The sequence below is a fragment of the Sciurus vulgaris genome (assembly GCF_902686455.1).
Source record: "Sciurus vulgaris genome assembly, chromosome: 7".
Classification (NCBI taxonomy): Eukaryota; Metazoa; Chordata; class Mammalia; order Rodentia; family Sciuridae; genus Sciurus; species Sciurus vulgaris.
This window is the reverse complement of record NC_136467.1, coordinates 76,587,300-76,731,478: the sequence shown is the minus strand read 5'-3', so window position 1 is coordinate 76,731,478 and position 144,179 is coordinate 76,587,300.

The following is a 144,179-nucleotide window of genomic DNA, read 5'->3' as shown; positions in this document are numbered from 1 at the left end:
CCTAGCCCTCCCCCTGCCCATGGGTTTCTCACTTAATGAAAAACCAGGCCTAGTCTCTTAGGCAGGAAGGAGAGATAAGGGGGTGGAGAGAACTGGAGAACAAAAGAGACTTTAACCTATAAAAGATGTAGGGTGAGCACACTTCTTGGGACTTTTAGAACATCAGCCATGGCCCCCTTCTTCCTGCTGGGAGATGTCTATATTATTACCTTTAAATAAAACCTGCTTAATATGAAAAAAAAAAAGAATGTCTATATCAAGATACAAGCAACAATAGGTGTTGGCGAGGATGTGGGGGAAAAGGTACACTCATACATTACTGGTGGGACTGCAAATTGGAAAAGCAGTATGGAGATTCCTCAAAAAACGTGAAATGGAACGACCACATGGCCCAGTAATCACACTTCTCAGTTTATACCCAAAGGACTTAAAATCAGCATACTACAGTGATGCAAACACATCAATGTTTATAGCAGCTCAATTCACAATAGCTAGATTGTGGAAAAAACCTAGATGCCCTTCAAAAGGTGAATGGATAAAGAAACTGTGGTACATATACACAATGGAATATTACTCAGCCTTAAAAAAGAATGAAATTATGGCATTTGCAGGTAAGTGGATGGAGATGGAGAATATCGTGCTAAATAAGGTAAGCCAATCTCAAAAAACCAAAGGGCAAATGATTTCTCTGATAATTGAATGATGATATATAACAGGGGGCTTAGGTAAGGCAAGAATGGAAGAAGGATGGATTGTGTAGAGGAAAATTGAGGAGTGGATAGGGGGTGGGGGAAAGGAAAGATAATAGAATGAGACAAACATCATTATCCTATGTATATATATATGATTACACAAACAGTGTGACTCTACTTCATGTACAACCAGAGAAATGAAAGTTGTATCCCATTTGTGCACAATGAATCAAAATAATAATTTTTAAAAAAGAATTTAAAAAAAGAAATTCCACAAGAAAATCAAAGTCTAAAATTATAGACGAAATAAAAGTCCAAAATTCTTCCTTCACAATATCTCCTTTAGCTCCATTTCAGTATAAAGCTTCACTTGGTTGAATGGGGTTCCTTCAGTGGCAGAACCTGAACTTTTCCTCTGGAATCCATGGAGTTCCTGCAACGTTACCTAAAAAGTAGTGACCATCAAGCAACATAGACTACATGGTATCTGGGGGAAGAAAAGTCATCAGAAGAATCACTAAAATAGAGTCCCCAGGCTCAGGGACTGACGACAGCAACTCTGCTGGCAATTCAGAGTTTGGTTTATGACCCACACTGGGTCAGAAGTCTCCCATGAAGAGATTAATGATGGTCCCTGGGGCAGGGGTGATGGTGGGGAAGGGGTGGAGCAATTCCACCAGTGCCTTCTTGGGCACTTAAGACTTTCCAGCCTTCTTGAAATTTTTAGAAAATCACTATGTTGACCCCCCGACACACACACACCAGACATAAGGTCTTACTCAAGACTGTTCTTCCCCATGCCATTTCCCTTTTGAGCCCTCCCTCCCTGGTACATACACTGCACTGAGTTTGGGTTCATTCTGGGAACCTTGGCTCTTGAGACACAGCCTCCCTCACTGTGAAATCAGAGCACCCCACATCTGTAGCAACCTGGTGTTCTCCACAGTCCTCTCTCTTCCTTCTGAATTTTCTCAACTATGTCTCAAAACATTTTTTCCCTGAACCATGGTGGTCATTGCCAGTGCATCTTGCTCTGAAATGTCTTAAGCCTTCAAAACCTGTTTCTTCAGACAGGTTGCTCCCACATCTCCACACCTGTCCCAGACGGATAGTTACCCTTGATGATCTCCTGAACTGAAGCTTCTGCTGATGTTTTTAAAGACTGTGACTTTGATAGTCGAATATAAACCAATAGGTTTTCTGATATGTATTGTTGAGAAGTCTTAAAATTCTCTACTTTTGAATTTTCCATCCAAGACATCGGTTCTATGACATCTTTCTTGATAATAGTGAAAATATTTCTAAAGTGTTCAGTTTTCCTAAAGTTCATCTACTCCTTTGAGGAGCTCAGTTGATTTTTATCATTCTAACATGCTTCTTAAATTGATCCCTTTCCTTTTCTGCTTGTAATATAATAGAATTTGATAGGTTTTTAGCATCTTCTTATATTTTATTTTCCCTTTGTTTTGGCATCTTATTCTTTGTTCTTCTTATGTAATTCTTGAGGTTCTTTCTGGGGACCTATATATTCCCTGCACCCTATCAATAGTGGGAGGAAGAAATAAAGACATGTGTTCCACTGAATGCAGATATAACAGGAAATTAAAGGTGGCTTTTCCTGGCATTGGAAGACTTTGGTACAGACCTCAAAGACTCAGAAAAAAATGTCAAGGACTCAGTATAGATAGGTACTAGACTACCTATACTGAGAAGCTCTAAAACAGAATATCTGGTTCTGCCAGTAGGAAGGACTGTGAGTATACTGTGAAGCATCTCACACCCCTGTGGATGATGTTGTAGAGGTGTTTCCCCGTTACTTCAGACCAAGGGAGAGTAACTCTGATAGATCCACTGGAAGAATTGCCAAATGTGCCCTGGTGTTCAAGGGAATGGGGATTGACAATTCTCAATAGGAAACAATGAGAGGTTAAAGTCAGAACCACCTGTCTAATACTAAGGAGAGAGTTTCACTGGGCATGAGGGGCATGAGGTACAGGGGAAGGGATGCATAGATTTCTCATGGCCAAAGGAATGAATGATGGGGAGTCAGTCTTTGTTTATTTTAAAAGGCTCATTGCTCTTCCTGGAAGGGGGAAAGGTAGCAACTATAATGGTTCCTTTCATGTGTCCACTTGACTTCAGCTGTTCTGATCAAACTTTATTCTGGGTTTTCCCACAAGTGTATTTTGGGTGAAATTAACATTTAATTTAAAAAGTAAGTCAATCAGATTGCCTTCCCTGATGGGTCCTCATCCAATCAGTTGAAGGCCTGACTAGAACAAAAAAGTGACCCTGCCCACAAATAAAAGGAAATTCTTCCTGCTTTACTGCCTTCAAGCTGAGATGCATGTGGGGGTTATTTTTCCTCTCTCTGGGCTCAAACAGAGTAGAGAGTAGAATTCAGGGCAGGGCCCTTTTTCCTCTCACTGGAGTTTAAGGGTGGTGCGACACTTCCACTCTCTCACACACAAGTACCCCAACATTAGAACCTCACAACCTACCCCCAAATGTGCCACATCTATCTCCTACCACTCCGACACTTGACACAGTTCTGTTGGAGTAGAGGATCCAACATTTGACGGGGTTCTGTTGAAAGATCATCCTCCCTCTTGGGAGCCATAGGCATGGCATGACTCCATGTGTAGTTGTTTTTTAATATTAATAATCAATATACCATTAGAAACTTATTGGAAAAACATTGGGAAGGTTTTACTGTATTGGGACACAAAATAGTACATAATAAAAATTTAGCAGTAATACATAGATAAAATATATAAAAATAAACAATTGTAGCTATGCTAGAGTTAAAGGAGCCTGTGATTACTTTAGTATAATAATAGCTAAATATAGATGGATAAAGAGGCATTCCTCTGAGCTTGGATGCGGTCTTTAGCCTTTGTTGCTTTCCTAGTTTTAATAGTTGATTCTAGAGATACTTTACTTTAGGTTAGTCATAAATATAATTTGTGTTTTTCCTATGTTTAGTCTAATTCTTTGAGAATCAAAAGAAGATTGTAGTCTGCCATTAAATGAGATAAAATAGACTAAATGTTAACTATAAATTGATTTCTTTGCCCTTTGTTAATAATAGTAAAAGCTTTTCACTGTTAAACACTGGAGTTCATGGTGGGATTGGTTTCTCAGAAAATCTAGTGATGTGTTTGTTCTGGAGGTTGAAGGTTGACAGATCATGGTTCCCTCAGTTTGGCTGGGGGACGGGGTTGTTTTGGTCTGGGCTGCCACACAGAGGGAATGTGTGCTTTGAGAAGAAGCATAAATTGTACTTTTGAAAAGGTTTTTCTTATTTTAAACTAACCATAAAATGATATAATCATTACTAAAGAAAAATGTATAAAAAGGCTGGCAGAAAAATAAAGATAGATATTCAGCCTCAGAACACTTGGTGTCTCAGTCTGCTGTTTCTCACCGCGCCGACGCCTCCCATCCACCTAGGACCCCCAACCGCTGCTAGGGCTGGACCCCTGCACAAATGTATAAATTCTTCCCTTTATTCATTCCCTTGGCTCAAGCCCAGTATTCAGTCTGCCATTCCATCAAGCAGGAAGGGTATGGTAGCACCAAGAGAGAACAAAAGCCAAGTAAAAGGCCTCTGCCATCAAATGAGGCCCAAGTCAGGGGAGAAGAAAAGATACCAACTGAATGAAGTTTGAAGTTTGGGTTATTATACTCAACTGAACATATTAATTATTGAAATGAGCCTATTCCTTGTTTCAGAATGTCCTAAAAACCCTTGGGACTGCCTTGAGATTTTTATCCAGGAGTGTGAAAGAACCAAATCAGAAGTCAAGTTCAAAGAGAGTGATAAGAAAGAAAAAGTTGCTTTACCATCTCAGTTTTCTGAACCAAACTTGTTCAGTACAGCAGTTACACATGCAAAGGGGTATGGATGTGGTAGGAGCAGAGAGGTTTAGTAAGAGTAGATAACTCAGTTCTGATCATCATCTGAAGATGAGGCAAGACTGTGACACAGGTACGTGTCTGTCCAACACTTAAAATGCTATAAAATTTTTTAAAAATTATGGTGTATTTGCTCAGAGTCGAATCAATCATAAGCACAATAATATAAACACAACTTTGTAGGCATCAGTGCATTGTGCCTGCTGTTAATATACCCAGAAGGGTACTTCATGAAGTGCTCTCAGGACAATTTCTGTTTAGGACAGAAGGGTTCAGTTTGGAAAGAGAAATCAGACCTCATCAGAATCCCCAAGTGTGCCTCAGCATTACTATATTTTTTTTCTGCCAAGATCTTTGGAATGATATTTTGTCATATTTTTAGCACGTAAACAGGTTCCAAAATGATCTTACAGTGTAGTTTTTTCATTGGAAGACATGGTTGTACACAACATTTTGTGCACATCAATGAGGGCAAGTTTGATGAGTGTTTTAAAATTTTTTGTAAGATATTAATAATCAATGTATGCAAAAATTAATATAACTTAAATTACTTCAACTTGGTGTTTGCTGGCAAAGAACAAAGAAATTCACTGAAATTCCTTCTGTTTGAATTATCACTCTTCTTTATCTTAAGGAAAAGTCTCCAAGAATCACCTACAAAGCCCAATGAGATTTTTTATTGTGCATGTCTATAACTATTTACTGAGTGGTACAGGATGGTTACCTTTGCTAATAACCTGTTCACAATATTTTACTCTTACATTTGACTGTATCAAATGAGAAGCTTACACCATTAGTGTGACTTTACCTAAAGACACTGTCTTTTTATATTGTGGGTATTATACCTGTAAACATTCCCAGAACAGTAGGGCTTGTTTATTGCTTTTAGCATAGAGTTTGGTATACTCCGTGTTTATTTTCTGCATCACTCTATCATATCCCTAAGCTTTTGCCTTGCCAAACAGAAACTAAAAGATACTAGAGATAGAATGGCTAGAGAATACCTTTCAGTTAAGACTGAGTCATATTTATTAAAATTTCCAACATGTTTACTGACTAAATCCAAGTGATAAATTCCAAACAGTAGAACTAGAAGGCTCATTACTGAATAAGCTATGAAACCTTAAAATAACATCCACAACTCTGTCTGGAAATAAATGGTTAGATTGTGAAGAATTCAACTTAATTTAATTTGTGTATCAATACTGACTTTTGTACTTTTTCATATGAATATTTATTTGATATGTCATTGGACAACCCTGATTTAACATTATGCAAAGGTATTTGAGGAGTGCTATGAGGACCATAACCACAGATGATGTATGTTCTCATTCTTCTTTTATTTTTATAAAGATATTATGTCTAAAATAGGCTTTAAGCTCGTTCCTGTTGTTCTTTAAACTCTAAACACTCAATTCCAACAAAGTATCCTAAGCACAATTTTTTTAATTTCCTTAATCCTCTTCAGCTTTCATATTCATAACTTAATTTAATTGATTCTCTACCATCACTCAAGAATATCTTGTATCTTTTTATAATAAGAAACAGCTACTCATGACCCCAACTTGCTCCTTCTTATCTATTCATTACCAAAACCCATCAGTTTTCCATGGTTGAGTTGAACTCTTTGCTTTGTTCCTGAAATCTAGGACCATAATCAAGATATGTAGGTATATATTTAAGTAATGTAATACAAGTTGCGTAAGCTTCTAAATTTTTACAGTAAAGCACAATAGCAGAACATTGTAAATAGGCTCTCCAGATAAACTTACTCAGATATAATTAATAATTCAGAGCTAACTTGAGATCATGTGGTAGGATGGTAACTATAAAAGCTTGTGGAAAAACTTACATAATTACAGAAATTAATCCCTCCAGTTTTACCCTACAACTGAAAGTTAGTTCAAAATAACATTAAACAGAACAAAACTGGGAGCAATGCAAGCAGTTAAGTTCCAGTCTGTTGCACCTATTGGAAAACATGGTAAAAAGTGAAAAATCATTTTAGCATCTAGTTGAAGAGTTAAGAACTAGCAGGACTGTGCCCAAGTCATCACAAGTGCCAGCTGAAGAACAAAATATGGGATTGTGAACAAGAAATTCAACTTAGAAATGAGCATGGCCACAGAAAATATGGGCAGAACAGATGAGAGACCCATCAGCCATGAGATGAGAACAAAGAGAGAACCTGTGCTGTCAGCTACCAAAGTGAATCATTGGTTTAAAGAGGTGAATGCAATGTCAAGAAAGGTAAATTAGATGTTTTAATCAGTTATTTTGCTGCTGTGATTAAATGACCCAACCAGCAAAATTGTAGAGGAGGAAAGGTTTATTTGAGGGCTCACGGTTTCAGAGGTCTTAATCCATAGAAGGCTGGCTCCATTCCTTGGGGCTCAAGGTGAGGCAGAACATCATGGTGGAAGAGCATGGCAGAGGGAAACAGCTTGCATCATCAGGAAGCCGAGAGAGACCACTCTCCAGATACAAAATATATACCCCAAAGCCACTTCAATTCAAATCTCCTCCAGCCACACACTACCACTTCAATTAATCTCATCAGGGATTAATTCACTGATTGGGTTAAGACTCTTAACAACCCAATCATTTCTCCTCTGAACCTTCCTGCATTGTCTCACAAGTGAGCTTTTGGGGGACACCTCACATCCAAACCATAACACTAGGCTTCTGTAACTAGGAAAAGCAAATACCTGGAATGCAGGAATCAGAAAGAATAAGGCAATATCTTTAATGAGTAGTTAAAAAGAATAAAACCTATCTAGCAGCTCTCCAAGAGAGGAGAGCTAAAGTTGTAGAGTATAGCCAGACACTTCATTTATCATGACGTTCACACAGCAGAGTCTCTTACCCAGTCTAGCAAGATTGGACTAATAGGTTGGTTTGTTGAAAGATATAGTTCAACCAAACAATAATTTTAAAATGACTTAATTATATATTTACACAAACTCTCTTCTATTACCTTCCATATTGTCTAAAATATCAGCCCAAATCTCTTTGAAACATTAAAGTGCTGGAAAACAAATGAGGTTCCTCTACATGAACAATTTTGTCACAGAATAAACACAGTGCTTCATGTGCCACGATATCTAATATAACAGATGATCTGAGGATCTTGAAAAAGCCAAATTTTCTTTAATTGCAATAAGACATATTATTCTTTGAAATGATATCTAATAATACCACATATATTTCATTTTGACTAAACTATATGAGAGCATATTCATTCACAAAGATTTTGGGTTAGGACCAAAATTTTTCATTAGCATTTTAATTCTGTGTTGTTTGCCCATAACTGATTAATACATTATCTGTGATGTCCAGTTTCAATGTCTTTTAAGTGAACCAAGAACTTAAAGATACTTTTAATACAGTCTAGTGAAGAATCCTTTCAGACTTTTATGACTACACCTCCCCCATTCCCCAGCACTTATATCTGTTTTGTCCACACCTAATTCTGTGCATGTGTGCTGGTAATGTTTTATTTCTTTTCCTTTATTGGTGCATATTAGTTATGCAGAACAATGGGTTTCATTGTGGCATACATGCATGTAATGTAACATGATTAGTTTCAATACCCAATATCTCCCATTTCATTCCCTTCTTCTCTTCTTTCCCTTTATTCCCTTTCTCTGCACTAATGGCCTTCCTTCCACATTTATGACATTCTTTTTGTTTTTCTTCTTTCTGGTTTCCACATATGAGAGAAAGCATGTAGTACTTGCCTTTCTGAGTCTGGCCTTTCTGTGTGTGTGTGTGTGTGTGTGTGTGTGTGTGTGTGTGTGTGTGTTGCTGGGGATTGAACCCAAGGTCTGGTGTATGAGAGGCTAGAACTCTGCCAACTGAGCTATATCCCCAGCCCATGGCTTCTTTTGTTTAACATAATGTTCTCCACTTTCATTCATTTTCCTGCAAGTAACATAATTTTTTCTTCTTTACAGCTAAATAATACACCATGGTGTATATATAATCACGTTTTCTTTATCCATTCATCTGTTGACAGACACCTAGGCTGATTCAATAACTTGGGTTACTGTGAGTTCTGCCTCAATAAACATGGATGTACATCTATCTCTGAAGTATCCTAACTTTAATTCCTTTGGATAAATACTGAGGAGTGATATAACTGGATCATGTGGTAGTGGTATTCTTTTGAGAAAACTTTATACTAATATCCACAGTGTCTGTACTAATTTACATTCTTATTGATAAAGATAAGTGTTCCTTTTTCCCCAAACATCCTCACCAGCATTTATTTTTATTTGTATTCTCAATGATTGCCATTCTGGCTGGGGTGATATAGATTATCAATGTGGTTTTCATTCGCATTTCCCTGATGGCTAAAGATTATACAAATTTTTTCATATAATTATTAGCCATTTGTATTTATTTCAAAAAGTGAGAAGTGTCTATTCAGTTCATTTGCCCATTTATTTAATGAATTATTTGGTTTTCTGGTTTGAATTTTTTTTTACTTTTTATATATTCTGGATATTAATATTAATATTAATCTTCTGTCCAAAGAGTAGTTAGCATTCTGTTATTTGTTTCCTCTGCTGTGTAGAAGCTTTGTAATTTGATGCTATCCCATTTATTGATTCTTGCTATTACTTCCTAAGTCCTGTTCAGGAAATCATTGTCTCTTCCTGTATGTTGAAGTGTTTCCCCTATTGCAAAGTTTTGTTCTGATTCTTAGGCCTGTGATCCATTTGGAAATGACATTTATATAAAGTGAGAGATAGGGATTCAGTTTCCCCAGCACCATTTGTTACAAAGGCTGTCTTTTCTCCAATGCATCTTTACAGCACCTTTGTCAGGAATCAGATGACTGTAGTTGTATGGGGTTGTCTCTGTATTTCCCATTCTATTCCATTGGTCTCCAGGTCTGTTTTAAGCTAGTACCATGCTGTTTTTGTTACTATCACTCTTTAGTATAATTTGAAGTTTGGTATTGTCATTCCTCCAGCATTACTCTTCTTGCTCAGGATTGTTTTGGCTATTCTGAGTCTTTTGTTCTTCTGTATGAATTCTAGGATTTTTTTTTTCTAGTTGAGTGAATAATATTATTGGTATGTTGGTGAAAATTGCATTGAATCTGCAGATCACTTTTGGTAGTATGGCCATCTTAAGAATATCAAATCTGTCAGTCCATAAGCAGAAGGTATTTTCATCATCTAGTCCCTTATTTCTTTTTATAGCATTCTGTAATTTTCCCTGTAGAGGTCTTTCACCCCCTTGATTGGGTTTATTCCAATGATCTATTTTATTTTATTTTATTTTATTTTATTTACGCTAATGTGAAAGGAATTGTTTTCCAGATTTCTTTCTCAACAGGTTCATTATTGGCATATATAAAAAGCTATTGATTTTACTATGTTGATTTTGCATCCTGCTATTTTGCTGAATTTGTTTATCAAATCTAGAAGTCTTCAGGTGGAGATTTTAGCAGCTTTTATTTTTCTAAGAATAGTGTCATATCATCTCCAAGTAAGGATAATTTGACTTCTTTCTTTCCTATTTGTATCCTGTTCATTTCCTTCTCTTGTGTAATTGCTCCGTCTATTGAATAGGAATGGTGAGAATGAACATCCTTGTCTTGTTTCTGTTTTACAGGAAATGCTTTCAGTTTTTCTCTGTTCAGTATGATTCTGACTTTGGGCTTTTCATATGTAGTCTTTATTGGGTTGAGGTACATTTCTTTTATTCCTAGTTTCTTTAGTGTTTTTATAATGAAGGGATGTCAAATTTTGCAAAGACCTTTTTTGCACCTGTTGAGATGATCATATGATTTTTGTCCTTCTATTTATGTGGTTTATGATGTTTATTGATTTGTACATGTTTAACCATCCTTGCTGTGAAATGAAACCAATTTGATTATGTTGCATGATTTTTTTTAAATGCTTTTGAATTCAGTTTGCAAGTATTTTATTAAGGATTTTTGCATCTATGTTCATCAGGGATATTGGCCTGTAGTTTTCTTTCTTTGATATGTCCTTATCAGGTTTCAATATCAAGCTGATACTGGCTTCATAAATGAGTTTGGAAGTGTTCCTTCTTTTCTATGTCAAGACATAATTTGAGGAACATTAGTATTAGTTCTTCTTCTTCAAAGGTCTGGTAAAATTCAGTCATGAATCCATCCAGTCCTAGGCTGTTCTTCATTGGGAATCTTTTTATTACTGCTATAGTCTCATTACTTGCTACTGACCTGTTATGGTTCGGATATGAGATGTCTCATGAAAGCTCATATGTGAGACAATGCAAGAAGGTTTGGAGGAGAAATGATTGGGTTGTAGCCTTAACCTAATCAGTGAATTAATCCCTAGTGGGATTAACTGAGTGGTAACTGGAGGTGGTGGGGCGTGGCTGGCAGAAGTGGTTCATTGTGGGCAGGGCTTTCTGGTATATGTTTAGTGTCTGGAGAGTGGAGTCTCTCTCTGCTTCCTGATGGTCATGTGAGCATGCTCTCCCACCATGCTCCCATGCCTCACCACCATGCCTCACCTCCAGCCCCTAGGAATGGACCTGACCTTCTCTGGACTAAGACCTCTAAAACTATGAACCCTTAAATAAACTTTCCTGCTAAAACTGCTCTGGTTAGATCTTTCAGTCACAGCAGCAAAAAAACTGACTTAAACATGGCCTCTTTAGGTTTTTTCTTGGTTCGATTTCGGTAGATCATCATGTGTGTCTAGAAATTTATCAATTTCTTTTCAATTTTCTAACTTATTGGAATATAAGTTTTCAACATAGTCCCTAATGATTCTCTGAATTTCACTATGTCAACAGGAATATTTCCATTTGCAACTCCAATTTTCTCAATTTGGAGACCTTCTCTCTCTTTAGTTTGGATAAGGGTTTACCCCTCTTTTTTTTTTTTTTTTTTTTTTTTTTTAAGAACCAACTCATCACTTCATTGAACTTTTACATTGTTCTTTTATTCCCTGTTTTATTAATTTCAGTTCTAATCCTTATAATTTCTTTCCTTCTACTGGTTTTAGGATTGGTTTGTTTTTGTTTCTCTAAGACCCTGAGATGCATCATTATGTCATTTGTTTACGATCTCTCTGATTGTTTTATGTAGGCATTCATAGCTGTAAACTTCCTTCTTAGAACTGCCTTTGCTGTATCTCACTGATTCTAGTGTGTTGTATTGTCAGTTTTGTTTGTTGTTTGTTTGTTTGTTCCACACCCCCAGTGGTGAGGATTAACAGGGATTTAGGGATTGAACTCAGGGGCACTCAACCACTGAGCCACATCCCCAGTCCTTTTTTGTATTTATTTAGAGACAGAGTCTCACTGAATTTCTTAGTGCCTTACTTTTGCTGAGGTTGACTTTGAACTTGTGATCCTCTTGCCTCAGCCTCCTGAGTCACTGGGATTACAGGCATGTGACACTGTGTCAAGCATTTTTCTTTTCTTTTTATTGATTATTTTTAATTATACATTCCTTTCTCTCTACTCTACTGATCTTTTTCTATTTACTTACAGTTTTTCTAATTAGGGTCTTGTGGATGTACATGATGCTGAGATTAAACTGTGATATATTCACATACGTACATGAGAAAGTTAGGTGAGATTCATTCCACTGTCTTTCCCTCTCCCATCTCTCCTCCATTCTCTTCACTCCCCTTTGTATACTCCTCTGATCTTTCTTCTATTCATTATTTATCCTCCCCTTATGTTGTGTTTCTATTTTCATTTGATTCTAAAAATTTTTTAATTTACCCCATGATTTATTCAATGACCCCATTCATCATTCAAAAGTACATTGTTTGATCTCCATGTGTATGTGGATTTTCTTGTTGTTGATTTCATTCCAGAATAATCTGATAATGCACAAGAAATTATTTCAGGTTTTTTACATTGAAAAAAAAAACTGAAAAAAAAGCTGAGACTTAGTTTATAGCCGAATCTATGAACTATTTTGGGGAAGTGCCATGAGCAGCTAGAAAGTTATATGTAACTCTTGTTGTATGAAATATTCTGTGTATGTCTATTAAATCTGTTTAATCTATAGTAAGACTATTGTATCTGTTGATTTTTTTTTTTTTTGGATGGGGTCAGGATGATCTATTAGTGAGGAGTATATTAAAGTCATTCACTATTATTGTATTGAGGCCTATATGTCCCTTTAGGTTGAATAGTGTTTGTTTTATGAAATTATGTACAGCAATTTTCAGGTATAAATATTCATAATAATTATATCTTCTTGTTAGACTGTTCCTTTTACCAATACATAATGACCTTCTTTGTCCTTTCTGAATAATTTTGATTTGAAATATATCCTGTTGCATATAAGATATAAGAATAGTTACTCCTGATTGCTTTCAGGCTTCATTTTCTGGAATATCATTTTCTATCTTTTCAGTCTGTGAATGTCTTTCCCCATGAGGTGCATTAATTACAGACAATATACATTAGGGTCTTGTATTTTTAATCAAATCTGCCACTCTATATCTTTCATTGAGAATTAAGACTATATGAATTCAGAATTATTATAGAAAACTGTGTATAACTGATACCACCGTTTACTGGTGATGAGTCCTGCTTCCTCAGGTGTTGAAGTATAATGCCAGAGAAGCACGCTGAGGCAAGCATAGAGTAGAAAGTAAGCTTTATTAAAGAAAAGTAAAAGCAGACTTTTCCCTGATAGAAGAAGGGGACCCAAAGGCGGAATCCATAGGATGAGCAAATCTTGTCCTTTTTATAAGTTTTATTCTCCCATTCATTCCCCCTTATCTCTTTCCTTCCTGCCTATGGAATTAGGCCTGGTTCTGCAGGTGAGATGTAAAAAGTGAGAAAGGATGGGGCAGGAGGAGGGCCAAAGTGATTCAGTCAGGTAAGGGCCCAGGGGACATTAATTAGCAGTTCCTTGCTTGCAGTCCCTGACAAGGGCAGGTAAATTTGGTTATCAATGGGCTTTGCAGGTCCTTGACATTCCATTCTCCCAGGGCAGTCTCCAACTTCCAGAGGCAGATGTCTTTCATGGTCTCCATTTTCTCCATCTGACCCAATCCCCTATTTCTACACTAACTTCCTGTCCCCAATTCTGGTTTCATAACTTCCTGTTCTTCTGTCTTATTTTTAAAGTTTGATTTGTTCCTAATTCTCATTTGTCCATCTACTCTTCTAATGATATTTATTTTTTCCCATGCTCTCTTGGTTATTTTTACCTTGTATTTTTGTATGTAGGATTCCATTAAGTATCTTCAGCAATGCTAACTTAGTGCTCGTAAACTCCTTTAATTTATGCTTTTCTTGAAAGGTTCTTATTTCTTTTTTAATTATAAAAGATAGGTTTGCTGGATATAATAATTTAAGTTGGTAGTTTATTTTTAAGGACTTGAACTACATCATTCCATGTCCTATGGCCTTCAGAGTTTCTTCTCAGAAATCTGTTATTCTCATAGGTTTACTTTTTAAGTGACTTGGCACTTCTCTCTTGAAGCTTTAAAATCCTTTCTTTGTTCTTTGAACTTTTTGCATTTTAACTATAACATGTCTTGGAGAAGCTCTTTTCTGATCATGTCTATTTGGGATTCTAAATGTCTCCAGTACCTGTATGCCCATCTCATTTCCAGCATTAGTAAAATTTTCTGTTATTTCACTGAAAAAATGTTCTATGCCATTGGCCCTTATCTCCGTTCCTTCCTCAAGAATTTTGAACTTGGTATTTTAATGTCCTAGAGCTCTTGTATATTCTGTTCATAGTTTTGTTTTGTTTTTGTTTGTTTGTTTAATTACTGTTGGAGTGTTCTAGTTCATCCACCTTGTCTTCAAGCTCTGATATTCTTTCTTCTGCTTGATCTACTGTACTGGTGAGACTCTCCACTGAATTTCTATTTGATTTATTGAGTTTCTAATATCCAAAATTGCTCTTCAGTTCTTTTTCAGAACCTATCTTTATTTAAATGCTTTTTCATATTCTGCATTATCTTCCTTAGTTCATTCCTTAGTTTTTCTTTTAATTCATTGACAATTTTAACAGTTAACTTCCAAAATTCTTCCTCTAGCATTTCCTCCACTTTGTTATCTCTGGATTCAGTTTTGTGACAGTTGCAAACTTTTGGAGGTGTCTTATTACATTGTTTCTTCTTATTTCCTGTGGATTTTTACTGTTGTTGTTTTATTTTGTTTTGTTTGGGGAGTACTGGAGATTGAACTCAGGGGCACTCAACCACATCCCCAGATCTTTTTTGTATTTTATTTAAAGACAGGATCTCACTGAGTTGCTCAGTGCCTCACAGTTGCTGAGACTGGCTTTGAACTCGAAATTCTCCTGTCTTAGCCTCCTGGGATTACAGGCTATTTCCTGTGTTTTTATGTTGAGATTTGCACATCTATTAGTATGGTCTTCCATATCACTTAAGGACCTTTTTAATAAGCTACTTTCTCTTTATAATGTGTGTGTTTGGGAATATATCTCACATTCAAGCATTCACCCAATGTGTTCAAAGTGCTTTGTTCAACTCTCAGCATTATTCTGAGAAGAGGGATTAACCACCAGTAACAGCAACAGCTTGAAAGCAAACCAGATACTAACATAAAAACTTACTGAAAATGTCCTCTACAACTCCACTAATCAAAGAGAAGGAAAAAGAAGTAATAATAGAGAATAGGTGAAAAATTACAATAAAGAATATAGAATTTACATTTAACTGTGTAGAACGTATAAAGAAAATTCCCACACCTAACTCTACAGCAATAATTTTTATGTTCTTTATAGTTAGATATTTCACTAGGTATTAATTAAATATTATTTAGGTACAGTGACTATTTGAAGGAAGCATTTTACTTTTACTTAGTACTTAACACATGAAATAATTCAGCAATGATCCTTTGTCTTCTGTATTCTTATCATTGGATATGTAATGTTCAATTAAATTCTGAAAGTACAGGGTTAGAGTTGTAATACAACTAAGATTAGCAGTTTTAAGACAATTTACTTTTGATAAGCATACAGTTCAATGGAAAGCATGATTATTTTGGCAAATTAGTTTAATGGCAGTTAAGAGACAATAATTTCAGAGTACAATTTCTAAGTTTAAGGAATGTGTTTAGAGTGATAGAAAGGCCAGGCACAGGCATTAGAAACAAGGTTTACTTATCTAAAGGACAGAGAAGAAAGCCAGTGATTTGCTGCTATGGTTTGGATGTGAGGTGTCCCCCAAAAGCTCCTGCATTAATGCAGGAATGCTCAGAGGTAAAGTGATTGTATTGTAAGAGCTGTAACCTAATCAGTCCCTCCTAGTTTGAATGACTGGGTGTAGGTAGATGAGATTTGACTGGAGGAGGTGGTCACTGGGGGAATGCCCTGGAAGGGTCCATCTTCCCAGCAGTCCCTTCCCTCCTCACCGCTTCCTGACTCTGCCATGAACTGAGCAGCTTTCTTTGACTGGACCCTTCCGCCATGACATGTTGTCTCACCTTGGGCTCAGAGCAATGGATTCAGCTGTTTAAGAACTGAGATCTCAGAAACCATGATCCTCTCCACCCCCCAAATTTTTCCTTCTCTAAGTAATTCTTGGCAGTATTTAGGTCACAGTGACATGAAAGACTAAAACTTATGCATTAGAGATTTCAACAATATTTTCCTGGTCAGATAGAGTTGTAATCACATGCAAACCCAATTGTCACTACCTGAGTATACAGTGAGTGAAACAGTCTCCACTGCTTTCCTCCAAATTAAGCCACATATATGTAAGCCTTAGATTCTTACTAATATACCTATGGATAGAGCAGTTGTGCAAACAGGCTAGCCTAGATATATGTTGGGACTACCTTATCTGAGTCAGGTGCAACTCATCAAAATAAAATATCATAACAAAGTCAGGTACAGCAAAGCATACGGAGTCATTGACACCATTGTCATTTATCACCCCTGCCCTCCCTAGGTTAAAACAGCAGAGATTAGTGTTTTTGCAGAATTAAGAGCTACTGAAAATAGAAAAAAGATCAGTTAAACAGCTGTCACTGAAGGTCATACTATTAGATTCTTATACCAGTCAAAGTTCTCTTGTGCAAAGATATTCACTGTAAGTGTTTTCGGAACAGTCAAACCACTAGGAAAACACTTCACTAACCTAAGTTAAACAGGGTTTGTTTTGCCAATGCTTTATTATTAGTTGTCTGTCAGGAGGAGGATATAAACAACATTCCCTAAATTAACTTCAAGTAAGCCTTTCTTTTCTTTCAGTTTACCTTTCCTGAGATCAGGATTCTATAGAACACTACTGGGAAAATGCTGCTGTTATCTTGTACACTATGCTTCATGCATATGGTTGTTTTGGCTCCTGACTCTGAGAACAAAGCCTGTTTAATTTATTCCTGGATTTCATGTTTCAGTTTAAAGTGGAAATTTCAGATATTTGTCCAATGACTTGTACCACTTTGAGAACCAAAGGGAACACAGAGTCAAACACTATCTCTGTCCTTCAGTTGTTTGTAAGGTAGTTAAAACACATACACATGGAACAATTAAAATGTGGTTTATGGTACTAACAGTAGTAACAAAACCTTTGAATTACTGGATATCTCTGTCTCATATGCTGCACTAGTTTTCCTGTATGTGTGATCTCACATACATGCCCAAATACTAGTAAGTATTGTTATTATTTCCATTTTTACATAGAAAAATTGAGACTCAGAATGTTAAGTCCCTTGCCCAAAGTTACACAGCAAGTAAGAAGCAGAGATAAAATTCCAATGTCCTAGTAAACCATTGGAGTTCTAATAAAATACTGAAATTCAGTATTTTCAACAGGCTTCCTAGTGATTCTTTTCAGCGGAGAAATTTAGGAACACTTCTTTAGTCCTGATTGCTTCAAGTGTCATCCAGTGACCCACAGCATGGGTATCCCACATCTGGGTACTTCTTAGATGTTCTGTATCTCAAGCTCCATGTATACCTACTAAACAGAATCTCCATGTTAACAAAATGTTCAGGTAATTCTTCTACAGCTTAAGGTGTGAGAAGACCTGTGCTTCTGTGCTTCTACAACCTTAATGTACAAATGGATCACCTGGAATAAATTTTGGATTTGAAGTCAATTAGTCAAATGGTATGCCTTTATGCCATGTACAGAGAAACAACATGTATCCCATTTGTTTACAATAAGAAAAAATACATTATAAAAATAAATAAATAAATAAAAAAGTGTTGGAATGAAAAAATAAATAAATAAAGTTAAGTACATGGAAATAAAAAAAAAATTTACTCTAAAGTCCGAATCACAGTTAAGATTCAGCATTTTCACAAGTTCCTAGGTAACTCAGGTTGCAACAGCCTAAACTAAGGATCAGTGTAACAATTAATACATGTTATTAAACATACATCAAATGATGACTGGACAGCATATAGGTTAATGAGGAATGGGTCTTAAGGTTAAATGAACTGGAATAATCACCTCATTGTTTTATGGAGTGTCAACCTTTATAATAACTTTACTCCTGCCCCCACCTACAGTCACACCCCCATCATTTCTCTATCATGAATGCATGGATAACTTTCCTACTTTATTTCTCATTCTGATAAAAAGCTTCTGACCAGGAAGTGTTTTACTGGAAAGGGTCCTCTCTGTTCAATGTAGTCTTCCTGTAGTGAAAAGTATATCCAAAGTATCATCCATTCCCATCATGCCATCATTAGTATAGTGCATGTAACACTAATTTGGTGACCAAGCGACGGCATGATTAGTCCTACATCTATTATAACATCATTTCTGAACTTCAAAATCTCTCAACTTTTAGGTTAAGAATAAATTTTAACAAATATTTAACAACAATTCCATGATTATGTATAACTATAATGCCAATAAATAATATGGCAGAAAATATTATAAGTTTATAATATCAAATCTTAAAAATAAGCCTTATTTGCAACAGTATCAGATGCCAAAAAAGAACTTGTCCTTTTTGTAACCTATCTTATAATGATAGCCAGTTTTAATAAATGCCCTTAAAGATTTTGTTTCAAAGGGAAGTACATTTGCAAAAACATGATGTGGCAGAATTCTCAGTGAATAAAACTGAACTATATATATAACTTAAAGTCTATATTTTAGTATTTTGTTTTTGTTTTTATTTTGAGATCATTATAGATTCATTTGGCAGTTGTTACAAATAATACAGAAAAAACACATGTGCCCTTTCCCTGTTACCAGCAGTGGTATTTGATTAATTATAGTACAATATCCTACAACTTTACCCAGTTTTCACCAATGATAATATTTTGATTGATTATAGTATAATATTAACAATAGACAGCTTTCATTAATGTTTTACATATTTCACCTATTTTAAGTACTCCTTGAACATGTATTTCTTTCTATGAAATATTATCATGTGTACAAAACAGTCCTGTTACAAGGATTACTCATAGTATCCTTTTAAGGAACATACTTAAAAGATCATTTTAGACATTATTGCCCTTCTCAGCCCTTTACATAATTCTAAGCTACCACTCATCTGCTTTTCTTCTATTCTAATTATTTTAAGAAAGCTAAATAAATGGAATCATACAGTATGTAACTTTTTTTTAACTTTTCATAGGTTTATTTATTTTCCTTTTTTTATTAAAAATCATAAATTTACATAGGACAATGTTATTTGATTCATTCTGTTATTTTTTTCACTTCCCCCCATCCCTCCCATCCCTCTTTTCCCTCTATACAGTCCTTCCTTCCTCTACTCTTTCCACCCTCCTTATCCCTAACCCTAAACCTAACCCTAACCCTAACGCTAACCCCTCCAACCCCCCATTATATGTACTCATCCGCTTATCAGCGAGATCATTCGTCCTTTAGTTTTTTGAGATTGGCTTATCTCACTAGGCTTGCTATTCTCCAATTTCATCCATTTGCCTGCAAATGCCATAATTTTATCATTCTTCATGGCGGAGTAATATCCCATTGTATATATATGCCACAGTTTCTTTATCCATTCAACTGAAGGGCATCTAGGTTGCTTACACAATCTGGCTATGGTGAATTGAGCAGCTATGAACATTGATGTGGCTGTATCTCTGTAGTATGCTGATTTTAAGTCGTTTGGATATAGGCCAAGGAGTGGGATAGCTGGGTCAAATGGTGGTTCCATTCCAAGCATTCTGAGGAATCTCCATACTGCATTTCAGAGTGGCTGCACTAATTTGCAGCCCCACCAGCAATGTATGAGTGTACCTTTCTCCCCACATCCTCGCCAACACCTATTGTTGCTTGTATTCTTGATAATTGCCATTCTAATTGGGGTGAGATGAAATCTTAGGGTAGTTTTGATTTGCATTTCTCTTATTACTAGAGATGTTGAACATTTTTTCATATTTTTGTTGATTGCTTGTACATCTTCTTCTGTGAAGTGTCTGTTCATTTCCTTAGCCCATTTGTTGATTGGATTATATGTATTCTTGGTGTAGAGTATTTTAAGTTCTTTATAGATTCTGGAAATTAGCACTCTATCTGAAGTATGAGTAAAAAGATATTCCCCCACTCTGTAGGCTCTCTCTTCACATTACTGATAGTTTCCTTTGCTGAGAGAAAGCTTTTTAGTTTGAATCTATCCCAGTTGTTGATTCCAGGTTTTATTTCTTGTGCTATGGGAGTCCTGTTAAGGAAGTCTGATCCTAAGCCAACAAGTTGAAGGTTTGGAACTACTTTTTCTTCTGTAAGAGGCAGGGTCTCTGGTCTGATTCCGAGGTCCTTGATCCATTTTGAGGTGAGTTTTGTGCAACGTGAAAGGTAGGGGTTTAATTTCATTCTCTTGCATATGGAGTTCCAGATTTCCCAGCACCATTTGTTGAAGAGGCTATCTTTTCTCCATTTCATATTTTTGGCACCTTTGTCTAGTATGAGAAAATAGTATTTATTTGGGTTTGTGTCCATGTCCTCTATTCTGTACCATTGATCTACCTTTCTATTTTGGTACCAATGCCATGCCGTTTTTGTTACTATTGCTTTGTAGTAGAGTTGAAGATCTGGTATTGCGATAACCCCTGCTTCGCTCTTTAGACTGAGGATTGCTTTAGCTATTCTGGGTTTCTTATTTTTCCAGCTGAATTTCATAATTGCTTGCTGTATTTCTGTAGGGTACATCATTGGGATTTTAATTGGAATTGCATTGAATCTGTATAGCAATTTTGTAGTATGGCCATTTTGACAATATTAATTCTTTCTATCCTTGAGAGATCTTTCCATCTTCTAAGGTTTTCTTTAATTTCTTTCATTAGTGTTCTGTACTTATTGTAGAGGTCTTTCACCTCTTTTGTGAGATTGATTCCCAAGTATTTTATTTTTTTCGATGCTATTGTGAATGGGGTAGTTTTCCTAATTTCTCTTTCTGAAGATTCATCACTTATGTATAACAATGCTTTGGATTTATGAGCATTGATCTTGTAACCTGCTACTTTACTGAATTCACTTATGAGTTCTAAGAGTTTTCTGGTGGAATTTCCCGTTCCTCTAAATATATACTCGTGTCATCAGCGAACAGGGATAGTTTGAGTTCCTCTTTTCCAATTCGTATCCCTTTAATTTCTTTGGTTTGTCTAATTGCTCTGGCTAGAGTCTCAAGAACGATGTTGAATAGAAGTGGTGAAAGAGGGCATCCCTGCCTTGTTCCAGTTTTTAGGGGGAATGCTTTCAGTTTATTCACCATTTAGAATGATATTGGCCATGGGCTTAGCGTAGATGGCCTTTACAATGTTAAGGAATGTTCCCAATACCCCAATTTTTTCTAGTGTTTTGAGCATGAAGGGATGGTGTATTTTATCAAATGCTTTTTCTGCATCTATTGAAGTAATCATGTGATTCTTACCTTTAAGTCTGTTGATATGGTGAATGACATTTATTGATTTCTGGATGTTGAATCAACCTTGCATCCCTGGGATAAAACCCACTTGATCATGGTGTGCTATCTTTTTAATATATTTTTGTATGCGATTTGCTAAAATTTTGTTGAGAATTTTTGCGTCAATGTTCATTAAGGATATTGGTCTGAAATTTTCTTTCCTTGATGTGTCTCTGTCTGGTTTAGGTATCAGGGTGATATTGGCTTCATAGAATGAGTTTGGGAGGGTTCCCTCCTCTTCTATTTCATGGAATACTTTGAGGAGTATTGGAATGAGCTCTTCTTTAAAGGTTTTGTAGAACTCAGCTGAGAACCCATCTGGTCCCAGACTTTTCTTTGTTGGTAGGCTTTTGATGATCTCTTCTATTTCATTGCTTGAAATTGATTTATTTAAGTTGTGTATGTCCTCCTGGTTCAGTTTAGGTAATTCATATGTCTCTAGAAATTTGTTGATGTCTTCAAGGTTTTCTGTTTTGTTGGAGTATAGATTTTCTAAATAGCTTCTAATTATGTTTTGTATTTCACTCTTGTCTGTTGTGATATTTACTGGTTCATTGCGAATTTTAGTAATTTGAGTTTTCTCCCTCTTTGTCTTTGTTAGTGTGGCTAAGGGTTTATTAATTTTGTTTATTTATTCAAAGAACCAACTATTTATTTTGTTAATTTTTCAAATTGTTTCTTTTGTTTCAATTTCGTTGATTTTGGCTCTGATTTTAACTATTTCATGTCTTCTACTACTTTTTGGTGTTGGTCTGCTCTTCTTTTTCTAGGGCTTTGAGCTGTATTGTTAAGTCATTTATTTGTTGATTTCTACTTCTTTTGTTGAGTGTGCCCCATGAAATAAGTCTTCCTCTAAGTACCGCTTTCATAGTGTCCCAGAGATTTTGATATCATGTGTCTTTGTTCTCGTTTACTTCTAAGAATTTTTTTATTTCCCTCCTGATGTCTTCTGTTATCCATTCATCATATAATAGTGTATTATTTAACCTCCAAGTATTGGAGAAGTTTCCGTTTTTTATTCTGTCATTTATTTCTAATTTCAATCCATTATGATCTGATAGAGTACAAGGTAGTATCTCTATCTTCTTGTATTTGCTAACAGTAGCTTTGTGGCATAAAGCATGGTCTATTTTAGAGAAGGATCCATGTGCTGCTGAGAAGAAAGTGTATTCGTTCTTTGTTGGATGGTATATTCTATTTAAGTCGGTTAAGTCTAAATTGTTGATTGTGTTTGAGATCTATGGTTTCTTTATTCAATTTTTGTTTGGATGATCTATCTAGCAGTGAGAGAGGTGTGTTAAAATCGCCTAGTATTATTGTGTTGTGGTCTATTTGATTTCTGGAATTGAGAAGGATTTGTTTGACGTACATGGATGAGCCAATGTTCAGGGCATAGATATTTACGATTGTTATGTCTTGCTGATTTATGCTTCCCTTAAGCAGTATGTAATGTCCTTCTTCATCCCTTTTGACTAGTTTTGGCTTGAAGTCCACATTATCTGAAATGAGGATAGATACTCCAGCTTTTTTGCTGTGTCCGTGTGCATGGTATGTTTTTTCCCATCCTTTCACCTTTAGTCTATGGGTATCTCTTTCTATGAGATGAGTCTCTTGCAGGCAGCATATTGTTGGATTTTTCTTTTTAATCCATTCTGCCAGTCTATGTCTTTTGATGGATGAGTTCAAGCCATTAACATTCAGGGTTATTATTGTGATATGATTTGTATTCCCAGTCATTTGGCTCATTTTTGTTTTTTGATATGTTTTGGTTTCCCCTTTATTTGGCTATTCCTTTAGGGTAGTTCCTCCCATTGCTGATTTGCATTGTTGCTTTTCATCTCTTCCTCATGGAATATCTTGCTGAGAATGTTCTGTAATGCTGGCTTTCTTTTTGTAAATTCCTTTAGCTTTTGTTTATCATGGAAGGATCTTATCTCATTGTCAAATCTGAAAGTAAGTTTTGCTGGATATAAGATTCTTGGTTGGCATCTGTTTTCTTTCAACACTTGGTAAATGTTGTTCCAGGCCCTTCTAGCTTTTAGGGTCTGGATTGAAAAATCTGCTGATATTCTTATTGGTTTCCCCTGAATGTAATCTGATTCTTTTCTCTCGCGGCCTTTAAAATTCTGTCTTTATTTTGTAGGTTAGGTATTTTCATGATAATGTGCCTTGGTGTGGGTCTGTTGTAATTTTGTATATTTGGAGTCCTATAAGCCTCTTGTACTTGCTTTTCCATTTCATTCTTCAGATTTGGGAAATTTTCTGATATTATTTCATTGAATAGATTGTTCATTCCTTTGGTTTGTTTCTCTAAGCCTTCCTCAATCCCAATAATTCTTAAATCTGGCCTTTTCATGATATCCCATAATTCTTGTAGATTCTGTTCATGGTTTCTTACCAATTTTCTGTTTGGTCACCTTTGTTTTCAAGATTAAATATTTTGTCTTCAATATCTGAGGTTCTGTCTTCCAGGTGTTCTATCCTATTGGTTATTCTTTCTGTGGAGTTTTTAACTTGGTTTATTGTTTCCTTCATTTCAAGGATTTCTGGTTTTTTTTTTTTTTTCAGTATCTCTAACTCTTTATTGAAATGATCTCTTGCTTCCCGTATTTGCTCTTTTAACTGGTGATTGATGCAATCATTTAATGCCTGCATTTGCTCTTTCATCTCCTTGTTTGCTTCCCTGATTGTTTTAATTATCTATATTCTGAACTCCCTTTCTGACATTTCTTCTGTGTGCTGTCATTGGGTTGTATTGATATAGTATCTAGGTTTGTTTGGGACATTTTCTTCCCTTGTTTTCTCATATTGGTCAGATGTCAGTGGGACTCTGTGATATTGCATATTTCCTTATAGTGTCCCTGTAGATTTCCAGTGTATCACCTCCCAGCCTTCAGTAGCCTGAAGTCTTGGAGTAACTTGATAATGCAGTGCTTCTGAAGAACTCTGCCCCTAGCACGCTACTGGTTCCAAGGAGAGAGACCTGGAGAGGTCTCTGGCTGCTCTACCCTGGTCCCAGAGGTTGCTTGCAGGTTGGAGGTCTTCGCTGGCTTGGGGACTTGTGGCCTGGCTCTGTGTAGAAAGGCTCTCACTGGGCGGTCTGCTCCAAGAATCTAGCCTAGAAAGGCGCTTCCCGCAAGAGGGAGCCGGGCTGCTTGGGGATGTCCTTAGCTGCCCTGTCCTGGTCTCTGAAGCAACCTGCGGGCGAGCCGGGAAGCTGGCCGCATGCTGGTTCTGTGCAGAAAGGCTCTCACTGGGTGGTCTGCTCTGAGAAGCTAGCCTAGAAAGGTGCTTCCCACTGGAGGGAGCCGGGCTGCTTGGGGAAGTCCCTGGCTGCCCTGTCCTGGTCTTTGGTCTCTGAAGCAACCTGCGGGCGGGCCAGAGCTGGCCGCGCAGTGGTTCTGTGCAGAAATTCTCTCACTGGGGGGCCTGTTCCGCGAAGCTGGAGAATCTGGCCCTGTGGAAGGAGCCCACCGCCAGAGTGCTCAGGGCTGCCTGGGGGAGACTATCTGTACTGCCCTACTCTAATAAGCCCCCTGAATCCAGGCCTGCCGCCTAGCTGAGCTTCACTGGGTAGGGGAGATTCACTCTGTGGTTTTAGTCCAAGTCTCTCAATGCCTCCCCTTCTTGAATCCTGCGTTCTGGAGGGAGTGGAGATGCAGTCACCCTCTAGTCTGCCATCTTGGATCTCCCCGTGGGAAAAGCCTGCAGCTGGAGGGGGGCAAGGCCACCTGGAGAGGTCTCTGGCTGCCCTGCCCTGGTCCCAGAGGCTGCTTACAGGTCGGAGGTCTCCGCTGGTTTGGGGACTTGTGGCTGGCTCTGTGTAGAACGGCTCTCACTGGGCGGTCTGCTCCGAGAAGCTAGCCTGGAAAGGCACTTCCGTCCCAAGGGAGCCAGGCTGCTTGGGGAAATCCCTGGCTGCCCTGTCCTGGTCTCTGAAGCAACCTGTGGGTGGGCTACATTTTAGTATTGAAATGATTTTTTTTTTTTGTATTGAAATGATTTATTGTGAAAACTAATTAATCATTTTAGCCATAAATTCATAATCACTATTTAATTAAAGATAATGTACCCAAAATAAAATGATAGTGTTATAGAAAAATGAAAAAAAAAGAAGTAATATTTATCACTATACATATTTGGACATTTGAGGAAGCTAAGAATATACATGTTGCAAAATAAAACTTTTACATTGAATAAAACAATATATCAAAGCATATGTAAATAGAGTCTGTACTGAGTAAAAAATAATTCTAGTAAATAATTCCAGACATGGGGCATGTTATGGTTTAGATATGGAATTCCCCAAAGGCTCACATGCAAGACAATGCAAGAAGGTTCAAGAAGGAATTGGGTTAGGACAGTCTTAACCCAATCAGTGAATTAATCCCTTGATAGGGAATAACTGAGTGGTAACTGAAGTGGTAGGGTGTGGCCAGAGGAGTGGGAATTGGGGCAGGGTTTGGGATTATATATTCGTATCTGGCAAGTGGAAACCTCTCTTTGCTTCCGGATCATCATGTGAGCTGTTTCCCTCTTCCACACTCTTCTGCCATGATGTCCTGCCTCACCTTGAGCCCTGAGGAATGGAGCCAGCCTTCTGTGGATTGAGACTCTGAAACCATGAGCCCTTAAATAAATTTTTCCTCCTCTATAGTGTTCTGGCCAGGTTCTTTAGTCACAGCATCAAAAAAGCTGACTAAAACAGGGCATTTCATTTCTTGGATGAACATTATTATAACATCAGATGCTTCTACTTAAACATTTATATTTTTTTTTAAATAATACATCTGTGCATCTTAACAGATGATATACATTACTTGGTATATAATTTGCTGAGTATAATCCAAAAACTTAAGAATTGAAATTTCCACAAGAAACTATTGGATCAGGTGGACTATCACAGATCCCCTTAAATCTGCCACATTTAAACATCTGGTAATCTTCTGAGTCTTTTGTTACCTCTTTAAAGTGACTCAGTCCTAAAACTCTACATCAGCCTTATTCCACCTTACTGAAATTATGGTCCAACATTATAGGTTTCTATTACTATAACAAATTCCTGAAATGATCAAATTATAAAGGATTATTTTGGCTCCCAGTTTTAGAGGTCTCAGTCCATAATTTGTTGACATGGCTGCTTTGTGCCTGTGGTGGCATTCATGGCAAGTAAGAAAAAAAAAAGGGTGGGAAGAGTAAGGGGTCCTGCTATCTCCTTTAAGGGGCATGCCCCATTGACCTGAAGACTTCCAACTAGGCCCCACCTCTTAAAGGCTCCACCACCTCCCAAGAGCACCATACTGCAGACCAAGACTTTAACACATAGTCCTTCAGGGATGCTGAAGACCCAAATGATAGCTCACAGTTTCCTTATTTTAATGATTATTTTAGTGGTGACATGCCCAAGCAAGAAAGTGAAAAATGATTGAAGTTTATAAAAGGATCCTGTACTAATTTGCTGGGCTGCCATAGCAAACTACCACAGATTGGATGACTTAAATCATAGAAATGTATTTTCTTATACTTCTGGAGCCTGGAAGTCCAAGATCAAGGTGCAGGGGTCTAGTTTCTCCTGAGGCCTCCCTCCTTGGCTTCCAGATGACTACCTTCTCACTGTGTCCTCATGTGACTTCTCCCTATGCATGCATATACCTGGTGTCCCCCCTCCTTACAGGGATATGGAGCCTATTGGATTATGGTCCCTCCATTAAGGCCTCATTTAACCTTAAAGAAGTAATTAATTACTTTACAGAAGTAAACTCCATATGTCTAAATACAGTCACATTGGGGGCTAAGGCTTTCCATATGAATACATATGAAGAATACAGTTCAGTCCATAATGGATCTATTTCCAGTATCACTTGTTGGGTCCATTTATAGAGCTCAACATCAACAAGTATTTACATCATCATCATCAATGTTTTATAAAAGCCTTGTGCCTGCTGTGCTAAGCGAATCACTTAGCAATGATTAAGGCATTCCATGTGGATATGCCTTCATAGCATGTGAGGGGCTTCCAGGAACTCTTTCTCATTTAGTTCTCACAACTACCCACTCTAACATTAAAAAGTTATAATTAGTGTCCTCATCTTAAAAATGCAAAACAGACAGAGAGACTGAGTTGCTCAAGATGGAAAGGATAACAAATGGTAAGTCTAGGAAGGAGCTCAAGTTTTAGTCTCAGAGTCTACTGTTTTTTTCCAAACTCTTGACATGAATTAAATTTTGGCCTCTGCCTTGAAAAAAATTCAGTTGAATTAGTAAGGTGAACAGTGCTGAATTAGTTGTGAATTAAAGAGAAAATGAAAAAGTTAGAATTGAATTCCATAGCCACAAGCCATAACCCATGGTTGAGGACCTTCAGAACATGACAAAATGATGGTCTTGAGGAGAGAATATGGCTAGATACTAGAACAGGGACTAGCTTGTGGTAGGTGCTAAAATAATATATACAGAATGAACAAATGTTGAATAAATTCAGTGATGCTAGTTACTGTCCCATAGCGATTCCTCAATAACTATTGGTGAATGAATAAGTGAATGATTAAATGGTAGAATTAATTTATTTCTGAACACATATGATAATTAATGGACATGGGAAACATTTCACAATCACCCATAACAGGGATATCTTTCTACGTTCAGCTTCGGATGCTCCCCAAGGCTCTCTAGTCTCTCCCCACATTTCCACAGCCTTTACTACATACCCCTAACACAACATTTTTCATGGTCTCCATAATTCAAGTCATGTACATAAGTTGCAGAATCCTCCATCAGATTGAACTCCCAGAAGACCAGGGATGTATCTTATTTGTGCTTATTTCCTACAATGCCTTGCACACAGTAACTAGGCATATATTAAATACTGTACAATTGAACCTTAGCATCCTTCCTTATAACTCACACTCCAAAGTTAGAGCTCCCTTGAGGGTCTCTGAGAGTTTAAGACTTGCTTTCTTGTTTATATATTCCTATCTCTTTTTGAAGAATGTTTTAGAAAATGTTTTAATTTGTTCTTTTTAGATATACATAACAGCAGAATGTATTTTGACATATTCTACGTAAACAGAGTTTAACTTATTCTAATTAGGTTCCCGTTCTTGTGGTTATGCACGATGTGGAATTTCAGTGGTCATGTATTTACATATGAACATAGGAAAGTCATGTCTGATTCGTTCTACTGTCTTCACTATCGCCATCCCCTTTCCATTCCCTTCATTCCCCTTCGTATAATCCAATGAACTCCTATTGCTTCCCCAACCTTATTGTGTGTTAGCATCCACATATTAGAGAGAATTCTGCCTTTGGTTTTTGGGGACTGGCTTATTTCACATAGCATGATAGTCTCCATTTTCTGGTAAATGTCATCATTTCATTCTTTTTTGTGACTGAGTAATATTCTACTATGATATATATATATATCTACTATGATATATATATTATATTCTACTATGATATATATATATATATATCACATTTTCTTTATCCATTCCTCTCTTGAAGGGAACCTTAGTTGGTTCCATAGCATTGCTACTGTGAACTGAGCTGCTACAGACATTGATGTGACTGTGTCACTGTAATATGCTGATTTTAAGTCCTCTGGGTATATTCTAAGGAGTGGGATAATTGGGTCAAGTGGTAATTCCATTCCAAGTTTTCTGAGGATTCTTTGTACTTCTTTCAAGAGTGGTTGCACCAATGTACAGTTCCACCAGCAATGTATGAATGAAACTTTTTTTTGCCACATCTTCACTAACATTTATTGCTACTTGTAGCCTTGATCATTGCCATTCTAACTAGAGTGAGATGGAATCTCAACGAAGTTTTAATTTGCATTTCTCTAATTGCTATATTATATATGAAAATATATATTTTCATGTATTTGTTGACCATTCATATTTCTTCTGTGAAGTGTTTGTTCAGTTTCTTTGCCCATTTATTGTTGAGTTATTGGGGGTTTTGTTTATTTGTTTGTTTGTTTTGGTGTTAAATTTTTTTAGTTCTTAGATATCCTAGAGATACATCCTGAGGTACAGATGGCAAAGATTTTCTCCCATTCTGTAGGCTCTCTCTTCATGCTCTTTATTGTTTCCTTTGCTGTGAATAAGCTTTTTAGTATGATACCATCCCATTTATTGATTCTTGATTTTACTTCTTGCACTGCAGCGGTCTTGTTGAGGAAGTCAGATCCTAAGCCAACATGATGAAGCCTTGGGCCTACATTTTCTTCTACTAAGCACAGGATCTCTGGTCTAATGCCTAGGTCCTTGATCCACTTTGAGTTGAGTCTCATGTAGGGTGAGATAGGGGTTAACTTTTATTTTGTTCCATGGTCTTCCTATCTGTTTTTGTGCCAAAACAATGATGTGTTTGTTACTACAGCTCTGTAGTATGATTTAAGGTCTGGTATTGTAATGCCTTTTGCTTCACTTTTCTTGCTAAGGATTACTTTGGCTATTTCTGGGTCTCTCATTTTTGCAAATGAATTTCATGACTGCTTTTTTTTTTTATTTCTATGAAGAACATCATTGGAATTTTAGTAGAAATTCCATTAAATCTGTGAAGCACTTTTGGTAGTATGGCCATTTTGACAATATTAATTCTGCCTATCCCAAAACATGGGAGATCTTTCCATCTTCTAATGTTTTCTTTAATTTCTCTCTTTAGTGTTTTGTGGTTGTCATTGTAGAGGTCTTTCACTTATTTTGTTAGACTGATTCCCCGACATTTTTTTGAGGCTATTGCGAATGGGATAATTTTCCTGATTTCTCTTTCAGCTGATTCATCACTGGTGTATAGGAACACAATTGATTTATGGGTTTTAATTTCATATTCTGCTACTTTGTTGAATTCCTTTATGAGTTCTAGAAGCTCTCTGGTGGACATTTTTTGGGTCTTCTAAATGTAGAATCATGTCTTCAGCAAATAAGGATAGTTTGAGTTCTTCTTTCCTTTTCATATCCCTTTAATTTCTTTTATCTAATTGCTCTGACTAGAGTTTCGGAACTATGTTGAATAGAAGTGGTGAAAAAGGGTGTCTTTGCCTTGTTTCAGGTCTTAGAAGGAATGCTTTCCACTATTCTCCATTTAGAATTATGTTGGCCTTGAGTTTAGCATAGCTTTTACAATGTTGAGATAGGTTCCTACTATCCCTAGTTTTTCTAATGTTCTGAACATGAATGGATGCTGAATTGTGTCAAATGTTTTTTTTTGAATCCATTGAGATAATCACATGATTCTTGTCTTTAAGTCTATTAATGTGATGAATTATGTTCATTGATTTCCATATGTTGAACTGACCTTCCATCACTAAGATGAACCTCGTTTGATTGAGTGCACTATCTTTTTAATGTTTTGTCTGTGATTCCTCAGTATTCTATTAAGAACTTTTGCATCTATATTCATCAGGGATCTTGATCTGAAGTTTTCTCTCCTTGATGTGTTTTTGTCTGGTTTTGGTATCAGGGTGATACTAATTTCATAGAATGAGTTTGGAAGTGTTCTTTCCTTTTCTATTTCATGGAATAATTTGACAAGTATTGGTATAAGTTCTTCATTGAACTTATAGGTGACTGAGGATCCATCTGGTCACAGGCTTTGCTTAATTGGAAGGCTTTTGATGGCATCTTTAATTTCATTGTTTGAAAGTGATATCTTTAAATTTTCCATGTCCTCCTCATTCAATGCGGGTAGGTCGTATGTCAATGTTTTCATGATTTTCTGTTTTATTGGAGTATATGTGTTCAAAATAGTTTCTGATTATTGCCTGTATTTCAGTAGTGTCCATGGTGATATTTCCTTTTTCATCACAAATTCCAGTAATTTGAGATTTCTCTCTCTTTCTCTTCATCAGCTTGACTAAGGGTTTATCAATTTTATTTATTTTTCGAAGAATCAACTTTTCATTTCATTGATTTTTTAATTTTTTTTGTTTCAATTTAATTGATTCTGACTCTGATTTTAATTATTTCCTACCTTCTGCTGTTTTGGTGTTGATTTGCTCTTCTTTTTCTAGGGCTTTGAGATGTAATATTTGATGACTTTCTGTCCTTTTTGGGGGTGGAGGGAGGTTTACCTGGGATTGAACTACTCAGGGGTACTTGACTCTTGCACATCCCCAACCCTGTTTTGTATTTTATTTAGAGAGACAGAGCTGCACTGAGTTGTTTAGTGCCTTGCCATTGCTGAGGCTGGCTTGGAACTCGTGATCCTCCTGCCTCAGCCTCCCAAGCTGCTAGGATTACAGGCATGCACCACTGTGCTTGGCCTTTCTATCCTTTTAATGAATGTGTTCAATGCAATAAATTTTCCTGTTAAAACTACCTTCATAGTGTCCCAGAGATTTTGATATGTTGTGTCACTATTCTCATATATCACTAAGTATTATTTTTTATTTCATTCCCAATTTCTTCAGCTATCCATTAGTCATTCAGTAGTGTATTACTTAGTCTCCAGATATTACGATAGCTTCTATTTTTTATTTTATCATTGGATTTTAATTTCATTCCATTATGAGTGAATAGAATGCAAGTTATTATCTCTATTTTTTAAATATTTGCTAAGAGTTGCTTTGTGGCCTAAGATATGTTCATTTTAAGGAAGAATCCATGTGTTCTTAAGAAGAAAGTATATTCTGTCATTGATGGATGAAATATTCTACATATGTCTGTTAAGTTTAAATTATTAATTGTAGTTCTATAACTTCTTTTTTGTTATAACAATAAATTGCATTCATATTGTTTGACAGTTTGTAACTTACTTGTTGGTTTATTTTTTAATTGTAAACAAATGGGATACATGTTGTTTCTCTGTTTGTACATGGCGTAAAGGCATACCATTTGTGTAATCATAAATTTACATAGAACAATGTTGTTTGATTCATTCTGTTACTTTTTCCCTTCCCCCCACCCCTCCCACCCCTCTTTTCCCTCTATACAGCACTTCCTTCCTCCATACTTGCCCCCCTCCCTAACCCTAACTCTAACCATAACACTAACCCTTCCCTCCCCCCCATTATGTATCATCCTCCACTTATTAGCGATATCATTCGTCCTTTGGCTTTTTGAGATTGTCTTATCTCACTTAGCATGATATTCTCCAAATTCATCCATTTGCCTGCAAATGCCATAATTTTATCATTCTTTATGGCTGAGTAATATTCCATTGTATATATATACCACAGTTTCTTTATCCACTCATCAATTGAAGGGCGTCTAGGTTGGTTCCACAGTCTGGCTATTGTGAATTGAGCAGCTATGAACATTGATGTGGCTGTATCTCTGTAGTATGCTGATTTTAAGTCCTTTGGGTATAGGCCAAGGAGTGGGATAGCTGGGTCAAATGGAGGGTCCATTCCAAGTTTTCTAAGGAATCTCCACACTGCTTTCCAGAGTGGCTGCACTAATTTGCAGCCCCACCAGCAATGTATGAGTGTACCTTTCTCCCCACCTCGCCAACACCTGTTGTTGCTCGTATTCTTGATAATTGCCATTCTAATTGGGGTGAGATGGAATCTTAAGGTGGTTTTGATTTGCATTTCTCTTATTACTAGAGATGTTGAACATTTTTCCATATGTTTGTTGATTGCTTGTAGATCTTCTTCTGTGAAGTGTCTATTCATTTCCTTAGCCCATTTGTCGACTGGATTATTTGAATTCTTGGAGTAGAGTTTTTTGAGTCCTTTATAGATTCTGGAGATTAGTGCTCTATCTGAAGTATGATTGGCAAAGATATTCTCCCACTCTGTAGGCTCTTTCTTCACATTGCCGATAGTTTCCTTTGCTGAGAGAAAGCTTTTTAGTTTGAATCTATCCCAGTGATTGATTCTAGCTTTTATTTCTTGTGCTATGGGAGTCTTGTTAAGGAAGTCTGGTCCTAAGCCGACATGTTGAAGATCTGGACCTACTTTTTCTTCTATAATCTGCAGGGTCTCTGGTCTGATTCCGAAATCCTTAATCCATTTTGAGTTGAGTTTCGTGCATGGTGAGAGATATGGGTTTAGTTTCATTCTGTTGCACATGGATTTCCAATTCTCCCAGCACCATTTGTTGAAGAGGCTATCTTTTCTCCATTGCATATTTTTGGCACCTTTGTCTAGTATGAGAAAATTGTATTTATTTGGGTTTGTGTCCGTGTCCTCTATTCTGTACCATTGATCTACCTTTCTATTTTGGTACCAATACCATGCCGTTTTGGTTACTATTGCTTTGTAGTAGAGTTGAAGATCTGGTATTGCAATACCCCCTGTTTCACTCTTCCTGCTAAGGATTGCTTTAGCTATTCTGGGTTTCTTATTCTTCCAGATGAATTTCATAATTGCTTGCTCTAGTTCTGTAAGGTACGTCATTGGGATTTTAATTGGAATTGCATTGAATTTGTATAGCACTTTAGGTAGTATGGCCATTTTGACAATATTAATTCTTCCTATCCAAGAACATGGAAGATCTTTCCATCTTCTAAGGTGTTCTTTAATTTCTTTCTTTAGTGTTGTATAGTTCTCATTGTAGAGGTCTTTCACCTCTTTTGTGAGATTGATTCCCAAGTATTTTATTTTTTTCGAGGCTATTGTGAATGGGGTAGTTTTCCTAATTTCTCTTTCTGAAGATTCATCACTTATGTATAAAAATGCATTGGATTTATGGGCATTGATCTTGTAACCTGCTACTTTACTGAATTCACTTATGAGTTCTAAAAGTTTTCTGGTGGAATTTCCAGGTTTCTCTAAATATATAATCATGTCATCAGCGAACAGGGATAGTTTGAGTTCTTCTTTTCCAATTCATATCTCTTTAATTTCTTTGGTTTGTCTAATTGCTCTGGCCAGAGTCTCAAGAACGATGTTGAATAGAAGTGGTGAAAGAGGGCATCCCTGCCTTGTTCCAGTTTTTAGGGGGAATGCTTTCAGTTTTTCACCATTTAGAATGATATCAGCCGTGGGCTTAGCGTAGATGGCCTTTACAATGTTAAGGAATGTTCCCACTATCCCTATTTTTTCTAGTGTTTTGAGCATGAAGGGGTGCTGTATTTTATCAAATGCTTTGATAAACCTTTAGCCACACTAACAAAGAGAAGACGAGAGAAAACCCAAATCACTAAAATTCGGATTGTTTTTAAATTTAGTTTTACCTCAGATAATCCTCTTATTCCTTTATCATCAAACTTCTTTTTTTAACTTTTTTTTTATTTTTACAGACTGCATTTTGATTCATTGTACACAAATGGGGTGCATTTTTTCATTTCTATGGTTGTGCACAATGTAGATTCATACCATTCATGTAATCATACATGTTCATAGGGTAATGATGTCTGTCTCATTCCATCATTTTTATACCCCCTCCTCCATCTCATTTCCCTCCATGTAATTTAAAGTTCCTCCATTCTTCTTTATTTAGTTTTTGTTTGGAGGATCTATCTAGTGGTGAGAGAAGTGTACTAAAATCATCCAGTATTATTGCTCTGAACTCTGATTCCTGAAATTGAGAATGGTTTGTTTGATTTATGTAGGTGCTCCATTGTTTGGGGCATAAACAATTTACAATTGTCATATCTCATTGATGTATAACTCCTTTAAGTAATATGAAATGTCTTTCTTTGTCCCTTCTGATTAACTTTGGCTTGAAGTCCACTTGATCTGATATGAAACTTGAAACCCCTGCTTGTTTATAAGAACTATTTGAATGATATAATTTTTTCCCATCATTTCACCTTTAGTCTTAGATATCTTCGCTTATGAGGTGAGTCTTTTTGTAGACAACATATTGTTGGGCCTTGTTTTTTAATCCAATCTCTCAATCTATATCTTTGGACTGATGAATTTAAGCCATTCACATTCAATGTTACTCTTGAGATATGATTTTTTTCTCTATCATTTTATTTATTTCTAGTTTTTAATTTGAATTAATTTCTCCTTTGACTATTATTCTAGTGTATTTCCTCCCTTTGTTGGTTTTCCCTTTTATTTTTCATTTCTTCTTCATGAAGTATTTTATTGAGTATGTTTTGTAAAACAGGCTTTCTAACTGTGAATTCTTTTAACTTTTGTTGATCACAGAATGTTTTTATTTCATCATCAATTCTGAAGCTTAATTTTGCTAGGTATAGTATTCTTGACTGGCATCCATTTACTTTCAGAGCTTGATGTATATTAATCCAAGAGCTCCTAGCTTTGAGAGTCTGAGTTGAGAAATCAGCTGGGATCTGGATTGGTTTCCCTCTAAATATTACGTGTTGTTTTTCTCTGGTAGCCTTCAAAATTTTATCCTTATTCTGTATGTTAGGTATTTTCATAATTATATGCCTTGGTATAGGTCTGTTGTAATTTTGTATATTTGGGGTTCTGTATGCCTCCTGTGTTTGATTTTCCATTTCTTTCCTAAGGTTTGGGAAGTTTTCAGATATTATTTCATTGAAAAATTGTGCATTCCTTTGGTTTGTATATCCAAGCCTTCATCTGTCTCAATAAATCTTACATTTGATCTTTTCACATTAGCCCATATTTCTTGGAAGTTCTAGTCATAGTCTTTTAACATCTTTTCTCCATGGTCAACTTTGTTTTCAAGGTTATATATTTTGTCTTCATTGCCTGAAACCTCACTTCCAAGTGGTCTAATCTGCTGGTGATGCTTTCCAATGAATTTTTAGCTTGGTTTATTCATTCCTTCATATCAAGGATTTCTGACTGATTCTTCTTTAGGATCTCTACCTCCTTATTTAAGTGATCTTCCACTTTTTGTATTATTCTCTCTGATTTCTTTTCCTTGTAGGAAATGAAATCATCTTTTACCTTGTAGGTCAGTTCAACCATGAACTTTCTAAATTCTATCTCTGACATTTCCTCCACTGTGGTGTCAATGGAGTCTGTTGTTGAGGTATTCTGTGTTGTTTAGGATCATTTATTCCCTTGTTTTTTCATACTGTTTGTGTGTCTGTCCATATCTGAGTGGATATGAAACTGTAGAGTTTCTACCTTATAAGTTCACAGTGTCACTCTATGTTACTAGTACCTCACAGATTGAGGGAAGCCCAATGATAACAACAATCTATACAAATAATATATAGCAATAGACTAGGTATTTAGTTACTATTTTTTATACCTACAGTGTTAATTGATACAATATGCAGAAATTGTAGGATCAACAATTTCCATCAGTAAAAACAGTAAATAATCATGAATTATGTCTGGCATAAAATCAAGCAATAGGTGTTGTCTATGACTTCTGCCATATTAATTATTGCTGTGACATTGCTGGTAGGGGCAGATGTTTTATACATCAATTATAATAAGAGATGTTAAGGATAGAGTTGAGAATGAGGAAAGAAGGAGACATAGGAGGTAGAAAAGTATTTGCAATTTCAAAGGGTGAATGGGGTAGATACAGTTGTAATTTAGCTGTGTTGTCAATGAGAAAAAGGGAGAGAAAATGGAAGTATGAAGATAAAGGAGGGGAGAGAGAATGGAATATGGCTGTCAGCAAAAGAAAAAAGATAAAGAGAGATAGAGTAGTGGCAAAGACCATATAAAATGAAATAAAAATATGGTAATCAAAATCCATAACCCTCAAAGTACAGAACACGGGAAAACAACACTTTCACGCACACACACACACACACACACACACACACGCTAGCAATGAGCAGAGAGAAACAAATATGCATATGCGTAGGAGTCCTTGAATCAATCAGCATACTTTCAAAAACCAAATACAGAAAACCAAAACCAAAACAACAACAACAGCAAAAAAAAGGGGTGGGGGTGGGAATCTGGGGAAAAGATTAAGAAATTAAGGAGTCGTTTCCACTATGGTGTACAATATAGTCAGTGAACATATGTGTTCTCTGTCTGTGCCCAGCTCATTTTCAACTCATTTTCTTTTTATTTCTTCTTTTTTTCTTGCTTAATATTTTCATTGACATTTGTATCCATACATTTTTGAAATACATATACTTTTTAATTTTTTTCTTTCCTATTTCTTTTTTATAATTTTTTTATTTGTTCTAATTAGTTGTACATGAGGTATACTTAGTGAGGGTGTATGGACCATGGGCTGTCGAGCCTTTCCTTTTTATTGGGTTACTCGCCAAGATTTAACACTTCCCCACTTCCCTTCTTTGGAGATTGGTATGGTGCGCCATGCTGCAGACTGGGTGATGAATCTGCTGGTTGGGCAGGGGTCCTGGCAGCAAGGAGCTGTGAAGACATAAAACTTTCCTGATGTCACAATTTTGTAACACCCAGTTATGCAAATTCTCTTTCAAAGTGTTGTCACTAAACCTACATATGGCAAACCATCCAAACTTTCTAGGTAGTACAGTGGTTTTTCAGGTGATCCTAGCCAGCCTAGGCCAGGTGGAGCAGGCAATGAAGTGGCAAGATGGGCAGGCAGAGTGTCAAAGTGCTGGGTTGGGTCAGGTGGCCTGGCTGTGAAGTGTGGGCCAGGCAGGCTGGGCTTCAGCTGGGTGTTGAAGTGGCTGGTTATGTCTCATGGGCCTAGCCAGCCTGGGCCAGGCAGATCAGGGACAGATGATGGGCCTTTCGGGCCAACTGCAAAGCTGTGGGCCTAGTAGGTAGAGCAGTGAGTCAGACAGAAGTCCAGGGGGTCAGAGGACTGGGAGCTGGGCAAGTGCCAGTCTGATGCCAGACCCAGTGGGTGCCAGCCCTGGGTGGGTGGGGGGTGGACACAGAGTGGTTGCTGGGACTGGTCGGCTGGCAAGTTGAGAGCCAGCTGCCCTCACACCCACCCTTCCAACTCCCTGACACTGTAGCTGGTCTAGTTAGCCCCTGCAAGCCACAGGACTCATAGGTTGGGGAGAGCCAGGTTCTCTCTAGCCTCTCGGACCTGTGTTCCCCGGGGGAAAATGCCCTCAGTTTCTGATTTTCCACAGGTTTGTTAGGCTCGGTTAAGTCTATGCTAGGCTCAGATAGGTTTATGCAGACCTAGGTGCAAACTCGGGGATCTGGGTTTCCAGTTCCCAACATGCCACCACGCTGCAGTCCCAAAATGGTTCTTGGATTGCCTATCCATGGAGAATTGATAAACTCAGGGCGACTTTGTTTTTTTTTTTTTTTGTTTTTTTTTTTTAATATCAGTTTAATGTGTCAGTCTCTGGTTTGACTAGGGCAGACTGCCCCCACCCAGTCTCAGGATTTTTCACTCTGAACCTCAAGGAGAAGCAGTATTCCTGCTGCTTAAGTTCTGGGTAGCTGAGCTAGGAGAAATGCTGCCTTACTCTGATCTGCCACCTTGCCTTCTCCTACATTCCTATATTAACATCACTAGTACATATGTATCTTTTTTTTTTTACATTCAGACAAAACATCTGGAATGGAATTGCCATTCCATTATGCTTCTGTTTTAGAGCTAAAAGGCAATTTGACTTTACTCTCCTACACACAAAATTACACACAAACCTTTCTGATATCAGAATTTTGTAAAACCCAGTTATACAAATTCTCTTTCAAAGTGTTCTCTCTAAACCCACATAGGGCAAACCACCCAAACTTTCCATCACTAAGGAATGGACAGACTATCTTGTTTTTCCCTTCAAATTTACAAGAACCTTTTTTTCCCAAATGCTTAGTGATATAAGAAACACCGGGAGATTTTTGTTAAGAAAACATTGTGATAATGAGGTGATTAGGACTTCAGTTACATCTGAAAGCAACAACTGTAAACAAGAATTTGCAAGAAGAATCCTCCTTAAAGAAAAAAGTTTCCCCTCCAAATGCCTCACAATACTGGAACTGAATTTAGCAGGTATAAATCAGAAAAAACTGAAAACTTTGCACAGTTGCTGATTGAAATGAAAATTTCACACAATTGATTTTATCTGAAAATTTTAAGTCTATGAAAAGAAAATTGATATACAAGTAAGACTAGGTTTCAGAGTTTTCTATTAAATGTTCCTCTTTGTGATGGTTGCTGCAGAGTAGGCATTCTCAAGCTCTAGAAAATTCCCTAGCTTCAGTTGCAGAGAGCAAGGGCCTCAGAGGAAATCTATCCAAAGAGGAAGTGACATGAACTACAGCAGGTCGGTGGTCAGCACCTAAGCCAAGAAGTCAGCTCCCACCATTAAGGAGACTCTAGACACCAAAGCTTGGTGGTTACTAAAGTCAAGTATCCACATGCTGATCCAGCTCCCATGCCCCCTGTTACTTATGAACCTGCCTCCCCCATGCCTCCACGTGGTTTGAAGGTAAATGAAAGAATCGAATTGAAGGAGAATAAACATTTAGTAAAAATTTTACACTCGAAGCCTAGATTTGTTGTGATTTTTAATCAGAACTTGGTTTTAGCATATTTTGAATATATGCTAACCTTTAAAATCTAAACAGAATTTCATGAAAATGAATATAAGGAAATTCAAGTGACTAAAATCCTTTTGTATTGTTATTACAGTGTAATTTTATTTAAGGATATTTGTGCTAATAAAATGCCATTTCATACAGAAGTTCTAAAGATTGAAGAGCTGCAGTTGCAGAGAGCTGTGAATAGAAGCACTTTTGGAAGAGCGACACTCATAACAGTTCCAACTAGGGAGAATAAATGGCACATTTGTGCATGTTCCTGGCCATAGTCATCATGCTGTCCAAAAAAGAAAAGTTGTTAATGTTTGGCTTATATGGCTAAGTATCTCTTCTTTTCTCTGTTAAATCAGTGGTTCTCAGTAGGATGGATAACAGAAGTAAATCACTGAGAGAAGCCAAAGGGGATTTGAAATACCTGGGGAGGTATAAAACACCTTCTTCCCACATGTGTCAGAATCAGAGGCAAAGGAAGAGGAAAGCACTTGTCATTTGAAAAAATTCTAGATGATTCACCATTCCCCAGATCCCATTTAAAAAAAAAAAAAAAACTCACCATTTGAAGTACTAGAATTTGACCACTTTGCTGGTAAGCAAGGGAAGGAAAACAGTGTTATTACAGTCATGCAACTGAGGATTTTAGAACTAGAAGAACAGAGGTAAAAATACCCAATTCCCTCATCTTATAGTAGAATGAAATCAACATTAGAGAGGTTTGATTACTCAATGCTGGAGATGATTCGATTATACAATTAAAAGGGGTTTTTTTTTCCTATAAAAATATCAATGTCCAAGATAGTGAATGTTCATTTACTGTATCTTTCAGCAATGATTATTGAATGTTTACTCTGTGGTAGGTTTTGCAATTGCATACATTATTTCTAATCCTCACATTTACTCTACGCTTTGCGAAATAATTATTTTCTCTCTATTCTGCAGTTTGGGTAGGAAAAGGCAAATACACAGAGAGGTTAAGTAGCTTTCTGAAGATCACACTAGTGGTATTGGTAGAGGCAGGATTCGAACATAGACCATCCAACTCCAGAGCCTGCACACCTAATCACTGTACTGCATTCCTGTTGCTACTCACTGTTACCTGGCACTCTCCTACCTTCTGCAAATACAGTTGTGGAGAAGACCATCATACTTTCAGAGACCTAACAAAAAATAAAAAGGTAAGTTGATGATTAAATGTAACTTTCAGTTTTTGTTAACACGGTATTATGTGTGGGAACACCTTCATCTATGAGATCAGGAAAGAAATGACATCTAAACTGAGGCTGAAAAGGGGGCATACATGTGATGAGAATACAAAGCATGGAAATAGCAGGTAGGAAGAACCTGAGATGGAAGAGTTGAGCCTGCTCGTGAAACTAAAGGGCCACTGTGGCTCCAATGCAGGTGCTGTGCAGAAGAATGATACCAGAAAAGGCGGGAGAAGCGAGGGCCAGAAATGCAGAGCCTTGTGGGCCAGTTTAAAGAGTGTGAACTGATTTATTAATGGGTGGTGCAAATGTCCTGGGAGCGGCAGGGACACACCTCCTGTTTCCTTGATGTGTAGGCCACCTGAAGAGAACATGTCATTTCTGTCCTCTGTGCTATCATCTGTGAGGGCCTTTATCAGCCTCCTTTTCTCCACGTGTGGTCTTCCTTTCCATCACAACTACCATCACCATTCAGAATGGCTTTGACATTCATGAGTACCTGTGACTCGCATTTTCTTAAAAAGACCATCTCTGATGCAGTTCATCCACACCGTGGTTATATCCTCGGCCCTATGTCTTATCATCAAAAATTTCTCCACCTTCAAAATTTCAATTCCAAATATTTCATTCTTCACTCACCACTTCCAGTCTTCTAAATCACTAATTTAATACCCCCACTGATAAAATCTGAAACCTCATTAAGACCTTCATTCCTGGGACCCCATCATTTTCTATCAGACCATCTTCTTTGCCCCATCTCCCTAAACAGAAATGCAAATAGAAAATAAAATTCCTGTTTGGCACCAAGTTTATCATGGTTAACTAAACAACTGAACATGATGGAGAAAATCACACATCTAAGGTGACTGCTTCATGTGACATTCATGACCACGCCTCCCATGGACCTTCAAAGCACCAGCATATGACTTGTGTATCCCAGTTGTAGTGCCACTCTCCCTCAAGATGATGACTTTACACTTTTTACTCACTCTTCAACTTCTCCCCATTTCTCTCATTTGGCAACCTCACTTTATGTTTTCTGGAGGAAATAAGAATCCCACACAGGAACTCACTTGTCTTCACATCACTCAACCCATAAACCTTCCTGCATCGCACCCACTTTCTACCCTTCCCTCTTTTAAGAATGGAGAGTGTGTACAAAACTTAATTTGGGGGATCCTGCCTCTCTCACTTTCTCAAGGGTTTCACTCTAGCATTTTCCCCTTCCTATCCCAAATCATCAATTCATTCCTACTGGACTGTGCCCACTTGCTTAAAGCTCTAGTGTGTGTGTATGTATGTATGTATGTATGTATGTATGTATGTATGTATTGTGACACTCAGAGACCCTCTACCACTGGGCTACATCCCCAACGCTTTAAACTTTTATTTTGAGACAGGGTCTTGCTAAGTTGGCCTCAAACTTGCCATCCTCTTGCCTCGGCTTCCCAAGTTGCTGGGATAACAAGTATGTGCTACTGTATCCAGCTCTAGTGTTTATTATATTTTTAAAATAAAAAGGAAACAATGATCCCACAATGCTCCCTTCTTTACCTATCTTTACAGTAGAACTGAAAATTTGACCCTTCATCAGTCCTTGTACACTCTTTCATCTTCTAAGCTCTACCTTCTGACCCTGTGAACCTACTGATGCTTATTGAAGTCATCAGTGCCAACACATTGGCAAATCTTGTAGTCACTTCTCTGTCCTTGTGTTATTCATTTGATTTGGCTAACTACTCCTGACCTGGAATACGCCTTCCCTTGTTTTTGTGACAACATCATACTCCCTCAGTTTTCCTCTTACCTCACTGAGAGCCCTCCTCAATCCTCTGTCTAGGTTCTTCTCCATCTGATGTTTGATTCTTCCTCCTCTACCTTTCCTAGCCTGTTTTAGTTGACTTTGCATCTCTGTGGCCAAAAGACCTGACAAGAACAACTTAGAGGAGGAAAAGTTATTTTGATCACAGTTTCAGAGGTTTAGTCCATAGTTTGCCAACTCTGTTTCTCTGGTCTAAGGTGAGGGAGAACATCATGGTGGTAGAGGAAAGCATCTCAGGACAGGGCAACCAGGAAGGAGAGAGAGACACACACCAGGGGCAACATATAAACAACAAAGGCATGGCCCCAGTGACCTCCTATAGCCACACCCTACCTACCTACAGTTACCACCCAGTTAATCTATACCAATGGATTTATCCACTGATTAGTTTACAACTCACTTAACCTAATCATTTCACCTCTGAACATTCTTACATTGTCTCACAAATGAGCTTTGGGCATATACCTCATATATAAACCACAGCACTTATCTAAATGTAAGGGTTCCTCACTACTTTGTTCTAAGTTTCCTTTCTCTCTCTCTCTCTCTCTCTCTCTCTCTCTCTCTCTCTCTCTCTCATCCCTCCTTTCTATCATAATTAAATAGCATTTATGTGCTGATGATTTCCAAATTCACATGTCTAATACTCAACCTATCCTCTGAACTTTTGACTTGTATATCAATTGCCCACTTGACATCGGGCAAAGAGTAACAAAATTGGAAATTTGCTAAAGTCAGAAAGACAGATTTTATTCAGACACTGCAGAAGAGGACAGAAATTTGAGTGCAAACAGATCTCAATTCTACTAAAACAGAAGGCATGAGACATTTTAAATACAGAGATGTGCTAAAGAAAAAGAACTAAAGTGTTTAAGAGACGGATGTCAATGTGATTACGCAAACTAAGTTTGTTAATGGGTGCTTATTTGGAGGAGATAGAAACTTTTCATATCTTTAGGACTGAAGGTAGTTTTGCAAATTAGAACACAATCTCCACCAAAGTTAGGTCTTATCCTCCCACACAAATTGGAATGAGGAAAGCTGTCTATCTCCTTGAATGTTTGCATTCCAAACAGATCACACCCAGGTCTTTGGGAAGACATTTCTGGGTGGTAGATTAATTTCTAAAAGGGTAGGAGAAAAGGTTTACAATTCCAAGTTTTCTTAAGTAACTTGTTCTGAAGAAAGGGAGGTCAGGGATCTACAGGCAGGTTTGGGCTGGAACAAACAGTAAATTCTTGCAGCACTATTGAATTTTCTCAGGCTGGCATTTTAAAGGGGCTAGGGTCTCATTAGGGATATAATGTGGGGCTGATAGAAGTCATGGTAGAGTTCAGTCAAGTTTATTACAGGAAGTTGAATGGAGTTATTCCTGCCAAGAATTCTGCAACTCTCACATCTTTATTTGATATTTATTGACATCTCAGAATTAATCTCATCAAAATGCACCCCTTAATTGTTTCCCAAAGATGATCTTGTCCTTCATTGTTCCATTTGTTGCTTCATCTTTGCTTCATGTCTTTTCCTTAACCCCACAGCCCAACAATCTATTAGCAAATTTGGCACCTGATCAACCTAGTTGTTCTCCTTCTCTGCACCATTATCATCCTGGTCTAAAACACAATTATTTCTCCCTTGAGGAGCTCTGATTCGATATACATACTTGCAAAGGGAGCCATTAATGATGAGGCCAAGTGTCCACCCAATTGTGGCTAGGAAGTATCTACAAGAAAATATGGAAAAGTGATTTATATTTCCAGAGTAAAAGCAAGTTTATTTAGGTTCTAGGATATGAATTGTTTTCCCAATTCATGGCATTTTCTCTTTCAACCATTTCCAGGAATCCTATCTAGTATTTGGCCCTTCTTTCACACTGTCATGTCAAAGACTGTTGATGGCCCTGCCAAGTACCCCTTGCTGACTTTGTGTGTAATAATGTATCCCAAGTATAACCTGACTGCCTCTTTCACAACCATGGAATCTGTGTTTGCATTTATTAGTGACCATAAAAATGTACATATCTCCGTGTACATTTAATACATGATTTGAAAAGCACATCATTATTTCAAAAGTTAAAACCATTCTAAGAGAGTTTTTGTGTGAGTAAATCCCCACAACACCTTATTTCTTAAAGGATAATAAAACTAATTATCATTCACATAATCTTTGCATTTATGAATTTTAATTCCTACAGTGAACAACACTTCATCAAAATAGCTCTGATGATTGACTCAGTTGGAAGAATTCTTCTGAACACTTCAGACAGAAAAACAGCTTTTCATTGTATTGATGGAGTTTTGAGCCTTAGTCAAAATAATTGAGATTTTACAAACAAAAAATTAAAAGCAAAGACACAATGGAAATTGTATTTGGTTAAAATGTGAATTTCACATTGTAGCAGGATTTTATTTACAGAAATACATTAAAATATTAAAGATCAAAGAGCATTTTAGTTTGACAGCATTTGTTGACTTATCTCCATTCAAGTGGCTAAAACTTAGCACAATAAGTGCAAAATTGATTTTTTATTTACATTTTCAAAAGAAATAATCTGGGTCACTTTGGTGTTATGTGCAAAACCAATTGCTTTAACTGAAAAATAATGTCTTTTAAAAAATCACTAAATTTCAACCTTAAAGTATAAAAATATTAATAGTAGAAACCCTACATATATTTTAAGCATAGTTAAACCATACTTCTCTAGATACTTATTTTTCCATTTACGGATCTAGCAGATTTTTAACTGTTTCTCCAACTTACTTTCTGTAGGCCTTTCATCATTTCACTTATTATTAGCAGCTAATTCAAAATGAACAAAGGTAACTAAGGAGGTCTAGGAAAATTCAGTCAATTACCCTATATTTTCTAGTAATAATTCAATTGGGATTAATGTTCAATAAGAGGTTTTCATTTATATGTACCAAATTTCTTCCATATCAGCTTTGGTCTTTGGTTTAAAACAACTAAGAAATGACTGTAGTCAAGAAGAAGTGTCTTTTATAAAGTTAGTATACATTTATCATAGTCCCAGGAACCTCCTTCCTAGGCATTTATCCAAAAGAAATAAAAGTATGTGTCCATACAAAAACCTGTACATAAATGTTTATATCAGCTTCAGTTATTATGATTAAAAATTGGAAAAACACAAATGTCCATCAAATGGTGAATAGATAAATATGTTGCATGTAATGGAATATAGCTCAGCATTAAAAAGGTATGGATCACTCATGCATTCAACAATACGGATGGATCTTAAAGCTATTATGCAAAGTAAGACAAAATAAACCCCAAATGGTGCATACTGCATAATTCAATTTAACTTAATTTAGGAAGACACAAAACTAGACCAATATATATTAGTGGTTACCAAGGTCTAGAAGCTGAGACAAAGGTATAATGATGAGGAGGATTCAAGATGGCGGACTAGAGGGTGGCTGCGTTTCGTGTTGCTCCAGGACTCAGGACTCAAGAAGAGGAGATATAGAGAGCCTTGGGACCAACTCAAAGCAGCCGGGTGAGAGTCTCCCACTGGGCAGGCGTCCCGGACAGGGCAGGTGTCCCGGACAGGGCGGTAGCCCCAAAAGCAGGGATCTTTGCAAAGTAGAGCTGCCGGCGAGACGCTCCTCCCCCTGCTGGAGCAGTGATCGCAGACAGCTGGGAGCATTGGAGAGGTGGCTGTTCACCACAGCGCTTGGACTCGGTGCAACCGACCCGGGCTCTGGGAGGCTGCCCAAAGGAGAAGGTGCTTGGTAAGCTGTTTGGACTGAAAGCGACCACCCCTGAACACAGGGGGCTGCCCAGAGGAGAAGGAGAAATACGGGCTCGGCACGTCGCTTGGACTTGGAGCAGCTGCGCCAGGGCTCCGGGCGGCTATCCGAAGGAGCAGCATGGACTCAGGACTCAAGAAAAGGAGATATTGAGAGACTTGGGACCAACTCAAAGCAGCTGGGTGAGTGTTTCCCACTGGGCAGGCGTCCCGGACGGGGCAGGCATACCGGAAGGGGCGGTAGCCCCGAAAGCAGGGAACTTTTGTGAAGTAAAGCTGCCGGCGAGATGCCCCTCCCCCCGCCGGAGCAGTGATCGCAGACAACTGGGAGTATTGGAGAGGTGGCTGTTCACCACAGCGCTTGGACTCGGTGCAACCGACCCGGGCTCTGGGAGGCTGCCCAAAGGAGAAGGTGCTTGGTGAGCTGTTTGGACTGAAAGCGACCACCCCTGAACACAGGGGGCTGCCCAGAGGAGAAGGAGAAATACGGGCTCGGCACGTCGCTTGGAATTGGAGCAGCTGCACCAGGGCTCTGGGCGGCTATCCGGTGGAACGGCATGGTGAGTGGTTTGGTCCCAGAGCATCTGCTCCTGAACACAGGGGGGTTGTCTGGAGAAGGAGGAGCAGCGCGGCGGGGTGCTTGGGCTCGAAGTGACTGCACCAGGGCTACGGGAGGCAGTCGGGACAAGAAGGGGCACAGTGAGTTCTTGGGACTCGTGACGCACCAGATCTCTGGGTGACTGCCTGGTGGAGAAAGAGGTGCGTGGTGGGTCACTTGGTCTTAGAGCGACCTCACGGAACAACAGGTGGCTGCCGGAGGAAAAGGCGTGTGGCGGGTCACTGGGACTCGGAGCGATTGTAAGGGGCTCCAGGTGGCTGCTCAGAGGAGGGGCCGCATAGCCAGGCGAAAAGTACAGAGCAGGGTCCTAGACAGCTTCTTGGTGGAAGGGCCCCACAGACAAACTGAGGGGCGGAGCGAAGGCTCCAGGACTGCAGGCACCTTCTCTGAGGAGAGGCAGCGTAAGGAGATTCGTTTGCGAAGGGTGAGGCTTCCAGGCCCAGGAGGTAGGTCCGGGTCCCTGGGAACATTGCAGAAGAAGGCTGCCCAGCCCAGGCGGTAGTTGTGAATTGAACGGAACCTCTGGGAGGAAAACCGACCAGTGAGACCTCCCCACCGGGTGACTCCTCCCTGTTGGGTGAGGTTCTCCCAAAAGGACTGTAAAATCAGAGACACAGGCCCAAACTGGTCTTGCATCAGCCCACATCCTACTTCCCTTCTGGATGACCATTCATCAGCAAGTGAAGGTACCTCTGCCCACTAGCACGGAATATACCCCACCAGAAGGCCACCACCTCTAGGGAGTCAGCTCCCTTGTGGAGCACTGCATTATCAACTTCCTCCAAGATTTCAGGCTACTGAAGACTAAGAGGGGATATAATAGAAATCTTCAGGGATATTATAAGACAATAGAGGAAATCTGCAATATCACAGCGGTCAACTGATACCTGAACAATATGAGAAAACAAGGAACGAAAATGCTGCAAACAAATCTAGATGTTACATCAATGAAACCCAAAGACAGCATGGCAGAAGAAATGACAGAAAGGGAGTTCAGAATGTACATAAGTAAAATGCTCAGGGAAGCAAATGACGAGATGCAAGAGCAAATGCAGGCACTGAATGATCGCACCAATCGACAGTTAAAAAAGCAAATACAGGAAGCAAAAGATCACTTCAATAAAGAGTTAGAGATATTGAAAAAAAACCAAACAGAAATCCTTGAAATGAAGGAAACAATAAACCAAATTAGAACTCCATAGAAAGCATAACCAATAGAATAGAACACCTGGAAGACAGAACATCAGACATTGAAGATAAAATATTTAACCTTGAAAACAAAGTTGAACAAACAGAGAAGATGGTAAGAAATCATGAACAGAATCTACAAGAACTATGGGATATCATGAAAAGGCCAAATTTAAGAATTATTGGAATTGAGGAAGGCTTAGAGAAACAGACCAAAGGAATGAACAATCTATTCAATGAAATACTATCAGAAAATTTCCCAAATCTGAAGAATGAAATGGAAGATCAAGTACAAGAGGCTTATAGGAATCCAAATATACAAAATTACAACAGACCCACACCAAGGCACATTATAATGAAAATGCCCAACATACAAAATAAAGACAGAATTTTAAAGACCGCAAGAGAGAGGAATCAAATTACATTCAGGGGAAACCAATATGGATATCAGCAGATTTTTCAATCCAGACCCTAAAAGCTAGAAGGGCCTGGAACAACATTTTTCAAGCCCTGAAAGAAAATGGATGCCAACCAAGAATCTTATACCCAGCAAAACTTACCTTCAAATTTGATGATGAAATAAAATCCTTCCATGATAAACAAAAGCTAAAAGAATTTACAAAAAGAAAGCCAGCATTACAGAACATTCTCAGCAAAATATTCCACGAGGAAGAGATGAAAAACAAAGAAACAAATCAGCAATGGGAGGAACTATCCTAAAGGAATTGTCAAATAAAGGAAGAACCAAGTCGTCTCAAAATAAATAAATAAATAAATAAATTAAATGAACCAAATGACCAGGAATACTAATCATATCTCAATAATAACCCTGAATATTAATGGCCTGAACTCATCAATCAAAAGACATAGACTGGCAGATTGGATCAAAAAGAAAGATCCAACAATATGTTGCCTGCAAGAGACTCACCTCGTAGAAAGAGATACCCACACACTAAAGGTGAAAGGATGGGGGAAAATATATCATGCACATGGACTCAGCAAAAAAGCTGGGGTATCCATCCTCATTTCAGATAATGTGGACTTCAAGTCAAAACTAGTCAGAAGGGATAAAGAAGGACATTACATACTGCTTAAGGGAACCATAAATCAGCAAGACATAACAATCATAAACATCTATGCCCCAAACAGTGGCTCATCCATGTATGTCAAACAAATCCTTCTCAATTTCAGAAACCAAATAGACCATAACACAATAATACTAGGTGATTTTAACACACCTCTCTCACCACTGGACAGGTCTTCCAAACAAAAATTGAACAAAGAAACCATAGATCTCAATAACACAATCAATAATTTAGACTTAACAGACATTTATAGAATATACCATCCAACCAAGAGCGAATACACTTTCTTCTCAGCAGCACATGGATCCTTCTCTAAAATAGACCATATATTATGCCACAAAGCTAATGTAAGCAAATACAAGAAGATAGTGACACTACCTTGTATTCTATCAGATCATAATGGATTGAAGTTAGAAATAAATGAAAGTAAAAAACAGAAGCTACTCCAACACCTGGAGATTAAACAATATGCTATTACATGATGAATGGATAACAGAAGATATTAGGAAGGAAATTAAAAAATTCTTAGAGGTAAATGAGAACAAAGAAACATCATATCAAAATCTTTGGGACACTATGAAAGCAGTACTTAGAGGAAAATTTATTTCATGGAGCGCATTCAATAAAAGAAGTAAAAATCAACAAATAAACAACCTAACACTTCAGCTCAAAGCCCTAGAAAAAGAAGAACAGACCAACATCAAAAGTAGTAGAAGACAGGAAATAGTTAAACTCAGAGCTGAAATCAACGAAATTGAAACAAAAGAAACTATACAAAAAATTGAAAAAATAAATAGTTGGTTCTTTGAAAAAATAAACAAAATTGATAAACCCTTAGCCACTCTAACAAAGAGAAGACGAGAGAAAACCCAAATCACCAAAATTCGGAATGAACAAGGAAATATCACAATAGACACGATTGAAATACAAAACATAATTAGAAGCTATTTTGAAAATCTATATTCTAACCAAATAGAAAACTTCGAGGACATCAACAGGTTTCTAGAGACATATGAATTGCCTAAATTGAAAGAGGAGGACATACACAATTTAAATAGAACAATTTCAAGTAATGAAGTAGAAGAGGTCATCAAAAGCCTACCAACAAAGAAAAGTCCAGGACCAGATGGGTTCTCAGCCAAGTTCTACAAAATCTTTAAAGAAGAGCTCATTCCAATACTTCTCAAAGTATTCCATGAAATAGAAGAGGAGGGTACCCTCCCAAACTCATTCTATGAAACCAATATTACCCTGATACCCAAGCCAGACAGAGATAAATGGAGGAAAGAAAATTTCAGACCGATATCATTAATGAACATTGACGCAAAAATTCTCAATAAAATTTTAGCAAATCGCATACAAAAATATATTAAAGAGATAGTGCACCACGATCAAGTGGGTTTTATCCCAGGGATGCAAGGTTGGTTCAACATCCGGAAATCAATAAATGTAATTCACCATATCAATAGACTTAAAGTCAAGAATCACATGATTATTTCAATAGATGCAGAAAAAGCATTTGATAAAATACAACACCCTTTCATGCTCAAAACACTAGAAAAAATAGGGATAGTGGGAACATTCCTTAACATTGTAAAGGCCATCTATGCTAAGCCCATGGCTAATATCATTCTAAACGGTGAAAAACTGAAAGCATTCCCCCTAAAAACTGGAACAAGGCAGGGATGCCCTCTTTCACCACTCCTATTCAATATCGTTCTTGAGACTATAGCCAGAGCAATTAGACAGACCAAGGAAATTAAAGGAATACGAATAGGAAAAGAAGAACTCAAACTATCCCTATTTGCGGATGATATGATTATATACTTAGAGGAACCAGGAAATTCCACCAGAAAACTGTTAGAACTCATAAGTGAATTCAGTAAAGTGGCAGGTTACAAGATCAATGCTCATAAATCCAATGCATTTTTATACATAAGTGAGGAATCCTCAGAAAGAGAAATTATGAAAACTACCCCATTCACCATAGCATCGAAAAAAATAAAATACTTGGGAATCAATCTCACAAAAGAGGTAAAAGACCTCTACAATGAGAACTACAGAACACTAAAGAAAGAAATCGAAGAAAACCTTAGAAGATGGAAAGATCTCCCATGTTCTTGGATAGGCCGAATTAATATTGTCAAAATGGCCATACTACCAAAAGTGCTATACAGATTCAATGCAATCCCAATTAAAATCCCAATGACGTACCTTACAGAAATAGAGCAAGCAATCATGAAATTCATCTGGAAGAATAAGAAACCCAGAATAGCTAAAGCAATCCTTCGCAGGAAAAATGAAGCAGGGGGTATCGCAATACCCGAACTTCAACTTTATTACAAAGCAATAGTAACAAAGACGGCATGGTACTGGTACCAAAATGGACAGGTAGATCAATGGTACAGAATAGAGGACACGGACACAAACCCAAATAAATACAACTTTCTAATACTAGACAAAGGCGCCAAAAATATGCAATGGAGAAAAGATAGCCTCTTCAACAAATGGTGCTGGGAGAATTGGAAATCCATATGCAACAGAATGAAACTAAACCCATATCTCTCACCCTGCACAAAACTCAACTCAAAATGGATTAAGGACCTTGGAATCAGACCAGAGACTCTGTAGATTATAGAAGAAAAAGTAGGTCCCGATCTTCAACATGTCGGCCTAGGACCAGACTTCCTCAACAGGACTCCCATAGCCCAAGAAATAAAAGCAAGAATCAATAACTGGGATAGATTCAAACTAAAAAGCTTTCTCTCAGCAAAGGAAACTATCAGTAATGTGACGAAAGAGCCTACAGAGTGGGAGAATATCTTTGCCAATCATACTTCAGATAGAGCACTAATCTCTAGAACCTATAAAGAACTCAAAAAACTCTACACCAACAATACAAATAATCCAATCGACAAATGGGCTAAGGAAATGAACAGACACTTCACAGAAGAAGATGTACAAGCAATCAATAAACATATGAAAAAATGTTCAACATCTCTAGTAATAAGAGAAATGCAAATCAAAACCACCCTAAGATTCCATCTCACCCCAATTAGAATGGCGATTATCAAAAATACAAGCAACAGGTGTTGGCGAGGATGTGGGGAGAAAGGTACACTCATACATTGCTGGTGGGGCTGCAAATTAGTGCAGCCACTCTGGAAAGCAGTGTGGAGATTCCTTAGATAACTTGGAATGGACCCTCCATTTGACCCAGCTATCCCACTCCTTGGCCTACACCCAAAGGACTTAAAATCAGCCTACTACAGAGATACAGCCACATCAATGTTCATAGCTGCTCAATTCACAATAGCCAGACTATGGAACCAACCTAGATGCCCTTCAATTGATGAGTGGATAAAGAAACTGTGGTATATATACACAATGGAATATTACTCAGCCATAAAGAATGATAAAATTATGGCATTTGCAGGCAAATGGATGAAACTGGAGAATATCATGCTAAGTGAGATAAGCCAATCTCAAAAAGCCAAAGGACGAATGATATCGCTAATAAGTGGAGGATGACACATAAAGGGGGAGAGGGAAGGGTTAATGTTAGGGTTAGAGTTAGGGTTAGGGAGGGGGGCAAGTATGGAGGAAGAAAGTACTGTATAGAGGGTAAAGAGGGGTGGGAGGGGTGGGGGGAAGGGAAAAAATAACAGAATGAATCAAACAACATTACTGTATGTGGATTTATGATTACACAAATGGTATGCCTTTGTGCCATGTACAAACAGAGAGGCAACATGTGTACCATTTGTTTACAATAAAATAAAAAAATTTAAAAAAAAGGTATAATGATGAAGAATCACAGAACTTTTGGGGGTGATGAAAGAGTTCAACACCTAGATTTCAGTGAGGGTTACAGAACACAGCATACATTTGTCAAAATTCATTAGAGCTGTACATGCAATAAGGGCAAATTCTACCATACATAAATTATACCTAAGTAAATTCACATCTTTAAAAAAAAGTAGAAAACATTATCAGTGACCTCAAGAAGCTTACAGATGTTAGAAAACCCAAGGCCAGAGGAAAGGATGATTCACAAGAACCAAGAATACATATATTTAAAGTACAAGACTTTATAAGACATGTGCTATTATAAACTTCCCTTAAGTGATTTCTCTTGGGAATAGTTACAGGGCAAGTAGAATGTAAGAATTACCATGTTTGATGTCATATTTTCAGAGGCATTGTTAATTGTGGTACTTTTTGAAGTTTAGAAGAGTGAAAGAGATTGAATTTTCCGACTGTGGTTAGTGAAATCTAATCAAATTATTAAGACCTAAAACAAAAATCTTTAAAATAAGGGATACTTACCTTATGGAAAGAGAAGGAAGGTTTCTTTTCTAGATTAATCTCATGGTACCTGCTGCAATTTTACCACAATAATGCAGTTACCATATTTCTTACCTCTGAAATGTCAGTATAGTCATCCCCTGAGAAGAGAACCAAACTCACTATTTTGAATTGGTGATTTTCAACTTTTAACTAAGTAATACACTTAGTTGTATAGGTTTTCCTTTGTTCCCCATAAAAAATGCTGGTCTGCCTGGTTTATATTGTCTGGGTTTATCGCATTATAGAGAAGTATGGAGGACCTCCATTTCTCCAAACACATGTCAATGCTTTCCCTCCATCCCCCTTACCTTCAGTCTTCCATCTACTTTAGCTGATAATTAAACACAGAATTGCAGGTCTCAAGGTGTTCACCAAGAGATAATCTCAGTGATACTGCCAAACAATGTCATCCCCAAATTTAAGCAAAGAAGATAACTTATGAGAATTACCTCAATTTAGAATTTTCAAAATCCCTTAAATAGACCTGTAGTAGGAAATCCATATTGCTTCATGACCAGTACATAAAATGGTACTAAATATTGAAACATTTCTCAAAACATTCATTTTTCTGTTTCATCCTATTTTCATTTATTGTATTCTTTTTTTACAAAAAAAGTTGGTTGCAACCCACTAAATTAATTTTAGTACCCACAAACAGATGCAACCTATAGTTTGATAATCACTGCTATAAAATGTATGAAACAACATTCATCAAAATATCATATAATCTGAATAAGAGTAGTACATTAAGGACTGTTTTCCCTTGACCACATTGTATTGTAATTGCCAACTGTACTGCCAACCCCTTGAACCTGAATTTATTTTACTGAGTTGTATTTTGGCTTAATGCCATAAGGCCACGTACATGATTCTGTGTTAATATTTGAGAATGTTGTTGAGGACTTTGTTCATTGCATTATACAGTGCCCCTTTACAAGGACCAAGCGTAGAAAAGCCCTGCTGGTCTCACTATCAAGAATAATGCTGATGACCCTCGATTATTCGCTTATATTTCCTTGTGGAAAAACTTAGTTTTCCTTTTTCACATTGCCAATCAGAAGCCTTAGTTTCACACACACCTTCTACTTCTAATAAGTACATAGGATTATGTGACTACGATTCAGGTGTTTAATCTCACTCCGGATTTTGTTTTACTTCTCCTAGGCTTTACTTTTTCCTTTGCTTCACGTGTCTTACTAGTCTTATATTTACTGCAACTTAAAGAGATAGATATACAAATATCTTTATATGCCACTTTAAATCACAGTAAAACTGAAGAGAAAAAAAGACAAAGTGAGAGAGAGAGGGAAAGAGGATAGTTTCCTTCTGTGGTGATAAGCCTCAAAGTTTTTCTTCTAAAACTAATAAGTGAATTCAGCAAAGTAGCAGGATACAAACTCAATACCCATAAATCAAATGCATTTCTATACATGAGTGATGAATCCACAGGAAGAGAAATTAGGAAAACTATTTCATTCATGGTAGCCTCAAAAAAAAAAAACCTTGGGAGTCAATCTAACAAAAGAGGTGAAAGACCTGTACAATGAAAACTACAGAACACCAAAGAAAGAAATTGAAGGAGACCTTCATAGAACTAGAAAAAGCAGAAAAAGCAGTCATGAAATTCATTAGGAAAAATGAGAGACCCAGAATAGCCAAAGCAATCCTTAGCAAGAAGAGTGAAGCAAGAGGCATCACAGTACCTGACCTTAAACTACACTACAGAGCAATAATAATAAAAAATGGCATGGTATTGGCACCAAAACAGACATGTAGACCAACAGTACAGAATAGAAGACACAGAGACAAACCCACATAAATATGGTTATCTCATACTAGACAAAGGCACCAAACACATACATTGGAGAAAAGATAGTGTTGTGCTCAGTGACTCGAGACCCCACAAAGACCACCAGAGACCACGATCAATGCAAGCAACGAAGAGTCATTTATTAGCAAGCTCAAGTCTGGTCCTCCGCGCACTCGGTAACCAGTGACGCTAAGAGGCCCTGAGCCTTTGTTCAACAGGCCTTTTATAATGAAAAGCAAACAGTTTTACAGTGTTCTTTTTAATTGGTTAACATTTGAACAGCTAAACATTAGTCCTCCTCTGGTTGGGTCCTGCCAATCTATTTGATTCTCATTGGGTCCCACCAGAACTGAACGGTCCTAGAGGAAGAAGGGAGGAGGGAAGGGGTGAACTATGCAGGAGATGAGTCGGAGTTAGGCCCCCTGTCCTTGATAGATAAGGTTTCTAGGCAGCGGCACATTCCTCAGACAAATGTCTCTTAACAACCTCAATAAGCATGGGGGCCCAGCAGTCCTGTTTGTGCTGTATTGGCTCTTGAGGGTGCAGTCGCAACTGCCTGCATCCTGGTGATTAAGACAGTTAGCTGCACAGATATCACCCTGTTCTCAACAATAACTTCTTCAGCAAATGGTCCTGGGAAAACTGGAAAGCTATATGTAGTAAAATAAAATTAAACCTCTATCTCTGACCCTGCACAAAACTCAACTCAAAGTGGATCAAAGACTTAAGCACTGTAACAGAGACCTTGCACCTAACAGAAGAAAAAGTAGGCCCAAATCTTCATTATGTCAGCTTAGGACCTGACTTCCTTAATAAGACTCCTAAAGCACAAGAAATGAAATCAAGAATCAATAAACAGGATGGATTCAAACTAAAAAGTTTTTTCTCAGAAAAGGAATCAATCAATAACATGAAGACAGAGCCTACAGAAAGGGAGAAAATCTTTACCACATGCACATCAGGATAATAATCTAATCTCCAGGATATATAAAGAACTCAAAAAACAGCACCAGGAAAAACAAATACACCAATCAATAAATGGGCTAAGGAACTGAATAGACACTTCAGAGAAGAAGCAATACAATCAACAAACATATGAAAAAATGTTCAGCATCTCTAGCAATTAGAGAAATGCAAAGCAAATTGCTGATGGGACCGCAAATTCGTGCAAACATTCTGGAGAGCAATATGGAAATTCCTCAGAAAACTGGGTATGGAACCACCATTTGACCCAGCTATCCCACTCCTTGGTTTACACCCAAAGGACTTAAAATCAGCATACTACAGTGATGCAGCCACATCAATGTTTATAGCAACTCAATTCACAATAGCTAAACTATGGAACCAACCTAGGTGCCCTTCAACAGATTAATGGATAAAGAAACTGTGATATATATTCCACACAATGGAATATTACTCAACTTTAAAGAAGAATGAAATTATGGCATTTGCTGGTAAATGGATGGAGTTGGAGAATATCATGCTAAATGAAATAAGCCAAACCCAAGAAACCAAAGGCCAAATGTTTTCTCTGATAAGCAATGTTATTCATAATTGGGAGAGGGATATGGAAAAAGGAAGGAACTTTGTATTGGACAGAGCAAGGAGAGAGGAGGGAGTATTGGGGGAGGAAGTATAATAGAATGAATCTGACATTATTACCCTATGCACATATATGATTACATGACAGGTGTAATTCTACCACATGTACAACCAGAAGAATGAGATGTTATACTCCATTTATGTACAATGAATCAAAATGTATTCTGCTGTCATATATAACTAAATTGAACAAAAAATAAATAAATAAAAAGAATAGTGTTTTTTAAAAAAAGCCTCAAGGTTTTTAAGTCTTATTTCTTACACGTTCAAACTGAAATTATATGAAGACACAAATTCAGTACACTTTGTACTAACTGTGTCAGAAACAATGATTAGGAGAGAAACCATTTTGCTATTATCTTAATTAATATAAATTGACTTTAGAGTTTTACTTAAAACTAAAGTATTCCATATGCAGCTACAAACAGCACCTGGACTATTAAGAAATAACTTGAAGCAAAATCTGTAATTGTACACTATTTGCCATAATGCCAAAGAGTACAGTATTTTCTTCATGGCTAAGAGAACAATGTAGAAACATCAGTGAAAACCAAACCGAAAGAACAACTTCTTCTGAGAGAAGAAAATAATATGTATTTTACCAGTAGTCAAGGTGACTGCAACTTCAAATACATTTCTAAATTATGAAATAAGTCAGGATATTAGAAGACAGATAAAATCAACCGTGAAAATATGTGCTTGGCTCTCTTTTTTAGGCCCTCCTTGAAGTAGTTCAAAACCAAGGAAATTGTTCAGTAGCATTGACAATGAAGTAAAATTAATTTTCTGATAATGCTTTGGAAGACCAAATCAAATGTAGACTTGTTTAAATAACACCCAACCTGAAAAGTTGGTTTATTAAATCTATCTTAGGTGAGTAAAACAAAACCTACTATCCACCCTGCTCTTTTTTAAACACGTTCAATGATCTTGCTGTATTGTATTCGTGACTTTGAAGATAACTGGTACATCAGTGATAAATGACAATACCATTTTCTTTAACAGCCTGTCTTCAAGAGTTAGTGAACTATTCTGATGCTACTTTAATTTCACTCATCCACCATCTTATCTTGATCCAGTTTGGTTTTTTTTATTTTTTAACAACCATATGGTAATAGTTACATGAAGGCAAAAGGGCAGATGGGGAACAAAATTAATCTTATGAGTAATTTAAGGATGAAGATATTTCTAGATATTTGGTAAAATAGGTCTCTCAATAAACAGTAATGAGAAAAGAAGTGAATAAAATGATTGTTATTATGATCACAATAACAAATTAATTACCTGAGAACTTTATGTATAAGGAAAGTATTAATATGACTAGGTTTAGTTGTGCAGAGTAACAATGTGATAGCTGAAATATACCTTTGTTGGAGAAAAGATCTAGTAAGACAATGAGAAAAGATTGCTCTGCCATCCTATAACACTCTCCTTTTGGAATCATGCCTCTGTGCTCCTTGGGTTTCTTCTCAGATCTTCCAACCTTCTTTGTCATTCTTCGGTCTCTACTGGCTTCAACCTGCCTCACTCCTCAATCCAACCTTTAAATGTTGGAGTCACTCAGCACTATGTCTTGGCCCACTTCACAATACAAGTCTCACTTAAATCGCAGCACAAGGGCCAGGTATTTTACAAATTTTACTTTCCATCAATGGCTTCCCTGTGCTCTAGAAGGAAAATGAACACTTCCTGCCATTGTCTTCAAGTCCCTGGGTGACGGGTCCCTAACCAGTTCTTTAATATTTCACACCACTCTCTCCAAGCTTCCTGTACTCTGGCCATACGGCTCTTTTGTCAATTCTTTGTATGCATTTTTCCCATTTCAGGGCATTTGGCTTCCTATTCTTCACTACTATCTCATGGCTAATTTTTCTCATCCTTCAGTCTTAACTGACATGTCCTCTCAGGGAGGACTTCCTTGTCCACACAATCTAGAGTTGTAGTTCCCTAATCTCTATCTCAGTGTCCTTCTTCCTTTATTTTTACTTTGATTTAACACATTATGAGGCTCACTAGAGGAGTTTCTAAGTTTGTTTCATTCATGCCTCACAGTACATACTCAATAAATTTATTATTTATTGCATAAAAATCAGTTAATACCACTATTTCCTTGTGTTATGTGAAAATGTTTGCAAACATACAAGACTGCCTCTCTATAAAAAAGAAGACATTTATCTAAAATACCAATTTAAAACAATAAATTTAAGGAACTAAATTATATTATCCATTGACTTTTATATAAACTTGATTATATATTTCTGTAGGAGAAACAAGTGATTTTAAGAAATAATTAAAAGTTGGATTAAATTGAAACAACTCCCTGAAAACCAAACTCCATTCATCACACTTTTTTTAATACTGGAATAATGTTTTTTGAGTCTGTGTCCTGGATACTGTCTAGGCATTTTCCTTATCTCACCACATTTACATCCTGTGTCTTAGAAACCATTGTGCCTGATTAATAGATGAGAAAACTGAAGCTCAGTGACCTACTTAGGATCATACAAATAATTAGGATAGAAACAGAATTCAGACTCAGCTGCCAATTCTTTAACAGACACCATTTGAAAAATATGCATTTCCTCCTAATAACAATGTTAAAAATAAATCAATAAATACCAATGCCATTTAACCAAAATTTAAAATATTAAATCAAAAAAAAAAAATGTTTTCACTTCAACCTACATCTTGGTAAAAGGGGAAATATATTGGTTGAGCCATGTGGCAAGTCCAGGACAGAACTCATAACATGCCAATAACTATTGGTCATTTCAAGGATTCCTTGAATTTTAGTTCTAAGTTATTCTATCTGAGGCAAATATTCTTTTCATTAAAAACCTATAATTTTATTTTTCCTTGCATGAAGTATTTTAGTATTTTAATGATAGCAAATACCTATTCCTAGCATCTTTTCTAAGATTTTTTTCCCAATGGCAAATAAACTACCTATCTCTTTATAAATTAGTCTTTCAGTTACTATTGAATTATGTTAGGCATAATCCTTTATTTTCCTGGAGCTGAATTTCTATGCCCTGTTCTGTTTTAGCAAGATCATATGTGCATATAGAGTATATGCATCTGGCAGCTCAAGATGGGGCTTCTTCGCATTTCCACATTTCCAATAACCAGTTTGAGTTAAGACTTCCATCTTTTTATCTCCTCATAGTTCCTGGAACATGGAGGCCACTTACAAATTATTTGTTGAATGAGTGAATGAGTGCAAATGAGCAGAAGGAAGAGATATGTGGAATTTTGTTTTAAATATTAACCACTTGTATTTATCAAAGGTCTATTGATTTTTTAGAAAGGTCTTTTTTACATATCATTAATATTTTAACATTTTGTGATTAAACAAAATTTTATTTTATAATTTCATATCCACTAAAAAAATTATTCCTTGTTTATTATAGAAAATAAGAAAATGTACGTATGTAAAATAAAGGAAATCGAAGAACTCAATAATGCCCCTCTCCTCCCACACACCAATATGAAAGAATGACAAATTATTTATTTTCTAAAAACATAATATTAAACATACAGTAAATAATTAAAATACTCCTTTTATTTCACAATTTGGTATTTTTTAATCCTTTACTGACAATCCTTTACTTTGCTGTGAGTTATTTATAAATTACTATGCATCATGTACTGAGATAGTACCTTGTACCATGTGTGCTTCATAAGGACCTCCATAGTAAGTACTGTCAACCTTTTTTAAAGATCAGAAAGCAAAAGATTAGGAAGATTAAATAATTTCATAGAGGTAATTCAATTCTGACATGGGGCAGAACTTTAGCAAGCTTAGGCTAGTCTGACTGAAAAGTCCACACTAACTCCACATAGGATTTGGCTACTGATACGATATTGCTGATGTTAAATCATTTCAGAAATAGAAAAATGGAAGTGGCATGTTATTCCAAATAATACAAATAAAATTAATTTCCATTATTACTCTCAAATCAAATTTCATGATAAATAGACATCAAAATTTCAGTTAAAAGCAGATATAAGAGATTGGGGGTTCAAATCCTGATCTTGGATAAATCATCCTCACTACAGACTTATTTTCCTGTTAAAAAAAGTATTGCTCTGTCCTGCATATTTCATAGGGATTTGTGAGGATCAAGTGGAGTATGCAAAACTGTGAAGGATATAAAACATGATTAGTAGATATAACCCTTCTAAATATGGAAAATTCAACAAGCCACATTCCTAAGTTTCAAATGTGAAAGAGTAGCAACTAGCAGAAACTAGTGTGTATGACCCTAAAGAGTCCTCCACCGTGCTGTTAACTCAGTTTTGGATAATCATGTCAAGGCCAAAGCCAATCCTTCAGAACCCTATAATTAGCATTTCTGACTTGGTCTAAAGACCAATAGCCTAAATGTAACCAGATGTTTCAAAATGCTTACACAGAAATTTAACTCAATCTGCAAAAACTCATCACTATTCCTAGAAAAGAGCTGGAGGCTGCTTAAGAAATTATTATTGCTGTACTATCTGAAAGCCTTAATTGGAATTTCAAGAAGCTCAGAGCACTCTGTCAGCCTTCATAAATTTAAGGAGAAATAAATATTTTTACTGGTTAAGTATCACAGTTCAAGAACATATGCCTACCCTTGCAGCAGCTCCTTTAACAAGATCTTAGAAGAACTCTGAGCGGCCCTTAGTTTAAATGCTCTTTTCTATACAGTTTTTCTGGAAATAGTGGGTATTCAGCATGAAGAGACAATCCCTTCTCTGGAAATATTTTTCCAATGTGGCTTATATTCAAGGATTTTTTTTTTTGCCTTCTGGTCCCTTTAGCATTAAGGTAATACGAGTGCACCTATTGTCTAAGCTGAAAGGCACTCCGGGCAGAAAGAGAATCTTTATGACCAATCCGTCAGATAGACATAGAGGACACTCTTCTTTCTGTTCTTCATGTCCAAGCAATAATTGAAAGGAGAAGTTAATTAGCACATTACTTATATGATAATATATCTTTTCCCTTAAGACTGCAGTAAAAGAAGATGTTTTCGGTAACTAATAGGTTTATATGACTAAAGTATTTGTATAGCACATTGATTGAATTTTAATTTTGATTTAAAATTGGCACACATGCTTCTCTAATAAATAAGGTAAGCCTCAAAGCATTAGAGAATCTTTTAAAAAATTCCTGACTTCAGCCCATTCTTTCACCATGGTTAGTCAGAACATCTTCTACTCCACAACCATCTCCAGAAGGTGCTTGCCTTCACTACCCTTAGCCATGACCGATCTCCAGTTCCTTCCATGGCAAAATCTCCCACCTACCCACATCCTGTGTGTTCTTCCCATCTCTTCTCCTCAGAAGTGGGTGGGAATCTCCTTTTCAGGGTGACTCCTTCCACCTGGAGTTCCCTTCCTTTCTGTATTCCCTTTCTTTTCTCCTTCATCTTCACATGTTCCCTTCCTGTCAGGCAGAGATCTTTCTTATCTCTAAGGAGAAAGCAAAATCAATTAGAAACAAACAAACCAAAACTTTTTGAAAATTTCCTAATGCTGATTCTTCCTTGCCATTCTGACCTTTTTGATCAATTGACCAATTGATCTCATTCCATTTCCTCACCACTAGATATTCATTCTTCCATAGTTGCATTTTCAGATTACTTGTATATTTTCATTCTACACACTATATAATCACATGGATGTGTACCTCAGTTGTCCTATTTATGATCATCTGCATGTCTCTAATACATCCTGATTTCTCTCCTAAACTCCAAATCCAAATTTCCATCTCTGTGCCGGAGAGAGTGAACAATACCCCACATACACCTCAGACTCAGCATGGAAGCATTATCCTTGAGTAGGGTTCATGATAGACAAGCATCAGTTCAAACCCTGCTTTTTTGTGAGCTATGTTACTTTAAAGAGGAATTAACTTATCCCTGCCACATTTGCTCATCTCTAAATTGTATAAGCAATAATAATCTTAAGGGGATTAAATGAAATAATGCAAAATTAGCACAATGCCAGAGTTGTACTTGATGCTTAACAGACAACTGCTAATGTTGCTGTGATTGTGGTTTTTTCATCTGAAAGTTATAACAACCAGGCCAACCTTTCCTCCTCTCTTTCCCATCTTACTGAATACCATTTACACTTTTTAGAATTCTCACGGCTATCTTTATCTCTTCCCTCTTCTCCAACAGTTCTTTATCTAATCAGTCAGTACATTTTGTCAATTCTTTCTCTATACTGTCTCCCATAGCTTTCTATTTATTCAAATATGAATAGTTCAGGTCTCTTGTCCCTGGATTATTGCCTTTGACTCCTAACTGATTTCCTATAATCCCCCTCCAACTTAACCCACTGTTAGTACATAAAGAGCAATTGCTCTTATTCCTCCAAAATCAGACCCAAGTGCTCCTTAAGCTCTCCACCTCCTGAGTCCTCCTGCTTCCCACATAGGTATCCTCATGTCTACCTGTGCCTTTGTTTTACTGTACCCCTAAACCTGGGATGCCTTTTTAATCCAACTGGAAATGCATTTATTGACCCATGTCCTCCACAAAGTCTCCCTGAAAGTGTTCACAGCTACTATTATCAGAAAAAAAATCCAAATGCTAAGATGTATTGACAATGTGATCTCCAATTTCTTAGTGTGTTTATATATGGAATATAAACTTCCTGGATAAAAACAGGGCAAAATGTTAACAGTGGACATTATAATGTGTGATGGTCTGGAGATATGTCAAGAAATTCTTATTTTGTGTTATATTTTCTAAGTTGTTCAAAAGAGTTGATATCTACTGAGTGCTTTCTATGCACTAAAGTCTTCACATGCATTAACGTACTTAACTTCAACAACAACAGACTCCTCTGATGTAAATATTACTATTTCCTTTTTGTCGTTGAGGAATGTGGGACTGAGGCAATGTCTAAAACTCACAGGACTGGCAAGAGCAACCTGGCCCCAGAACTGGTCCACTGAACTGCATAAAAGATTTTGATAATTAAAAAAAAAAAAAAAAAAAAGACCTTTAATTACCTTTTCTTTTCTTCTCTCTGCCCTCTGACCATGTTTACCCAATCCCCAACACCACCAAATTCCAAAATTTCTTTCTAATCTCCTTCAGTAAGAACAGTCTCAGTGAGGTGTTAAGGAGAAAGCAATATGATTAAGAAAATTTGCATGAACTTGTGAATTAGCAATTGCTATCTTGAAGTAATTGCATCTTAAAAGGGATGCTTGTTAACATAAGTGAATCCCTAATTAGTGCAATTTCTGTCGCTATGACTAAGCGATCATCTACTACTGGCAGTGCAAGGAGGGGCAGGAGAGTATCTTGGGAAAGAGATTTCCAAAGAGATTTTCTCCTAACTCCTTAAAGTACGCAAGCTGCCTCATGCACAAGGTCTTCCTCAGTTTCTCAAACCCATCTTTCCCACACAAATTTAAGTCAAAGAACCCATAATGTATCACTCTGAGGCCTATGTGAAGTCCATTTTACCACTCCAATGCTGCAGAGGCCAAGAACCAGGCTAAGCAACAAAGGTCCCAGAACTTGTTCCAAGGTGTATCTGGTTGGAATGTTCGTGTGTTAATAAGTCCACAACATAAAGCAATAGACATGTTTATATTGTCATATTTTTTCTGACTATTAATAACTTCCATGAGAAAAACTTTCCATGATAAAGATCTAGTCTAACTTCTTTTGGACCTCTCATATTTCAGGAAATGAGTTTTATGACTATGATTTTACACTACACTTGCCCTACATTGGTTGCCTATTGATGACATATTTATATCAAGGATTCTGTTCCATGTTTGTGACCTTGAAATAATATTGGAGATCATATGATATTTTCTTCCTCCTACTTTACTAGGGATTGAATGTCCATCAAGAACTTAGCATGGTCAAATCCTGAAGGAAATCTGGTGGACTGGGCACAGAGGTATCAAAGCTGGTGAGTTATATCCGTTGCCTGGGGAAGTAGCTGGGCTGAAACAATGCTAGAAGCTCATTTCCATTTATTTAATTAAGTATCAAAGGGTGATACAAATGAGACACTGGCCAGAAGAATTTCTAGCAAGAACATTATAAATATTTTTCAGATAGATAGATGGATCAATTGATCAATAAATCAATGTCCCTTGGAAGAACCAGTTGTAAGGGAGGATGTATGTTTCTTTAACTCTTCTAAGTTCATGACTGGAACTCCTATAATAAAAGACAGATTAATAAGAGAAAAACATAAAATTTTATTGAATTTTTACATGACACAGAAGTCTTTATAAGGAAATGAAGACCCAAGGAAGCAGTTAAACCAGAGTACTTTATGTAGTATAATTGATTAAGAGTAGACAGTCCTGGAGAAATATGATCCAAATAGAGCATGATATCAGTATAGCAAACTGGGAGAACCCAGCAAGTTCTGTCTTTCAGATTCCTCTCTGTATTCTTCATCTAAGTCAAGGATGCTCTTCTCTACAGGTCTGGGGAGAGCACTTCTCACATGAAACTCTTATGACCTGGTTCAGGGGAAAAAGGTAGGGGAAGGCCAGAGAGACCTTCCAGCTTCTACAAATCCCTTCAGCTTAAAATATTCAATATGCCAAGGTGCTATATTGAATGTGGCAATGACTAGAACATAGTGAGGAAAATGCAATCAGGAAAAAAAAAATAGGATACATTCCTTCTTCCTTCCAAGAGTTTTGAAGAGAAGTCATTGTTGTTGGTATCCAGAGAATTGAGCATAGGCAAGAGCTTTACTCCACAACATGTCAGTCTTCTGCACGGTGACACCAGATGTAGTGGGAAGAGGACAGTTGGACGGAGGCAAAGCTGAAAGAGAAAGAATCTCCGGTATTCCAAGATCCCACGTGTCCAGTGGAGTCCAGAATGTGGCACAAGAGTGACTTTAGATATGTGACCCACAATCTTGCATACCCTCAAAAAAGGAATGTCAGGGGGAGAGGAGAAGAGGTTCAGCAGGCTGAGGTAGCCCAGAAATTCTGAGTATAAGCTCACTCCTGCTAAATGTTTGAAAGTTATATTATTCAATACCCTTTTATTATTTAGAAACCTTAAACAAGTTCATCATGAAAATAGCTGTGGCAGAGGCACATCCTACTCGGCAAGTATTCTTTGCTCCAGTACATTTCTCACCACTTTGCAGTTAGGCACAGCCAATTGGCCAGCACTGGACAACAGGCTGTAGGCAGAAGTGGCTTTCGTCACTGCCAGGAGGAAACCAGCACCAGAATGTGATTCTTGCCTCTCCTTCCCTGATGCATCAACTAAGGAGTCCACACACTCGAGCTGGTCAGGTACAAAATTGCAACACCTCCATTAGCCTGAGCCCCTGCAAGACTGCATGGAGAAGAGCCTCACCATTACCATCACCTATCCCCACACCCGAACCCACATCAGACAGGAAGAAATTTTGCCTTACTTTTGCATGAATTTCTGCCATATTAAGATATCAAGATTCAGGGATCATTGTTACTGCTGCCACAGCCTATCTAATCTTGACTGTACAATGGTTACTTGTGAAATTTTGTACAGATGGTCCACGTGTACAAAGAATACACATATAAGTACGCACACATGTAGAAACACCCAACGTACACATGCATGTACCTCCCAGGAGTATATAGTCACTGGAAATTTAGCCAGGGGGAACCCCTTACTACAAAGTAGCAGGTGTAAAGAGAAGGTAGCAATAGGACAGTTGTGTAGAGAACATGCACTACACAATCAGGACACAAGTGGCTTGTTGCTTCACATCTTGGGCATTGGTTTCCTAAACTGCAAAATGAGTATCATCATAGCACTACCTACCTCAGAGATTTATTTGGGGATGTTCAGAGTAAATATTTCATAAATTGTCTATTTTTAGTCATCTTAGAGATATAAGAAAAGTCACATAATAAATACATTCCTTTACTCTCACAATCTCGATCTCGATCTCTCTCTCTCTCCTTAAGAAAAGGAAATAAGTAATTTAAAATAATAAATAAATAGAAGGGAGACAAATGGAGGAAGGGGGTCTAGGGGAGGGAGAAGAGAAGGGAAAGGGGAAGTACCGGGGAGTTAAAGAGAGCAAATTATGGGTACATATGAATATGTCACAATAAACCCACTATTATGTATAATTATAATACACTAATAAAAAATTAAAAGGAAATGGAAGTAAGGCTGGAAATTTTTAAATATAACTGATAAGTATTATAATTTATACTATAATTTTTGTGTCTTTTTCTCTGTTGTTTGTTCCAAACTCAGACCAAGCCTTCTGCTTTTAAAAAATCTAACAGAATCACATTTTTGAATCGCAAATATTTTAGCAGATTTTAGACTTTGTTTTTTTAAGGAGTACATCTTTTCAGAAAATAAGAACAATTGACAGTGACTTACTATGCCAGTTAATGACTATTTCCTGAAAAATATTCAATGCATTAAAGATTGCAATAAGAAGAATGGAAGAGTGCAGTTTCAGATAAAGTTCTGAATGTAAAATGAAACTTCCAGACATTCATGCAAGACAGTTTTCAGACTTAGTGTTACATCTCATATATCACATTTTTCAAAAACTTCAGCACTGATAAGGCGATCAGAGTGTTTAGAAGAACAGCAGTGGTGCCAAAATTGTGTGTGATCAAGGTGCTACCCTAAACATTATTTCAATCCTTTCTTTTCTGGTTGTTTCTATTACTTGTGTATTCCATTTCTACACTAGAATGAGAGCAGAATAATTTTGTTTCTGCCATTATAGAAGATTGAGAAATTGAATCAAGACCATGTTTTCAAAGGAAACTGTAAATGTAAAATGTGATTAATTAACCTTCACGTGCCCATTTAAGGTGGGTCTACCAGAAGGCACAAGCCGTTCCTTCTACCCAGAATGTCTCTCTGTTCCTGCCCCCTTGTAACCTCCTTACAACAGCTAAACTCGCTCCTCTCCCCAGCCTTTCTTTCTCCCTTACTTCACCCTTCATGCCCTGAACTAGCTCATCCCTCCTTCCCCTCTGACCTGATATAGCTGTACGGACTTCCGCTGCTGCCCTTCCCACTCAGGCTTTGCTTACTCCTCTCCTGACCATGAGAGAAGAGTTCATGTCTTATATACCCAAGAGTCCCCAGACCTTACAAGGCTCTCAAATTTCTGTTGAATATCACAGAAATAGTGTTTAAATAGCTAATGATGTAGACAAGGGATTAGCCTGTAATCACACTTAATATGGACTCATTTTGCCTATGCAGCTATCAAAACACAACACGTTGGGCTTTCAAATCGATGGACTTTGTATGAGTTCAGTTCCTTCACTAAATAGCGATGCACTAGAGGACAGCAATCTTGGGTCATCTACCCTTGCAAACCCTCACATCAATCTTAAAAAAAAGGCTTTAAAGACAATGAATGTTATCACTGAAATTAAATCACCCTGGCAGGCATGAGAATGAGGGGACCTGCTCAGTAACAAGTGAAGTCAGCCCTCAGTGTGTCACGTGATTTCTGATATTTAGTCCTGAAATAGCCAATACGTTCATCATGAATTGGCCCTGTCCATCATCACGTTGTGATTCTGAGTCTAAGCACAGAGGTGTTCTACTAGGCTGAACGGATTATCAAAGTGCTATCAAAACTGCAACAGCCCTACAGGAAAGGCAGTCACTGCAGTGCCACGCAGATAGTGTTCACAGAGAGTGTTAAAACTGTGTTTTCTTTATAAGTTCCCATTACAATCACAGTCCTCAGAATTCAGGTGTCAGCACCAATTTTTTTATCATCTACATTTCCCCAAAACCCACTAAGTGAATGTCTATTTCCCTGAGAAACCTAAAATACTAAAACTCCCCACAACTTTCCTGTGAGGAATGACCCTCTATCAAGTGTGGTAATCCCAGTCCACATGCACACTGAGGTACTTTGTGAAATACTGAAAAGGTGCCCAATGACTTATCCCTGTGTAGCCTGCGATGGAGGCAGAATGAGAAGACAGAAATCTGTTTCTGTTTCCAGAGATGCTAAAATAATAAGACCTGCAGGTTATTCACCTACAGTAATGTAACATCCTGACCATTTTATTTTTTCTATTTATTGATTTAATTTTATTTATTTTTTCCTCTTAATATCAAATAGAGAAAGACAAACCCACAAAAGCTTGACCCAACCTCTCATAACATAGTTGAATAAAGTCACTCAGCACCCTGTCTCTAAATAAAATATTTAAAAAGGGACTGGAGATGTGGTTCAGTGGTTAAGTACCCCTGGGTTGAATTCCCAGTACAAAAAAAAAAAAAAAAAAAAGCCACTCATCAGATTCAAAAATAAAATATTGTCACCCCTTATAAGTCACAAGACCTTAAGCAGCACACTCCATGCCACTGACCCTCATTTTCCCCATCTGTAAAATGGAGCAATTACTCTCCTCTTTATTGCACAAGGTTTTTTGTTTTTGTTGTTGTTTCATTTTTAGGATTTAGTGTAACATTACACATGAAATGTTAAAGACACTAGGTTAAAATGAAAAAATAAGTAATATTAAATATGCAAAGGAGTAAAAGATATACCAACCATTTTCCATAATCAAAAGAAGCTGGTAAAAGCACATTGCTGGATGAACAAATGAGTTACCATCAGTGAGAAGAATCATACTGTAAACATGAACCTTCAAATAATTTCTAGAAGGGTAATTCAGAGGAAGTATTGGCAACTTAGTGGTGAAGCACAGAGGAAGTTTTCAGCTATGATTTCAAACAGACGAATGTATGTTTGGTGATGAAATTTTATTTCATGCTCTAAAGATATTGACTTACATACCCTGGTAAAGCCATGCACCAGTCTCAGTCTCAGCAGTGCAGTGAGGGACCATGGCATGACAGACAAAGGTCATCTCAGAAAAGAACCAAGTTCTTTACACCAATTTCTTAAACACTATGGGGCTATATGGAGATCAAACAAAACAGGATAAAATTCCTCTTTTCTACCCACTCCATCCCTGACACTACCCTCATATACCACAGCAGTGCTTGCATTAAATGCTATGGAGAACATTTCTTGTTCATCTGAGAATCACCTCCTCCTATAGAAATAGTCCATGAGAATGTCACCTCTCCTGCCTGCCACATAGCTGGAGATTGAAGGTTCTGCAAACACAACCTCCATGCTACCACCAGCACCACCCTCCTGCACCCAGAACTCTGGGAAGTATCTATCCTCTTTCATTTTCAATGCTTTCTCCTGTGATACTTATAATAAACACCATTCTGTCCTCCACATTTCTGTAAGAATGAGGGAAAGGCTATAGACACAATGTTAATTTTTATCCTATCACCTTTATTTGAGGTTATATTTAGCACACAAGTTTGAAGCTCCAAACATGGGCACAGAAGCAGAGGAGGCTGGGCTGACATTGGCAGGTGAATATAAGCAGGTGGCTGGGGCAGGGTTGATGCAGACTGGCTGGGATGAACACAGAGGCCAGCAGCTCTGTAATTTATTTGGTCACAAAGATTTGGATGGGGAAGTTATTGCAAAGTAGTCAAATCCAATATTAGAACTTTGAGTTCAAAAGTGAATATGTGGGCTATGTTTCCTTTGTCTCTTAAGCATGAGTCTAGAAAGCTTGTTCATGAGTTCCACATGGGACCACAGACATTCAAATGTTCTTAACCACATTCTTCCCAAAACTTACTATTGCTTGTATTCTTGATAATTGTCATTCTGACTGGAGTGAGATGAACTCTTAGAGTAGTTTTGATTTTAATTTCTTCAATTCCTAGAGATGTTGAAGAGTTTTTCATATGTCTGTTAATTGATTATATTTCTTCTTCTATGTAGTGTCTGTTCAGTTCCTTAGCCCACTTATTGATTGGGTTATTTGTTGTTTTGATGTTAAGTTGAGTTCTTTATATATCCTGGAGATTAGTGTTCTATCTGATGTGCATGTGGGAAAGATTTTCTCCCATTCTGTAGGCTCTGTCTTCATGTTATGGATTATTTCCTTTGCTGGGAAGAAACTTTTTAGTTTGAATCCATCCCATTTATTGATTCTTGGTCTTATTTCTTGTGCTTTAGGAATCTTATTAAGGAAGTCAGGTCCTAAGCCAACATGATGAAGATTCAGTCCTGCTTTTTCTTCTATTAGATGCAGGGTCTCTGTTCTAATGCTTAAGACTTTATGACTTTCCAGTTTTTCCAGCGCCATTTGTCGAAGAGGCTATCTTTTCTCCAATGTATGTTTTTGGTGCCTTTGTCTAGTATGAGATAAACTCTATTTATGTGGGTTTGTCTAAAAAAAAATAAGGTACATTCTTACATTGCTGGTGGGACTGCAAATTGGTGCAACCATTATGGAAAGAAGTAGGAAAATTCCTTAGAAAACTTGGAATGGAACCACCATTTGACCCAGCTATCCCACTCCTCAGTTTATACCCAAAGGACTTAAAATCAGCATACTACAGTGATGCAGCCACATCAATGTTTATAGCAGCTCAACTCACAATAGCTAAATTAGGAAACCAACCTAGGTGTCCTTCAACAGATGAACAGATAAAGAAACTGTGGTATATACACAATGTAATATTACTCAGCCTTAAGGAAGAATGAAATAATGGCATTTGCTGGTAAATGGATGGAGTTGGAAAATATCATGCTAAGAGAAATAAGCTAATCCTGAAAAACCAAAGACCGAATGTTTCCTCTGATATGCCGATGCTGATCCATAATGGGCAGGGAGTAGAGGGGGGTCTAGGAAAGAATGGAGGACTTTGGATTGGGCAGAGAGGAGTGAGGGGAGGGGAGGGGGAATGGGGGTTCGAAGGACGGTGGAATGAGTCAGACATTATTACCCCATGTACATGTGTGATTGCATGAATGTTGTGACTCTGTATCATGTACAGCCAGAGAAATGAGAAGTTGTATTTCATTTGTGTACAATGAGTTAAAATGCACTCTGCCATCATGTATAACTAATTAGAACAACAAAAAAAAAGTTCTTAACCAGAATGCTCACATGCTCACTCTCTTGCATTTTCTTTCTTTCTTTCTTTCTTTCTCTGTCTCTCTCTCCCTCCCCCGCCCCCTCTGAATAACAAAGACTTACAACACATACTATTTGCCAGGAACTATTCTTACCACTTTATGAATATTAGATACTTTAATTTTCAAACCAACACTAGGTGATGTACTAGTAATATCACCATTTTTCAGATGACAAAATCGAGGCACCGAGAAATTAAGTAACTGACCCAAGTGGGACAGATAGGGTTTAAGCACAGGTAATCTGACTCCAGAATATAAACTTCTAAGCAGGACATCATCCTAAGTCCCAATAAATGGCACAGCCTACGGAGAGATATATATGAATCAGGAACATAAATATTCAAGGAATAGGAAAATGAGAAAAATCAGTCTTGTTACAGAAGATACAAGAAGGACTACTTCAATGGGTAAGTTATGAAATGTGTCAATGTATAGAAAGATCAAGTCAGGAAAGGCCTAGAAAAGCATCCCTTGTATTTGGCAATCCAAGAGTGACTGTCGATGTGTACTGAACCAGTTTCCATGGAGTAGAGAGGTCTAAGTCAGAGTGTCCATGTGCTGCAGCATGGGCAGGTTTTGCTCAGAAGGAAGAGGTGTGTCCCCTTGAGGAAGAGTGATCATGAAAAAGACTCCTTCCTCCCTTCTCTCCTCTTCTCTATTCTTTTTTTTTTTTTTTCAGACTCATATGACATTATTATATTTTTGAAATCTACCACATTCTTATTTCTTACTTCATTTGCAAGCTTATTTTGTTGTCATCTCAACATCCGTGGGTTGGATCTCCAAGGAAAGAAGTTAAAATGATGATGAAGATGGTAATGAGGCCATTTGTGAAGTGAACATAGGCACAAAACAAGCTTAAGGGAAGCGCTCTGTTTGCAAGACTCCTCGCTAGGGAGAGACTGAGGACAGGTCTACCTCAATGACGAGATGGAGGCAGGAAGGGAGAAATGAGGCTGCGACAAACCACAAATGCCAGAGGAGAGAACGCGGCCTGAACATAGGTAATACAACCAGACTTCCACACACTGGCGCAATCTTCACTAGCCACTGGGATGAGGCACCACCAACAGCCAGCTGTGACGGCAGCTGGACTTAACCTCTAGGGATCCGTTTCCAATGCCTAAAAAGTGAGGGATGTAATCATCTCTGATACCCTCTACATTTTTAAATTCTGTAATCCCATGAGTATTAACCTAAGTATAGTGTTGACAAAAGAGAACCTCACTGCTCCCTTCCCCATCTACATCTTCCCCTTCCCCAACATCAGTGTCCATAGATACAGGGTTAGAATATAAACTCACAATCCCAGCTAAGGCAGCTCCTAACACCAGACTTGATAAGGGAGAGTAAACGTCAAGTTCAACATCTCTGGTCTTCTTTTTAACTCTGAGACATTCTGGCAAAAAGCTTGAACAGTTTAATTTCACAATGTCAACCTTGCAGAAATAAAAGCCTCGAGATTTTCTTAAAACCATTATCTGCTACAAATAAACAAAAATAGAACCTTCATGTTAATTTAAAAAAAAAACTATTGGGACAGCTGGGAGTGCCGAAAAGGAGGCCGCTCGGCACAGCGCTGGGACTCGGAGCAACCACTGGGGCTCCAGCGGCTGCCCAGGGGAAGAGTGGCGAGGAGAGCTGTGTGGACTCAGGACACCGGGGCCTGCCCTGAGGAGGAGGAGGAGGAACGTGGCCGCTTGGATTCGGAGTGACTGCACCAAAGCTACAGGCGGTTGCCAGAGGAGAAGCCGCGCGGTGAGCTGTTTGGACTCAGAACGACGCTTCTGAACACCGGGGCTGGCCCTGAGGACGAGGAGGAGGAGCGTGGCCACTTGGATTTGGAGTGACTGCGCCAGAGCTACAGGCAGTTGCCAGAGGAGAAGCCGCGCGGCGAGCTGTTTGGACTCAGAACGACGCTTCTGAACCCCGGGGCCTGCCCAGAGGACGAGGAGGAGGAAGAGGAGCGCGGCCGCTTGGATTCAGGTGACTACACCAGAGCTACAGGCGGTTGCCAGAGAAGGGGCTGCGTGGCGAGCTGTTTGGACTCTGACCACTTCTGAACCCCGGGGCCTGCCCGGAGGAGTAGGAGGAGGAGGAGGAGGAGCGCAGCGGGTCCTTTGGACTCGCAGTGACTGCATTAGCGCTCCAGGCGGCTGCTCAGAGGAGAAGGCGAGTGGTGAGTTGTTTGGTCTTAAAGTGACAGCTCCTGAACACAGGGGGGCTGCCTGGAGGAGAAGCATGGTGGGACGCTTGGTCTTGAGTGGCCGCACCAGAGCTCCGGGCGGTTGCCCAGAGGACCCGTGCAGCGGGTCAGGTGGATTCAGAGCCACTCAGAGGGACAGCTCCTGAGCACCCGGGGGGTTATCTGGAGAAGGAGGAGGAACGGGGAGGGTCACTTCGACTCGGAGTGATTGATTGCCCCGGGCTACAGGTGGTTGGTGGGAGGAGGAGGCACGAAGTGAGTTTCTTGGACTCCTAGTGACCGCACCGGAATACTGGGCGGCTGTCTGGAGGAAGAGGCCCGTGGCGGGTCTCTGGGACTCAGAGCGATTGTTCGGGGCCACAGGTGGCTGCTCAGAGGAGGGGCCACACAGCCAGGCGATTAGGTGCAGAGCAGGGTCCCAGGATCTAGGAGGCTTCTGGGTGGTGGAGCCGCACAGAGACAGGCTTAGGGCGGAGCGAAGGTTCCAGGCCTGTGGGCAAATTCTCTGAGGAGGGGCAGCCTAAGGAGATTCATCTGCGAAGGGTGAGGCTCCCAGGCCCAGGAGGTAGGGCCGGGCCCCTGGGAACTTTGCAGAGGAAGGCAGCCCAGCCCAGGAGGTAGCTGTAAATTGAGGGGAACCTCTAGGAGGGAACTGACCAGCGAGACCTCCCCACCAGGTGAGTCTTCCCTGCTGGGTGAGGTTTCCCCACAAGGACGGTAAAACCAGAGACTCAGGCCCAAACAGGCCTTGCCTCAGCCCACAGCCTAGGTCCCCTTTGGATGACCGTTGGTCAACAAGTGGAGGCACCTCTGCCCACTAGCAGGGATTATACCCCACCTGAAGGCCACCACTCCTAGAGAGGCAGCTTCCTTGTGGAGCACCGCATTCTCAACTTCCTCCATGACTTCAGCCTACTGAAGGCTAAGGGGGGATATATATAGAAATCTTCAGGGACATTGTAAGTCAATAGAGGAAACCTACAATATCTCAGCGGTCCTCTGATACCTGAACAATATGAGAAAATAAGGAAAGAAAATGCTGCAAACAAATCTAGATGTTACATCACTAAAACCCAATGACAGCATGGCAGAAGAAATGACAGAAAAGGAGTTCAGAATGTACATAAGTAAAATGATCAGAGAAGCAAACGATGAGATGAAAGAGCAAATGCAAGCATTGAATGATCGCACCAATCGACAGTTAAAAGAGCAAATACAGGAAGCAAAAGATCACTTCAATAAAGAGTTAGAGATATTGAAAAAAAACCAAACAGAAATCCTTGACATGAAGGAAACAATAAACCAAATTAAGAACTCCATAGAAAGCATATCCAATAGGATAGAACACCTGGAAGACAGAACCTCAGACATTGAAGACAAAATATTTAACCTTGAAAACAAAGTTGAACAAACAGAGAAGATGGTAAGAAATCATGAACAGAATCTACAAGAACTATGGGATATCATGAAAAGGCCAAATTTAAGAATTATTGGGATTGAGGAAGGCCTAGAGAAACAAGCCAAAGGAATGAACAATTTATTCAATGAAATAATATCAGAAAATTTCCCAAATCTGAAGAATGAAATGGAAAATCAAGTTCAAGAGGCTTATAGGACTCCAAATACACAAAATTACAACAGACCCACACCAAGGCACATTATAATGAAAATACCTAACATACAAAATAAAGACAGAATTTTAAAGGCTGTGAGAGAAAAGAACCAAATTACATTTAGGGGGAAACCAATATGCATATCAGCAGATTTTTCAATCCAGACCCTAAAAGCTAGAAGGGCCTGGAACAACATTTGTCAAGCCCTGAAAGAAAATGGATGCCAACCAAGAATCTTATACCCAGCAAAACTTACCTTCAAATTTGACGATGAAATAAAATCCTTCCATGATAAACAAAAGCTAAAAGAATTTACAAAAAGAAAGCCAGCATTACAGAACATTCTCAACAAAATATTCCATGAGGAAGAGATGAAAAACAAAGAAGCAAATCAGCAAAGGGAGGAATTATCCTAAAGGAATTGTCAAATAAAGGAGGAAACAAGTTGTGTCAAACAAATAAATAAACAAAATTTTAAAAATGAACCAAATGACCGGGAAACCAAATCATTTCTCTATAATAACCCTGAATGTTAATGGCCTGAATTCATCAATCAAAAGACATAGACTGGCAGATTGGATTAAAAAGAAAGATCCAACAATATGTTGCCTGCAAGAGACTCACCTCATAGAAAAAGATACCCATAGACTAAAGGTGAAAGGATGGGGAAAAACATACCATGCACATGGACTCAGCAAAAAAGCTGGAGTATCCATCCTCATTTCCGATAATGTGGACTTCAAGCCAAAGTTAGTCAGAAGGGATAAAGAAGGTCATTTCATACTGCTTAAGGGAAGCATAAATCAGCAAGATATAACAATCATAAACATCTATGCCCCAAACAGTGGCTCATCTATGTATGTCAAACAAATCCTTCTCAATTTCAGAAACCAAATACACCACAACACAATAATACTAGGTGATTTTAACACGCCTCTCTCACCACTGGACAGATCTTCCAGACAAAAATTGAACAAAGAAACCATAGATCTCAATAACACAATCAATAATTTAGACATAACGAACATTTATAGAATATACCATCCAACCAAGAGTGAATACACTTTCTTCTCAGCAGCACATGGATCCTTCTCTAAAATAGACCATATATTATGCCACAAAGCTAATGTTAGCAAATACAAGAAGATAGAGACACTAGCATGTATTCTATCAGAACATAATGGATTGAAGTTAGAAATAAATGAAAGAGTAAAACACAGAAACTATTCCAACATCTGGAGATTAAACAATATGCTATTATATCATGAATGGATAACAAAAGATATTAGGAAGGAAATTAAAAAATTCTTAGAGGTAAATGAGAACAAAGAAACATCATATCAAAATCTCTGGGACACTATGAAAGCAGTACTTAGAGGGAAATTTATTTCATGGAGCGCATTTAATAAAAGAAGTAAAACTCAACAAATAAACAACCTAACACTACAGCTCAAAGCCCTAGAAAAAGAAGAACAGAACAGCACCAAAAGTAGTAGAAGACAGGAAATAGTTAAACTCAGAGCTGAAATCAATGAAATTGAAACAAAAGAAACAATACAAAAAATTGACAAAATAAATAGTTGGTTCTTTGAAAAAATAAACAAAATTGATAAACCTTTAGCCACACTAACAAAGAGAAGACGAGAGAAAACCCAAATCACTAAAATTCGGAATGAACAAGGAAATATCACAACAGACAGGATTGAAATACAAAACATAATTAGAAGCTATTTTGAAAATCTATACTCCAACAAAATAGAAAATTTCGAAGACATCAACAGGTTTCTAGAGACATATGAATTGCCTAAACTGAACGAGGAGGACATAAACAATTTAAATAGACCAATTTCAAGTACTGAAATAGAAGAAGTCATCAAAAGCCTACCAACAAAGAAAAGTCCGGGACCAGATGGGTTCTCAGCCGAGTTCTACAAAACCTTGAAAGAAGAGCTCATTCCAATACTTCTCAAAGTATTCCATAAAATAGAAGAGGAGGGAACCCTCCCAAACTCATTCTATGAAGCCAATATTACCCTGATACCTAAACCAGACAGAGACTCATCAAGGAAAGAAAATTTCAGACCAATATCCTTAATGAACATCGACGCAAAAATTCTCAACAAAATTTTAGCAAATCGCATACAAAAATATATTAAAAAGATAGTGCACCATGATCAAGTGGGTTTCATCCCAGGGATGCAAGGTTGGTTCAACATCAGGAAATCAATAAACGTAATTCACCATATTAATAGACTTAAAGTCAAGAATCACATGATTATTTCAATAGATGCAGAAAAAGCATTTGATAAAATACAGCACCCCTTCATGCTCAAAACACTAGAAAAAATAGGGATAGTGGGAACATTCCTTAACATTGTAAAGGCCATTTATGCTAAGCCCATGGCTGATATCATTCTAAATGTTGAAAAACTGAAAGCATTCCCCCTAAAAACTGGAACAAGGCAGGGATGCCCTCTTTCACCACTTCTATTCAACATCGTTCTTGAGACTCTGGCCAGAGCAATTAGACAAACCAAAGAAATTAAAGGGATACGAATTGGAAAAGAAGAACTCAAACTATCCCTGTTCGCTGATGACATGATTATATATTTAGAGGAACCTGGAAATTCCACCAGAAAACTCTTAGAACTCATAAGTGATTTCAGTAAAGTAGCAGGTTACAAGATCAATGCCCATAAATCCAACGCATTTTTATACATAAGTGATGAATCTTCAGAAAGAGAAATTAGGAAAACTACCCCATTCACAATAGCCTCGAAAAAAATAAAATACTTGGGAATCAATCTCACAAAAGAGGTGAAAGACCTCTACAATGAGAACTCTACAACACTAAAGAAAGAAATTAAAGAACACCTTAGAAGATGGAAAGATCTTCCATGTTCTTGGATAGGAAGAATTAATATTGTCAAAATGGCCTTACTACCTAAAGTGCTATACAAATTCAATGCAATTCCAATTAAAATCCCAATGACGTACCTTACAGAACTAGAGCAAGCAATTATGAAATTCATCTGGAAGAATAAGAAACCCAGAATAGCTAAAGCAATCCTTAGCAGGAAGAGTGAAACAGGGGGTATTGCAATACCAGATCTTCAACTCTACTACAAAGCAATAGTAACAAAAACGGCATGGTATTGGTACCAAAATAGAAAGGTAGATCAATGGTACAGAATAGAGGACACGGACACAAACCCAAATAAATACAATTTTCTCATACTAGACAAAGGTGCCAAAAATATGCAATGGAGAAAAGATAGCCTCTTCAACAAATGGTGCTGGGAGAATTGGAAATCCATATGCAACAGAATGAAACTAAACCCATATCTCTCACCATGCACGAAACTAAACTCAAAATGGATTAAGGACCTCGGAATCAGACCAGAGACCCTGCAGATTATAGAAGAAAAAGTAGGTCCAGATCTTCACCTTGTTGGTCTAGGACCAGACTTCCTTAACAGGACTCCCATAGCACAAGAAATAAAAGCTAGAATCAACCACTGGGATAGATTCAAACTAAAAAGCTTTCTCTCAGCAAAGGAAACTATCAGCAATGCGAAGAAAGAGCCTACAGAGTGGGAGAATATCTTTGCCAATGATACTTCAGATAGAGCACTAATCTCCAGAATCTATAAAGAACTCAAAAAACTCTACTCCAAGAATTCAAATAATCCAGTCGACAAATGGGCTAAGGAAATGAATAGACACTTCACAGAAGAAGATCTACAAGCAATCAACAAACATATGGAAAAATGTTCAACATCTCTAGTAATAAGAGAAATGCAAATCAAAACCACCCTAAGATTCCATCTCACCCCAATTAGAATGGCGATTATCAAGAATATGAGCAACAGCAGGTGTTGGCGAGGATGTGGGGAGAAAGGTACACTCATACACTGCTGGTGGGGCTGTAAATTAGTGCAGCCACTCTGGAAAGCAGTGTGGAGATTCCTTAGAAAACTTGGAATGGACCCTCCATTTGACCCAGCTATCCCACTCCTTGGCCTATACCCAAAGGACTTAAAATCTGCATACTACAGAGATACAGCCACATCAATGTTCATAGCTGCTCAATTCACAATAGCCAGACTGTGGAACCAACCTAGATGCCCTTCAATTGATGAGTGGATAAATAAACTGTGGTATATATATACAATGGGATATTACTCAGCCATAAAGAATGATAAAATTATGGCATTTGCAGGCAAATGGATGAAATTGGAGAATATCATGCTAAGTGAGATAAGCCAATCTCAAAAAGCCAAAGGACGAATGATATCACTAATTAGTGGAGGATGACACATAATGGGGGGGAGGGACGGGTTAGTGTTAGGGATAGAGTTAGGGTTAGGGAGGGGGGCAAGTATGGAGGAAGGAAGTACTGTATGGAGGGTAAAGAGGGGTGGGAGGGGTGGGGGGAAGGGAAAAAATAACAGAATGAATCAAACAACATTACTCTATGTAAATTTATGATTGCACAAATGGTATGCCTTTACGCCATGTACAAACAGAGAAACAACATGTATCCCATTTGTTTACAATAAAAAAAAATAAAAATTAAAAAAAAAGAAAAGTGGAGAAAACCTTTATAATAATAAAAGGGATGTCAAGTATTTGATTTTTTATTAAAAACAATCTCTAATTGTTTATCTCAAAAAAAAAAACTATTTACAGCAGAGTTAATGTGACATAAGAAACACATTCTATATTGCAGAACTTCTAACTAATTCTGCTACTTGAAATATCCATTTGTAAAAACACCAGAAAGCCTCAGATACAGGTCATATGGTTCACCAAAGTTAGAGAGAAGGAGAGAGAGATAGTAGAGCAGGAAAGAGAATTTTTTAATTCTCTGTTTTCACAGGACCACTAAAAACATTTCAGTGTCAATGACCTAGAAAAAAGAAAATGACTTTTCGTTTCTTTAATAGTGGGTTCTTTCGCCCACTATTAAAATGGCCTTTGTAAATTTCAGATTATTAACATAAATAATATATATATGCTGCATACCACAGGAAAACCTTTAATGTGAAGTTTTACTTTTTGGGTCTTTTTATGATCTTGAAAGATGTTAGGCAGAACTATAAATGAAGAAATATATTCCTATTATGTTTGAGTTTCCAGAATTAATAGATTTTATATACTAAACAATATGTGCAATATTCAAATACATACTAACTACTTAGTGTCTGTTATGCTAACTCACTAGGTTAGTGCCTCGTAGTTACAAACCTAACACCAAGAATTCTACCTGAACATTAAAACTGGTCAGCCTCATTTGAGTGCCCTTCAGGCATCATGCAAACACATCCCTTCTTATGTAGGTGGTATCAGAGACAGAAGAAGGGCTGGACAAGGGCATTACAACCAGTGCAGTTGCTGCCAGCAGTAGTTCACTGATCTCCCTTTACAACTACCCAGACATGATCATAATCTCTGTGTATAAAGAGCAGTTCATGGTAATATTCCAAGTACTATGAGTTCACAACCAATGAGAAAAGCTCCCTTACTTACTGATGGCCATTACAAATACAAGCTCTTGAAGATCAGTTACTCAAGCTGGAAAAGTGTTCTGACAACAAGGAAAATATCTTTGTTTCAATTCCTCTCAAATTACACTTTCACTATATTTTGTCCATGAGAACATATCATTATTGGCCTGTTCCAAAACTTCTTGGAGTACCAACTTTATAATATTATTTGGAGTCCAGTTTTGTAATAAATATCATTAATCCACTTGTCACGGAACACTGCTTACCTTGAGGATATCAGCATTAGTGGGTATAAAAATATGTGCACCCTCCCATCATATGTTCATTTGAAGGGTGGAGTCAAAAAGGTAATCATCTCTACCCATTCTGCTGATGCTCCCATGTTTGTGGTGGGCATGAACCAGGAAAAGTACAACTCCCTCAAGTTTATCAGCAATGCCTCCTGTACCACCAACTGTTCAGTCCTCCTGGTCAAGGTCCTCATAACTATGACACAATGGAGGGAGTCATGACCACAGTCCATGCCACCCAGAATACCATGGTTCCTCTAGAAATCTGAGGCATGATGGAGGTAGAACTTCCCAGAACATCATCTCTGCATATACCCATGTTTCCAAGCCTTTGGGTCCAAAGTATAGGTAATGGATCTGACTTGCCACCTGATGAAATATGCCGAACGTGATGACATCAAGAAGGTGGTAAAGCAGGCATCGGAGGGCATTCTGGGTTACATGGAGGACCAGGTTTCCTCCTGCAATGTTAACAGAGACACCCACACTTCCACCTTTGATGCTGGACATGGCCTTGCCCTCAATGGCCACTTCATCAAACTTATTTCCTTGTATAGCAATTAATTTGGCTGTAACAATGGGGTGGTGGACACTATGGTGCCCATGGCCTCCAAGGAGTAAGAAGAGCCCTGGACTACCAGCCCCAGTGAGAGCATGAGAGGAAGAGAGAGGCCCTCAGCTGCTGAGCAGTCCCTTCCCCAATTCAGTTCCTCAATACACTGAGAATCTCCCCTCCTCTCAGCTTCTCTCCCAGGCCTCCTGAAGAAGGGCAGGAGCTTAGAAAGTCTACTTTGTTATGTACCATCAATAAAGTTCACTGCATCCAATCTAAATAAGTAAATAAATGGAGAATACAATCTTACCACCTTGAGTCTCCTGGAAGGTCCCCCTTTCTCTCTCTCTCTCTCTCTCTCTACCCACCCCCCATAATATGAATGTGGTGATGGGTCATGTTATGGGTGTCCAAGGAAGTGAGATTCTACTTTAGCTTTAGTAGCAGAAAACTGAAATTTGTTTAAAGAATTAAATTAACTGAATGTTATGGTTATATGTGAGGTGTCACCCAAAAGCTCATTTGCGAGACAATGCAGGAAGGTATAGAGGAGAAATGATTGGGTTGTAAGAGTCTTAAATCCATCGGTGAATTAATCCCCTGGTGGGATTAATTAAGTGGTAACTGAAGGTAGGTATGGCTGGAGGAAGTGGGTCCCTGGGGGTGTGCCTTTAGGGTATATATTTGTTATCTAGCAAGTGGAGTCTCTTTCATCTTCCTGATCATTATGTGAGTTGCTTCCCTCTGCTACATTCTTCCATCATGATGTTCTACCCCATCTGGAGCACTGAGAAATGGAACCAGCTGTCTATGGATTGAGACCTCTGAAACTGTGAGCCTCCAAATAAACTTTTCCCCTCTAAAATTGTTCTGGTCAGATCTTTTAGTCACAGCAGTAAAAAACTGACTAAAATCCTGAGTATACATTGGATATCATTATAGTATCATCATTATAGAATATACAGAACACTCATTATTTGGTGCATCTCACACCATACTTCTGTTCATTAAGGTTCATCTTGTACTATTTCAGCCTATTACAGCAGGGTTCTCCATGAATGCCAGGGGTTCATCTAATTTATATAAATACATACTGGATTTATACAGAATGTCCTCCAGCTTCATAAAATATAAAAAGTTAAATAAGCATTATTTAATTAAAGTCACCAGAAAAGAAGGAAACCATGCAAATAATAACCAGATTCAGAAAAACCACATCCTTCTAACCAGCACTGTTCAAGACAGACAAAAGCAGCCCCACCATCAGGGAGAGAGTCTCCACTGTGGCATGGTAGTGTTATCAGACTTCAGAATTGAGTAGCTACATTCTAGCAAGCCATTCCGTCACTATTATCAGGAGTGCACCTACAGTTACTTGAGTAATATGAGAAGAAATTAGTCTTTTGTAACAAAATACCTCAAACAAAGCAATTCCAGAGTAGAGCATAAAGAGGTTGCTTAAAGAGGTCTCTTCCAGAGCAGTCTAGATGTAAATAATTTAGACCTGTAGAGTCAACTCTACTATTCTCTACACATGATTCTCAAGAATCATTCCAAAGTCTCACCATTCCACAGTTAGTGAGAAAAAAACAAAAACAACCAGCACAAATAAAAGAATCTTGAAGGAGATGACACAAGCAATAAACTTATTTCTTTGCTCACATCCAATTGGTCAGGATTTTGCTATAGGACAGCTGAGGAAATGCCATGCCTAGCTGGCATTTCTGCCTAGCTGGCATTTCTTTCTTACTAAAAGCAGCAGGATAGTAAGGACACTAGAAAAAAGTTATGATTTGATATCATAATCCAACCATCTGGTCATCCAAATATTTCTGCATATCATTTTTTGTACATAGAGAACACACTTACACTATCCCCAAGTCCCATGAATTTTCTAGCTCAGAATCCTGGGTCTTTGAGTGATTCTTAAGTCCTTTCCATCAGGTTCAAATGAAGTTCCTCACATTCAAGTGGCCTATAAACTAACACACAAATCTCTCCCCTGCCCCACTCGCAATGTAGAGAAGGGAAGGACAGCAGCAATAATACCACCATTTATGAAAGAGAGAAAGGTGTGTGCACAGCAATGACTGATCTACACCAGTCATGAATCTGTGAAGATTCACTGTCTTAGAAGCACAGCATTTTTCTTGATTGAAACACAGTTCTACTTCCTAAGAAGAACCTCATTTGGCAGTTACCCTCCATGACCCCTGGCATTGCTGTCTGGATGGTTTGCTCTCACCCACCATTGTAATGACCCATAGCTGTATGAAATAGATGTTGACAAATATGCCAGCTCTGCTGACACAGGTGCAGAACGAAGCGGGTGGCTTAGAACAATCATAAACTTATGTAAGCTGTACGTATAATATTTTTGGCACAACAATTTCCTCAAAAATGTGATAGGCTCTTGTAGGTTTGCTTCTGCCAAGCTCCAAGTGCATTTGTCTTGTATTTACCTCTCCTGAAAAATGCAGTAAGAGTCTGTAAACATCAGACTTCTGAGTTTTCCATGTAGTTACTCTAACTATCAGACTCAGTAAGCATTGTTCTATCTTCCAACTATGGTAGTCAAAATTGTATCAAGTTTTTTTCAACAGCCTGCAGGTGGCATTATGACAGTCTGTAACACCTGTTGCCTAGCAACCCACTGACAGACTTCTAAGCGTAGTTTTTGTTATTGTTATGTAGAACCTCACTCCTGGGTATCATTTTCTGCATTAATTAGTTGTTATAATAATAAGACCCCAAACACAGTGGCCAATATTAAGAAAAAAGTTTATTACTTTCCCACAAAGCAATCCAGAGCTGGCAATGTGGCTCTACCATTGGCAACTCACGATCTTCAAGGTTGCACCTGTTCTCAGCATTTTCCAGCCAACAGGAAGGGATGAAGAACAATCTAAGACAAATGGGAGCTCTTTAAGGATAAGACCTGGAAATTATACATATTTCTACCCATGTTTCATAGTTGAAGCTTACTTACATCACCACAACTTGACAAATATGTTCTCTAGCTGGGATGACCACTTGCTCCACTAAAACTGACTGGAGAAGGATTCTATTGCTAAAAGGGAAAGGAGGAACGGTTAGTGAAGAGCAGTCAGCAATCTCTGCCCAACGGAGATTTCTGAATCACAGCTCACTTTTATTCTATGTTCTGACTCCCTGCTTAAACATAGGTTTCTAAGGATCTGCAAATCAGGATGTACAGTGGAAGATCAACCTCCAGATGTAGACTCACTTTTGATGCAAACCATCCAGACAGATCATACATAATCCATGCACATGGCACATTCCCACTCAGTCTCCCATTCACTGTGACATTCCACATCCACTTTAAGAAGGAAGAAGGAAGGCAACAAACTAGTTTAGAAGTCAATTGCTTCCCTTTTGGAATGTTTATACTTGAAGATTTTCTTATCTTTTCTTCATGTTGAATTTCTTTTCATTCAGTGCTTCACAGCACCCACGCATTAGCCACAGCACTGTCTCCAGACAGAAGATAGAAAGGTTGGATATTGCCAAACTTTCAAATCCAGAATATTGTCCTCTTCAGGTCCCACAAATACCAAAACTGTGGCTCACAGGAATGTGACTTGATCATAAGTCATATAAACATGGCACACCACATTCCAAGACAAGATGGAAAACAAGCTTGCTGATGACAGTACCCTACCCTTTGAGCATGGTGCCCAGCATGCCCTTTGAGTCCTTTAAGGTTATTTAAAACATTACATCCCAGGACTATAATTTTGTGCTCTTCTTCTAATCAGTAATAAACTTACTTCCCAGTTACCTTGATACCAGAAAGGGCCTATCTCAGGTAAGGGACTCATGAAAGATCTATTACCCATTAAAAACTAGGCATAATGTTATTATGCACCAGATACATGTGAATTTAATAGCAAATAATCTGTTATCAAGAGCAAGCTCAGAGGGGCTGGGGGTATAGTTCAGTGGTAGAGCTTGCCTAGCATGTGTAAGACCCTAGGTTCAATCTCTAGCACCGAAGAAAAAGACAGAAAGAGAGAAATCTGTTTCAACCAAGCAAATCTATCCCTAGACCTGCAAAGGAATGGTACAAGCCATGGGAATACGACTCAATCAAGATCTTTCTGAAGAGCTCTACTTACAACATAATGAAACCCAGATGATAACCTCATCTGCCCTTCCCTCAAATTCTTATAAATTCATTTTTAGTTCTCATCATTAGTTATCTTGTGAGCTATTAATCTAGGGGAAGAGTGAGGTGATCTTGGCAGTTATTTTTTAAAAAACTCATAAATAATGGCAGTCACCCCACAGTAATTAAAGGAATATGATTGCTCTTGCCTTCTTATTTCCTTTCAGGAATCCCTGTTTAGGAGGAACACACACACACACACACACACACACACACACACGGATGTGCATGTACCAGAAGACCAACATAATTATTTGTATCACATGAGTTGACAAATATGCAACCTCCCCCATCTACACCTACAGGAGATATTTTCAACCAGTCAGCACCCCTTCCCACAAATGCCAGAAGTAGCATTAAAACTACATAAAAATACATTCTTTATGCAAAACTCCAGGAAGTTGTCATCAGTTACAGTTGCTTCTATGAGTGAAATCAATTACATACACACACACACACACACACACACACACACACACACGCACACACACTCAAGAGTGACAAAGTCACACAGAAAACTAGTGGTACATCTGGAACTAGGTCCAAGGCTCCTATTTACTGAAGTTGGTGTTCTTTCTTTCACAAGGTACTGTGATGGTTAATTAGTAAATTAACAATATTTGCAACAGCTTTAAAAGTATTCACTGAAGGAAAAAATATTGAAAGAAAAGGGAAAATCAATTCATAGTTCCCTCGGTGGCATTTTAAAAGATTTGTATTACAAAAACATCTTGAAGCCCTTATAAATGGTAGGAAGGTAAGTAAACAGCTACTAATTAAATGTTCAGTTTATAATACATATTATATTGTTTTGGGGTTAAATTTATACATGTGTACTTCATAAACTGTACAGTAAATTCATGCTCCCTTACATAATCAAAGTTCATGGACTGTCAATAGCAATTTTATAAGCCTTTTAAAAGAAGTATAATGAGCAGTATTCTGACAAATCAAGCAAAATAGATAGAGTCAGCTCTTATTTTAACGGACAGACTAGTCATTGACTTCTCTCTACCCCCTTTTTCTCATTACTAAGTTGAAGGGGTCTCTATGGTTCCTTAAAATACTCAAGTCTTATTATTCAAACCATAATTTTTCTGTTTTTTAAATTATTAATTTGTCTTAAAACTAAAGCTTTCCTTTACAATACACATAAAATATTTTCCATTTGACACTACAATTTTGAAAAACTATATATTCTTATATTTTTAAACTGACATTTAAATTTTATCTCAAATATAATAGTTACAGAGATGCAATTTCTAGAATATTTCATATAATATATGAGAGTTAGCCTATTCAATTTATGAAACATGTCTGCTATATAAAACCTCACTGGCAATGTCAGTTCTCATACAAACAATTAGTCAAATAAGACATTTGTGTGCCATGAAAAACCAAACTTTCAATTTAAGGAAAAATTTCAATTTGTGCTCCATAGCAGGAATTTTATTTCTAAATTCTAATTCTAATAAACATAGAGATGGGTGAGCTTTGAGCCTCTGTTACCTAAATAAAATAAGGCATTGTAAATACACACATACATAAACACACACACACACACACACACACACACACACACACACAGCTCAGAGATGCTCCTTAACTTATATGGGGTTACATCTTGATAAACCCATCATTAAGTTGAAAATATGAGAATTTAAAAATGCATTTAATACACCTAACCTACCAAACATTACAGCTTATCTAGCCCACCTTAAAGATGCTCAGAACATTTACCTGCCCTATTGTACAAAATCATCTAACATGAAACCCATTTTATAATAAAGTATTGAATAGCTCATGCAGTTTATTGAACACTAGGGGCAAAGTAGAAATCACAATGATTGAATGGGTGCTCACCATTAATGTACACAGCTGAACACAGTGGGCCTGAGAAATGTTTAAAGCATTGAACTAAAATTAACTGCTGTATGATGAGGATGCTACAGTTACAGTCATCAATTTCTCTCTTCTGATGAGGCTTGAGAATCACTGGTCGAAGGCACTGAGGGCATCAACACTTGTCGATGGATATAGCCATAGTGTTCTTCTGGAGACATCAAGTTTTGACTATACAGTCTGTTTCTTCTTTTTATGTATTTAACTAACAAGTAAGAGCATCCCGCATCTGCCTGTCAGTTCTTATGATTCTCTCCTAACTGACTTCCATTTCTTCTAGCATCACAGGTCACTGCTGGTAATAGCAAAAGCTTCCACCAGTTTCTTTGCTGGGAACTTTCTTGGCACCTTGGGTATGTAAAACTGCTTCTTCCTCTACCTCAATTGCTTTACTCCTTTATTCCTCCAATTCTATCAGCTCTTCACTGAAAACCTCCTCAACCTCTAAGCCAAAGAGCTTATAAATATCCTCTTCATCAATGTCCAATTTCAGCTGTTTCTCAAGCACTAATATCTTATTTACAATTTCATCAACAGCAGAATGTGTATTAAAGTCTTCGAATGTGTTCACACTTGTCTTCAAAACTTTCTTCCAAATATCATTTATGCATTTCTATGTGACTTCTTCCCATGCTGCAGCAATGTTCTAGATAGCACGTAGAGTGTTAAAAACTTTTCCAAAATTCTCAGAGCATTCTGCCAAACTCAATTGTTTCAACAACCTGTTGAGATATACAGTGTAAGTAGCAGATTTGAGTGCAGCTATTGTGTCTTCATCCATTAGTTGAATGGGTACAGTGGTGTTCTGCAGCCAATGCACAATCTTTACATCAGGGTGTGGGTCACAGGTATGCTGTGGATGTGGATACTCTGCAGAATTGTCTAGATTCAGAAGACTCTTGAAGGGGATGTTGTTTTGCCTACAATATTCTTTTGCTTTCAGAATAAAATAGTTCAAAAAACAGTCTTTAAATAATGTTAATGTCACTCAGGCTTTCTTCTTATAACAATATTAAGTGGTAGGCATATGCTTGCTCACATACTTGAATGCTCTAAGAGTCTCCAAGTGGCTAACTAGGAAAAGCTCTCATTTGGACCCTACGACAGTTTCACCCAAAAGCAGTGTTATACAGTCTTTTTCTCGAAACCTGGCATTGTCTTGAACTCTTGATGAATGCATCAAGAGCGTGCATGTTCTGGCACATATTTCCAGAGCAAGTTTGTTTCATCATCATTAAATATTTGTTCTGGCAAATATTTTTCATTCTCAGGCACCCTATGCATCCTACACAGTTCTTCCTTAAAAGCTTCAGCACTAGCTAGGTGCAGTAGTGTATACCTAAGGTCCCAGCTGCTCAGGAGGCTGAAGCAGTAGGATCACTAGAATCCAGGAATTTGAGACAAGCCTGGAGAACACAGTAAGACCCATCCCCCCAAAAAACATTTTTTTAAGCACTTTCAGTATCAGCTTTTACTGCTGATCTCCACATTATGACAACTGTAACACCTTTTGAAATATTGAAACCACCCATGATTCTCTACAAACATTTGCATATATGTAGCATCATCAGTATCTCTTTTAGCATATGAAAAACACTTTTTGCCTTAGCCTGGATTGTCAGTGAGCTAAGCAGCATACATGTCTGTGTCTTGTTTTCCATTCAAATGACAAACAATTTTTCCATGTTGTCAGTCAGCACAGCTTTTTTCTTTGTGACAATTTTAACTAATTAACTAATTAACTTCTGATCCTTTAAGACAGTTGAGATCATCAACTGTGAAAGTCCTATCTCTCATGCAATGGCCCCAGTGTCTTGCTGTCTTCACGCTGGCCCATTATCTTGAGTTTCCTCTAAAAAGGGAATTGCCTTCCTCTTCTTCACACCATAAGCAGCAGACACAGATGTGCATTTTATAGGCATTTATGGGATGTGAAAACACAATGTACAAATAGTGCTGGAAAGACAGTACACCATAGACTATGGGTTGTTTACCCCTCATGATTGTGTGGCTGAGTGGGAGCTGTGACTCACTGCTACTGCCCAGCCACAAGAAAGTGTCCTACCATGTATCACTAGTCCAGGAAAAGTTCAAAATTCAAAATTTAAAGTAAAGTTTCCACTGAATACATATTGCTTTCATACCATCTTAAAGTTGAAAAGTCCAAATTAGAAGCACCCTTAATTGGGGGATTATCTGTATATCAATTTTATTATAATTTTATTTTATTTTTACCAAATCTCAAGCTCTTACTCAGGAGCTTTACATTTCCAAACATTTCTTTGCTTATAAAGGCCCTGAATATTTTTATATCCTGGGAAATGCATCAAAAGGAGAGTCAGGGTGGACAAAAGGTGCACACTGCTTTTGCAAAATAGGAGATGATCACTGTGAAATGGGTGGTGGAAAGGAGAAAAACTGACTCCAAGAATTGTGCTCAGACAGATTAGCTTTAGGAAGAAACACAATGGAATTTGATCATCTACAAAATTATTTTCTTAAAGTTGTCCAAGCGATATATCCCTTGGAAGTCTTCAAGTACTATCAGGGATATGCATAACCAGACTGGGATTATTCTCAAGTTTTTTTTAAAAAAATGTGTCTTTATTGAAAAATATGAAACAGAAAGAAAATTGCAGAAAGCATTCATTTCTCTAAGCTCCTTTACTCTCATGTTCTCAGTGCAAAAATTGCTTCTCATAATCGTGCACACAAATGGAAAGAAGTTTCATCTTAGGAGCTGCACCTACCAGCAGGGGCTTCCTGTTGTGCTTGTGACAAGGTGTGTGAGGTTGACTATACTCTTCAAGAAAGAGGACACAGTCCATTAGCTGTACCTGAAAGGATGGAGAAGTGACAGCATAAATGCCATATTGATCCTCCCACCTTCATTTCGGAATAACCTAACCAAATAACTTTATTTGAATTTTATTTGTTTATCTATCTTTGATTCCTACAATTCTGAATGTAGGTACGTTCCAAAAATTACACATTTTCAAAGGGGATATGCACAGCATTTTTACTTTATCAGACACATAAAATGTCTATTTTCCCCACATTAAAAGAAATTTCAGCACATTTTTCAATCAAGAAATAAAAGATTCATGCATTCACTACCAAATCATCTTGGAAGAGCATGAACACACTTTATTAAAGGAACCGAATTAATTTTAGCATGGCTGGAAAATAAAGTGCAAAGGGAGTAAGCAATAAGCAGTGTGGACTAATTAGCAGGCACTGTGTCATGAAGGACCTTGTAAAGCCACGGGACTGTTTTCTTTCAGCAATGGAAGCCATGAGTTTCCACCTTCTGATATAATCAGATTTACACTGTAGGAAGCTCCCTCTGGTGGCAGTGCAGGGATAGATTAAAGGACAGTAAAATCAGAAAAGCACTTGTGTGGCTTGAGGGATTGTAAAGAAAATATTGAGCAGAAATAGAAGTAACTGCAATGAGGAGAAAGAGAAGAGAAAGACTCAAGATTTAAAATATAATCTCCCAGACTTGATACTCTAGATGGTAGATGGTATATCACAAGATGGGGACTAAAAGAAAAGAGAACAGGTTCAGAATCAAAGACAAAGCATTGCAATTGGAACATACAGATTAACACATTTGGGTCAATAGCACAGGACTGAGGTCAAAGACAGAAATATAGATGATTCCATCCTTGGAATAGCACTAATAATGGGGCTATGGGAGTGGGTGCAGTGAATGTAGGAGACTATAGCATGGGTAAAAGGAGGGCTAAGTAAGGAAAGTCAACCTGATAGGAATGGATCAGAAAGAGGTGCCTGCAAAGTGGACTGAATGAGAAGACCAGAGAAGTGGAAAACCAGAGGACTGAGGGATCATGGAAAGCAAGGCAGAAAGCGCTTCTGAAAGATAATAATAGAAGGTATAAAATGTTACCTAGTGGAAATTGAGAAGGAACAATGGCATGGTGACTGGAAGTGTCTCAGAGTACTTGTTGATGAGAGGTTTTCCCTGCCCTGGTAACTGAAGATACAGTGCAATGGGTTGAGAAGCAAGGAGAGCTGAAGAAAGAGATATTTGGGGCAAAGAGAACTTCAGTAGCCAGAGAAGTATACATGGACTTAAGGAAGTCTTTTCTGTTTTCTAAATGAACTTTATATTGTATTTAAAATATACAACATGATGTTGATACACATACACAATGAAATGATAACTACAGTCATGTAAATTAACATATCCATCTCCTGTCACAATTACCATTTTGTGCATTTGATAAGAGTGCTTGAAATCTACTTTCTTAGCAAATTTCCAGGATACAAAAATGTATTAACTATAGTCATCATTCTGCACCACTACACCCACTACAGCTTGTACCCTTTGACCAACATCTCTCCATTTCCCCCACTTCTTCACCCCGGTAACCATCATTCCGCTCTGTGTCCCTATGTTTTTGGCTTCCTTTTAGATTCTACACATAAGTGAGATCACATAGTAATTTTTTTTTTCTGTGCCTGGTTTATTTCACCCAGCATAATATATTCCAGGTTCATCCATGTTGCCACAAATAGTGGGATCAGGGAAAGCTTTTGGTTTTGTTTTTAATGTGAAAGTTTTGAAGGACTTTCTAAAAATGAAAGCCTTTTTTATTAGGATGTCAGAACAGGAAGTTTTAGACTCCACCCCCAACTATCCACAGACTAAAACACGCTTTTGAAAATCCTAGTACGTGAAAACAAGCTTGAGACACCCATGAACTCCACATTAATGAATGAAAACTGAAGTATAAGAGTAAGAAAAAGGATCTTGCTTTGGCTGTGCTGCTCTACCCCCCTCACACACAAGCCTGCACAATGCCAAATAGAGAGGATGGTCCAGGCCCACAGTTTTTACAGGAGGAAAAGAGAAATGGAGGCGGTAATCCAGCTTCTCTCACATCTGAGACACTTCCCAGGAAGTCCACTCCAGGCTTACCTCAAAGGAACCCTGGGAATAATGACATGGCTAGGCCACTGTGGGAGTCAGGTAGAAACAAAGAAAGGAAAAAAGGGTTCACAGTGACCAGCATGCAAATCCTGGTGGTACCTTTGTGTTACTGCCAGCCATTGCACCCAATTGTAAATCTCCCAAAACATCATAGCCCACCCACAGAACTAAGCTGGTCACTTTCAGAAGTATAGTGGGAAGTAAAACCTTGCTTGAATCTCTAGATGGCTAGTCCACATGCCCAGCCTTACAGCCCATCCCAACAACCCTGTGAAGCACACAGATTCCTACCTTAACCCATGTCAAAGAAGCATAGTGACTAGACCTACTTAACCTAAGGGGTCAATGGCAGCTCAATTTAGTCAAAAGCCCACCCCACAGCTCCAATTTGACAGGGAGACAGTCCTCAATCTTGCATTTCTAAGTAGCATAGCCTCTGGCCATGGCCATCCTGAGCAGCAACTATGTCTGACTTTGGAGCCTAGCCTGCAACCCCTGCACAAAGGCAGATACCAAGTAACAGAATCACCTAGCCAGAGCATACATCCTGTAACTGATCTGACCAGCAAACACAGCAGCACCTGGGCAGCAGTTCCACCTGAAATCAGAGGAAAGGCAACAGCCCGCCAGCTAGAGAACTGTTATGGTTTGGATATGAGGTGTCTCACAAAGGCTTACCTGTAAGACCATGCAAGAAGGTTCAGAGAAGAAATGATTGGGTTACAAAAGCCTTAACCCAATCAGCAAATAAATCAGCTGATCAGATTAATTGAGTGGTAACTGAAGACAGGCGAGGTGTGGCTGGAGGAGTTGGGGCATTACGGGCATGGCTTTGAAGTATATATATGTATCTGGTGAGCGAAGTGTTCTCTCTGCTTCCTGATCATCATGTGAGCTGCTTCCCTCTGCTACGCTCTCCCATCAAGATGTTCTGCCTCACTGTGAGCCCTGAGGAATGGAGCCAGCCTTCCATGGACTAAGACCTCTGAAACTGTGAGCCCACAAATAAACTTTTCTTCCCTAAAATTGTTCTGGTCAGATCTTCTAGTCATAGCATCAAAAAAGCTGACTAAAACAAGAACCCAAACAGCCCTGCTTGCTCATTGCTAGTTGTTGACTAGACTAGTGAAGATCTGTCCCAGCCAAACAACACCTATAAAGGACAAAAGAAAGGGTGGTTTCTTTAAATTTGCAGACAACAATACAGGATGTAAGGATTACAAATAATTAGGGATCATGACACCGTCAGAAGAAACCAATAAATCACCAGTAACAAACCCTAAAGAAATGGAGACCTATGAAATGTTGACAAACAAGTCAGAATAACCCTCTTAAAGAAGTTCAGCAAACTACAAGAATACATGGATAGAAAATTATATGAAATTTGGAAAACAATACATGAAAAAGTCAAGTTTGACAAATAAAAAGAAACCACAAAAAAATCTTAAACCTTAGATATGAAGTATGCAATGACTAAACTGAAGAATCCAATAAAAGTCTGAACAGTAGATCCAATAAAGTAGAATAACTGAACTCAGAAATAGAAAATTTGAAATTATTCAGACAGGGTAACAAAAAGAGAAAAGAATGAAAAAGAATGAAGAAAACCCTGTAGGAATCATGAGACATCATAAAGAGCCCAAATATTTGTGTAATAGGGGTTGCAGAAGGAGAACTAATATGAAAAGTCTTAGGTAGCTCATCAGCCATAAATGGGTAAACAAGGAAAAGACAATGAAGAATGACTAAAAACCACAGGGAGTCTTATCTGACAGATAAGCACCTGGAAGATGGGGTTTGGTATAGGTTAAAACATGCCCCAGCCATAATTACATCCTATTAAGAAAGACCATAGTTTCAAGATCATGCCACACCCCACCAGATGGCCTGGACCTCCTCTTATCACTGGCAATCAAACATCAAGATGCTCACAAAGAAATTTTGCTGAGGGCTTTTCAAAGGATAATTAATAGATAAAAGGGGCAAGAAATCGTGGTAAAAACAGGGGGACTCAATTTCCTTAAACTTCAGTTCTCTGAGCACCATGTCATTCTCTCTTCTATGTGGTCTATGCATTTCAGTCAAAACCAGATATCCATATGTAGAAGAATGAAACTCGTTCCCTATCTCTCAGCCTGCACAAAAGTCAAATCAAAGTGGATCAAAGGCTTGGGGCCTAGATAAGAAACTTTGCAACTGCCAGAAGAAAACATAGGATTAACACTCAGTCATATAAGTGCAGGTACCAACTTTCTCAACAAGCTCAAGAAACAACACCAAGAGCCAATAAGTGGGATGCCATCAAATTTAAAAGCTTCTGCACAGGAAAGGAAATGATTAAGAGTATGAAGAGAGAGCCTACGGAATGAGAAAAATCTTTACCAGCTGCCCCTCTGACAGGGGATTAATATCCAGAGTACATTTTAAAAACTCAAAAAGCTTAATACCAAAAAAATAAATAGCCCAATCAATAAACAGGAAAAACAAGTAAACAGACATTTCTCAAAAGAAGAAACACAAATGGCCTACAAATAAAAGAAAAAAAAAATGCTCAACATCTCTAGCAAACAGAGAAATGCAGATCAGAACTACATGAAGATTTCTTCTCACTCCTGTCAGAATGGCAATTGTCAAAAATACAAATAATAAATTCTGGGGAGGATGAGGGGGGAAGGTATGCATTGCTAGTGGAACCACAAACTAGTAAAACAGCTCTGGAAAGCAGTGTGGAGATTCCTCAAAACCTGAGACTAGAACCACAATATGACCTAGCTACCTGACTCCTTGGTATATATCCAAAAGATCTAAAATCAGCCCACTATAGTGTACGGCCACATCAATGTTTATAGCAGCACAATTCACAATAGCCAAATTATGTAACCAGCCCATAAGCCCATCAGCAGATGAATGAATAAGAAAAACTGTGGTTTTGTACATAATGTAGTTTTATTCAGTCTTAAAGAAAAATGAAATTAACTGAAGAACACTGTGTTAAGTGAAATAAGCCAGACTTTGAAAATCAGGGGTCAAATGTTGTCTGCCATATGTGGAAGCTATAGCAAAATGAGGGAAGGCAGGTAGTGATCAGATATCATAAAACTATAGGAAATTTCAGTGGAGTAGGAGAGAAGGAGGGAGAGAGAAGGGACAGGAAAGGGGAGGAAATGTGAAATGAATTTAATAAAATCATGCTAGGTGCTTATATAAATATAGCACAGTGAATTCCACTTTTATGTATATCTAAAGCACCAATCAAAAATGAATAATTAGAAGAGTGAAAGAAAGATCAATAGAGTATAGGAAGGAGAACAGAAAAAGGAAGGAGAGAAGGAGAGGGTTGGCACAAAGGACTGAAATGGAGTAAATCAAATTCCATGCATGTATAATTTTGTCAGAATGAACCCAACTATTATGTATAACCATAAATGTGCCAATAAAAGAGAAAAAAATGAAAAAGTGGACCTGGGTGGAATTCTCTGGAAATTTTCCCTAGGACTTCCAATGTCTAGAGCAGTTCAATTTACAATAGCTAAACAATGGAACCAACCTAGGTGTCCTTCACCAGATGAATAGATAAAGAAAACGTGGCATATATACACAATGGAATATTACTCAACCTTAAAGAAGAATGAAATTATGACATTTGCAGGTAAATGAATGGAATTGTGGAATATTATGCTAAGCAAAATAAGTCAATCCCAAAGAATCAAAGGTCAAATGTTTTCTCTCATAGGTGAATGCTAATTCACAATGGGGGCAGTGGGAATACAGATGTTTAAGACTAGACAGAGAGGAGTGAAGGGAGGGGAGGGGGCATGGGGTTAGAAATGATAGTAGAATGAATCAGACATTATTACCCTGTGTGCATAAGTGATTTACATGTCCTGTGTAACTCTGTATCACATACAACCAGACAAATGAAGAGTTATACTCCATTTATGTATGATGTGTCAAAATGTATTTTACTGTCATGTATAACTAATTAGAACAAATAAATAATAAATAAAAATAAATAAATTGATAATTTTAAATTAAAAAAAGACTGTTGCCTTTTCTCTCTTCCTATCCCTTCTAATAAATTCATGCTTATTACTGTGAGCCACATGTCTAAAATATGTCTGGCATGATTAGAAGCCTAGGGTTTGAAGAGGGGGTCTCCATAGCAGCCTTGGTTTGCAGTAGCCCTTTACCCTGTAACAAAAGAACCAGAAAACATATTTTAACAAATAAAGGCTAAAAATTTCCCTAATCAGGGAAGAGATGCCAAAATCTAGGTGTAGGATACACACACAGATTTCCAATTAAATGCAATCCAAAGGGGAGCTTGCCAAAACATAAATAGTCAAACTATCACAAATCGAAGAGAGCCAGGCACAGTGGCACTCCCTGTAATTCCAGGGTTCAGGAGACTGAGGTAGGACGATCACAGGTTCAAAGCCAGCCTCAGCGAAAATGAGGTGCTAAACAACTCGTGAGACTTTGTCTATAAATAAAATACAAAATAGGGCTGGGGATGTGGCTCAGTGGTTGAGTGCCTCTGAGTTCAATTCCCCATACTGAAAAAGAAAAAAAAATTGAAGACAAAAAAATTCTGAGAACAGGGGCTGGGGATATAGCTCAGTGCTTGCCTCAAAAGCACAAGGTCCTGGGTTCAATCCCCAGCACTGCAAAAAAAAAAAAAAAAAAAAAAAAAAAAAAAAAAAAAAAAAAAATCTGAGAACAGCAAGAGATAAGGAAAACATGCATCCGAGTGCAACTATCAAAGGATTTTTCAGGGGAGGAAAAAAAAATTGCAGGAACAAGAGAGAGCTGAATAATATATTCAAAAGTGTTGAAGGAAAAAAGCTGCCAACCACAATACTTTACCCAGCAAAACTGTCTTTCAGAAATGAAAGACAAATAGAAATTTTCCCAGGGGAACAAAAGCTAAGGAATTTATCACCACTAGATCTGCCTTACAGAAATTTCTAAAGTGCGTGCTTCAAACTGAAATAAAATGTCACTAATTAAGACCATGAAACATACAAAAGCACAAGTTCAATAATATAAGTAAAAGAATATTCTAGCACTGAAATGATGGTGGGTAAAGCAATTTTATCCCTAGGAGGAGGGTTAAAAGGTAAAACTTAATAATAACTGTAGCTAAAATAAATTGTCAAGGGATATACACTATATAAAATGATATAAATTCTAACATCAGAAACAAAACAGTAGGAGTAGTAAACATGCAGAGTTGTAATCAAAGTTAAGTTGTTACCAACTTGAAATAGGCTCTTGGGGTTATTTAGAAGTATTTGAATTAATCCTACCTGGAGTTTTACAGCAGATGTAGGGAGTTGCCAGGCAGATGGGGAGGGATGGTTCAGGTGTGCAGGGTTCAGAGCGTGAACAGCAGGATGTCGTCAGGAAACCACACAGTCTAGTCCTGCTGCTTCAGAAAGTTGGGAGATGCTAACCAGAAGAGGTTAACAAGGTCAGACCACATGCGATCTCACAGGTCACTCTAAGAAGCTTGAGTTTAATTCTCTAGGTAATGGTAGCTACTAAAGGGTTTTTAACAAAGAGGCTGCTCAGGAGTTCTTTGCTTAGTCCAGGTAAGAAATGACAGAGCTTGATGGAATGACATTAGCAACGGCAAGAGGAAAGACAGAACTAATACACGTATAGGGTGCAGAATGGACAGGTCTTGCTGTCTGGCTAGAGGCTGGTGCTGCGGTGCAGCAGGTAGACCTTTCTTGGGTAAGGACCCAGTCCATACCCTGTCATGAACTATATGCCTCATGGTCCCCACCTCTCAATGAGGGATGAGAGATGACCCCTAAGGTCCCTTCTGACACAAACAGAGACTGATCTAGCCTTTCTTGAACACAGAGAAAAAACCCTTCTAGTGTTTTCAGTGTTGGGCAGAAGGTTAGAGGGACAAAGGTCACAAGAACACTGAACAGCAACAACAACAACAACAAAGCAGGCCTGCTGTTAAAGATATTGAATGCTAGTAGCCACAAATTCTCAAGTATCTTTTCACATGGACTTATTTGACAAGTTTAAAACCTTATCATCTATCCATGACATGTTAAAAAGGAAATAAGAATGTAAGTCCTTTAGTTCTTTAAGAAAGATATCAACTTCTCATGGTACTTGGTGTCTGCTTCTGTACCTGCTTCACCTGCAGGAAAATCAAATATGATTGCTTGATTATAATAGTCTAGGTAGTTGTAATATTGTTCTTCATTGGAAATGAACTTCACCCACACCAACTTCTAAAAGACCAGGTAGTAACCAATAGAAATTGCCTGCCATGCAGACACAAAAATCTTAGCTTTCTCTCTTCCTTTATAAAAAGGCAAACAAACCAGCAAGTAACAAATCCTTGAGGGTCTTGTCAGTGTTACAGGAAGTTTGTAGGTTCACTGGATTTTCATAAAGCTAGTTTTTTTTTTCCATATTTCTCACCAAGACTCATTTACTTGCTTAAAATAGCAACATTCCCTTCCTTTATATATTCACTTTTCTTCTCCAAAACAGAGTTTAACTATTTGATTCTTCATATTGCCAGACAATAGGCCTGTATCCAAGTTACTCCACAATTATAAGTTGGAGATCCTTTTAGGTTATTAGGAACTCAGAATCTATGATTCTTTATAAAATAGTTCCCTGTTGAGCAAATAATTGTTAATGCTTCTACCAAAGGTAATTAAGACAAAAACTTATAAGCAGGAAGAGGTGGATAATTGTAATAAGATCAAAAATTGCCCTAAATTCCAATAACAATTAACTTAGAAATGTTTTAATACAGGAAATATTAGTAGAAGTTTTAGTCTGTGGGTTATAGTACTTCTGAGGGGAAAAAAACCCTCAAAATTATTAACACATGGTTCTAAATTTCCTGGTCCAATTCTATTCGCAAATGCAACTAATTTACTTATTTCACCAGATGCTTTTGTTCAACATTATGTTGCTCTCCTTCTATGAAAAAAGTACCCAGTTTGTAGAAATAAAAACTACTGGTATGGTCCCTAACCTCATAGAAATTAAAGACTTCTAGTGGTGCAGACAGATAGTACACAGGTAATATAAATGTAAACAGGAAAGAAGGGAGTAAAAGAAAAGATATTAAATGGTGTTTACTATCTGTTTTTTGGTTTTTTGTTTGTTTGTTTGTTTTGCAGCATTGATTCCTGCCCCCTCAGGTCCACCTCCAGCTTCTTCTATCTGCCAAGATAAAGGTACCTGCATTGCCTGGAAGCTAATCAGCTTTTTATTATGCTGATGGAGGTACTAGGCAAGGTAGCAGGGAGAAAAAAGAAAAACTAGTAAGTCTAGAGATGTTAGTGATATTTAAAATAAAAGTAACAGAACTACTTGTAGGAAGACTCACTGCTATAAAAGATCAAACAGACATAGGCCATGTTTTGACCACTCTTGCTGACCATGATGAAGAAAGCAAGGGCTGACTTTATCTCCCTGCTGAAAACAACTAGAAAAATGCACAAAATATATAAAACAATGGTTTTACACTTTCTCAAGAGGAGACATACCAACTTTTTTTTTTTTTCATAGAATGCTAGATTTCTTTGAATGAAAGCCTGAAGTCTTGACCTCATTCGTATTGCAGTTGCATAGCTGCCTTTAGAGATTTGGGACCTAAAGCTCAGTATTCACCCAAACTTACACAAAATGATCTCATATTTGTGCAAGCAGAACATCTTTCCCTTGACAGAAAAAGAAAATTGCAATTACAGAGTCCAAGATAAACCACTCTTAGATATCATCTCCTGCTCTCTTCCTATTGTACAGAATCTAGTTGCCTAGGACTGGGGATATAGCTCAGTTAGCAGAGTGCTTGCCTCACATGCACAAGGCCCTGGGTTCAATCCCCAGCACCAAAAAAAGAGAATTTAATTGCCTAGCCAGACCTATATATACCGAAGTCTATGAAATACCATCCCTAACTAGGCAGTCATGTACCCAAATAAGACTCAGAGGCTGTATTATAAAAGGAAGCAGGGGAGACCAGATTCAGAGAACCCTTAATCTTTGCCTAATATAGTCAGTACATTAGGCCAATATCAAATGAATACAACAGAAAATTAGATTCTGAGCTTCTATGGCATCTCTCATATGAATTAATAAAATGATTAACTGAGTATTAAAGGTTTTGTCCTCAATCTACTGTTATTTCAAGAAAGTTGGAGATTCAGTCCTTTAACACTGTTATCTAAATCTAGAAAATATCCAAATTAGGTTGCTAAGTTACTATTTGATTTGACACTAAGTTAAAAATCTAACTGCATTAATCTTTAATAATAGAAGAGAAACTGCATAAGTAAATTTAAAGTGCATATTCTAAATTAACCCAAGTAATGATTGTAACAGGTTGTAGACAAACCAATCAATTAAAAATATATTACTTTACAACTAAAAAGACAGATTTCCAATGACCAGGAAGCAAATATATGTTCTCCACTTACTCAAGGACCACCTGTTGAACATCTTCTGTGTGTTAGGTGCCATGCTAGGTAATGGTGTCACAACAGAAAAGGGGTAAATTTTATGTTTATAAAACATCACAGTGTTGTGGTAAAGAAAAGTAAATAAGGGGCTCTTTCACTGCCATGTGATGAGGACCATGTCAGCATATTTTGAGACTTTTGCCACCGTTCCTCATTATGCTTACTTATCCTTCCTTGGACTTCTCTCTGTCAGTAACAGGCACTGCCTGAAGAGACAGGTGATGCTGCAGGAAAATAGGAAAAAAGATGTTTGGGCTGTAAGACATGGGACTGTTGAATTTCAATAACAACTCCTTTGAAGGAACAGGAGCCAAAAAATGACAATGTGGGAACAGATGACCCCATCACCAGTGCACCTGGAGAGAGAGAGAAGAGCTTGGGGAGCTCCTGGTAGGCACCTCCATGTCCTGCCTGGAACCAAGGTTCAGCGACACATGGTAGAACCTCCAGATGTAGATTTGGGAATCTAAGAGCTTGGAGGACTGAAAAGAGGGAATTAAATTGTACAGATGCTGAGATAGCCTGTCCTCTTCCCTCGTTTGATTCCCAGCTAGACTTGCACTTTTCAAGAAAGAGTTTACAAGACTCTTCTCTGGGGAATCTGGTCACCCAAGGGACAAAGTCCCAAATTCCCTAAAGAAACGGCCCTGCCAGGTCTTTTCTACCATGAAGTCCACTATGGAATGCTCTAGCTACATACACCCAGCTTCCAATCTGCTACAGAGATCCAACCTATAAATATGGAGATAAGCCAGGGTTATAGACTGTCTGAGCAATGTGTGGTGGGAAGAAGAAAAGAGGGCTTAGAGAGAAACAGGGAGAAATGGGCCATTACAATTAGGGGAGACACAAATATAGGGCTTACACTATTTTACAAAATTGTTAATACTTTTCCTGTTTGAAGATCCAATGACTGCTGTGTTGCTTAACATGGATCAACAAAATACAGTCCATGGACCAAATTCAGCTTACCCTCTGGCTTTATAAGTAAAGTTTTATTGTAAAGCCATCATTTTCACCACTTTCATGTTGCCTATGTAATGTTTTCACATTACAATGACAAAGTTGAATAGTTCACATAGCTCCCATATTGCCTACAAAGCCTAAAAGTTATCTACTCTTTGACCCTTTACAGAAAATGTATGTGGGTAGCTCTTTTACAAAATAGGTTATTTGAATGGTCTCTTCAATCGTTCAATATTTTTTTAGCATCAGCTATATAAAAGGATAAACAAAGATGATTAAGACATACATCCCATCCTCAAGCAAACTTACAATTTAGGTAACAAGATATACCATTTAAATAAATAACCATACTAAGGAGTAGATAGTTAAAAAGTGCTATGTGGGGTGCAGGATTCATGCTCTGGCAGTTAGGAGAAAGGCAAATATTTACATAGCATAGAGAATCAGAAAAGATTACCTAACGTGGATGATAATTAAGTTGGAACTTACATATTAGATATAGCTTGAAATATTTACCTTAAGTACTTTGAATTGCTTCAGATATTTTCTTGAAACTACAAACTTCTCTATTCAGAGACTTTGAAAGTAATTAAAATATTATTCTTTTAATGTTACCTTTCATATAAGCTATGTGTGTCATTATTTTATTTAAATGCAGTCTCATTTAATTCTTGTTGTCAAAGACCTTGAAAATTTTGTCTAAGGAAAGTAATATGAATTTATATATTTGGGTAAAAACCATTTATTATGAAATATTCTATGGCAGGAAAGAAGGAATGATTAGGTCAAAGTAATTACAGCCAAGCTGTCCCTCTAATCACTTTCAGCTGCTTGTTATGAATCTAATTTCATAAAACATGTCATTTATTATTACTAGCATGAAAAGATATTTTTAAAGAATATTATCATTCCATATAGCAACAGAAGACTAAAATTTTATTTTCAAATGTTCAAGTTTTTAGATTACATTAGAAGTACAGATGATCATCTCTTCTGAGCAACATATACATGAGTAAAATGAGACCTACATCTATCTGGAGTGATAGTGTGTGATCTTCTCTTAAATATAATAGCCAGCTACTGAAAACTTCACAATAGAGGGGCAATCTCCTTGTGCTAGGGGCAGCCCATGCTCTTAGGTCAAGATCCCCCTTTGAGTATTCTTGCTCCTACCTCACTGGCTGCAAGCATTGACCAATATTAATAATCAACAGCACAGAAGGAAAATAACCAGAAAATTCACCAAGTCTTTACTAAAGACAGAGAAGGAGGAAACCAAAATGTCATAAAAATGACAGACTCAACAGCTCACCAGCACTCTCATGATAACATTCTAACACACTTCAAGAGAGAAGGAGACACTGCTCTCACATTTAATTCCTTTAGCTTTCCCCTACACCTGTTTTGTCCTCCACACGTACAAGCGATACAAACATTTCCTCGTGGAAGTTTCCTCACTATTCTTTCCGAGATGGATACAAATCAATGACATTTTAAGTGAAAATACAATTTGATAAGTTTTTCAAAGGCTTTATTGTATAGGATATAGTTTTGCATATACAATTCTATGCAATAATAATCTGTGAGATATATATACATAAATATATATATACAAATATATGTACACAAATACTTGTGCAAAATAAAGTTTATTTAGTATTTTAAGCTATACCATATAAATTGTTTTCTTCCCTTTGTGCTGACCTTATTTGGTTGAATTAGCATTGTTAATATCCAGACTATAATGAGTTCAAACAACTCAATAGCAAAAAACAAATAGTCCTACTTTAAAATGAGCAAAAAACCTGACAAGAAATTTCTTGAAATAAAACATACAATAGCCAGCAGCTATATGAAAAATGTTCAGTATCACTAATCATCAGGGAAATGCAAATCAACACCACAGTGAGATGTCATCTCATGCCTGCTAGAATGGCTATTATCAAAAAGACAAAAGATAAGAGTAGGGGAGGATGTGGAAAAAATGAAAATCTTACGCACTGTTGGTAGGAATATAAATTAGTACAGCTTTTATGGAAAACAGCATCAAGGTTTCCCTAATGTTTACTAATGGAATTCTAGTACTTTACCTCAAAACTGTAAGCACCCCCCCAAAAATTCAAATGATAAGAAGAAAATATCATTCTCTTATCCTCTATATTGCAGAAAAACACTTGATTTTATGATAAAAATCGAGTTTATAAATGTAATTACTAACAAACAAATCTTGTAGAACACCTGGACTTCAAAGATAATTGTTATGCCCTATAAAATTAACCTCTAATATCTAAAAAAAATCTATAGTTGGGATCAATTACCTTAAAAATTAATTTTCTGGTTGATATTTACACAAACTCTTTCCCGTTTACTCAAGACTTTCCCAGGATTAACACTGAAAATCTCACATCTCAGGAAAACCCTAAATCTTAAGTAAACCCAGAGTCACCCTAACTGGCACCCTGGTGTTCAGGAAAATACAAATGGATATGAATTTTCTTAGTAAAGTCAGAAGAGGATTATTAGCGCTTAGCTCTTCTCCCTCAAGTCGAAATATATTAAAACCTATAACAGCAATATTCCTTCTTAAAGAAAGTATCTCACTTAGATTAACATAAACAATAAATTTCCATGATAATTTTAAATACAACAGCATAGCTGAGTCCCAAGAAATAGGCACATTTTTGTGCTTGTTAAGTTCTACACTCAAAACAGAAATACGTTAAATAACCTACCATATAACAAAATAGATTGATGATTAATTATGATTAATTTTAAACTGCTAATTAGCAATAATTTTGGTGTTCTCCAGGTATTTAGGGGGGTTTTGAGTAGAATGATTGAATGAACTCAGCACTATTTAAAAACTGCCCCAACTAGTATGAACTGGGTGGTGAGCAGAGTCAATAATATCAGTATGAATTCAAGTTTGGCTTAACATAAAAACATATGGATAGATATGACAACAGTTATAGATTTGGGTGCATACATCTTTATAACTATGTGAGTTAGTAACCCAATAGATTATGTAGCTCTTTTCTCAGAAAGGAGAGAAACAAAAATACCCCATTAGCAGTTATCACACCCATTGCTGGCCTTGGACACAAGAACCAAAATTAAAGAGCTTCCAATGGCCACAACTGAAACACCTTGAAGAAAAACATAAATAATATTGCATTACAACTCAAAATATTTTATCAATATGAGATTCTGCTAAACTTTTAATAAAGGAATAAAATAATGAAAGCATTTGACAAAAAGTGGATGGCAAAAGATGTTTCAAACTAAAGTTGCAAAAAGGAAAGCAGTTGGGAGTTTCTGGAAATTAATCAATCAAGATGGAGAAAACTATAGACTCAATTGCTAACAGAAGGGAGAGAGTTAAGAAGAGGGTCTATTTTCCTCTTCAAATCCTGTGTATGCTCAGTCCTCAAAGATGCCAGATAACAGAATAGGGTAGAGTTGAGAGACAGGGATAAAACGAACAGTTTAGGTTCCAAATTAATATGTTGAATCATTCATTTCCCCCATTAGCTTCCACACCCTAGATATAAAGTCCTGGGCACTTCTATTCTTGAAGAAGTGAAGAGAAAAGATGATCTCTAAGACCATAGAATTGTCAAAGATAGTCAAGAAATATGACATCCATAAACAAGAATTAGGTGTTGTTTTCCTAGCTAAAAGGAGTTCTAGAAGTGAAAAAGAACTAGAAGATGCAATTTTTCTAAGAAATAACACTATAGAAATTCCCAGAAAAAAAACAAGCATAATTCTCTAGATTAAAAATTCCCAAAATAATGAATAAAAAATTTTGATACCTAAAGCACTTAATTAGACATTTTGTAATAACAAATTTGAATATAACAATGACAAAATACAGGTTATCTATGAAAGAATAAGCATGCCATAGGGTTTCTTATCAGCAACCTGGATCTTATTAGAAGACAGTAGATCACAACCTGAAAATAATATGGGAAAATTATTTTCAACAATTATTCTCTACTTTGCAAAATTATCAGTCAAATGTGAGAGAAGAATTCTTTGCTAATACAACAAATTCAAATAAATTCTCCTCAGGAGCATCTTTTCTAAGGATTCTGCCTGAAAACATGCTCCAACAAAATAACTGAGCTAACCAAGAAAAAAGGGATAAGGAAACCCGACATGGTTCAATCTAAAAAAGAAAAAAAAGTGATTAGGGGAAGTCACAAAGTGACAACCAAATGAAAAGTCTGGAAAATAATCAAATCAACAATCAAGAGCAAAACGAAACCTGACTCCAAGGCCTTCAGATGTGTGGATGGAAACTGGACAAAATAGAAAAGAATGCTTGGAAACCCAAAGAAAAATTTTTGAACTGTAGCAAATTAATATATTTATATAAGTATTGATTTTTCATAAAGTAGTAAGATAACTTTACCTTGGGAAGACTAGGGAAGGGGAGGTGGATGTCCCAAGTGAGATAAGTTCTCACCAATCAAAACAGAAAGTCAAGTTAGAAATGTAGCTTGGTGGTAGGGCACTTGCCTAGCATATGTGAAGCTCTGGGTTCCATCCCCAGTACCACCAAAAAAAAAAAAAAAAAAAAAAGAAAGAAAGAAAGAAAAGAAAGGAAAAAAACAAGAAGTCAATATACCATATATTCATATATTACTGTGCTATACCACATAATATCATTTGGGGTTACTAAGGAATAAAGAAAAGATTCATGGATACAAAAACCCTTGTGTTAATTGCACAAGGGTTATCCATATTTTTTACTTTTAATCTATAGGCATTTTTCTTGGCCAACTCTCTAGCTTCAGGTACCATTCTAGGGCCTGGGGGATAGCAGTGATCAAAACAGAATTTCTTGTTCCATGAAGTTCGTTCCGCTCTGAGGGGAACAGACATTATAGCAACTAAATGGAGAAGATGTCAGGGTGTGGTAAGTTCATAGGATGAAAAAGCATGGGAAGTAAACATAATTGTTTCATATAAATGCTGAATTAATTAAGCATTTTCAATAGTTTCCTACTTCTAACAACTTGCTAGTATTTCCCAAACCTTGAAGTACAGCTAGTCTCACAAGTTATTTAAAAATTTTTTAAAAACCAATGATCATTTATATATTCTTCACCCAAAATCATTGATTCTTAATAATTTGCTGCATTTGCTTCCTCTTACTCTCAGATAGACATGTAGACAGATAAATAAACACATAGATGTGCATAGTAGATACATAGAGTCTAACTATTTACTGATCCATTTGAAAATAAGTTGTATCATAACTTCATTCTCCTTCAGTATATATCTTCTAAGAATAAAAATGCACTCTTACCTAACCACTATTCTATTATTTCAACTAACAAAATAAATGTGGTATGCTTGTTGCTGCTTGTTGGAGTATAATTGCTTCTGAGGCATTTTAATGAAGAGAAAAAGATATATAACACACACATGTATGTGCATATACCTATGAACACAAACACATATACATACGCACATGCATATATATATATATATAAATAAAAATAATTAGTTTACACCAATATCTCCCATTAAGTCCAATATCCCAAGATCTTCCTTAAATATTCCATTCCATATTTGTATCCTCTTTCTCTTACAGTAAAAATTCTTGTATCCCCCCCAAAAATTTTATATATTCACTCATTTGATCTGCTATACCAAGTATTTTGAGAATTACAAGACCAATGTCATTAACAACAAACCTAATCAAAGGAGTTCAAAAGTGCTTTGCAGAAACAATCAAAAAAGTAAAGAGGAACCTACAGAATGAGAGAAAATCTTTACTACCAGCACCTCAGATAGAACATTAATCTCCAGGACATACAAAGAACTCAAAAATCTCAACACCAAAATAATAATAATAATAACCCAAACAATAAATGTGCTAAAGAACTGAACAGGCACTTCAGAGACAAAAAAATATGAATGGTAAAAAAAATATGAAAAAATGTTCAACATCTCTAACAATTAGAGAAATGCAAATCAAAACTACACTGATGGGGCTGGGGTTGTGACTCAGTGGTAGAGCACTTGCCTGGCATGTGTGAGGCCCTGCGTTCCATCCTCAGCACCATGTATAAATAAATAAACAAACAAACAAAATAAATCCATTGAAAACTAAAAAAATATTTTAAAAACTAAAAACTGCACTGAGGTTCCATCTCACCCCAGTCAGAATGGCAATTATCAAGAATACAAGTAACGATAAATGTTGGCGAGGATATAGGGGAAAAGGTTCACTTCTACATTGCTGGTGGGACTTCAAATTGGTGCTACCACTATGGAAAGCAGTATGGAGATCCCTCAGAAAACTTGGAATGGATCCACCATGTCACCCAGTTATCCCACTCCTCGGTTTATACCCAAAGGATTTAAAATCAGCATACTACAGTTACACAGCCACTTCAATGTTTATAGCAGCTCAATTCACAGTAGCCAAGCTATGGAACCAACCTAGGTGTCCTTCAACAGATGAATGGATAAAGAAAATGTGATATATAAATATATATATATACATACATATATATATATATATATAATACACACACACACACACACATCCAATGGAATATTACTCAGTCATAAAGAATGAAATTATGGCATTTGCCAGTAAATGGATGGAACTGGATAATAGCATGCTAAGTGAAATAAGCCAATCCCAAGAAACCAAAGGCCAAATGTTCTCTCTGATATGTGGGTGTTAAACCATCATGAGGGCAGGGAAGATTAGAAATTCATTGGATTAGATAAAGAGGAGTGAGGGTGGAACTAGGAAAGACAGTAGAATGAATCAGACATAACTTTTCTATCCTTATATATGAATACACAACTCCACATCATGTACTACCACAATGATGGGATCTTAATTGAAACAAGTTATACTTATTCTATGCATGAATAATATGGCAAAATATACTGTCATGTATATCTAGAAAGAACAAATACATAAATAAAATTTTAAAAGTGCTTTGCAATTCTATGTCCTTAGAACAGATTTCTCTAAGCATATGTGAACAAAGTACTGTGTTCAAATATCTGAATTCTTTTTTCTGTGTAGTTCTGATATCAGTTTTAAATATAATCACGTTGTTTGTGTTTGGATTCAGTTTTAATGTTTGATTTTTATTTCATTCTTTTTATGTGTGTATTTTTTAATATATATATAAAGTATTTTTACTTTAGTCAAACTTATTAAAAGTATATTTGGAGAAGATGGGTTCCCAGCCCTATTCCTTCCCCCAGTTCTCACCTCTCTGCAAGAAACCACATTCATTGGTTTCTAGTTTATCATTTCTGTGTATCTTTTATGAAAAATTAAACAACCCTGTGTGTGAGTGCATAATTTGATTGCCCTTTCTTATTACCCCAAAGGTAGTGTTCCACATACCCTTCTTTAACAAAGTATCTTGAAAATCATTCCATATAATTTCACAAAGATCTTCCTTATCACCTTTGGTGGCAAATTACTACATTTGTGGCCATTCCACTAATTTCCTATAAGTGGGTATTAGGTTATTTTCAATATTTCATTAAAATAAATCATTTTTCCATGAGTTGTTTTGTAACTTCATTTTATATTTAAGTTTTGTCTTCAGCATCCACCAGTATTTTTAATATTGAGCATAAGAGATGCCTAAATCCTAGGAAAAATGATTATGATAGTGTCTTAGTTGTCTTTCTGATCTCTAACTTATTCTACCTACTAACAGAATCCTGGCTTAATTGCCAGCTGGAAAAACCATATTTCCCTACCCACCCTTGAGAAGGCAGAGTCCATGGGAGAGGGATCCCCTTGCCCTTCTGTCCTCTGCATTCTTTTTGTCGAAAATCGGAACTATGAGGCAGACTCATCACTGGGATCTAAGGAGAAACATGGCACAGCAGATAAACAGAAGACTGAGCTTTGGCCCCAATGTATCTACCTCTAGGTACATGAAAGAGAAACAAACTCTTACATTGCTTGAGCTATTCATTTGGATCTTTCTTATTCACCGTCTTAGCTGATAAAGAAACTGGTACAGAAAGTAGAGTATGACCAGGAACTCAAGCCAAAATATGCCTTGGCTTAGTCAAGGTAGAAAGTTGGAAAACTGTTGGCCTCTACAGTGGAGGAGCAAAGTATGGGTCAAATTCTTGCCTCTGTACTTTGGATGAATGTCTATGAGCTAGCAGACTCCAATGTTAGGGGAAATGTTTGTAATATTCAGCATGATTCATGTATTGGCCCTCTCTCACTTTTAGTAAAAACCTTCAAGGAAGAAATAAACTTAGACCAGAGCTCTCAGGTCCAAAAAGTGAGATTAAAGGGGACATAGCTTTTAAAACATTCTCTGCCTGAGGTCAGCTACTGAAGTTGAGTAAGAGACCCATTTTGAAGCCTCTAAATTATAAGAGCAACCACAACTTCCATACTTTCAACCAAACCAGTAATAAGAGGTACCTATAAAACTGCAGGCTTAAAGGTTAAAAGGAATGATGAACTTGCTGGCAATGACCAGCCTGAGAGTGTGACTTCCCCCCTGGAATCATTGTTTCAAATGTCCTTAAGGCATCAGCCCTGGAGTTGAGATAAAAGCACTGAAGAGAATGCCAAAGCCATAATTAGAAATGAGACTCAACAAGTTTCAGAGTTATGTACCTATGGGAGAGCCAGGGTAGTGTCCTCCTCTTTGAAGGGTACATAATGCCACTGCAGCAGCCCAGAAGCGTGACTTTGAAAAAATATCTCTGCCTTCTTGACTTATGTCTTACAGAGTGCAAAAGTTGACTTTCCATCACTATAACAAAATACCTGAAAATTAACAGCTTAAAAGGAAGAAAGATTTATTTTGTTTCAATGGTTTCAGAGAGTTCAGTCCATGGTCACTTGGCTCCATTGTTTGTGGGCCTGTAGGGAGGCAGAACATCATGGCAGGGAGAAAAAAGTAGAGCAAAATTGCTTACCTCATGGCACCCAGGAAGCAGGGAGGGAGAGAGAGTGGAACTTGTAGTATGCGTAGAACTTAACTGCAAATCATTTCAGGGAGAATAAAGATCTTACACAAAGAACCAGGGGAGAAAGATCTCAGGTTTGCCCATAGAACTATGATCTGGTTTGGCTGAGCTTTGGGCACAGTGGAGGGATACATTTGGAAGGGTCACAGATGCAAAGCTGAGAAATTTGAACTCTGAACTATAAGTAACAAGAGTTCTTAGAAAACAAAGGGCACTATTTACAAACATTATTTAAATAAGAGTTTATACAATGCCCAGAACTTAATCATGTAGTCTGGGGAAGTGGGTGGCAAAAGAAAACAACAAAATGGAGTAAATCAGAGCTAAACTAACAAGACTGTCAGTACTCACCAGTGTTCAGTGAAATACAGTGTTCATCTGTATTTCTACAAACTAGACTAGCACCAGTTGGGGACTTAGGTGGCATATGAGGGATTATCTTTGGCACTTGAGAACTTTTTAAATCTTGCTTTTTTCTTCATCATCTGTCTAGATTAAAATATGTTCACATGCATGGCTAAATAACTATGAAAGTGTTGGTAAGTGCCCAAAATACTTAAAGACAGAGGCTCTTCTAGGTTTATTAAACAATTTTGAATATTTTATATCCATTTTTCTATTCTCTATAGGACTTAATAGAGACAGGACATGAAACACTGTCTTTAGTCTCATCTATGTCCATCGGTTTATATTACCTCACTCTGGCAATGTACCAGGACTTCTCTGAAGTTTGGACAGTGTGATCCTGAAATGTGGTAACCTCAGGTGATTTAGTGAACAGTCATTATGTCTGTGTCAGCGCAGACATCTCAGCCTCTCAACCATAAGCTCTGAATTGTAAATTTGATCTACCAGTTCATGAAGCTTGGTCAAAGAGAGAACATCAGAACTTGTTTTGAAAAGGGATTAGAAGCAAAAATGGATTCAAGTGTAAAAAAAGAGTATTAAAAAATAATAAAACAAAAATAAATCAGTGCCTCCCCAAGGAACAAAATAAAGTATACTGATAAGAATGCAACAAGAGTATTATTATCTCCTAGAGTTTATCTTTCTCTGTCTCTCATTCTTTTTTACCTCTCTCCTATTTGGTACAATACATCTTTTAAATAATGTTTTGCCAAGAGCAAAGATAATTTCTGTTGGCACTTTTCTACTTCTGGAGGGAAAATAAGGGTGAGTGTCATTCACAGATGGACAATATCTTATTTGTTCTGTTCAAACCCTTGCACACTGCAAAGACTTGATAAAAGAAAAGAAGAAACCTACTTTCAGTGGTATCATTCAGATCAATGTTCAAGGTTATACTGAGAACAAAAATTTTAACTCCGTAATTCCAGCATTTGTGTTCCCACAGATATATAAAAACTCCTGAATTCAAGCGCCTGACCAGCCTGATCTAAGAAAGTGAGAATTCTAATTCTTTTTTCTCCCACATAATATACTAGTCCCTGTTTATCTGTAGGGGTTATGATCCAAGGCACCAGACATTTCCCAAAGCCATGGATAGTACCTAATCCTATATACCAGGACTGAACAGCCCTAGATTTCCTCATTACTGAGAAAAGTGCATATTTTAAAACTTATTAAATCACTGTTTCAGGAATTTTCCATTTAATGTTTTAGACTATGGGTGACCATAGATAACTAAAACACCTAAAAACAAAACCATGGATAAGGGAGAACTATAGTAAAACATTCTACTCCTACAGGAATGTGTAGTCATCAGCAGAATTTTTTTAATCGGCTTAATTAACGATGTTATCTGAATTATGGAACAGTTTTGCAGAGTTAGCACATCACATTAATGTGGAAACAAAGACAACTGTCTGCTGGAGAACACTAGAAGTTCTTGCCAGGTCGCCAGATGTTATGGGTTAAATTGTGTCCCCTATAAAGATATGTTGACGTCCTAGTGCCTAAAACCTGTGAATGTGATCTCATTCAGAAACAGGAGCTTTGCAGATGTGATCATGTTAAGATAGGGTCATTCAATTGGTTCTTAATCCAATAAGACTAGTATCCTTATGTGAAGAGAAAATGTACCCAAAAAAGAAAAAGAAGAAGAATAGGAGGAAAACACAATGTGAAGAGAGAGACATATAAGGAGAACACCTGTGACAACAAACAGTGAAAGTCAAGGAACATCATGGATTGCCTTCCACCAAGGCAATCTTATGGAAGATAAGAAGGGGCAAGAACTGGTCACTGTGGAACCCCCTTGACTGTTCTGAGGTTGACTCCACAGGCGGGTCTCTGCTCTGGCAGCAGTCCTAGTAGCTAGCCTAGAATAGAGGAGTCGTCTAATTATTTTGATATATTTTTTTCCTCACATTTCATTTATTTGGGGAAACATTCAAGGATCCAGCTATCAAGGGAGTGTCCTACATTTATATAAATATTTAAAATTATAAATTTCACACACATCACATGGCTCACAAGTGGCAGAACAGGAACTGAAACTCAGGAATTGTGATGCTAACCTCAAGCATTTCCCTGATTGCCTCATCGGGAAAAGTTACACTCAATATGATTAGTTATGATGATTCTTTTGATTCTTGAATCAGTTCACATAGTCTTAATATACTTTTATAATTTGTTTAAGAATTAATCATTTTGTAATTCAAGGAAAATTATTTCATTTTAAATTAGCATATAATTAAAGATTGTCTTATGAACTTCTTTTTAGTAATAACCATAATATATATGGAGCAGGATTCTGTTCTCCTGCCTCCTGCTTACCCCCATTTCTGGAGCTTGAAATATGCTAAAGTGTCAGTAGCTTACCTTCATACTGTTTTATTTTTCTTTTTCTCCATGCTGGGGATTGAATTCAGGGCCCCACACATGCTAGGGAAATGCTCCACCTCTGACCTAAAGCCCCAACAAATGGGGCCTTTAGAATGCAACTTAAAAGGTGCTGGAAGAGACAGAGGCTTTCTTTCATTTGATAGCACGAAAGTAAACAGGGGAGATGTCAAGAGAAGTTCTGCTTTAACAGTGTGTACAAAATACAATCTGGGCCAGGCCCTAATGGGAGATCTTTCCTGCCTCATTTCCATAACCCTGGATCTCAAGATGAGCAAAACCTGCTTGAAAAGCCAGTTGCCTGTGTGCAACTGGTGAGTAGATTCTAGGGTTGGGGAGAGAGAAGAAGAGGGAGAAGATGTAAAAGGGATGGCTGTCTTCCTGAGGGGAGGGTTTGACTTTTGAAGTGGCTTAGAGCTCTAAAGAAAGAACCCCTCATTCTGCCATACCCAGCAGAAAGCTTCCAGACCTTTGAGAAATTTGGGGGAATCCCTCCTGAATACTCCCAGGAGTCATCAAACTGAAACATAAAAGTTAAGGACTATTCTCTCAGACTTCTTCCTCTTTACTTATTTATTGTTTATCTATTATGAATGTGGGTTAATAGCTGGAGTCCCCACTCTCCTTCACTATTAAATGTGTGGTAATTCTTTAATCATTTAACCAAAAAAAGCATTATTTGTTGAAATGGATTTTACACTGACATTTTGTATTATGCTTAGTTAAAAACATTGACATTTATGACATTTAATTCTATGCTATGGTCTAAAAAAAATTCCAAATGCTTTTATGATCCAATGGAATTCTTGTATTTATATTCCAAGAGAATCAGCTGCTTCATATTTGTGTGTGTGCATGTGTGTGTGTTGAATTTTAATAATGAGATGGGAAGTAAGGTTAGGCTGTAAAGTACAATCCTTTTCTTTGCAAACAACTCAATGCTGATGAGACTGATCATCCCCAATAAGTGAGGAACCAAAATGAACTTAATATAATAATATATTATTTTTAAAATATTAGTTTTTGTTGCATTATAGACATTTGATGAGAATTTTGTTTCAATTAATGCAAACTATGCATCTGACTAAACCTAAAGACAATTAAAATTAAAATATGGTAGTTTGTTGTTCTGTTGATTAAGAAAGCAACTGAATAACTGGTAGGGGTTATATTTATCTGATATTTTCCAGGCTTCATTTATATACACTTAATAAGGTTTAAGAGGCCTTTAGGCAGTCTGTTTTCAAGTATAAAAATTTTTAAGTAAATATATATATTTACATATATATATAGATTTAAGAAAAATAATAATTGAAACATATCATGGTGATCTTTAGATCTTTAAGAACTTGAAGTCTCAGAACAACTTCATGGAAAGGAAAATGACAAGCCAGTAAAATTTGTAAGTATGATGCTTATAAGAATGTAAGCTTGGCATTCTAGGAGATTGGCAATATTACTAGTCATGAGAAACATTTTTTCTTTTTTTTAAATTATTTTTTTATTTTTACAGACTGCATTTTGATTCACTGTACACAAATGGGGTACATCTTTTCATTTCTATGGTTGTGCAGAAACATATTCCTATTACTTAATGCTTAGAGCAGGTAAAAAAAAAAAATCCACCAAAGTCATTAACACTTACATTCTAAGTGTGTGCACTACTTAATGTGGAATATTTTTCATTCGATCTTCCCAAGCACTCCAGAGAAAATTCTTATTAACTTTGTTTTATAGATGAGGAAACTAGGGCCAAAAAAGAGTAATAAATTGCCCAAGACCATATTGCTAGTAAATAGAGGAGACAGCTTCCAAAGCTAAACAGCATAACTCTAGAATGTGGGCTGTGTACATCTGCACTCTTGATTGCTTATTATATAAGTGAAATTCAAAATTTATTGAGTGTATTACATGTCCTGTAAAAGGCTTGAGGAAAGTTCCAGTTCCAGTTGCTGCAGGCTGGCACTCATGAGTAGAAGGCCAATAGTTTTCACAATTTTCTTGTTTCTTCAGTGTTCTTTGCTTGTGCTGGGCACAGCTGGGCTCATGGTGGGACCATGCCACCGCAGATGTATTCTCCTAGAGTAGGAGCCACCTGGTAAAGAAGGAGGTGGATAGCTGTTTAAGGCATGTTGGGAAATGTCAACTGCCTAGTACTTATAGACTGTTGGGTGTGTCTGCCCATGGATCTTCCCATTCATCTAGAGTCCCTCCAACTGAGAAAAAGGGAAGCCAAAGCAGTCAAGGGGCTTCCACAGACACGAGTTCTTGCAACCCTGCAGGAACGATTTCAAGTGAAGTAATTTCACCAAGTGTAGACAGGAGTTAATTAGAAAAGTGAGAAATGAGGATAACGTCTAGAACAGGCTCTGCACTGACTGCCTCTGGAAAGAATCTGAGCCCAGCCCGTACAGAATCTGGTGCTTTCAAGGATTTGGGGTCCCTTTGTTTTTGTCCTATTCTCTCTTACTTCCTTAAGCAGTTTATTATTCTATTTAGACCTTAATAAATTTTCTCCATGAGGGTCTGTGATGACCTTTTCATAAGGCATGGGTGTGACATGGTTTAGATGGTGACTTGGTCACAAGGGGAAGGTGTGATGACCTGATCACAGGGGTATAACATGAACTTGAAAGTTCCCTGAAGGGTTTATAATAACTATGACTGTGAGAAGTTTGGCATAACAGTTCCCATTTTCCAGATGTTTGGGGGTTTTTTGTTTTTTGTTTTGATAATTTTCTGAGTTCTTTGTCTTATGACTTATGGACTCTCTGCTGTATCTCCCTGTAAGTTACCACCTTTGTTGCCCCTCCCCCACCCACTTGTTTGTGGCTGAGTAACTCTAACACTACCAAACAACTTGTATCACTTGATACTTTTTTTTTTTTTTTGGTACCTGGGTTTGAACCCAGGGACACTCAACCACTGAGTCATATCCTCAGCCCTTTTTTTGTAATTTATTTAGAGACAGGATCTCACTGAGTTGCTTAGTGTCTCACTAAGTTGCTGAGGCTGGCATTAAACTCACAATCCTCCTGCCTCAGCCTCCCTAGCCACTGTAATTACAGGTATGCAACACCATGCCAGGCTTGATACTTTTTAAAGACCTTTGTTTCTCACTGTCACTACTTTCATTTCCCCTTTGTAAATTTTAAAACAGTACTAAGAAAGGAAGCAAAGTCTTAGTAATTGTAATGAAGAGAAACTAGAAAACACTGTATATGTGTATGTGTGTGTGTTGGCGGGGTTGACGATTTCACTCTTTGACAGTGGGATTGGCTTTGTTAGATCACTGCTCCAGACAGAATTGTGTTCCCCTGGCATGAATATGTTGAAGCCTCAATTCCCTTATGATTATGTAGGAAATGGGGCCTTTACCAGGGTGATTAAGGTTAAATGAGACCACAGGGGAACAGCCCTGTTCCAATAGATCTGGTATCCTTATAAAAAATGGAAGCCACACCAGATATTTCTCTCTGCCATGTGAGGACACAACCAGAAGGCAGCTGTCCTCACCAGAAACCAAAGCTGCTGAAATCTTGATCTTGAACTGCAAGAAAATAAATTTCTTTATTTTAAGCCATTCAGCCTATGGTATTTTGTTATGGCAGCCTGAGCCGACTAAGACAAACATCGAATATCTGAGAGGGTAAAAGCAGGGCTGCATAATCTTTTGGGTAAGCTTCAAAAAATACAAATCCCTAAGCCATAGCCTCAGAGACTTCAATTAGGTAGGTCTAGGGCAAGGTCTGATTTTGCTTTATTTTATTTTGTTTTGCATTTCCTCAGATGATTTTAATGCCCAGCCAGGTTTAGAAATAACTGCTCCAGGGTGTTCAGAATTAATAGGGAGAATGAATGAAATCCCCTCCTCCCATATTTTCTTCTCCTGCTCTCAAGTCTATCTCCCACCTTCCCTTTACTTACAAGTAAAGTGAGTTTAAATATCAAGCTCTTGAGTTGGAATCAGAATGTAGAAATTTTCTGATGAAAAACAAGAAACTCTTACCCTCCAATCCAAATATCAAATGGACCAGAGAAAGTTAAAAACCTTAGGAAACACATTGATTCTGTCTGCTTACAAGTTCATAACAGCTCTCTAGGTGCTGGAAAGTCCTTCTGGATTGGTCTATTTACTTCATTTTCTCCTTTGCTTTGAAAACCACCACATTTATCATGAATACCTCAAATCTCTGAATAGAATATGGGAAAGTTAAAATGGAGCCTTGGTTGTGCCTCTGGAGCTGGGATGTACAGCAAACAGCCTGACAGAGCTGTGATACAGGTGGAATCTGGAGCCTTGGAGAGGGCAGCTCTGAGTCTTTGTCTCTTCCAGGAAGCAATACAGCACTGAGAGGAAGGCCTGAACCTTCTACCAAGGGAGGAACTATTTAAGTGTAACACCAGGAACCCTTTTCTACAAGATGAAGGAAGGAGGAATTGCAAATTCACTGGTAAGTAAAATATTATAGTATTCTATATACAGCACTGGGGTTATGATATGTGAAATTTCTAGAACTGAAATTTTAAGAAAACTTTCATGGGAAACTCACTTGATCTATTTTCCTTCCAAGGACTCATTGTGGAAAGTACTTGTTGATAATAGCTAAATTTAAAAAACATTTTTTAATTTTTTTTATTTTTTACAGACCACATTTGATTCACTGTACACAAATTTTAACAATCGCCATGTCTGAAAACACTGTAGCAAATTCCCTCTATATAGATACACAACATATATGAAATTCCCATCTGGACCAACCACCTCTGAATTCAAGAATTCACTGGAACTGAAGAAGGCTTGAGGATCTGTCAGACATGAATTCTTTGCACCCCAAACTCAAAAAAAAAAATGTCTCCTTCATGCTTTCACTTCCCATTTCAGTATGTAACAAGGACTTAGACTTTCCATTACCACATGTCCAATGGGTAACTCAAAACAGGATAAAAAACATGGCATCTCTGCCTCCATTTTGTATCTGTCTTCTTTGCTCTGAGTCAGTCACCTTGGATTCCAGGAACAAGTGGGTCTGATCAACAAACATCTTGTGATAAGTCAAAATTACCCACCAAGTCACCGCTACTTTCTGATTGCCAACAAGGCCCCCATGATCCATCCTCAGTTGATAATCAACCACATCACAGTTTGACCAAAACTGCTTGATTGTGCATACTTCTGGTCCCCCTCCTCTATATAATATGGAAGTTGATGTCAGTATCTCACATTCTCCACTCCCCACCACCAAGACAGGCTGGAAACACTGGGACCCTTTGTCTTCCCAGGATAACTATAATGACTAAAGTTCCTTTCCTGTCTTTCATCATTCCTTTTGCATATGTATTTTGGAGTGAGTGGCCAGACCTGATTTGTTGAAACCCTGCTCCCCTACCCCAGAGTCAAGCCTCTGGCTTAGAATTCCAATAACTAGTATCCTTTCCCTCAATACAAGCTCACATTTTTTCTGTCTCCTAGGGTCATAATGTCTCCTTTACACCTGACTTTATATAAATATTTAAGGAAGGTAATAACAAAAGTACTGGTTTTGAAGTCAGGAGAACTGGATCTAATTCAGACCCTACCATTGACCAGATGAGTGATTTTGGAAAAGGTCATATTATATCTCTCTTTTCTAACCTAATATCTTCATATATATAAAGAAGGACACTACATATGTACATATTAGTCTATGGTGTCTAATTTCTCTAAAATTCTCTGGGATCTGGTAAATGAAGTTAGAGACAGATAGAATCACTTCAAGTCATTGCTTATCTTCTGTAGACCTCAATACTAGATAAGGAATGCCTGGTTTCAAACCCCGGTTTTGCAACTTATTGTCTTCAAAATTTGGGAGAGGGACCTCTTTGAAACAGTCTGACAACCTAAAATACAAGGATAATAATTATGTCCTCACAAGGCTGCTACAAAGATTGAGTTAATCTTCATATTTAAAGCAGTGTTATACATGATAAGAGCTCAGTAAATGTCATGTTCTATTATCATTCTTATTGTCATTATAAAGCACCTGCCTTCCTTGACTTCTTTCCATGATTCATGAGGATCAATTAAGATAATGTATATTGGAATGATATGCAAACTGTAAGCATTATTTAAATTAAGGAATAACTTTAACTGGATAAAAACTGGCATATCCATATAGTGGAAACAATTCACCAATTGAAAAGAAGGAAGTACTGGTAGGAGGTACATGAGGATGGGTCCAAAGACATTTTGCTAACTAAAATAAGCCAGATAAAAAAAAGAATGAATATTTGTATGAAATGTCTAAAAAAGGAAATTTATAGAACCAGAAAGCAGACTAATGGTTGTCTAGGACATGGTGGGCACCAGAATTGACTACATATGGGCATGATGGCTTTTAGAGTAAGGGAGACATTCTATAACTACATGTGACAATGGTTGACAACTCTAAAAATTTAATAAATCATTGACTTATACTCTGACAATAGGTAAACTTTATGTTACATAGAGTACACCTCAATAAAGCTATTAAATAAACAGCAAATAAATGTAAAGTTAGTGTTATCATTTAACATGTTATTTTGTAAACATGATATGAAATTGCTGTATCTTGTGTAAAGAGTGGAATTCCTTTGAAAATGGTGAATTTCTACATGTACTAATAATATCATTCATAAAAATAAATAATAAGCACATTTTAAGGCACTCCGTGATTGATCTACCCCTACAAGTACCCACCCTGCCAGCTATTCCTAGGTCAGGAATCCCCTGCTTAATTGTCTTGACTACTTCCTTTCCCACACACAGCCCACTCATTCCCACAACTAAACTTTTCTTAGAGCTCTATCAGCCCATCTCTGGAGCATACTTAAACTGACTGGAAAAGAACAGACTTTAGAGTCAGGCAGTTAGGTTCAAACCTCAGTTCACCCACATACTACTCATGTGACCTTAGCCTCTCCTTTTCCCTGAATGTGAATTGGAGATGATAATGTCTATTTCCTAAACTTATTTCGATTGTGATAATATAATTCATATAAAGCACCTAGAATACACTCAATATGGTTGTCTGCTTCAGAAAAAAACTTTACCAGCTTTTATTAATAATTTAATATTCACCATGAACCCAAACTGTTGAGGAAATTTTTTAAAAATGAAGTTTTAATAATCCTCCAGCAGATGCCACGTCTGGTGGATAGCAGGTGTTTTTCCTTGGCTTTTGCAAGAAAGTGCACAGCACATGGTTATTACAGCTTCTAAACTCTCGAGCCTGAACAGGCAGGCCCAGGGAGCAGGGTCTTTGCAGTGTCAAAGTCTACTTTTTCATACAAGAGGAAAAGCTCTCAAGACTGAGAAAAAGTGGGGTATCTTCCTTCCTCATGAAGGTCACTTAGAGAAAGCTGCCAGGGAATATAGATCAAAGGGATGTTTTCCTTTCTCTCAGTTATGGATAGCCTTGAGTAAGTAATAAATGAAAGAGAAAAGATTTAAAGGAAAGCAAAACCCAAAAGAAAAAATTCCAAAAACCTTAGAGGAAAATAAATCTCCAGAACATGAATAAAAGAATATCCTAGGACAAGCATGCTGATGTACAAATGCAGTTGAGGCACTGTGCAATAAGATGTACATGAATGGCAATCCCTGCTGACCCCCCAAAATGTCATCTCCAGCTTCAGGTAGTGAATAGATACTATGCCAATGACTCATAGCATCCTCAAATATAACATGCCCCAAGCTTGAATATAGTACTTTTTTTCCTACCCAATTGCCTAAGTCAGTAATTATTCTTAACCCTTTTCATGATCTCAGCTCCCATTAATGCTGCTCTCCATCATTTCATGAATAAAAGAATAAGTTAAAGAATAATATCTAAGAGTCAATTTCTGAAGAAAAGTATTTAACATTAAAATAGAAAATTTCTCATTCAATAAACATTGATTAAGCACCTACTGTATACTAAGCTGTTTTAGTCAGCTTTTTTGCTGCTGTGACTAAAGAATCTGACCAGAAAAAATTTTAAAGGAGGAAAAGTTTATTTGAGGACTCACAGTTTCAGAGGTCTTAGTCTATATAAGATTGGCTCCATTCCTTGGGACTCGAGGTGAGGCAGAACATTATGGCAGAAGCGAGTGGCAGAGGGAATCAGCTCACATCGTCAGGAAGCAAAGATAGACTCCACTCTCCAGATACAAAATACATACGCTATAACCACTCCCCAATTCCCACCTCCTCCAGTCATATCTTAGCACTTCAATTCATCCCATTAGGGATTAATTCACTGATTGGGTTAAGACTGTTGCAACCCATTCATCTCTCCTCTGAACCTTCTCGCATTGTCTCACATGTGAGCTTTTGGGGGACACTTTACATCCAAATCATAACACAAGCACTCTGTCAGATAGTAAAGGCTGTAATATAATGTAGTCCATTAGTACATATGAATGGCAGAAAAAGTTAGAGGTGATAATAAATAGTATGTTGAGACTGAGAGGAAGCTCTGGAATGAGGATCCAGGAGAGGAAGGTGATGCAGATAACACAAGAGGGCTGGCACTTCCCATCCTGCCATCATTGAAGGCAGGGATACCAACACAGATACACTGGAGCTTTAGAGGAAGGGCTTCAACTTGTATAAAAGAACAGAAGATTCTGGTGTGCTTTGACTTGAGTTCATGATGACCATGATTAAAATTCTACAACTCTGTGTCAAGGAAATACACAGAATTACTAATCCAAATGCTCTTAAACATCAAATCCAGGGCTTAAAATTCCTTCCTTATTCAAATATCAGAGAATATATACCTAAATGTTTCTCTTTCATTGTCCTGAATTATTTACATTTAACTATTTAACCTCTTTAGAATTTATTTTGCTTTATAATATGATGCAAAGATTTCAAACTTTTTCCACTCCACTGGTTGGTCAATTCTATCAATATTTTTTATTTAGTAATTACCCTTCCTTACCAATGTGTGATACTTTCCTATCATGCGATAAGTTCACACATACTCAAGGTCCCTACTCGTGCTATCTTATCAATCCTTTTTAACTGTATTTGTTATAGTAGTATTGTCTTTAAAAATTATTTTAGCCTTATTAAAGACTATACTACTTCACCTAAGATGATTATCCTCCAAGTGCTTTCTTTTTCAAAGTTTTCTTTGCTTTTCAACTAAGTTTATAATTTCAGACAAACATTATAATCTCTACAAATTCTCCCCATTTAAAAAAAGAATACTTTGGTCTTCTCATCCAGGTACATAAATATATCTCCACTTACTCAAGTTTTCTTTTTAGCCATTGATAGCATTGGTTGGGCCTGAGCAATTTTTGGCATTAGGGGTTCTAAGTATAAAGAGCAATAACTAAAGAACACACAAAGAAACAAAGAAAATTTAGACAAAATCGTTCAAGAAATAGAAATACCAAGACAGATGTGTTCAAAAGACCAAGAACAGAGAAAGTTTAAGGAAGACTTGTCAACAATGCTTAAAAAAAAAAAAGAAGAAGAAGAAGAAGAAGAGGGGAAGGGATATGAATTAAAAGGCAGCCTCCAAATTTGGTCATTACAAAGTCACTGTTGATTTTCCCCAGGGAAACTTTAGTAGCATAACAAAGTCCCATTCTAGAGGAGTGGAAACTGAAACAAATGTAAAGTAAGAAGTTAGTCAAAGGTTAGTCTGTTTTAAGTGATGGACTCTGAATCCTGCAGTATAGAGTCCAAATGATTGACAATCAGTATAACTATTATCAAGCAGGACAGCGAAAGAAAGGAGGGAGCTGCCATAACACAGGGTAAGTCATCTCCCAAATCACCAAATCACCAAAATCCTCCTATGAGCATAGAACAAAGACTACCTGCTTTGTCCAGGACTCAGGAGTAGCAGATACAAATGATTTCTCCATTACAAGGAATGACCTGTGCCTCTTGGAATGACCTGTGCCCCCATATATGAATCACTTTTACAGGTAGTTACCCTCTCCCTCATACCAGTTTTAAAAATTCAATGTGTATATTCAACAGCTTTGTCTGTGTGCCTTCATAATTTCAACTTGCAAGTTATTTATTGAATAATACAAGGGCAAAGGAACATAATTGTTTGGAACACATGTTCACAGCAAATCACTGCTGTTCCATGTAAAGAAGATCAGGATGGTGTCTTAGTCAGCTTTTTTTTTTTTTTTTTTTTCTGCTGTGACTAAAAGGTCCTGACCAGAACAACTTTAGGGGAGGAAAAGTTTATTTGAGGGTTCACAGTTTCAGATGTCTTAGTCCATCCATGGAAGGCCAGCTCCATTCCTTAGGGCTGGAGGTGAGGCAGAACATCATGGCAAAAGAGTATGGTGAAGGGAAGCAGAGAGAGAGATGCTACTTGCCAGATACAAATATATACTCCAAAGCCATGCCTCCAATGCCCCACCTCCTCCAGCCACACCCCACCAGCTTTCAGTTACCATTCAATTAATCCCATAAGGTGATTGGATTAAGGCTCTCAGAACCCAATCATTTCTTCTCTGAACCTTCTTGCATCGTCTCACATGTAACAGGATTGGTGAGTTTCCATCTATTGACAATCCTTTAAGTTCGAATATATAGGCCATGAGGGCAGGAAGAGAAAGATTAACCTTACAGCTAGCAGGCCTACTTTTAGTTTAGCCCCAAGGGTGCTCTGCTCCTTCAGTTCTTTCATGTAGTAATTCATGTAAATGTCTTTGTCTACCATGGTTTTTGGGTTCTTGAGGGTAGGGACCAGGTCTTATTTAACTCTTTAAACTTCCAAGTTGGAAGTGTTCAAAATATATTTATGGACAATATATCAATTATTTCTATTGATCAGTGAATGATCTTGTCAGAATGACTTTTGATGAAAAATTTTGTTGATTATGAGCCACTGTCAATACCACTAGAGTTTGAACTTTTGTCCACCTAATCTGCCTTACTTATTTCCTAATAGGAACAAATATAAATACATGCCAGTATGGAGGAAGAGCCAGTTTATGGTCAGAAAATGGAGCTTTTTGTGAGGGCAAGGCCAACATACCAACTCCTCCTGCTACAACTTAGACCCAGATGACAAATTCTAATCAATTAATTTAATCTACCCAGAGTCATTATTTTGCCCCCTGAATACTGAAGTTGGTGAATACAGTTAGCAAATAGAGTCAAACAAATAAAGAGAAAATGTTCATTCTAAAGCATTGCTGGAGATTGTTGTCAATTTAATAGTGAGTTCTTGATAGAGTCATCTGTACCAAGCTCCTCCATGGAATTCTTCCTAGAGTAGGAAGTTTACTTTTTGCTCAGTTGACATCAAGCTTACTTGACTTGGGTTGACTTGGTTTCACAAATGAAATGTGAGCACAAGTGCTTTACCTTACAATTAGTCAAATGCATTAAAAACTATTGTCATATTCCAACATTACTCTTCCCTCTACTATAAGAAAGGCCTGGCTCTATCTGCCTGTGTCCCAGAATGTGTGGAGTGGAGCTGCAGCCAATCCACCAATCCATAGCTGTGGGGTGAGATTAAAGGAAAAAAAAAAAAAAAAAAACTTGGCTGTAGTAAGCCACAGAGATTTGGGGATTATGCTTTGTTATAATAGCATAACTTAGAGAAAGCTGACAAATGGAGTAACCTACCAGAGACATACCAAAGACATTCCATACTCTCCCTCTGGCTTTTGTCACTCCACAGGCACAGAGTGTAGCTTGAAGCTCAGGCTTTGAAATCAATAGCAAAATGAGATAAGAACTATGCCATAGAGTTATGGGGATTGTTTAGCAGAAGAATGGTGTGAGCTCCATAAAGTAAGCTCCCTCCCATCCTAACTACTTCCCTTTCTGGCGTATTCCCACTTCCACAGTAGAGGAAGAAAACCACAGAAAATGTCAACCAGGATCTTAACACTTCCCTCCACTTATGTGATGAACAAGTCAAACACAAAGCTTGTAATCTAACTTCTAGGAAGAAAATGCAGCGTGTGCACATTTGCTCCCTCATGTGGGTGAGCTTCCAGCATCCCAGTGAAAAGTGAACTAATGTGATTGGAATGAATGTTGAGGATTCGGGTAAGCCATCGTTCATCATTTTCTGCACTCCCCACCCACTACCGAACACCCCTCCTTTCATATACACCCAAACACTGTCATCATTTATGCTATTATCCCCTGATCCTAAAGTCTGGATTAGATTTCCCTCCCTTGTACACACTATACTTCCCCCTTCTCCCAACTATCACTCTGGATCAGATTTACTAGTTTGTGAATCACTCTTTCCACTGAACTGTAGAATCTTTGATAAAAGAAACTGTATCTTCCTTAGAAGCTGGTTCATGGCTGAAAGATGGCAGATATTTATCAATCTAAATTTTAATGAATGAAATTTTTAAAATAATTCCTTCATGACTGAGTTCCCACTGAAAGCTGATGAATTTATTATGCCAGTTGCCCAGAGTTCCACTCCTTACCGATAGTCTTTTTGTTTTTTGTTTGTGTATGTGTGTGTGTGGAGGCGGGGGGGGGGGGGGGGGGGGGGGGGGGGGGGGGGGGGCATTGTGCTGGGGATCAAACCCAGGGCCTCACACATGCTAGGAAAGCACTCTACACTGAAATATGCCCCCCAATCCTTTTTATTTTATTTTGAGACAGAGTCTCAATAAGTTGCCCAGGCTGGCTTCAAACTTGCTATCCTCCTACCTCAGACTCCAGGGTAGCTAGGATTAAAAGTATGCACCACCATAGCTGGCAAAGATAAGTTTTTAACTAATAAGAAATTCTCCATCATGAAATGGGGATGTGATGGAGATATACCCACAATCTTAAAGCACTCATAGAGCCTACTAGAAATTCATGTGAGTAAATCACAAATAGAATTTTCAGCTTCTGCTTAAGCAAATGTTGACTTATTACCCCTAGTAAAGTGGATCCCAGATGTTAATTGATAGCTTAAGAATAACCATAAATTTCACGAAGCTGAAATCTACAAAATAGGATATTTTGAGATATGTTCAGGATAGTTTCCAATAGTTTCTAATACACATTTCCGTAAATGCTTACATTGTACTAACCAAATAATAGGTGAGATAATTTCCTTAAAAAAAGAACAGAATGAATTTGAATTTCTTTCATCTCTTGGAAGGACTCCAAGGTTGCCAGGGTAGAACATAAAATTCAGTAATACTCACTCTTGGAATAACTAAAAGAACAGTCCTATGAGATTCTTTTTTTTTTTTTTTTTTTTTTTTTTTATGAAGAATGGTTCTTGTTCTGTTTATTCTTATATAACACCTTTATCATCAAGCAAATTTCAAGATGCACCATCTCTCTGGTAGGGTAACATTCTTCCACCTTTATCCTCTTGTTAGGCTTTAGTGTACTTTAAGCCAGTTCTCTTGCTTTAATGGGCTTAACAGAAGCAAATCACAACTTAAAACTTTAGTTTACCAACCTTCCTTTCTCTGTTCAGTGACATCCCCCCTCATTCCCATCATTCAGCCACTACTGATCTTGAGAGACACTCCTCAAGGCAGGGAAGGTACAGAGGTTTGCTTTTTTAATTGAAGAAGGGTTTCATTTTAGAATTGCCAAACTGAAAAAAAAAATTGAAATGCCTTCTTAATTCAAACATAAGCCCACACCGGAAAAGTGAGTGTGAAGCTAGTGACTGGGGAAGCTGTGTAGGTTGTCTATATGGGTTCCCAGGTCTGTTTAACACTAAGGTTGCAGGCTGTCTGCAGATCATATTGCCTACATAAGTGTTTCTAATTCATTTTATGGCTCCTCACCTTTCAGAGTTCTACATCAAATAATCTGATCTCTTTTCACAATGTCGGAGAATCAATCTATGGAAAATCTTCAAGGTTTCAGTCACTCAAGTTCCAAACAGAATACAGCCAACCAGCGCTACGGAAGCTTCCTTCAGGAAGCCAGAATTCTATGAAGTCCTTCCCAAGTTTAACTTCTCTGGCCTTGCAGCCGAGCCAAGAGCTCTTAGAACGCTAGGAAGAAAGCCCTCTGCCAACATGAAATGTCAGCCCTTCAAGGGAAAGTTCCCGCCAGAAAAACAGCGACTTATCAGCAGGTCCCTCAGCTGCAACCATCTCACCCCCAACCCATATCCTTTTCTTTGCTTTCCCCACATTTCTGCCTCGCTTTCTCTTTGACAGACCCCAATTTCTTCCACTTCTCCCTCCCCAACTTCTCAACCTCTCCTCAGAGCACTCCTTCCTTGGTGTGGTCTCCTCTGAGGAAAGCTATTTCGCCTCCAGAAGGTTTGGAGGAGCCACAGAGAGGCAGCGTCCAAATCCGTCAACTACTCGCTCTTTTTTGCTCTCCCTACTTCCTTCCACAGAAGATAGGAATAGGGTCTGCCTCTTTTTACACGAACTGACCCCTTCTCCGCCTGGGTTGCGGTCAGCAAAGGGCACAGGAAATGGGACGCTTGTCACACCTACAACCCCCTAGGCCAGGTTTATAGCGTGGACAGCGCTGCCCTCTAGTGTTTGCAACCGCGAGCCCTGAGGGCGCCACCAGCTCCAGAATTTCTCCTTCACAGCCTAAGCAAGCCCTGAAGCACCTCGGAGCTCCGACCCTACTTCTCCTGCACCATCACCCCCTGCATTGCACCTCGGCTCACCTTTTCATCCTACCCACCCGCTTCTCGGCTTAATGGTGTCCTGGGCGCCTGCAATCCGCGCGGCTGATTTGATAGACTGCCCTCTGTTCCTGTTCCTCCTCCTCTTGCCCACTCTGCCTCTCGCCTCCTCTTCCAGTCCGGACGCCTAGACTCCACGAAGCGCAGCCCTGCCACCCACGGCGCCGCGGGGCTGCCCCGCGCGCGGCGCTCCGGGGTCGTATACTGCAGCCTAGGGTGCACTGGCTCGGGCAAGGACGCTGGAGCGGAGGACGCCCAGAGACTCAGCATACCCCAAAGCCGGTCGTTGCCAGAACCAGCGCTTTGATAAAGCTCGAGTGCAAGAGGAGCGGGTTCCGAGAGAGACTTCTGGAGCCAGCGGGACGCCCCAATTCTCCCAGTGCGACGCGGCTGCACGCACCGTCCACAAGGTGAGGGGTGCACGCCTTCGGGGGGCTACCCTCTCGCCCCCACCTCAGGACAGGGCCTTAAGGTTTGACTTGGGAATTTTACCCCTCTGAGGTGCAAAGGTGGCTGGAGTTGGGTCTTGGGGTTTGGGGAGGGCGACCGTGGGGGGTCACTTGAGCACTGCGCGTGCCCCCTAGACTTAGTACAGAATGCATTTCTCCTCCAAACAGTCCCGCAAATGTGTGGACTTGAGTATGACATTGTGCCTAACTGTGCTTTAAGAATGTTAGCCTGCATCCTTGCAAAAGGATTCAAGACGGCTTAAAGATTAAATGACTCTGCAAGGGATGCTGGCGGGTGGGGGAACTTGAGTAGAAAACCCACAGAAACTGTGTGCTCTGGGGACCGCGGTCGGGGAACGAGGTGATTTCAAAGCCAACAATGATTGAAAAACCTTTGACTCCAAAAGACTATGCGGTTGGTCAGCCCCAGAAAATACCCGTGTATCAATCCTAATAAACAAAATACCCAGGTGAGGTATTTTACAAAATAAAGCTGGGAAGTGGGAGTTAAGGTGGGAAGTTTGGTCTTAAGCTGTTTCCATCCAACACTGTAAGGGAGCGGCAGGCCCCCCACATGGTGAAAATGAAGAATTGGTTCCTGCTACTATCACAGTATCCTATGTTGTTTTGGAACCGTTAATATCAATGTACTTTGATACGTTGCTACCCGTGACCAGTTTCAGAAAGGACCCAACACTGCTTGTCCTTGAGTTGGAAGGATGAGGCAGAAGGCGTCAGCATCCCAGGGTGCTTATTCCCACCCTTCCTCATTGTCCTTCCCTGCCTCCTGCGCCAAACCCCTCCAGGAAGGAGGGTGGCTGTAAGGAAATAAATGATCAAAGGGATTGGGAGAGGGATTTTTTTTCCCAAATAATCCAGGCTTCTTTTATCATTCCTCCTACATCTTCCCTCAAAATGCCAAGCAGAACATATACCTGGTCTGAACTTCACATTGCTTCAGAATATGTATTTGCCATAGTTACACACACAGACATAATATTCATCATCTTAAACACCCAGGGTGGACTTGTAAGTCAGGAACTTCTCTGGCTTAACCCTCAGCAAGAGGGAAGAAGCAGGCACCTGGGTCTGGCTCCCTGGCCTCTTTCATGGGGAAGATATTTGAAATACCTTTGAAATACATATTCAAAGTACACAGAGATTATTGACAATCGTTCTTCTCTTAAGGTGCACTTGTTTTCCTGCTGACCTTTCCTGCTAAATGAGATGACCCTGTTTTCAACAATTAAATGAACAGAGGCATTTGAGGCCCACTTAGCAAATGCACAAAATATGCCTACCAGTATATTTTTCCTCCCTTCAGAACCTTAGCCTCTAGGCCACAGCTGTGATGATGGAATAGACCTCCAAAGTAGAACTCAGCTCAGTGTATCATGTCTGAAACAAAATGTGTTGCTTTTTCTAAAATTACATTGCACCTCACAACTAACCATTTTGCTGCATAGAAGTGAGAGAAGCTATAAAGAGAAATTTGTTCATCATTGTTGATAGAACTTAACTACTATGTCATCACCTGATAAGGGCTATGGAAGCCCCAAGGACTGCTACAGATCTCTGTAAACATTGAGACTTTTAATGACAAAACTGAAAAGTAGCTTGTAAAATGTAGCCATGACTCTGGTCCTAGGGGATATGCATATTCAAATATTCCTTTAAGAGTTATTCTTTTCATGAAGATTTCCAGAGGTGTATACTTCACTGATCATTTTTATAATAGAAGTGTTCGAATTAACAGTGTATACCACCAGTTAACAAATTTTAAATGCTGCAGAAATCAACAACCCAAACACAGTACCCTCAACTTCCCATTCTTTTCTCTTTGCTTACCCATGGTGACTTCACTCAGGCCATATTCCCAGACCAAGTGCTACTGGGTATCCTCCTTTACAATCCGTTTCCTTGGGAAGTATTGAGACATGAGACAGCCTCCCTGGCAACTCATCTGACATCACCTTTGTTAGCCATTCTGGTGTCTACTCAAAACACTTGCTTCCCATCTCTTCTGTATGCCTGGTCAGCAGCAATCATGTAAATAAAATCGTATTCTTTGGATAGAAATAACCAAGTCGAGGATTTTCAGGGGTGGTATCTTGGAAGAGACAAAAGTCCAAGACACATCTCTATTCCAAGTGACATTGCAATACATTTCCTTTCCCTTCTATGTTATGGAATTGTTATCAGAAATGGAAGTAAAATATGTCACTAGCAGCACCTTGTTGCAACCTGGCTCAAGAACCTTCCCATCAACATACTACCCCTCCACAATAACCATCACCAAGATATCAAGGCTTCAAATGGAAGGAGCATCCCTTTGCAAAAAAATCTCAGCCCCTGAGCTTTCAGGTCATCTTCTCATCACTCAAGCGTCCAGTCCCTTACTTCTCACCTTTTTGCACAGGCCATTTTTATTTCATGTTTTTAATTGCCCTTTTTGGAATTTTGCTACCTTTTAAAAGTAAAAGTTCTAAATCTAATGTTTCAATATAGGAAAGCCTTGCTTCTATTTCTGATAAAATGACCTAGAAACTAGAGCAGAAATCTCAGGCAAATTGGAATTTATTGTTCACACCATCCATATGATATCAAGGCCATCTTAGGGCAGAGACAAGACTGGCATTCATGCTGTATGTTCCTTTCTTTTCTACCTACCACATTTTTATATGTGTGAAACTAGATGAACATTAGCTTCAGGAAAACACTGACAGTGAGTATACTGTATGGGTAAGAAAGAAGATAGAAGAGTGAACCAGGAACAGAAAAGGGGAAGCATTTGGTAGCTGACTTCTTTTTTTTTTTTTTTTTTTTTTTTTTTTGGTTCTGTTTGTTTTCTAAGTTATTTTTCTGTATTGTGCCCCTACAACTTAGGGCCCAGGTCAGTAAACTTACCAATGTCTGTCTTCCAGGGATAAAAGGATTTCATCAGCATCCCATTTGCTTTTCATAATTTGGTATTTGTTCTCATTTTTTCTGGATTAAGAAACTGAGAACTGGAATTTATAGAGATTCAATCAATTGATATATTTCTGGATGTCAACAAATATAAGTAAAATACTTGAGAACTCCATCCCTAATGCAGTTTGGTTTTACAGTAGTCCCCCGCCACCCTCCACCCCCACCTATATGTTCTCAGAAACCTCAGTGGATGCCCAAACCCACTAGTACCAAACCCTTTATATACCATGTTTTCTCCTGTAGGTCCTACAGCATTGCTGAGAGTACCAGAGTTAATCTCTCCTTCAGCGTTTTATGCCCTTTGCATGTCTACATTTGAATTTTGGTGTCATTATTGAGTAAAATAAGGATTACTTCAATGCAGGCACTGTAATGCCATAATAGTAGATCTGATGACCAAGAGGGTTGCTGATAACTAAAGGTCATATAGGCAGCATGGCTATGCTGGACAAAGGGATGTGATTCATGTCCTAGGGAGATGGAGCAGGATGGCACAAGCCTTCAACACACCACTCAGAATGGCACTTAATTTAAAACTTATGATTTGTTCATTTCTGGAATTATCCATTTAATGTTTTGGACCATAGTTAGCCACAAATAACTGAAATGCTAGAAAGCAAACCTGTGGATAAGGGGGAGGTGTTGCTGTAATTTTATTTTTTATTTCTAGATCTTTATCTTGTCTCACCCACTGTGGGTTATCTGGCTCACTGTGGACCTTGTCCTAATAGATTTCAGTGCTTTTATTTCCTGCCTGTATTCCCTTAAACATGTCAAATGAAATATGCACAGCCAGTGAAACACTCTAACAGGTTTATTGTCAGAACTCTCTCCTGTTGATCAGTTCTCAACATGTGCAATTATAGGATTAGGAAGACAAAATCCTTTTGGAAGAAGCTGTAAAACCCTTCTACATCTGGATCTTTTAAAACTACAAATTGTAAGGAATGGGCATCTTGAGATCCTAGTTATCAGTACAGACCAGATGGAAGGTCTTTATGAAATCCAGCCTGAGAAGGAACACATTTTTATAGCAAGAAGGTAATATTTTGAGAAGTAACAACCAGCACCAACAACAGCTTGCAGTTCCAAAATTCTCAGGTCCTTCTAATGACCGCACCTATTTCAAGTGTTCAAATAAAGTAAAAGCAGGCCCCGTGAAATATATTTCTTTAGATGCAGCTGTTCTTTATCCCCTCATCAGATAATGGACATATGGTGATATTTCCAAAGGATTTGGAGAGGATCTGATTTGAACATTGAAAGTACGGGTTTTGTTAGGACAGCTTAACCAAGAAAGTCTAATTTGTGTCAAGATTAGTGTTGTTGGAAGTTGAAAACAATCCAGAGTCTTTTTAAAATAAATTTCACCAAAGGGACAATAAAATTTATAGGCAATATCTCCACAAAAGTAATTTCCCTTTTTTAAATAGCCTAACAACATTCAAAGCTATACGTTTCATCCCTCTACTCTGGTGGGAAGAAAGAAAGGAAAAAGAAGTTAACATACTGAGTGCCTGCTATGTTTCAGGAACTGTGCTAAAGTTGAACATATATCCTTTTATTTAATACTCAAGATCAGTCACTCATTTATTAAAAAACTGTACTTACAGGATGGAGGTGTAGCTAGGTGGCAGTGCCTGTCTTATCTAAGACCCCTGCATTCAATCCCCAGCACCAGAGAGAAAGAGAGACAGAAAGAGAAATAACTTTATTCATCATCAAACTACTTGACTTGATGTCCTTTTCAAAGAAGTGCAATAAATTCAGAGTTAGTTACAGAAACACACAGAAGGCGAGTAACTAGAAAGAACATTTGAAAAGTAGGCCATGAAGCAGATCGCATGAATTTAGTCTTTACCCGATAGGCCTGAGGGAATCATTACAGAATTTTAAAGGTATTTATAAAGAATAATATATATATATATATAAAAAGCATAGATGTTAAGCTCTTTGACTTTACTCAAAGTGAACAAACCCATGTAACTAAGCCCCTTCAACATAAGAAATAGAACATCAGCACTATGCAAATAGTCATGACTTCACCCCCCTGCCTAAAATTTCTCTGCCTGATTTCCAACATGAGATTATTTTAAGATTCATATATATATATATATGAATATATATATATGAATATATATGAATTTTAAGATTCATATATATTTATATGATATAGAATGATTTGTTTTGTGATTGGGCTCACTATTATACTCATGAAATTCATTTATGTGGATGATCATACCAGAGACTTGTTTATTTTTCATTATTGTTGTATAGCATTGTGTTTTATGAATATGCCACAATTTAATTATCCACTCTAATATTCATGGGCAGTTGGGTTGCTTCCATGTTTTTGCTATAAAACATGGTGCTTCATTAAAGTATTTTAAGCTTTTTACCAAGATCATTAGTCTGGTGTTCTAGAGAGCTCATTCTGGCTGCAGTAAGGAGCTGAAGAGGACAGGTCTGGCACAGACATTTGCCACAACAAGAGCCTGAACCAAAGCAGTAGCAGTAGATGTGGAGAAGGAAAGCAGAAACCAGATGAATTCAGGCTGTAGGACAGAGGGAAATGGAAACATGTAGTATGGTATGAGGAAGAAAGGAAAGTATGGAATGTAAGCAACACCCAGGGTTCTAAACCTGATGGACAATGTTTCCTTTCACCAAGAGAGTGAGCAAGAACATAATTATTGAATCTCAGAAAGGTAAAAGAATTGCCCACGGTGGTTTCAAATCTGTGTTGTTATTACAAAGCACTGCCTTTCCCTGCCTGGTTCCCATCAAGCCTGTTCGCGCCTCCTTCAGCAACAGTCCCCTACCCCACCTCAAATAGTAATGGGTAGTCACCTAAAAAAGGGCATGAACTTTCCCTACTTGCTGAACTGTTGACCCATGAATCATTTGCTCTTCCCTTCAGTTTTGTTTCCTTTCAGCAGCATAATTACCAAAACAAGGAGATAGATGGTGATGAATCAGCTAAAACTTTGTTTTGCCTTTTGGACTACAAGACAGAATTCAAGGCAAGTGAGTGGAAACAAAAGAAGTAGAATGTGGAGGGGATGATCATGATCCCGGTGGCTCAGAACAGACATGGTTAATAATAATCTAGAGAGAGTCAGACTCCAACATTTCATGGAAGAATTTTCTAACTCTGTCTGAAAATACAATTAGACTGGCTGTGAGGTGTGTATTATGCGTCCTTGGGAAATGATTTGGCATTGTGTTTGGGAGCATGTGACATGTGGGGTTCTCTAGGAAGTAGACTCTGAGAATGGGGTTTTGTATGCAGGACATTTATTAGTAAATGCCCTTCAGAACCACACCAGAGGAAGGAAAGGGAACAACACTGGCAGGGGGAGAATTTGAACTGCAAAATGAGACCAGCAACAGTCTTGGTTGACCTCATGGGGAGCTCTGAGCAAAAGTGATCCATCAAAGTTGTTCCAGACTGGGCCAAAATAGTTGGGCTTTCCAGCCCCTTCCTCTCTCAGTTATTGGATATGATCTGCCCCCAAAAGGGCATGGCCTAGGGTGAGGTAGCTCTCTGCAGCTGAGGATATTCCTGAAGGAGTTGAGAACCAAAGACGGTTCTGACTGCTATCCCAGTAACCAAGTTTCAGGTCTTTCCTTAAAGGAGGGATGTGAGTATGTCCCTCTGCCCATCCTCACTCATGCTAAGCATGTGCTCTACCACTGGGCTAGATCCCCAGCCCTCAGAATTTCTTTTTTTAACATGGACATCAACCATGGAGGATTAAACTTAATACCATTCCAGGCTACACCCAATTCTGAGATTTACATTTACTTATTTCATTATATCCAAGTTTCTCAGCCACTGAAATATTTATAAATTATTATAAATAATATGCCGTTTCACCTTTAATCTGTCCTCCCTTCCATTTCAGCCAGTAAATAAATCACTTGAACCACTCAGTTGACGAGAGGCAGAAATTCCTATAAACTTACGTGGCCCTTGATGAATAACTTCTCTTTGGAAGATAGAGAGTATACTGGTTTAATGCCAACTTTCTTCAGTAGAGACTTTTTGGATGATTGTAAAGGGACTGTGTGTTTGTGTATGTTATGGTGATACTCATATTTCATGATTGAAATATATTTTATTATAACTGCTCTCATGTGACTAGACCTGTATGACAACTGAAATATAATAGAAAAACTGCTCATGAGAAACCTCCCCTTACTATCTCTGCCTATGCAACTCTGTAACATACTGTCTTGCAGAGATTTTACACTGTGTAATTTTGAAAAGAGGCTGACCCATACCTGTCAGCTTGAAGACAGGTCTCCAGGGTGGTACTTTTGGAATGTGGTGGAACCTTTAACAGTTGGGGCCTAACAGGAAGTCCTTAGGTCATTGGAGACATGCCCTTGAAGGGTATTGTGAGACCCCAGCCTCTTCCTCTGTTCCTTTTCTTCTTGGCTTATGAGGTGAGTGGTTTGCTCTCTCTCAGAACAGAGTGCTGGAGGAAAGCCTTCCTCACATCAGTTGCTGCAGCCCCTTGCCTGGAGGTGATGCCTCTGGCCTCAGGGTTCATTCTGTCTTTGCTCTTAGTACTGGCACTGCTGGTCCTGGCTTCCCACCAATTTTACTTAGTCAATTTCTACCAAGAGTCACTCCACAAAGTTCTTAAAGCCTAGAAAGAGCAGAATTACCCTTACTTTTTGTGCATCCATCCCAATTCTAATCCTGGGTGTGATTTGTTTTCTCCCTTACTTTGGCATCTTTTCAGAGATTGGATATTCCTGAAGTTCTGGTGTCTGTAAAAACATCAGTATACATGATTTTAGGAAAATGTTAACAGCTATTTGACCTTCATCCTGTTAATTTTTTCTAGTGTTCTTATTCCAATTTTCCAGTTTGATTCTCTTGATTGTAATCTGATAATCCTCTTCACTTTGTTCTTATTGCGACATAAAATAAGTTCTTTGACTCTTCTGTGCTTAAGTTGCCCCTTCTCTTAGATGGGAATGGCAACTCCTGTCTTAAGAGACCTATTGGCAGTCAAGGAAGGATTGTGCTGCATGTGCTGTGAAGAAATGATAGATATTATTACAACTACGAACTTCCTTATTATTCCTGTGAGGGGAGTTGCAGATATAATCCTTGCTTAAATGTGGGTGAATTGTATGGTGTTGAGCCTGTAGAACATAAAGGGAGATGTGTCCTGGCTGAGTTCCACAACCCTGAACCCTGTTGAGAAGAATTTGTTCCCTCTTAATTCCTAAATTTTGCCTCAGTTCATGTATAGTTTCATGCTCCAGAAAATGCTCTTGGCACTACATCTTCACCTCTGAATCCCTAAACTTTGAATCCACTGCAGGGCAAACCTTTCTTTATACCTGCAGGAAAAGAGACCAATCCTAATATGCAATCCTGGGGTTCCATTTGTAGTTACTCAGGACCCAGAGAGTCACATGATTTTTGCATGATCTGTAGAGATGTCTCTCAGGTCTCAGTGTGCAAAACAATGGAAAGTACACTAAGACTCAGAATTCCTGCAAAACTTCTATTCAGCAGGGTGGGATAAGGCCAAGAATTTGCATTTCTAACGAACTCCCAAGTAATGTTTATGCAATTGATCTGCAGACTGCACATTCATGTAGCATAGATCTACAGGGTTCAGGGTGATATACAAAACTAAATGCATTTGTTACAGTTAAGGAAAGGAAAAATATAGACTAGAACTCACTCTCAAAGAACTAGCCCTAATTACACACATGAAATCTTTAAGCAAGAAAACATGCTACTGTCATGTTGCAAATATTTTATTAAGAGTTTTCCTTATAAGGGAATCAAACTCCCTTTTAAAATGAGCAAAAATTTCACATCAGTAAGCCAATGACCATTTCAGAATTGACCAAAGTTTATAAAATTTAACATTCATAATTTTTTTAAAAAACTCTCAGTAAACTAAAAATAGAAAAGACTTTTTTTTTTTCACAGCAAAGACACCCTTGTCAAACAATAACCAACATGATGTTATTGGTAAAACACCATAGGATATGAGGATGTCTGCTTTTACTATCATTTGACATTCATCTGAATGTTCTAACCAATGCAATGAAGGGAGGAAGGAATGAAAAAAAGGGAAGGAGGAAGAAATGTTATAAATACTGGTCAGAAAGAAGCTATATTGCTAGTTACTTACAAATGACATGATTACTAGAAAAATTCAAGTGAATAAATTTAAATGCAATTAGAAAGAACAAGAGAATTAACTAAGTTGACTACCTACAAAATGTATGAAGTCCAATAGCTTGCTGATTATCAGCAATATAATACTAAGAATTTATATTAAGCTTGCAAAACAATGGGCAGAAAACATACCTTAGAGTTTAAAAACATGCTGTTGGAGTTCAAGAACAATGAGAAATGAAAGCCTACCACATCTGAGGTAGATGGGTTGGAGACCCTGCAGCAAAGGACTCCACATTCCAAAATGTATCCTTCTTAATTAAATAATATTTATCCCCCCCAATAATTTCTGTCAACAAAGTATGTTATTATAATTAATTATCTTCTGTATTATCATAGATTAACAAGAATTGTATACTTAGGTAGCTTGCATTATTAACTTTAATACACAGCAGATTCTAATGTTGAAATTTGCCCTACTCAAAGAACTATTTGTCACCTGGCACAAGAATTTGACATGGAGTTAATCCATAAATACAATCCTACCATATAGTTTAGCATAACTAAAGAAGACATTGAGGAAGACCTGAGAGTGAGAGTCTCCAAAATGGAAGCCACTGTCTTTTCATTATCTAATCTCAGAAGTAACATCCCATCACTTCTACTGTATTCCAGTTACTGGAAACAAGTCACTAGTTCCAGCCCATACTCAAGAAGAGGGGAATTATACAAAGGAATGAATCTGGGGAGGACCTAGATCATTGAGGGTCATCTTAGAGGTTGTCAGTCACAATAAGTTCGTGTGTGAAAAGCTGTTTGATAAGGACTCAATTCTCACAATTCTCTCAATTCTTACAATCTTCCAATAATGCTCTTACATTTAAATAATCTATATAAAAGAATCTGTAAAATATAAGCTCTATGCAAAGTCAAGATTTTACTAGTTTTATTAATGGTCAGAATCTAGTTCCATATTTCAGATGGAAGAACTGGTGATATTAGAATAACAAACAAAGAATTAGGAGCTCCGAATTCTACACCATGTTCTGTATCTGACCTTGGAAAAAACATTTATTTTGTTTCATTACTAATTCTCTCATAAGAGTGATGATAATAATAACAGACTTACCAGGATGAAATTATATATATATGCATATATATGTAAAATTATGCTGAAATCTAAAGGCATAAGATGATGAAGATGATTACATATTTCAACTGCTGCTCCTTGATCCTTTGCTGACAATTAAACTAAACAGATGTGATATTTATCAGTTATGTTTTAAGTGTATGTATCAAATCCAGATACTTCCAATTTCTACAATAATTTTATATGGTTTAATCTTATCTTGCTTGGCATATTAGATATCCTCCCCTGAAAATTGGCATGCAAATCACATTTGGGGGAACTGAGCCATACTTAAAATACACAGAGAGGGTTTCCATTTATCTAGCAGGATTTTGCAATGAACATGTGATATTGGAATTATAATTGCTATTTTTATAATGTAATTATCCTTATCTTATTAGCTTGAATTTTCTGACATTATATCAAGTGTTCTTAAATTGGGTGCACCTGTATAAATATTCTTCTAGCATATAATAAAGCCTTATACTTATAAAATAAAGAACTTGCAAAGCAGTCTTTTGAAGTAGGCAAATATAACCAACTCTTGGTTATTTCAAAGAGTGCTTTTTATTTGATTCTTGCACTATCTACATTTCTTCTCTCACTGTAAATTGACACAAATTTAGGGAATATGAAACAGGTAAAGTTCAAAGTCCTTTATTCCACTACTGTAAGACATTTTTCTTCTTAGAAATATATTACATATCCATTGTAGAAAACTTGGAAATGTGGAAAAGAATAGAGAAAAAGTAAAGTTACTGTTATTGCTACCATCAAGGAATATCCATGATTGATAATTTTGATGTATTTCTTCTGCCTTAGTGCTTTTCTTCTATATAGGTAGAAAACAGATGTTTGTTTTTCAATAAAATCAGGAGCATACTATGTTTTTTTCTCAGATATTAATTTTTCTAATTAGTGTTATACCTTTAATATGACTATGCGCTGAAAACATCATTTCTAACAAGTCCATAGTAATTTTGTTGCATTGATACACTATCACTTATTTTACTAATCATTAATATTGGGCTTTCAGGTTATTGCCATGTTTTTAAATACTGCAAAATTAAGACATGAAAAGAAAACTTTTACATAAATTTTTGTCCTTCAGTATTCTAGTCATCTTAGTAAAATTTCTGTATCAAAGAAGTCCTCGAAATCCTTAGGGGAGAATAAGGTTTGGTAATTTAAGTGTGGGCAGGATTTATGTACACACCATAACCTTTTCTTCTCCCTTCTCTACCACGTCATCCCACCCTCCTATTGGCAGAAATTTATGGCCTTGTAGTGATGGAAATTGCTGAAGTAGCAATCTAATGGGTTGGCCATCTGCCACTTTGTTGTCTGCCCGGCTTCCATCCCCCTTTCTCTGGTAGTAGTACCCTGATTTTCCTGGAGGAACCATCTCCTTACTCACATGGTTCAGGTCCAACTGAATGGCTTGGCCCCAAGAATTATATGTGACCCAGACCAACCAGAACATTTCATTCTCCTGGCCACTGTGATTGATTCAGGGTGACCAGGACACACCAATCAGAAGAGGTGAGGCTTAGAGGTTTACAGGTATAGTGTCTGTGGAGATTTGAGCTCGCATTGCCAGGACCCAACCTAAGGGGAGAGCCTCCTAAGGATAACCCCTAAATGAAAGAAAGAAAAACCAAAAAGTGGGGAAAGATTTTGGATTATACTGAGCAAATAAATTCCCTGTTTGCTTGCACCAATTTAGGAGGATTTCTATCATTTGTCTTTGTAAAGGTCTTCACCAGTCCAGAGATCCTACACTTGAAATTGATGAAAGGGAGTTGTGGTTAAGACCATTTAAATGTGTATGATACACATACACACACTTTGTGAGTTGTGGTTAAAACAGATTCTAGTTCATCACACACAGTGAACTGAGGCAAATTAGCATAAACGTTCAAGTCAGTTTCCTTCCCTATTAAAATTAAGATAATGCTAACACCTCAAAGGGTTTTTGAAGAGTGAAATAAGTTAACATGTGAAAAGTGGTTAAAATTGTGTCTGGCATATCCTAAATGCTAAGTGTGTCCCTGCTGCTGCTATTGTTATTTTTGAAGGTAGAGGTGAAACACAGAAGGGTAAATGAACAATTTCAACTTATGCAGAGATTTACTGACCAAGCAAAAATTCAAACCTTAAATTCAAACCACTAGCAATGACCAGACCCTAGTTAGGGCTGTAAGTTATAATAACTTGTGATTGAAAAAAATATAATTTCTATTATAATAAACTTCATTATATTTATTTTAATTTATTTCATTTTAATTAAGATTAAAATGTTCTATTGTAGTTTCTATTATAACAAATAACTATAAAAGAAATACTCATTACCTCTCACAGTGGTTATTGAATAAAATATATCTTTCTGCTAAACCAGTTGCTGTTTGCAGAATGCTTGAATCATTCAACTCTCAGTTAGTAGGTTCCCATTCCCTACCCTAGTGCTGAGTGATCCTGTTTGCTGGAGGAGGCAGTTGGTCTCTCCCAAATGTAAATCAGATTTCATCATGTCTGGCTCCAAGAGAACATGGCATATGGCAAATGAATACACAGCTGCCTGGTGAATTTTTCCATAGAGAATTAGTCTAATACCTAAATGCACAGTGAATAAAACATTTTCCAAATAAGAATATTACGTTCAAATTTATAATTATTGTTAAATATTAAGAATTATGTCATTCTCTTGATTTATAACAAAATTCCACTATCCTACTTGAAAAAGTCACTTAGTATTTAATGCTATTCTGTTCAAATCCAGGTAGCTTTTTAAATTCTATTATCAAAGAATATTTTCACAGAGCTATATTGCCTGTTATTAAAATACAAATTTGCTGAGCATGGTGGTGCATACCTATAATCCCAGTGGTTCAGGAGACTGAGACAAGAGGATTGAGACAAGTTCAAAACCAGCCTCAGCAACTTATCAAGGTCCTACACAACTCATTGAGACCCTGTCTCTAAATAAAAATTAAAAAAAAAAAAAAAAAAAACAATGGGCTGGGAACGTGGCTCAGTGGTTAAGTGCTCCTGAATTCACTCCTCAGTGCAAAAAAAAAAAAAAAAAAAAAAAAATTACAAACTATTGTTTGGCTGGAGAACCTTTCTGTAAGGTCTCAACAAAGTTTGGATAGAGATGAAGTGCATGGAGAAATGATGGTGATGTGGGAGTGTGCATGGCCTGGGGGTGTGGGTGGGAGGCTGGGCTTTGGAACTGTGAGATCAAAATGCAAACATGGTGACCGCTTCCAGACTGCAAAGCCTTGAGCAAGGTTTTAACTACTTGTTGCCTTGTTTTTTCATCTATAAAGTGATAATAAGGTTGAGTGATGATAATGCAAACCTCATAGGATTGTCAAGATCAAAAGTGAGAAAATGCTTTTAGTATATAGTACCTACTGCATAATAATTACTCAAAATAATAAGACCTGCTTTGTTATTGGTTCTAAAGTTTTGCCAAATTAACTTTGTAACCCTGGGAAGGTGATCAAACCTCTGTGGGCCTCATTTTTCCTATCTTTCAAATGTGTCAGTTGGAGCAGCTTTTAATTGCTATGCAGGTTTAAAATATTATGACAATGCCAATAGGTGTTGGAGTAAATTGAAAATCTCAGAGTCAAAGAACTTTTCAGACCTATTTTTTCCAAACTGAAATTAAGCTGCGTCCATTCTCCAAAGGCAATCATCTCTTAGGGTAATATAGCAAGATTCATCTCTTCATGATTTTTCATTCATTCATTGCTCACAAGTTTTACCTATTTGGAGAGGAATGTTCGATAGCTCATTCAGAACTTTCCTTGCCATGAGAATTTTAATAATAATACTGTCATTCTTTCAGATTTCTTAGTGAATCTTTGTCATAATCAGAGTTCATGATGTTGATAACAGACAAAATAGTCAATTCCAGGATTGTCTTGGTTACCACCACTAGAGAACCACCACTAGAAATTACTTCTTCTTGATTGTTTTGGTGGGGTGTACTACTTGGTTGGGTGCATTAACTAGTTGTCACCACTAATCAAGACAACCTGGAAATCTTATCAGCCCTTAACTATGACTTTACCAACACGGCCTTTG